Source organism: Schistocerca cancellata, chromosome 1 (genome assembly GCF_023864275.1).
Source record: "Schistocerca cancellata isolate TAMUIC-IGC-003103 chromosome 1, iqSchCanc2.1, whole genome shotgun sequence".
Classification (NCBI taxonomy): domain Eukaryota; kingdom Metazoa; phylum Arthropoda; class Insecta; order Orthoptera; family Acrididae; genus Schistocerca; species Schistocerca cancellata.
Window position 1 is genome coordinate 1,094,514,216 of NC_064626.1, and position 121,896 is coordinate 1,094,636,111.

Here is a 121,896-nt window from a genome sequence, read left to right on the forward strand (position 1 = left end):
GGCTGTGAGCACTATGGGACTTAACTTCTGAGGTAATCAGTCCCCTAGAACTTAGAACTACTTAAACCTAACTAACCTAAGGACATCACATACATCCATGCCCGAAGCAGGATACGAAACTGCGACCGTAGCGGTCGCGCGGTTCCAGACTGAAGCGCCTAGAACCGCTCGGCCACTCCGGCCGGCTTCCTCCCTGTTATCACAGCACCTTATGGTGTCTCACAGTGCCGTATAAATACTACACCATTTTGATATTTGCATCCAACTAGGGGCTATAGAGTCGGTTCTTGAACAAACAGGTCATCCTGTAAAGGAAGACATCGAACTCACTGAAATTTTTTATGCGGAAATGTCACTGTCGAAAATCAAATTTGCTTAAAACAGCTCGGAGCTCTTTAAAGTTCCCAATAACCATGACCTTCATTTACTTTTCAAACAGCTGCTGCTGAGGGAAGGGGGGGGGGGGCACTTCATGCAGCATCTCAGTAGACGTGTTTTGTGACTCAAGGACAGATAACATACGGAAGACATTTCCGTTAAAGGACTCTTAGGAAACGTGATGTTTCTTCCGTGCGATACCATCCCACCAACCCCACACCCAAGGTTCTTGATAACGAACCATTGTGTGGTAAGATAATCTAAGACCTCAGTGAACAGCACATCGCCGACAGCAGTTTACACCGGTCCTCACGTTCTACTTAAATGTTGATACTTGACTTTCTAGGTTCCGTACGTTCTTTTCTATGTCAGACCATCACTGACTGCCTACGGTACTACTGTTGCTGCTATGTAAATAAATCACGTTATTGTTCTCTATCGTATAAAATAAAGGTGAACCGATCTCTTACCTGGAAGAGAGGCACCCTTGATATCAATATAATTTTATTTCTGTTATGTTGGTTCACGTTGCGGAAGAATATAAATTGCCATCTGTTTGTGTACTGTGTCCTCGTGTAAATCTGAGTGCTACTTACTTTTAAGATGCTACCACAGAGTGAGCCACTGTATAAGACATCACATTGTGTTTAACTAGCTTCCTGTTGCGCTACTACTCAGGTACACGTACCGTCCAGTACGTACCGTCCAGTACGCCAGAAATGTGTACAGTGATTACTACAGAAGATTTCATAAATCGTCACCCCTGACCCTTCACGTTAGATTCCAGGATTGTTGAGGGTCATAACAGTTTTTTAATGAAAGCTGAAACGTGAGTAAAACCCAACTACGCAATCCTACTTTCTTTTAATGACTATAGAAATTGTTTCTTGCACCGAAGGGAAACTTAGGTTAAAAAAAACACACATACAAATACTTTGTGCTTTACAATATGCGATTCAAGATTCACAGACCCATGTCAACAAGTCGATTATCACAGTTCCTACTCGACACTAACGAACAATTAACAAATCGGTTCACCTAAGGCTACTATTAAGAGACAACACCTTTACAGACGAATATTTACTTACGAGCAAAAATTTCGAAAAAACTCTTCCTAATGAAATATGTGAAAATTACTCTTTTGTTTATAGCGATAAACTCATTCACGGCAAATAAATTACATTTTTGAGCGTTTAGACTGAAATACTACTCGACTGCCTCTGAGCCGATTTAATTTGGTGCAGAATATTTTTCTCTTTTTACTGTTAAACTATGACTGATCTCTTTATCGTTATAATAGGATGTCACTACGATCGTATAATTGTTTTCTCTAATTATAAAAATGTCTCTCCTAAATTCAGAATATCTGTAAATCTGTTACCCGGTCGTATTGTATCGCAGCGATAATGCAACCTCTAATGACTTGCGATCACTTTCAATAACTACGGAAAAGAATCACATAATTAAGGCTGTCTAAACAAAACTCTTTTCCACTTCAGAGTGATTTCGCTTATTTTCCTTTAACTATTTTTCATTTTATTCAGTGGTTAATTGCGTAATTATCTTACCTTATCCCTTTTAACTACGTTAATAGTAAACTTTGCGACCACTTACCTTCCACCAACTAAGGATATGAACACTCGTTGCTTTTCATTATATAATTCCAGTTAGGTTTCCTCCACCTTTAGCCAAGTTAACTCATGAATATTGTTGACTTTTTCTTTCCTAACAAAACAGAAATTTGTAAATGTCTTTCTCTCAGTAAAATTACTTTCACCTAGGACGTGATATCAAAATATTTCTATCAGTGACCATATAAGTTTCTGTCTATTGAAATGAAGAATTGACACATTCTTTATTTTAGTTTAGCGTTATGCAACGCACTAGCGTTCTTTATTTGAACTTTAGGTATTTCAGTACAGTTAAACATAACTTCTGTGCCAGTGCCAGCAACAAAACTAGTAATTCCCTCCACAAATGGCAAGGAAACACAGAAATGCCATGTGCCACCACCTCTTTGGGCCGTGAAACTTACACAGTTCAACAAAGATCTGTCTCTTCAAGAGTTGGCGATTCTCTATCAGCTACAGTTCTTAAAATGGAGTTTGGCCACTTATCTTTAATAGTCAGTCAGATCTCAGTTTTGCTACTTGCTGTTCGATCGATGGTTCCTCTTTACTGGGGTTTACTTTAAGCGACGGTCAAGGGCAGTATCAACTCACATTATTGTGGACAGTGTCCATATCAACAAGCCAAGTAATTCCGGTCTAATCTGCTAGGCCTTGTACATCAAACAATCCGCATTCGAATGAATATCTCACCCGAAGCACCACAAAATCACTCAGCTCTCCACAAAATAAGAGCAACAACCCAGTTACCTTTGAGAGTGCTTTCAGACAAAATCGGAAAAACTTCAGATAAATTCTGATACAATAAAAAGAATGGTTCAAATGGTTCTAAGCACTATGGGACTTAGCATCTGAAGTCATCAGTCCCCTAGATTTAGAACTACTTAAACCTAACTAACCTTAGGACATCACACACATCCATGCCCGAGGCAGGATTCGAACCTGCAACTGTAGCAGCAGCGCGGTTCCGGACTGAAGCGCCTAGGACCGCTCATCCACAGCTGCCGGTTTCTGATACAATCAGTTACACCAATGACTACCACCAAAACGAAGACATGGCTACTAAAGTTCCTTCCACTTCACACGTAAACGATTAATCCTAACTTCTTCCCACAAAATACTATCAATCAATATAAGATCTTCCTTGCCAGTATTTAAACATTTGTAGGGACCACTACCAGCGGAACCTATTCGAACAAAGTCGGTCATAAAAGGGTCTCTGGAGAAAAACTCTCGCAGCCAGGCCAGTGAATAGTAGTCTCTTCATAATTTTAGACTTTCCGAACCCGTAAGTCTGCTTATAAGAAAGTCTGGCTCTACCAGACCACAAACCAGACATCAACCAAGACGGAATATGACCTGCTGTCTTTTGACGAATTGACTCCTACGAAAGTCATAAATGGACTGCCTGTTCTTCTAAAATCATTTGGAACCACCATTGCGAACAAATACGTAACGCCACCTCGTCTTTTGAGAATGATTTCATTAATACGTCGGCTTTCGATGAGCTCAAGCTGTTGCCAGCTACTCCGGAGTGTCGTTACGTTTCTGGTTCTCACGACGACCAGTGGCTGCCTCACTGCTACCTTGTGCGTTCATTTTCTTTTGTCCTCCAGTGAACAGTGTATCTAGAACATTGTTACAACTAAAATACAAATTTTATAATACACATATTTTTATACACACAAACCTTGTCTCAAGACCAATGTGCTCTCAGATGCTGAACAAGAGTACAGGCGAAATTACCCCGTGCCCATGACGCAGCCTGAAGATCGAGGATGAGCACTGCATGGTATCGAATAGCAGACTGTTGATGATGCCATAGGCGTTTGAGGAGGGTACGTGGTTCGATATCTTCCTCTCACTTAACGTACACTCGTGGAAATGGAAAAAAGAACACATTGACACCGGTGTGTCAAACCCACCATACTTGCTCCGGACACTGTGAGAGGACTGTACAAGCACTGATCACACGCACGGCACAGCGGACACACCAGGAACCGCGGTGTTGGCCGTCGAATGGCGCTAGCTGCGCAGCATTTGTGCACCGCCGCCGTCAGTGTCAGCCAGTTTGCCGTGGCATACGGAGCTCCATCGCAGTCTTTAACACTGGTAGCATGCCGCGACAGCGTGGACGTGAACCGTATGTGCAGTTGACGGACTTTGAGCGAGGGCGTATAGTGGGCATGCGGGAGGCCGGGTGGACGTACCGCCGAATTGCTCAACACGTGGGGCGTGAGGTCTCCACAGTACATCGATGTTGTCGCCAGTGGTCGGCGGAAGGTGCACGTGCCCGTCGACCTGGGACCGGACCGCAGCGACGCACGGATGCACGCCAAGACCGTAGGATCCTACGCAGTGCCGTAGGGGACCGCACCGCCACTTCCCAGCAAATTAGGGACACTGTTGCTCCTGGGGTATCGGCGAGGACCATTCGCAACCGTCTCCATGAAGCTGGGCTACGGTCCCGCACACCGTTAGGCCGTCTTCCGCTCACGCCCCAACATCGTGCAGCCCGCCTCCAGTGGTGTCGCGACAGGCGTGAATGGAGGGACGAATGGAGACGTGTCGTCTTCAGCGATGAGAGTCGCTTCTGCCTTGGTGCCAATGATGGTCGTATGCGTGTTTGGCGCCGTGCAGGTGAGCGCCACAATCAGGACTGCATACGACCGAGGCACACAGGGCCAACACCCGGCATCATGGTGTGGGGAGCGATCTCCTACACTGGCCGTACACCACTGGTGATCGTCGAGGGGACACTGAATAGTGCACGGTACATCCAAACCGTCATCGAACCCATCGTTCTACCATTCCTAGACCGGCAAGGGAACTTGCTGTTCCAACAGGACAATGCACGTCCGCATGTATCCTGTGCCACCCAACGTGCTCTAGAAGGTGTAAGTCAACTACCCTGGCCAGCAAGATCTCCGGATCTGTCCCCCATTGAGCATGTTTGGGACTGGATGAAGCGTCGTCTCACGCGGTCTGCACGTCCAGCACGAACGCTGCTCCAACTGAGGCGCCAGGTGGAAATGGCATGGCAAGCCGTTCCACAGGACTACATCCAGCATCTCTACGATCGTCTTCATGGGAGAATAGCAGCCTGCATTGCTGCGAAAGGTGGATATACACTCTGTACTAGTGCCGACATTGTGCATGCTCTGTTGCCTGTGTCTATGTGCCTGTGGTTCTGTCAGTGTGATCATGTGATGTATCTGACTCCAGGAATGTTTCAATAAAGTTTCCCCTTCCTGGGACAATGAATTCACGGTGTTCTTATTTCAATTTGCAGGAGTGTATAAGGTATGGGCGAGCTTCATGGGAGATTTGTGATGCATTTGTTGAAAGCTGATCGAGCCCATTTGTGATAAAGAATTTCTCTGCAAAGACTGAACAATTATAAAAATAATGATTATAATTTTGCAGGGAATGACGAAATTACTTTGCTAAGAACACGGTACCAGGGTGAGATTCCCGTAGATTCTCTTCGCGCAAGGAGAGCGGCGTGGTGATACGTTTTGTGCTGCCGCCGTGTCGTCAAGTGGTAGCGGAGTATCCAGTGCAATTAGTTGCGCCAGCGACGACGACGACGACAGGTGTGCGGCTAGAGACACTCGACGTGACACGCACACTGGGCAAGGACAGCGGCCACGTCCTTAACACGGTGAGCAGCAGAGTGCTGCGCTGTTAAGAGTGTCCGTAACGCTAGTCGCAGTCACAAGATCACAAATCAAAGACATGTCGACACAGCAGGGCAGATGTCCTGGGACGACGAAAGATGAAGTAGGCGGACGCTAGAATATGACCTGCACATGTATCTTCTCGTAAAATGGGACTCCATGGCAAGTGACCGTGTGACGAAAGCATTCGGCCAGTCATTAAAATTCTGAGGGTAGTAGCGGAAAAATACAGGGAGTTCAAAGATATCGAAAACTAATGCAGAAACTAGAGTGTAGTTAGTCGAAGAGCACGACACGGAGGCAGTTTTTGCGAAGGGAGTGCGACGTGGATGTAGTCTATCCCCGATGTTGATCAGTCTACAGAGCTCAAACGATAATTGTTTACCGTTTTCTACAGTGATTTAGAGGCAGTCGAGACGAACAATTTGATACAGGGCACTTGTGGTCCATGAAGTCGGAAAACTATCACAAACTCGCCTACAAATACCATCTAAGCTAAGCGCGTGCGCTGTGCGAGAGATTTTCAATATCTCTCGCTCTCTGGACGCAAAGTATTGATCCCAGAGAAAAAAAAAATGAATAGAATATTTTCCGCAGGAATGTTAATGTATTTTTATTTTGTAGAAGGTTGTTTTCGCTGCTGGACGCAGTTTGAGTTACTCAGGAAAAACGTACAAAAAGTTACTTTCAAACGCACCCGCCCCCAACGCCCAGCCCACACACTTACCACCCCTACTGCCCACTAGTCACTTCGCGTGGTGTATGTGGGAGGAAGAAACATGTTGCCCGGCTCTTACCAGAACGTACACTCTCGGAATTTTAATAGTAAACCACTCCATGACGCAGAAGGCGTCTCTTGTAGGGTCCGCCACTGGAATTTGTTGAGTACCCCTCTACCCCTCTAACCCTTTCGCACCGACTGAATTCTCCCGTGACGAAACGTGGCGTCTTTCGTTGGATCCTCTCTATCATTTCTATCAGTGTTACCTAGTAAGGCTCCCATACTGATGAACAATACTCAAGAATCAGCTACACAAGCGCTTTGTAAGCCAGTTCCCTCGTGGATGAGTTCAATTTTTCTAAAGATTTCTCTTATCAGTCTCAATCTGCAGTCTGTTTTTCCTCCTATTTGTTTTGTATGGTCATTCCACTTAAGATTGCTCCGGACAGTTACTCCTAGATATTTTACGGTAGTTCCTGTTTCCAGCAGTTTCTCATCAACAGTGTAGTTGCACAGTAGTGTATTTATTTTCCTATGTATGCGCAATATGCTGCGTTTATTTACGTTCAGGGTAAACTGACAGAGCCTGCACCGTTCATCAATCCTCAGCAGGCTATTTCTGGCGTTGCTGCTTTCTTATAGACAACCGCATCCGAACAGCCTTAAAGATGTAATATAATTTAATAAAACTGTAAATTTATTTTTCTGCTTGACATCTTTTAATAAAGTGACGTCGAAACAAAAGAGATATAATTAATAATACTGTGGACAATGTAATTTATTTTTAATTTAGCCCGACGCGGATCAGCAATCAGCAAACTAGCTCAGTACTCAGGGTGGTTACGGGATTATAAATAATTCATTATCTCTCTCTTGAATCAACACAGATATTTCCCAATGTACATATATCCAAGGTATAGTTAAAACTCATGTGCTTATAGCACCAGATAATATTTCGTTTGTCAGTTCAAAGTGAATTAATGCAACACGTAAATCAAGATCGTGGTTTCGTCTCGAATACCAATGTAGGATAACATGCCTAAACTTTTGTAGATGAAATCTTACACTAGAACTAGAATTCTGTGACCAGGCCTTTCTGCCTGAATATTGTCTCGCAACCTTGAGAAAATCTGAAAGCGAAATATATTAAATTATTCATAGTGGTTACTTAGCTCGTGAAATCTGAAAGTAAGTTTAGTGTACTAACCGGCGGCACGCCTCGAAGATGAGCTGAAAGAAAATTACTAATTATTTTCCAGTATGGCGCCCAACAATGATCAATATTCTGTTAAGGCCACGCCTACTCAGGACAAGTAAGGTTGAAGAATACACATTATTGAATCCTGTACACAAATTTTAAGTTATGAACAACTATATTTTTTCTTCGTTTTAAAGTTGCATAGACAATTACAGCAAGATGAACTTCAGACAATCGTTCTTTTCTCTTAAAGTCCAATTACTGAAGAAGACGACAAAAGAATAGAGAGTTCAGACACAGAATCTCTAATGTCCATGGAATACATTACAACACAATGCATTTGATTACCCTTTGGTGCACTGCGCCAGCAATTCATACAATAACTATCACCACATGACACTTATAAACTTCAAAATCATGACCACCCCAGCAAATACAGTACAAAGAGCTTCCGACACTTTTTAGCACATCATTTTATGCAATGCAACCAGTAACAGCGTTATCACACTTTATAATTGAGGTACCCCAGAAATTGACCTCAAATCCGTCGAATTTGTTCCGTTAAAAGCGACATGCTGAGATCTGTTTGCAATGAAGTCTGGAACCAGAATGCAAATCTGATCCGCTGCTCGGCAAATTCATTCTGAAGTCGAGGAACATGGCATCAACCTGAGCGCCCATGTCCACAGCCCAGTGGATGTCATGGAGGAACAGAGCGAGCTGAGTTACGCAAGACTTCTATTTGCGGAATCTGTGTTGATTTTAAAAGAGGAGATTTCCGTTCTCCGAAAAACGTCAATAATTCTCGAGCATAAAACACGTTCAATAATTGTACAACAGATTGATGTCAACCATATGCATCTATTTACCACCCTTCTTAAGAATGGGAATGACCTGCCCTTTTTTCCAGTCACTGGGTACCCTTCGCTGCTCCAGGGAACTAGATAAACTGCTGACAGAAGAGAGCAGCATTATACTTCAGTAGCAGTAATAAATCAAATTTAACGGTGCACTCAAGAGCCCTCCATCTGCTGAAAACAGCTGTGTGTTTAATAAACAAAAAACTTCTGCGCTCCTTATTAATCTAATGAATCAAGCATCAACTGCTAAAAAATAACGCTGGTTTTCCCTGCTGCTTAAGCGTAAGACAAACACACAACTTTTATTGGAATCGTCTGACGACATTACGGCAATTTGGCCTCAGTCAATTAGAAGTGGTAATTACAGTGACATTGGAAGTAAATGATTCTTGTCACGTAGTTGCGCGGGTTGTTACCCCGTGAGATCATCAAATAACACTAGAATGCTGCAAGAGCACCTACCTTTGCTCTTCCGGAGCCGGCCGGAGTGGCCGCGCGGTTAAAGGCGCTACAGTCTGGAACCGCACGACCGCTACGGTCGCAGGTTCGAATCCTGCCTCGGGCATGGATGTGTGTGATGTCCGTAGGTTAGTTAGGTTTAAGTAGTTCTAAGTTCTAGGGGACTTATGACCACAGCAGTTGAGTCCCATAGTGCTCAGAGCCAAGCCTTTGCTCTCCCGGAACACAACCGCATAGTTTTTGCTTACGGTTCTCACATGTCAAAAAAAAAAAAAAATAGAGAGAACTGAAATTACACCACGATCGTCGCTGTTGGCCACAATAACAACTGGCCTCTCCGGCAGCGCGAAAACGGTAGACCCGCATTCGCATTTTCGTGATTTCTGTAAAATTTTTAAGATTCTTTTAAGAGGGACAGACGATTCCCTTCCCTATCCTTAGCTCGTTTCCCATATTTAATGATCTCATTGTCCATCGGACATTGAACCCCAGTGTGCCTTCGTTGCTTCGAAAGATATTGGTGACTATTGTGATACTGTGCACTGGAACACCAGTAGAGTGTATTAGAGATACGCATCAGATTGTACAAATTACATAATTTTCCTACCAAAAAGTGCAGTAGATGTGATTTTCAGGTTTATCTCGGTGTTGGGTACCGCAGATACGCTGAAAGATCTCAATTGACAGATGACACGACCAAAAAATGTTACAACGTACAGTAGTTAGTTTTCTTCGAAGAAAATAACTTTATGGAATGTAACTCTTGCTAAATTCTTTAAAGAAAAGGAGACAACTATTAATGTGATAAAGACTTCCCCCCCCCCCCCCCCCCTATCGCGCACATCAGCGTGATTTGCGGAGTACTTATGTACACTACTGGTCATTAAAATTTCTACACCAAGAAGAAATGCAGATGATAAACGGGTATTCATTGGACAAATATATTATACTAGAACTGACATGTGATTACATTTTCACATAATTTGGGTGCACAGATCCTGAGAAATCAGTATCCATAACAACCACCTCTGGCCGTAATAACGGCCTTGATACGCCTGGGCATTGAGTCAAACAGAGCTTGGATGGCGTGTACAGGTACAGCTGCCCATGCAGCTTTTAAACACGATACCACAATTCATCAAGAGTAGTGACTGGCGTATTGTGACGAGCCAGTTGCTCAGCAACCATTGACCAGGCGTTTTCAGTTGGTGAGACATCTGGAGAATGTGTTGGCCAGGGCAGCAGTCGAACATTTTCTGTACCCAGAAAGGTCCGTACAGGATCTGTAACATGCGGTCTTGCATTATCCTTCTGAAATGTAGGGTTCCGCAGGCATCGAATGAAGGATAGAGCCACGGGTCGTAACACGTCTGAAATGTAACGTCCACTGTTCAAAATGTCGTCAGTGAGAACAAGAGGTGACCGATGCATGTAAACAATGGCACCCCATACCATCACACCGAGTGATACGCCAGTATGGCGACGACGAATACACGCTTCCAATGTGCGTTCACCGCGATGTCGCCAAACACGGATGCGACCATTATGATGCTGTAAACAGAACCTGGATTCATCCGAAACAATGACGTTTTGCCATTCAATGACCCAGGTTCATCGTTGAGTACACCATTGCAGGCGCTTCTATCTGTAATGCAGCGTCAAGGGTAACCGCAGCCATGGTCTCCGAGCTGATAGTCCATGTTGCTGCAAACGTTGTCGAACTGTTCGTGCAGATCGTTGTTGCGTTGCAAACGTCCCCATCTGTTGACTCAGGGATCGAGACGTGGCTGCACGATCCGTTACAGCCATGCGGACAAGATGCCTGTCATCTCGACTGCTGGTGATACGACGCCGTTGGGATGCAACACGGCGTTCCGTATTGCCCTCCTGAACCTACCGATTCCATATTCTGGTAACAGTCATTGGATCTCGACCAACGCGAGCAAGCAATGTCGCGATACGATAAACCGCAACCGCGATAGGCTACAATCCGACCTTTATCAGAGTCGGAAACGTGATGGTACTCATTTCTTCTCCTTACTCGAGGCATCACAACAACGTTTCACCAGGCAACGCAGGTCAACTGCTGTTTGTGTATGAGAAATCGGTTGGAAACTTTCCTCATGTCAGCACGTTGTAGGTGTCGCCACCGGCGCCAACCTTGTGTGAATGCTCTGAAAAGCTAGTCATTTGCATATCACAGCATCTTCTTCCTGTCGGTTAAATTTCGCGCCTGTAGCACGTCATCTTCGTTGTGTAGTAATTTTTATGACCAGTAGTGTATAATCGGACATCTCGTGAGTCGCAGACCGGTATTCATTTTGCATCGGAATGTCGGGGTAGGCTTCCATCACTTAACGATGCAGAGCCACTAACGAGAGCAGCAAATGGAAACTCCTACGATTTCGTAACGGCGGACTTCCGTCGCCTTGTTCCGGAACGGCGCAACTAAAACGTGTGGCGGAAAACTACTCCCCCCTAGCAGTTTTTGTGGGTCCGGTGTTGAGTCGTCCTTAAGGTATGAGACAGGTCCGGCTCAGTAGTAGAATCCAGTATATCTGTAGTTTATGTACATTAACTTCACTAAACTTACACAAACTGTCGGGAAAGCGACAGAGTTTTCACGAGTCACTCAGCCAGTGCTAAAGGGAAAGTGAATTAATCGAACTGACAATTTAACGTCCATCTGAAGGTTTGTCTGACAGGTATGTGAAAAAAAATTCTGAAAAGATTTAAATCGAATGCGTTCAAAGAGCACGTATCACCGTTTAGAATATGTCAAGATTAAATTTTGTTATTGAACATAAGTTTTGCATCCCCAAATGTCCACTCCCGTAAAGCACGTCTGGTAAAATCAGCGGAATAACAGCTTGCACTGGTTATAAAGCGACCATTGTTTTCATATTACGTTTGTAATTCGTACGACAAACCTCTGTGGAGAGTCCTTGGACGACTGATCAGTATTTCTAGAGGTGATTGCTCTTTGAAACAAATGAGTTCATCTAGATGTATGCTCTATTCCAGCTTATTTCGAAAATAAAAAATATACATTAATGCGCAGTCGAACGCCCTTTCTGTGGTAAAAGGCACAGTGTTCACCGAATTATTCCTATTCCTGTACGCGCCTATTAGCTTTCCTACTCGAGGATAGTAAGCGAAGACAAAAATTCCAAAAATGGTTCAAATGGCTCTGAGCGCTATGGGACTTAACTTCTTTGGTCATCAGTCCCCTAGAACTTAGAACTTCTTAAACCTAACTAACCTAAGGACATCACACACATCCATGCCCAAGGCAGGATTCGAACCTGCGACCGTAGCGGTCTCGCGGTTCCAGACTGTAGTGCCTAGAGCCGCTCGGCCACTCCAGTCGGTACAAAAATTCCAGTCCCCCTTTCTGTAATTTTAACGTCACTTTCATTGAACGAGGTAGAAGTACAAGGAAGTAACGTCTCCTGATTTGTATTGGAACAGGGCTCTTGGAATTTTAAAAGAAAAACCGTCCACGACGTCTGATGCAGAGTGCATGTCTTGCACACTGCCTCCCATTGGAGTTCGTTGATCATTTCTGTAACGCTCTCGCAGTACGATGCCACGACAAAGTGCACAGCTTCCTCTTTTTCTTCCTCTTTTCCTTTTTCTTGTCTTCTCCCTCTTCTTCTTTTGTCTCCGTTCCATTAATCCAACTTAGGAAGGACCACAAACTGTCGAGCAGTACTCAGAGTGTATTGTGAACGACCTCCTACATGTATGTATGGTTGTCTTCTGTTAAATGTGACATGTCTTCCGAACATTAGTTATGCGGTCGTTGCACCTTAAAACGTTCCACACGGAAACCGTTAAAAGATGACATGACAAAAAATTGTTCCAGATTGGGATTAAACTCCTTATCTTTTACTAATTGCGAACAGTTTCCTTACGCATTAGGTTGTCTGATGCTACCTCCAATAAGAAATACCCCAGGTGGTAGAAGGGGTAGCATCATTGAGGGAAGAGATTGATTTACTGTAGCACAGGTGATAAAATGAAACCAATGCTTGTCGCATAAGTAACAGGGGAGAATGTCAGTAACATCGATAATTTGGGTCATGGTTGGGTGTGTGCTCAAACGACCTATTTGTTAAGGGGACATCTCACAAACTAGGGGATTACTGGTTGCTCTTTTGTTTTCCTGACCATGCACTCAAGATCAGATCACTGAGTTCGATGCAGAATTATGAAATCTTGACGGCATTGGAGCAGATGGGATGTTCGGACTGCTATATTCCTTGTCCGTTAAGACTCCCTGAGTGGCCTTAACTCTGTACGACTCTTGCAACCAGTAGGAAAAGTAATCAAGAATATCCAGGACGCCCTTCTTCACCTAGAAAGGCTGGGGAAGAATGTGTCTTCCTGCTGGGTACCTGAGGGACATGGGTGTTAAAGGAAACGAAATTGTGGATGCAGTAACCAAGAAGGCTTGTCAGGATAACAGGACAGTTCAGAGTGCCATCCACCGAAATGATATTTCACAGTTGAGGTACAGTCATGTGGCAGCCGGTGTGGCCGTGCGGTTCTAGGCGCTACAGTCTGGAACCGCGAGACCGCTTAGGTCGCAGTTTCGAATCCTGCCTTGGGCATGGATGTGTGTGATGTCCTTAGGTTAGTTAGGTTTAAGTAGTTCTAAGTTCTAGGGGACTGATGACCTCAGAAGTTGAGTCCCATAGTGCTCAGAGCCATTTTTTACAGTTATGTGTAGATGGATCGACAAGTCGCTGGAAATAACAAACAGAAGGCTGCGCCTAATGATGTCAACAACTCGTATACGGCGTACTTCCAGCCACAGAGACAAGATAAGGCCCTTCTCGCTCATCTTCGCATAGGACATGACCCTGCTTGTTCCGGTGGGAGCACCCTCCAGTATATATTGCTTGTGGTGTACAGTCACACTGCGCCACATTTAGTAGACGGTTTTTTATTCAGAGAAGAGTGAAGGAACTAGAGTAATTTACCGACAGATTTGCCCTCTATTTTAACTAACGATCAAACATATATGTCAGGGCTTTTAAGGTTCCGTACAATGTCGAACTTGTTCCCTAAAATTTAAGAGTGAATTTTTTGTTTTATACGGGGGCTGGCTCACCTGTGATTTTTGCTAAGCGATCAGCTAGTCTTATTTCCCTCTGCAATTATTTTAGCTTTCCTTTTGTATTGTTTTAATTGACATCTTTAAAACATATGTTCCATGACACGCGGTCTTAGTGGATATGAGATAGTGTGATTGTGCGGGTGTCGGGGAGTGAAGTTGCTCTTACTTGTTTTATCACGTTTTAGACATTTTAATCACAGTAGTTACCACTCTTACTACTATTATTACTACTTATTATTATTATTATTACTACTTATTATTATTATTATTATTATTATTATTATTATTATTATTATTATTATTATTATTTTAGAAAGGACGCTGATAGCCTCGCCGTTGAGTGCTCATAAAACCGCAGACATACATTTCAGAACGGATTTCACAGTCATAATTTCATTTCCTTGCATTTCACTGATTGCACCCCCACTGATGTGAATTTAATTACTTTGGCAGATACACTTAGACACTGCTCAGGACCACCAATGCAATCGTCGCAAGGCGACGTAGATGTACAGTAAGACAGAGGACGCGACATTTTCTTCTAAAAGTAAGAGAGCGAAATGAAATTAATGGACTGTGCAAATATATTGTGGATTGTGTGGAGTGAGGTAAAATTATAAGCTGACAAATGATAAAACAATTTCATAGTGATGATAAAAATTTTAGAGCTTTTGTCTCCTAACTATTCGAAATGGACCGAATATCTACATGAAAGTTTTTGCATCAGATGACCATTTTACAACCTCCTCAACTGCTGTTGTTGTTGTTGTTGTTTTTGTTGTTGTTGTGGTAGTCTTAAGTCTAGAGACTGGTTTGATGCAGCTCTCCATGCTACTCTATCCTGTGCAAGCTTCTTCATCTCCCAGTACCTACTGCAACCTGCATCCTTCTGAATCTGTTTAGTGTATTCATCTCTTGGTCTCCCTCTACGATTTTTACCGTCCACGCTGCCCTCCAATACTAAATTGGTGATCCCTTGATGCCTCAGAATATGCCCTACCAACCGATCCCTTCTTCTAGTCAAATTGTGCCACAAATTTCTCTTCTCTACAATTCTATTCAGTACCTCCTCATTAGTTACGTGATCTACCCATCTAATCTTCAGCATTCTTCTGTAGCACCAAATTTCGAAAGCTTCTATTCTCTTCTTGTCCAAACTATTTATCGTCCACGTTTCACTTCCATACATGGCTACACTCCATACAAATACTTTCAGAAACGAATTCCTGACACTTAAATCTATATTCGATGTTAACAAAATTCTCTTCTTCTGAAGTGCTTTCCTTGCCATTGCCAGTCTACGTTTTATATTCTCTCTACTTTGACATCATCTGTTATTTTACTCCCCATATAGCAAAACTCCTTTACTACTTTAAGCGTCTCATTTCCTAATCTAATTCCGGCAGCATCACCCGATTTGATTACATTTCATTATCCTCGTTTTGCTTTTGTTGATGTTCATCTTATATCCTCCTTTCAAGACACTTTCCATTCCGTTCAACTGCTGTTCCAGGTCCTTTGCTGTCTCTGACAGAATTACAATGTCATCGGCGAACCACAAAATTTTTATTTCTTCTTCATGGATATTAATACCTACTCCGAATTTTTCTTTTGTTTCCCTTACGGCTTGCTCAATATACAGCTTGAATAACATCGGGGAGAGGCTACAACCCTGTCTCACTCCCTTCCCAACCACTGCTTCCCTTTCATACCCCTCGACTCTTATAACTGCCATCTAGTTTCTGTACAAATTGTAAATAGCCTTCCGCTCCCTGTATTTTACCCCTGCCACCTTCATAATTTGAAAGAGAGTATCCGCTCAACATTGTAAAAAGCTTTCTCTAAATCTACAAATGCTAGAAACGTAGGTTTGCCTTTCCTTAATCTATTTGCTAAGATAAGTTTTAGGGTCAGTATTGCCTCACGTGTTCCAACACGGAACCGAAACTGATCGTCCCCGAGGTCGGCTTCTACCAGTTTTTCCATTCGTCCTCCTCAACTAGCGAAATAAAACTTACATTCTGCCTGTATCTTAGAGCATTTTGAGAGTTCATTAATAGATGTAAATATTCTGTAACATTAAGGTGTAAAAGAAGTTACTTCTAAGGCTGCACTGAGTTTCAATAGTGTTTGTTACTTTTTCATGGACTTTTCGCGAAAATACGTTTTAAGCTGAAAATTAATTTCAGCTTTGAGCTAACGCACTGAAATAACAGCACAAATTTAAAAAAATTAAACGAAAATTAATATCAGTGTAGTAACGCACTATCTAATCTGGGAGCACCGATGGTTCCATTCCTTACGCTATATTCATAACAAAATCACCGAACTGTAGTACTACAGTCACGATTACTCATTTCTTACGTTTATAGTTAAATAAAATGTATTGCTTAGGATTACTGTAACTGGTACTTGGTTGTACTAACGCGCTTCTTTGTAATCCTCCTACATTTCGCATTACATTATTTTTATGATTTTTCCTTGTGTAAGTAAAGAGATAGCTTACAGTCCTTGGAGTTCTGGCACTACGAAGTCGCTACTTGTCGCCTCGTATATTTTCTCGAATTCTTCACTAGACACAGACAGCGCGTGACGCAGCCTCGTTTATGTAACCTGTGGCTTTGTCAATAAATCGTTTTGCGAAAACTCGGGAACCTGTTCTGCGCAGGGTCGACACGTCATGAACTTAACGAAGAACGCGGAAGAAATCTCTCACTCCTGTGTCCAGGTTGTTCGAAATGGAATTCTTTCCAGGAAGAACGGACGTTTTTATAATTATAAATTTAGCGTTAACCACGTATGACACATTTATTCTGTAAACAACAAAGCACTGAACGTCGGTCCACGTTTGTACCTGAATGCTGTATAATGTTCTGCTTATGGTCATTGACTCACTAAGTATCTGTTTTCGGTAAAACAAAAGTTGGCACTCAAATAAGTTACGCATTGTCGCTGTCTGATGTGAGTCTGTCTTCTTGTATTCTTTCCGTGGTACGAAGTCTTTCGTTTCATCTTAGCAGCAAGCTGTACATACCAATGTAGTGCCGTGAAAACATTGTGAAACGACTCCATCAATTACTGGCAAATGTCGGCCACGGGGACAGGATTTCACGGCGGCCAGAGCCGACAGATACCAGAAGTCTTTCCGTTCGCTCTTCGTCCACTTGACTCGTTATGCTAAGGAGAATTGCACAACACTACACGTTACGGTCATCAGTACCAACGACCGACCTAAAAGGAAAGATTGAAACTTTCTACTCTGTCCCAAATACGAGGGGCGTTCAGAAAGTAATACAACATATTTTTATGAAAACATTTTATTCCCCACTCTTTTGGCTACAAATTCCTATTTTTCCGGCATAATCTCCGTTCACTGCGACGGCCTTCCACCACTTTAGTGTGTGCCCGCATGGTACCACTCTACTGGTCGACGTCGGACCCAACGTCTCACTGCATGAATAACCTCCACGTCCTGCTTCCCGCAACAAATTATTTTCCAACCGAAAATTCCGGACAGATGGTCCTTCGTTGCCCTTCATGATCTGTGAAGTGGTAAGGAACCTAGCGGGCACACACGTTTGAGTACCCCTGCTGGTGGACAAGTTGCCAGCACTACCAACAGAGATATCCAGGTGTGCAGCGAGGTGTTTGATAGTGATCCGTCGACCACCTGGAATGAGAGTCTGCACATTAAAACTTTGCAGGAGTCGCAGATGTATGCGGCCGGCTGGCATGGAGGAGGTCGGATAGGTTTAGGTGACGTTATTGCGATGACGACGACTCACGGTGCATTTTGTTCACTGCCAGGTCACTGTTTACATTCAGTAAGCGCTTATGAATATTTGCTATGCTGTGGTTTTCTACAAAAACCAAAAAAAAAAAAAAAAAGGAAAAGAAAAGCCGCGGTGACGGCTATCTGCGGATGAAACAGGGGCTGAAGTCGGACTATTGGACAATGTCCCAAAACAAATTCCGCATTTTTCAACCGAAACTAGCCGAGAACAGTGTGTTCCATTACTTGCTAAGAATCGGAGGAATAACATGTTGCGGCTGGTCCTGGCGGAGGTTCAAGGCCTCCCTCGGGCATGGCTGTGTGTGTTTGTCCTTAGGATAATTTAGGTTAAGTAGTGTGTAAGCTTAGGGGCTGATGATCTTAGCGGATAAGTCCCATAGGATTTCACACACATTTGAACAATAACATGTTGCACAAATCCCTGGCTGGATATACGTAACAGCATTCGTCTATAAAATCACAAAAGCTGCCCCTCACTAGCGAATATTAGAACATAGTCTTTCATTCTTAGGCATAACTCCTCACAGGCAGGAATGTGCAGAATGTGAGTATAGTGGAATTTTGTTATCGTTGTTGCAGTTTTGTCTGTTGTTGATACGCATTTACAGCCCCTTTTTCGAGAATCCTACGTGTCGCACCCACCTCAAAGGATACACTTCACTAGAAGTATAGTGTAACCTTACTTAAAGAACGTTATGGAGAGAGAGGGTACTTCACACTGGACCCAAATTCTCGAGGACGACGGTTCAAATCAGCGTCCCAACACACATATTTAGGTTTTCCGTGATTTCCCTAAAATCCAGGCAAATGCTGGAATGGGTCCTCTGAAAGTGTACGGCCGACTTTCTTCCCCATTCTTGAAAAAATTAGAGCTTGTGCTCTGGCGCTAACGACCTCGTTGTCAACGAAATGTTAACGCTAATCTTGGTTCATCTACATCCACATAGATACTCCGCAAGCCACCGTACGGTGCGTGGCGGAGAGTACTCTGCACCACTACTAATATTTTCCTTTCCTGTTCCACTAACAAACAGAGCGAGAGAATAACGATCGTCTGTATGTCTCCGTATAAGCCCTAACTTCTCGTATCTTATCTTCGTGGTCCTTACCAGAAATGTATGTTGGCGGCAGTACAATCGTTCTGCAGTCAGCTTCAGACGCCGGTTCTCTAAATTTTCTCAATAGCGCTCCACGAAAAGAACGTCGCCTTCCCTCCAGGCTTTCCCAGGGCTTCCCGAAGCTTCTCTGTAACACTTGCGCGTTGTTCGAAATTACCAGTAACAAACACAACAGCCCGCGTCTAGACTGCGTCGATGTCTTCCTTTAATCCGAACTGGTGCGAACCGCAAACATCGAACAGCACTAAGCAATGTGTCGCAATAGTGTCCTATACGCAGTCTCCTTTACAGATGAACCACACTTTCCTAAAATTCTACCAATGAACCGAAGTCGACCATTCGCCTTCCCTACCACAGTTCTCACATGTTCTTCCATCTCATATCGCTTTGCAACGTTACTCCCAGATATTTAAACGACGTGACTGTGTCAATCATCACACTATAAATGCTGTATCCGAACATTACAAGTGTGGTTTTCCTACTCATCCGCATTAACCTACCTTTTTCTACGTTTAGAGATAGCTGCCATTCATCACATAAACTAGACATTCTGTCTAAATCCTCTTGTATCACAATCACACAACTTCGGCACCTTACCGTACGCCACGACATCATCAGCAAACAACTGCAGATGGCTGCCCACCCTCACCGCCAAATCATTGATGTATATAGAGAACAACAGCGCTCCTATGACACTTCCCTGGGGCACTCCTGACGAAACCCCTGTCTTTGATGTACTCTCGCCGTCGAGGATAAAAAACTGGTTTCTATTACTTAACAAGTCTCAGAGCCACTCACATATCTGTGAACTTATTCCATACGCTCGTACTTTCGTTAACAGTCTGCAGTGGGGAACCGTGTCAAATGTTTTCCGGGAATATAGAAATATGGGCACTGTCCGTCGTCCTTCATCCATGATTCTCAGTATATCAGAGAAAAGGGCAAGCTGAGTTTCGCACGAGAGTTCCTTTGCGCAGGAGATTATCAAACAGTTAGCCGCCAGTAAGTTGTCTGACAACCTGTTTTCTGGTTTCGTGACCAGCCTGTATGTGGAACTTCCTCCATTGAGACTCGACCCAGTTCTTTCGTATCGAGCAAAACCAAGATTTCGGCCGAGAAGCCGATCAGTGAAACCGGATGCCATCCATGCGACCAGGTCTTTCTGTAACTTTAACGAAAAGTATGAACTTCGAATATGCCATCAGATAGATATCAGATAGGTCAGCATTCATCGAGGTAAACGAAAGATATTCTCAGTGCGCTCGAAGACAATCTCTGACGTAATGCAAATTAAATAAAAGAAGCACTAGTGTCCGTCTGCCTGAGTCAGTTTCCGCGAATGATGTAATTGGTCTCTCGGAGTGGCAACGAATACGTAATACATCACTCTCTGTCTTCCTTTACGTCACAAATGTATCTGCTATTAAGGAAACTCTAAAAAATGTGCTCATATATCTGGAAACAAAGAACGAAAGGAAAGATTTAAAGAATCTTAAGTCATAGCGATCTGTCATTTTAAGGGCACGGAATATGAATAAGGGAATATGATGCTTCAAATGACTATTTTGGAAGCAACTATGCAATTACCATGTGGATACGGGATTTATGTGATTAAACTCCAACACTGAATGTGCAGAGACGAAAATGGTGCATTCACATTAAGATGGGCATAGCCGAAAGCTGGTCCTGTACTATCCACCTGATTCTGTATTAAAAACATCGTTAGAGATAAACAGTATGAAGTAAGAAAACATTGGGAACACTTCAGAGTTTGTCGTACTCGATATAGAGTCATCAGTACGCATGCGGGGTGCCGACTTAAATTTGCATCGATTGTGTATGCTGCGCATTTCGCTTAAGACCTTGGGTGTACATCTCAACAGAATGCAGTTACAGTACGCAGTGATGGACATTTGGTCATTTACTGCCGCCAACGAGTCAACTTTGCAAAATTAGAATCTGAAACATTTCTCAGCAACATTGTGCTTGACAGAGTGGAACCACTTTTGTTAGTGTCCTACCAGCTTAAGAGCTCACACGATGCTGATATTGTAGCTGCTGCTCCTCAGTCGCCTGCGGCACGAGGGTGTGTGCAGACTAAATTTTATGACGACTGTTGATCGGCTGCGGTTTAACCATAGGAAGACGTGACTTTATCTTTAGCATATGCACCGGATGCCTAATTACTACTGTGGTAAGATCACGTACGTAAATCACCTTTCCTTCGGATGACTACTAAGATATCAGGCCACCACTGAATTCTCTTTAAATAACATAAAAAAAACAAGCGAAACAAACAGTTCATCCCTCCTTATGTGCCACACTTCTTCTGCATCGAATAGTTGTACACCGACTTTTACGTTGATTTCAAGTGGTTAACGTCCACGTATAAGGGGTTATCATAGTTTCAGTTATCTCGAAAAAAAGTTAACGTCATTTTTCAATTTCCTGCTACATTTCTACCCTTGCCACGGTACCGCAACACACCGTTAGAAAGATCCAAAATAAAACGGTGCAGCCCATCTCGAGTCAAAAATGGCTCTGAGCACTATGGGACTCAACTGCTGAGGTCATTAGTCCCCTAGAATTTAGAACTAGTTAAACCTAACTAACCTAAGGACATCACAAACATCCATGCCCGAGGCAGGATTCGAACCTGCGACCGTAACGGTCTTGCGGTTCCAGACTGCAGCGCCTTTAACCGCACGGCCCATCTCGAGTCCATCAATGGGCTGCGTAGATCTGCTTCGGCGACAGCATTTTCAGTGCGCACCAGGGCTGCGTACATGTAGCTGCAAACAAAACAAAAAAAATTACATTTAATGTGATTCTTCAGTTTCTCCTGGCGTATTTCTTGCTCGAACAGTCCACGGGTGTACTGCCGGTCCATAGTGTCCAACGGTCACAATATTTCGGCGATCAGACATGTCGCCACCGTCAGGTGCGCTGACGAACTGAGCTCCTGAGGGCGGGAGGCCGTCTTAAATCCCCTCCCCTTGCGAGGTGTTCTCTCATCGGTCCGAGCCCGCAGTCGGTGAGACGCTGGCGTCGGCGTCTGTGGTGGCGTCGGTGTAAGTGCCTCGTCCGCCCTGGTCGCTCGTTCGTTTTCTTTGCTGAGCCTCTTTTTAATTAGACTCAGTGCTGGTTCCCATGCCTTGCTGAGGTTATAGCCGCATTCTCGGTTGATAAGTCCGTCGCTCGTACGAATTTCGATAGCCTCTCTAACGACGCTGTCCCAGTATTTAGATGCCTGTGTCTAGGCCCTGGTATGTTGGAGTCCATTTCGTGATTTTCGGACAAACAGTGCTCTGCGACCGCCGACTTGTTGGGGTACCCAAGTCGAGTGTGCGTCCGATGTTCTCGGCAACGATCTTCAATGGTGCGCACTGTCTGTCCAATATAAGTCTTCCCACAATGACACGGAATCTGGTACCCGCAGGCCTTCCGCAAACCGAGATCGTCTTTGGCACTTCCCAATAATGCTCCCGTTTTATTTGGAGGGCAAAAGACAGTTCCTACTCGGTGTTTCCTCAATATTCGTCCTATTTTCCCTGACAGTGCGCCAGTATACGGTATACAGACAGTGGGTATCCCTTTCTCCCTGACTTCTTTCGTCTCCACATGCTGTACTGTAGAGGTGCGGCGGAGAGCGCATCTGATGTGCCATTCCGAGTACCCGTTTATCCGGAATACAGTTTTGAGGAGTTCCAGCTCTTGGGGCAGACTCTCTGCGTCAGAGATGGTGCGCGCCCTGTGTACCAACTATCCTCTTGCAAACACAGGTCGGTGTGCGTTTTCTTCCTGTATATCCCGTGACCCAGGGTGCCATCCGCTCTTCTTTTGACCATGACGTCCAGGAATGGTAATCTTCCTTCTGCGTCTGTCTCCATAGTGAATTTGAAGTTCGGATTATGGAGTTCAGGTGTGTAAAGAAGTCTAGGAGCTTGTCCCTTCCATGGGGCCAGATCACGAATTTAATTTTTTCGAGACGATAATGAAAAGACTACCACCGTTGTTAGTCCAGCTATGACCCTTGGCGCTGATTGATAGCGTTGTTGTATGTCCTGAGGGATATCGTGCCAAATTTTGTCCAATTGCCGCGTTGGATCGTCAAAATCCTGAGCTGCTTGCAGAGCCCTGGCCATAATGCTCAAAACGTTCTTAGATGGGAAGATATCCGGTGACGTTGCTGACAAAGATAGAGTTTGACAAGAATGAAGACTTGTAGTGACTCGCTGTCTGTGGGCAGGAATTATCTTTCTGAAATCTAAGTCCAGGATGACGCTGTGAAGGGCAACAAAAAGGAGCACAGAATATCGTCGACGTACCGCTGTGCTGTAAGGGTGCTGCATGTGACAACCAAAAGAGTCCTGCTGATACGAAGTGGCACCCCAGACCATCACCCATGGTTGTCGAGCCGTACGGGGGCGACAGTCAGGTTGGTTGGTATCCTACCGCCGTCCAGGGCGTCTCCAGACACGTCTTCGGCCTGTAACCTCACTGACTTAATAGTCTGAAGTGATGAGTCCCGTTTCGAACTGACTTCTTTCACGTCGTAAGAAGTGTTTTTAGAATTATGTTACGGTCGTTATACTGTTTCCGTCCGAAATCCAATGAAATAAACATTCTTTTCTGCTATTAAATAACGCTGCAACGTGGTTCCAGGTCGAGGGACAATCTGTCATGTAGCATATCTTTCTTTGAAAAAGGTGTCAGTTTTCTTGTAATGGACGATTGGACACGACTGCATTTTTTCCCAAGACGAGGCCATTAGGAGCTCAGCGTAAGCTTGGATTAGGAAGAAAGAGAAATAATCTGACCGCATTCAAGCATTTACCATAACTTTGGGAAGCCAGAAAAACGCTGCAAACGTCCTGATGGGGAATTTGACCCTACTCGTTCGGAATGAGTCTGACCCGCCAGGGTAGTCGAGAGCGATAATGCGCTGCTTCCTGGACTCTGGTAGGCGCGCCGGCCCCGGATCCAATCCGCCCGACGGATTAACGCCGAGAGCCGGTGTGCCGGACAGCCTGGATGTGTTTTTAGGCGGTTTTCCACATCCCGATAGGTGAATATCGGGCTGGCCCCTAAGTTCCGCCTCAGTTACACGACGCACAGACATTTGGAAACGTTCGCACTATTTCATGATTACACTAGGCGCAGACAGCTTGGGTACACTACTTCCATCCCGGGGGGTTCGGGGTGGCGCCAGGAAGGCCATCTGGCCACCCTCTGCCATTAACACTGCCACATCTGTACTAACAAAGCCAATCACGCGTAGGAGCGGGACAAAGGCCCCGAGATGGAAATAAAGACAGAAAGAAAGTTTGGAATGAGTCTGTTTTCTTGATCAGTCATAGAGCAAAAAAGCACCACATTCGAAAGGCAGTTGCGTTTCCTCATAGTTGTCAATTTTCCGCAAATGTTACCCGAATCTCTGTATTTTCATTGTTCATCACTTACCATACGTGGAACTATTTTACTCGTTTCAGTTAATTTCTCTACCTGTCATTCTGTTTCAGCGGTAAGAGTGGCTATTATTCTGTTAACAGAGAAACGGCGTGGCGTTCGTATCAGTTGCTATTTCTTAGAGGTTAAAATACTTCATAGATTACTGAATTGAATGATCAGTGAGGTATTCGTCACTATGTTATCCTTCGCACAGAAAGCTACATTTACTTAACATCTTTTTATTAGAATTTTCTAATCATTAATCTTGTGTAACTCGGACAGAGGCGGCGGCAAAATCTTTTAAAGCAACACTTTTCAAGGAAACAACGTTACTTCCATTGAAGCACTGTCCATTTAACGGCTAAGTACTTTAATTATATTGATTGATTTGACTCATGTCGGCTTTCGTGAACAGATATCCCTTTTGGATTTATGTGTCACTTCCTCGTAAGGTGCTGTAACTCTGGCAGCTCCAGATATTTCACCGAAAAGTCGTAAGCAGAGCGTAGCGACAGAAAATGAAATCAAACCAACACAGGGTAGTGTGTTTTCCACCCAAAAACCTCGTTAATTCTCGAGAAACGGTAGTTTTAACCATTGTCAACATATGTGGCAAACATGACGAAGTGTCTTGGAGCAAGACGAAAAGCAAATCACTCAATGGTTTTAAAGGGTTTGCTTTAAATTGAGAAATACTTCCAAGATCGTCTAAAAGCACTGCAGATGAAATGCAGTAGATGTTAGTTTTGTCTGCAAATTGACATGGAAGTAGGACAACGAACACACACTAGCCTCCGTGTGATATTCGCATTTTGATTACTTCCGCCTTCTTGCATCGGAATTGCAATACCACTTACGAAATTCAAAAATTTCTAGTTGCGATTCGTAACACATGGAGAAGTTGGAACGAGTGTTAGTAATCATACTTGAATAAATCGAATAAGCTAGAAACTACACTAAAACGCCAGAGAAACGCATAGGCATGCGCATTCAAGTACAGATATATGTAAACAGGCAGAATACGGCGCTACGGTCGGCAACGCCCATATAAGACAACAAGTGTCTGGCGCAGTTGTTCGATCGGATATTGCTGCTACAAAGGCACGTGATCAAGATTTCAGTGAGTATGATCGTTGTGTTACAGTCGGCGCACGGACGATGGGACACAGCATCTCCAAGGTAGCGACGAAATGGTGATTTTTCCCGTTCGACCATTTCACGATTGTACCGAGAATATCAGGAACCCGGTAAAACATCAAATCTCCGACATCGCTGTATCCGGAAAAATATCCTGCAAGAATGGGACCAACGACGACTGAAGAGAATCGTTCAACGTGACAGAAGCGCAACGTCTCCGCAAACTGCTGCAGATTTCAATGCTGTGTCATCAACAAGTATCAGCGTGGGAAACATTCAACGTAACATCATCGATATGGGCTTTCGAAGACAGAGGCCACTCGTGTACCATTGATGACTGCACGACATAAAGCTGCGCTCGTCAACACTATCATTGGACTGTTGATGACTGGAAACATGTTTCCCGGTCGGACGAGTTTCATTTCAAATTGTATCGAGCGGATGGACATGTACGGCTATGGAGACAACCTCTTGAATCCATGGACCCTGCATGTTAGCAGGGGGCTTTTGAAGCTGGTGCAGGCTCTCTAATGGTGTGGAGCGTGTCCAGTTGGAGTATACGGGACTCCTGATACGTCTAAATACGACTCTGACAGGAGAAATGTACGTTAGCATCCTTTCTGATCACCTACATCCATTCATGTCCCTTGTGCATTCCGACGGACTTGGGCAATTCCAGCAGGACAATGCGACACCCCACACGTCCAGAATTGCTACAGAGTGGCTCCAGGAACACTCTTCTGAGTTTAAACACTTCTGCTGGCCACCAAACTCTGCAGACATGGACATTACTGAGCATATCTGGGGTGCCTTGCAACGTGCTATTCAGAAGAGATGTCCACCCCTTAATGGACAGAACTACAAAATTCATGGTGTCGTTTCCCTCCAGCATTACTTCAGACACTACTCAAGTACATGCCACGTAATGTTGCGGCACTTCTGCGTGCTTGTGTGGGCCTTACACTATATTAGGCAGGTGTACCAGTTTCTTTGGATCTTGAGTGTATGAAATTCTTTTATTGACGATTTCAGTTTAGTATCTAAGATCCTAAAACTCTCGGCTACAATTCAGTATGCAAATCAAAGCTAATGCTGCACACCCAAGCACTGGGAAATGAAGTCTAAGATCTCCATTATGTGACAGTATCTTGTCTCGTGACAATGACGTCTGTAGTAGACCGTACGTTGCGTGAACGCTGTCTCAACCTGGTGAGTTAGTTGGTTGAGTGTTCCATTGATCAATCCCATGGTAAGGTAGCCGTTATGATGTGGAACGTATCAAGTGCGCAAGAAATGTACATATGAAACAAAATCTTTTAATATATATGTGTTACAATACAGAGTTAAAGATTAATATTTCTATTATTTACCCCATCCCCTTAACTGGCACAAAATGCATATGCTATATTTATAGATTTATTTATTCCTATTCAAAAATTCATCTATGGTATAGGAGTTGTCAAGGAGATATGATTTCAGTTTATTTTTGAAGCTATTACTGCTGTCTGTCAGACACCTTATTTCATCTGGTAATTTGTCGAAAATTTTTATAGCAGCATACTTTACCCCTTTCTGTGCCAAAGATAGGTTGAGCAAAGGATACTGTAAGTCTTTCTTTTCTCTGGTACTATACTCATGAATGTCACTGTTGTTTTTAAACTGGTCCATGTTGTTGACAACAAATTTCATTAGTGAGTAGATGTATTGTGAGGCTGTTGTAAGAATTCCCAATCTTTTAAAAAGATGAGCCGGCCGGTGTGGCCGTGCGGTTAAAGGCGCTTCAGTCTGGAACCGCGTGACCGCTCCGGTCGCAGGTTCGAATCCTGCCTCGGGCATGGATGTGTGTGATGTCCTTAGGTTAGTTAGGTTTAAGTAGTTCTAAGTTCTAGGGGACTGATGCCCACATATGTTAAGTCCCATAGTGCTCAGAGCCATTTGAACCATTTTTTTTTAAAGATGCTTACAAGATGTGAGACTATGAACCTAGCTGAAGTTCACATGCACAAACCTCAAAGTGCTGATCAGCACAAAATTTGCTTACTTCTACAGTTTTGCATTTATACCCTTGTTTTATGAAAATGGCAACTCCTCCTTTATCCATCCTAGATCTACAAGTGTAAGATGCTAAATTATACCCACTTATACTGACACTATCCATGCCTACAGTTACATGGTGTTCAGACAGACAGAGTATATTTATTCCCCCGATATTTTGAAGAAGAATGTTGATATTGCCCTTAGCTTTACCCCTGTTAACTGTACGTGAAGTTCTTTTATTCTATTTATCCTTATTGTCATCTGTCTGGACTTTGGCTTTAACCTAAAAAACCTGTCTGCCTGGACCCTTTAACCACAGGAATCACCCCTTGTGTGACTGTGGACCCCCTTACAGTTCCATAGAGAAGTTAACTTACTTTTCCCCATCGTATTCAGGTGCCGGCCATGCGTGCCGGCCATCTCACTTATGTGAGATTTTGCCGGTGTCTGGAGCATCCTGTTCAGCTCAGTGTTAACACGCCTTACAGCAGTGTTTGCCCAGGGCTGATCATGGCCCTGAAAGACCTCCACAAACCTCACATTTGTGTGCTCAGTTTCTGCTCCTATTTTATCCAGGTCACTCCTAATACTGTATCTTTGATTCCTAGCCAGGCTGTTTCCTGCTCCCACAACGATAATTACCTGATCTTCCTTCTTTAAGTCCCTGCATAGCTGACCTAAGTTTTGTGTCACCTGGCTACGGCTAGCACTTGGTTTCACAAAACTTGTGACCTGGTACTCTGTCCCTAATTTCTCCTGAAGCTGTTGGCCCACACCCCTCCCATGACTTCTGCCTATAAGCAGAATTCTTTTCCTATTCTGGTTTCATCCCGACCTGTCTTTTTTCTTTAAGCTAATATTCTGCTTCAACCTACTTTCAACTACATCTGGATGAGGCCCTTCCTCCACTTCAGATAGCAAGCCAAACTTATATACTAATTGAATTTCTGGAGTTTTTTGAACTGTTTCCCTTTTTCGCTATTTGCTTGCTACCTTTTCCCAGTTCCCAGTCTCTTTTTCCTCCTTTAACCTACTTGATGAAGTGATACACGAAAAATTCTCAGAGCACTTAAGTTTCCACGCTAAGCCTCCGTATTCACAACTGTCATCAACCTGTCCAGCGACTTTTAAGTATTCTGTCCATTAATTGTTCGATGCAACTGTAGAACTAGCATAAACCGTAATATGTTGTAATGAAGAAAAGTAACCACCAGTCTTCATGGTAAGGCATTCATCATAGTGTATATGTAATCAGCATTTACAGCTCCAAATATACCTATTACTAGGGACACTTCGTCGAGTATTCAGTTAACATAGGAACGACGCGGTGGGGGTGGGGGCGTATAAAACCAACAAAGTTATGCATATTTTGCACTGGTGCTCAAGAAACTTCGAGCACTTGAAGGTAGCCGCATATTTGACCTCTTCTACCATGGTGCCACCTGAGGGAAGTCGGCGCATCACTAGACACTGAATGACGTATGCGGGTATACAATTTCTGACCATTCCAAAACTTTTCTGTCCATGTGAAGCATTTGTAATTCTTACACCAACTAAGAAACTCCGTAAAATTATATTTATTTGGTCACGAACCGGCTTTCGGCTGCATTCGCGACATTGGCATCTGAAGATATTCGGTTGGCGATCCCCCCCCCCCCCCAAAAAAAAAAAAATCAGAGTATTAGGAAGTGTTTCCTGTTTGATATTATTATCATCATGTTCTACCAAGCACAGACGGAAAATTCAGTTAATGTTAGTGACTCCTTTAAATTGTAGCTGCCCACAAGAAAGACAAAGTGTTTTTTGACTTCGGTGAAATGATGACTGGTTGTTGTTGTTGTTTCAGCAACGAGGCGACGCAGTGAGAGACGAGAGGAGAAGCGTGCACGGAAGGGAAGGGACCGGTGCGTAGCAGAGCCGCAGCACCCATGTTGGCGTTCGCGACCACTAACGGCACGCTCACCACGCACCAACGGTCAGTACCTCACAAATCACTCAGCACTGCCGTAGCCAGCACATTCACTGCTCTAATCTTCCAACATGAAGTGCGGTTGCCAAAGCAGTCGGTAGAAATCCAAGGGAGACTGTCCGTTCCTGAAACTGTTCGTGTGGCGTGATGTCATTTCGTATGACCTAGTATTTTTACCACTATTATTTTCGTTGTGTAGATTAGAGTGCACGACAAACTCTAGTTAGTTTGATTACAAAACTATAGAGGATGTCCACATAAAACCGGTACGCCTCACGCCCGGGATTCAAGTAACAATGAACTAACTCCAAAAATATAAATAATAGTAACGTTAAAAACATGTAGTTAAGTGTTTATAACAGACGCAGGGTGTGGGTGGTCATGGGCATCTAGGCGTCGCTGACTTCGTGTGATGACGTTACCAGCAAGACGATGCAGTTCTGCAGGGGTTATGTTGTTAATGTCTCTAGTAATGTTCCGTTTAAGATCGACTCTGTGCGAGGACTGTCAGCACACACTTTACTTTTTAATGTGCCCCATAAATAACTCACACGATGTTAAGTCCGAGGATCTTGGGGGCCAAGCCCGCTACTGATAACTCCGTCCTCGGGGAACACGTTGATGATTTGGGCCGTACCTTGGTTCGAGTGTGAACAGTTGCTCCATCTTGTTGGAATATTGCATACAGCTTCTCTGTAAATGTTAATTTCATATAGAAGGAGTCAAAGATCTCTAGATATCAGGCACTGTTCAAGGTGTAATTGAAATATATGGGGCCAATAATGCGCATGACCGACAACGTACAACAGACACCTATCTTCTCCGAGTGGAGACGTTTTTCATGCGGAATATGCGAGCAGTATCTGCAATACCGGGAGTTGACAGAACCTGACAAATGATAGCAGGCCTCATCTGACATGAAGGAAAGCAAGGGGTCCAAATAACCGTTAGCAATTAATGTTAACAGCCTTTTGCAATAATGAACTCTTTTTTCCTGATGTTCAGATTTCAACCCTTGCACCACACTCACATGATAGGCTTGTAATTTCATATTTTTTTGTGCACGTTGCCACAATATACGAGACCCACCAACCTGCTGCGGCAACCTTCTTATCGACTTGCGGAGACTCCTCTTAATGTGCACACGGATTGTATATAGTTTCAGGGGTCCTCGCGGTCTGTCACCTGTCCCTCTGAGCGTTCTGAACGGATCCTACAGCCCTCCATTTCTCGTACTGATCTTGAATAGCGATGGTTTTGGGGAGTTTCCTAGCAGGATAATTCGCTTGAAACATTTCTTCACAGTTCTTGATGGAGCCTGTCTCTGTTAAACTTTCCAATATCAGTTCACTGTTCTCATACAAACTGCCCCATTTCTGTAACAACTCAGCAATACGATCTTCTCACTCACAGCAACTGACGGACGAACACACAGCTGCACACAACGTTCCGATAAAATGCTGTGTAGAAAACTTTCGAAACAGTGTTGCCACTACACAAGCAATTCGACTAGAGACGTTTAACATCCAGTATTAACCGAACAGGAAAATGACGTTATGAATAAATTAAATACTAGAGATTTTCACTCTGCAGCGGAGTGTGCGCTGATATGAAACTTCCTGGCAGATTAAAACTGTGTGCCCGACCGAGACTCGAACTCGGGACCTTTGCCTTTCGCGGGCAAAGGCAAAGGCGAAAGGCAAAGGTCCCGAGTTCGAGTCTCGGTCGGGCACACAGTTTTAATCTGCCAGGAAGTTTCAAATTAAATACTATAAAAATTATACAAAACTTACAGGTGTCAGCAAACATGTGTGGAATAGGTTTTCTACACTTCTCTGATATTAACGAGCCTCCGAAGAAAAGGAAATTCGATGAACACTTTCCATAATTGTGAACAGTTATTGCGGCGTCACCAAAAATCCTCGGTTCTCCGCCACTTTTCAGCAAACGAGGCGCAGACCAGCAACAAGTGACGTGCAGATGTGCGTAGCCTGAACCTCGAACGTGCCATACTGGTAGCTTTCCTCGCCTTAGTAGGAATACGTGCGTCAGAGTGCAGTGTCCTCTTCAGAATAGTATACGGAAGACTTCATGTCGACTGACTGATTAGGAAGAAGCTGATTTCATCGCACGCAGCTTGATACTTCACATTTCCAGACACTCGTTGTTCCATTGATGTGTGGCTGTGTATCAACAGTGAGTTGCGGGTAGAAATTATACCACAGAATAAAAAGTGCAGGTGGCTTTGAATACCTCTTCTTCCTTAGCTTTCAGGGGGCGAAAGATAGTAGAGAATGGCTTGGACTAGTACTCTGCTTGCTATACGCATGGGTACCTGCACGCATGCTGTTTAATCGATTTCGACCTCGTTAGATTCCTAGTGTAAACCACGTGATTTCTGCATCATTATAAATTCACGCAGATATTTACAGGGTGCCCATAATCAAAGTTCCAGTTCCAAAACCGTAGAAAGAGAACCACTGCTCAGAATGTCAAATTTGAACAGCATATTATTCACGCAGTGGGAAACGTCATGGAACACAAAAACATACGAAAATTTGACCAACAGATGACGCTGTAAGAGTCAGAATGTGCACACCAACAGACGCACGATACACAGCTGTTCCTCAGTTTGCGTCCCTGACGCCCAACATGACTGTCTCCATAAAGATCGCGCGCTGCTGGTCAAGATCTTTTACAAGAATGGTGACTGTGCGCCAGTAGCCCTGCAGAAATTCCTGACACTCACGGGTACGCTAAGGGTCTTGAGAAAATGATTACAAAATTAGAAAGGCAGAGTCTTTTGGGGTGCAGTCGGACAGAGGGAGAAAAGCAGTTAATGTGACATCTGCCGAAGATGTGGCCACAGCATTGCACGAGAGGTCGAGAAGTGGTTGCCTGAATGTTGGACACGCCTGCAAGCATGATGCATAAAATCCTACGAAACATCCTGCGTTGCTATCCATACCAGTTCACCCATGTTCAGCAGTTGCGTCCTGTTGACCTGGAATTTCTTGCTCGCATTGAAATGGATAATGAATGGCTGTGGGACAGTCTGTAGACAGACGATGCCCATTTCCATCTCTAAGGACATGCCAATACGTAGAATTGCAGAATATGGGCAACGGAAAATCTGCACGCACATCAGCCATTACTATTTCATTCTGCAAAGGTGACTGTGTGGTGCTAGCTGATGGCATCACTTTCGTAGGGCCGTATTTTTCAGAGGAGATGAGTTCTGCGGGTGCTCTTACTTGTGCCATCAATGGTAAACGCCATTAGAGTCTTTCACGCACCAAAGTCATTCCACACCTTCAACGGCATGAATATGTGGGTAGGATCATCCGAAATGCTAGAATTATCAGCCGTCATTTCCCTACAGCCTGGTCGTCCAGATCACCTGATCTTAATCCTTGTGACCTCTGGTTGTGCTGTTGTGTCAAAGATGACGCGTGCACTGCACCAGTTACGAAAGTAGGTGAACTGAAGGCACGCATTGCGCAACGCATTCTGAACGTGACCCCCGAGACACTCCGATCCGTTGTGGCCGAAAGTGGTAGACAGAATACTGAACCTGTCTTGCCACAGTCTCACGACAATTGTAAACCGATGTCATTTTGCTTTTTATGCGGTTTTTGTCTCCAGGACAATTAAAAACAGATTTTTCTCATCTGATGTTTAAATGACCTTGTCGTGGTTGATGGGCTTACCTAACAGTGGAACAACTCTTGACTGCCGAAGTTGTGCAGTGAACAGAACGAATGGTTTAATGTACAACTCAAAGCATAGCCGTCTTATTTCGATTCATCTGCCATTTGTAACCGACCACGTTAAGACGCTTACAGACAGTCTACTGGTATAATTTTCCTTTCTTTTTTTGTTCCATGACGTTTACCCCGGCGTCTGTAACATGCTGTTCAAATCCGACATCTTTCTAACAGTGGTTGTCTTTCTACAGCGTCCGCCCCGGTAGCTGAGTGGTGTGCCGGCACGGTAGCTCAGCGTGTTCGGTCAGAGGGTTAGCAGCCCTCTGTAATAAAAAAACTGAGCTATTCGATCAACAACGAACTTAAAAGGGGGTCTTACGACGTCCGCCCTGAGCAGATTCAACGAACAAAAGCGAACAAAATGAGATTAAAAAAAAAAAAAAGTGGTCAGCGTGACACTGTCAATCCTAAGGGCCCGGGTTCGATTCCCGGCTGGGTCGGAAATTTTCTCCGCTCAGGGACTGGGTGTTGTGTTGTCCTAATCATCATCATTTCATCCCCATCGACGCGCATGTCGCCGAAGTGGCGTCAAATCGAAAGACCTGCACCAAGCGAACGGTATACCCGACGGGAGGTCCTAGCCACACGACATTTCCATTTTTTTCTACAGCGTTTTGAAACTGGAATTTTAATTACGGGCAGCCTGTATATATAGGTTCTGTTTTTATTAAGGAGAAATTGTAACAACCGATGTAATAATTTTTAAGGAGTTCGATTCAACAGTGTTTCATTTTGCGAAACCTGAATTAGACAGAATTTCTCTGTGTAATTCATATTTTATATAAACTTACTATTGGGAGCACGAAATTTCACATTGCAGAATATACCGAGAACCAACAGGCTAAGAGGTAAACGTCGCAGAAGTAAAAATTTGAAAGTAAGTTTCATTTTAATGCAGGGTGGGCCGAAAATCACGGAAGGTGTTGAACTGTGAATAACTTTTTATTTATTAAAGCGGAGGATACTTATCTCAGATTGTACTCCACTCGCAAGTGAAAATTATCTCTCATCCTTGGTCTTTAAGACTACGACATACCAATGCAAATTAATAATAAATAGAAAAGCTATTTACATTGAAAACGCTTCCTGGCTTTTGGTCCGCTATGTATGTATCTAGTTTTCATGTTATTAGAAGTAGTGTGAAATCCCTGTTTTCTATGTATCTCGGCGAAAGAAGAGTGGTAAATTTCAGGAGGTATACTTAATGCGACTCACCTTTGTAAATGCTTGGGGCCCACGTCAGATTGAAATACATAATGATACATTACAAACGACGTAATTTATATGCCGCCTTAATAGTTCCATGTTAAATAATTTTGGTTAGATAGTTATTCATCTGAGTCATATTCCAGGAATTAAAGTGGTTTATAATTACTTTCTATAGATTTATCACGTCATAATTTGAGAATTAGGTAATGGACAGTCCGACGAAAATTAGACCCTTGTTAATTAAATTACTAGTTTCAATTGTCTCGATCTCAATGTGATGTTCACCATATTCTGGATGAAATACATGAACATTTGCCCGAGGGTGACGATCCCACATCCTAGTAGGTCAGTTTCGATGTATTTACTGGAAAAACGTAATAATCTAGAAGAGATTCTGCTCAGTAGAGTCAATAATAACGGCTTTTGTCCACGCCTGGTGAAGTACAGCAATATCGTTGATTCCATAAGTAGCTAGGACGCTAGCAACCATGAAAGTTTCGAGAAGTGCGTGTGTGTGTGTGTGTGTGTGTGTGTGTGTGTGTGTGTGTGTCCGAGGGTGGGGGAAGGGGCGGTAGGGGCGTGGGGGGGGGGGGGTGAGGGGGAGGGGGGGCAGCAGGCTGCAGATTACAGATCTGGTTAGGTCAAGGTGAGCATACTGAGAGCTTCGGGCTGTTCCCATTAGCGCTTGCGCTAACACACGGCAGGCTGTCGACCGTGTCCAGTGTCCGATTAAGGCACGAAGTGGTAATACTAGTTTATAGGACCAACTGAAGGCCATCTCGTTACTCCTACTGATTTCAAGTTTGAGTAAGAATCTTAAGCAGAAACGGTGGCGTTCAGTACAAATTTCATTGCAGGGACTACTGAGTCTGTTGTAGCAACGCAGAGATTAAATTCTGACTACAGCGGAATGCTTATCTTTCGTTCTCATTATCAGACGATACCGAATGTCAGAAGTCAACGCAGAAACGAGCTGTATATTCGAGGTTCATTCAATAATTAAAGAGACAAATTGGTGTGGGGGAAAAAAGCGTTTATTTTTACAAAACAATACTTCTTCTACTTTTCAACATAATCCCCTTCAACATTTATGCACTTGTTCCAACGGGCAACAAGCTTTCTTATTCTAGCTGCAAATAACTCTTTATCTTGATGTTTGAACCAATTTCTCATTAACTTTTTCACGTTCTCGTTATCCTGGAACCTCTTCCCACGTAATACCTCCTTCAGTGCACCAAACAAATGGAAGTCACCAGGTGCTAAATGAGGTCTGTAAGTAGGATGAGGCAGTACTTTCCAGCCCATTTTGACGATGGTTTCATGGGCTAGTTGAGCAATATGAGGACGTGCGTTGTCTTGGTGGAGAATCAAGCTCTCCTCTGAGATCCACGACGTCCCTCTCTCATGGCTGGCTTCACTTTATTTAAAAGCAAATCAGAGCAGTATTGGCTGTTCATTGTACGCTGCTCTTCGAGATGATCACAAAAAACTGGACCTTCAGCATCCCAAAACACCGTCAACATGACTTTTTCTGCTGATGGTTGGATTTTGAATTTTTTCTTGACGGATGAGTTGGTGTGCTTCCACTCCATGCTTTGTCTTTTTGATCCCGGCGCATAATAGTGAACCCAAGTTTCATCATAAGTAAAAATGTTGTTGAGGAAGTGCTCACCTTCTCCTCCATGACGTTCCTTTAGCTCTGTGCACACTCTCAACCTTGTTTCCTTGTGTAGCCGCGTCAACTCCAAATGGCTCTGAGCACTATGGGACTCAACTGCTGTGGTCGTAAGTCCCCTAGAACTTAGAACTACTTAAACCTAACTAACCTAATGACATCACACATCCATGCCCGAGGCTGGATTCGAACCTGCGACCGTAGCGGTCGTGCGGTTCCAGACTGTAGCGCCTTTAACCGCTCGGCCACTCCGGCCGGCGCGTTCAACTCCCTTGGGACCCATCTTGCACATATTTTGCGGTACTTCAGCTTGTTACAGTAATGTTATGACTGTACCAGTACTAACTTGAACCTTATCAGCTATCATTTCCACTGTCACACGGCGGTCGGCACGAATAACGTCTCAATTCGACATTCAAGTGAGGGAGTTGAAACTGCAACTGGTCAGTCAGAACGGTGTTCGTCAATCACTGAGTCGCGACCATTTTTGAACCGCTCTACCTGCTTGTAAACATTTGCACGACTCATACAACTTCCACCATGAAGTTTAGACATTCCAGAATATATGTTCACTGGTTTCTTGCCTTCAACAAGTAAAAAACGAACAACAGAACGTTGTTCAACTAATGTGGACATTTCAAGCGGACTCGCAGTCTTGAAATGTATGATTGAAGTTATAAACAAAACAATGTTGATACATCAGCTGATCAGGGCTCATCCCAGTGATGCCAACTTAAATCCACAAAAGTACCAAACTTGCCCTACTAACAATTTTTTCCCCAGACCAATTTCTCTCTTTAATTATTGAATGACCCTCGTATCAGGGACAAACTTCGAATATCTGATTCTGTGCAGGTGTCAATGACTGTGCAGCACTCAAGTCTCATTTCGAGTTGAGAGATAACTGCAGAAAAGGGCAAATCTTGCCGAACAACGCATCTCTAAGAAATTATGTGATTCGAGTTTAATATTTCGATGGTTTTGTTTTCGCCCATGTCCCATCAGTGACAAGACACAGGCTTTGCCAAGCTTTATATCTGCCAAGAATTAATTTCTTTACCCAGCTAACCAGACGGTCAAAGTGTCCAATGGCGTAAGATATTCTGTACCAAACGTACTTCGAAATAAGGAATGAAAAAAGCCTTTTTCCTCACATTGTCATATAAACATTACAATGCCAGATATATTTTTCAGAATCCTTGGAATTTTCCCCTTAAGTAGCAAAGATAAGAATTTTTGCCCCTCATTAAGTGTTGTGTGTTATATTTCGTTGTTGGTTGCCTATACAACTTTATTTCTAGTTCTCGAACCTAAACTCATAAATGCTTTGACGATAGCGCCAGAAAACTCATAATATGAAACGACTTTACGCCATCAGCCATCTGTGAAATAAAGTACACAGGATGTTCATTGCCATCCGAAGGTCTTGTCTGTTCGAAACCGGTAATGACTCTTTTTATAATAAAAAAAGAAAACTATAGGAGCTTAATAGTATTTCGGGTAAAATTGTTTATTTTGGCACGGCTACATATGTATAAAAGTTTTTGACATGTCGTAAATGTATGTGTGTATAACAACACTCTTGATGTGATCTGACCCAGTGTCGTGCACAAGACGTGCACGGCAAAATACAAAGGTAAATGAATTTCAGCCTTTGCCGAGTTTGCAAAACGACTTCAGGGAAATGAGAGAATGATTCATTCGGCATTGCTGCAGCCTTTGTGTACCTCAGTTGTTATTCATTGTCCCCAACCACCACGACCACTACCATTACAACTACCAACCCCGCCACCACTAACACTCGTGAAATTTTGTTTTTAGAAAAATTATTCTTTATTCGGTGACACACCACAAAATAAAATAACAAAAGAAAATATCAGAGGTATCCAAAATATTATGAGTATTATTAATAGTTGCTGTCACAAGATAAAAATACAAATTTCGCTGAAAAGTTGTAAATATAAATTAATGGGATAGTCGAACTTGTACTCTTGGTCACGAATTAACAATCTGAAGGCAGAGACGTAAACTAATATGGAGCTGGATGGAGAGACGCAAATACGTGTGACACGCTACAAACTTAAATTAAGATTTTAAAAGACAGCAATATTAACGCACATATGCTGCATGCACTTTGTCGAAGATTGTCATGCAAAAACTCGTTTCTGAATACAGAAGTCATAATAAGCTTAACTTCGATGAAACTGCAATTGATTCCTGTGTTTGAACCAGAGGTTTCAAAACGAATAAAAAAAAAGCAGCTCTTAACTTTTTTCATCTAGCCATTTAGATAGTTAGAGAAAAGACTGAAAAAGACCTTAACACAATTGCTGTGATACAGTGTAGCACCTCTAAACCTTAAAAATAACGGACCAAGGGTACTGAACCGATACAATATCGTAGTCAGTATCGCAAACGAACGCTCTGAAATCAGATTGCAGTGTATTAGGCCTTGCGCCGGCTCCCTCGGTAGCAATATGACACGCAGAAAATGTCTCTGCAGAAAAAGAAGTTCGTCTTGATCACGTGATCCACTCTGATAGACAGACGTCACTACATTAGAGCCAAACAATAGCTTCCCACGACTGGTGGAAATAGTTACGTGAGAGGGATGGTTAAAAGGTTAGAGAATACAGTTGCGAGAAATAACGCACCGAAGCTTCGCTTGATCTCTCTTGATGAAGAACCTTGTTTCAAATACTAACCTCAAGATTTGCTAGAATACATACGGTATTGATTCTAATAGGATCAATTAATTTTGCCAAATCGCGAAGAATTTACACTTCGAACAGGTATAGTACTTACAAATGATTATAGTCTCTGTCCCTGCCCCATTGCCATTACAATTCCTAGAAATTTAACTTCACAATCCCGGAGAAAATAACCAAGAATAGTGAGACGCTAGATATTTTATACTGAGTTTTGTTAGTACTATAACTGACTAGAACAAGGCACATCGTCGGCCGGGGTGGCCGAGTGGTTCTAGGCGCTACAGTCTGGAACCGCGCGACCGCTACGGTCGCAGGTTCGAATTCTTCCTCGGGTATGGATGCGTGTGATGTCCTTAGGTTAGTTAGGTTTAAGTAGTTCTAAGTTCTAGGGGACTGAATACCTCAGAAGTTAAGTCCCATAGTGCTCAGAGCCATTAGGCCAAGGCACATCACGCACATTCTACGAAGATCCAGCAGAAATAGATATGCACATGCCAGCAAAATCTTGAAGGTTGTTTCAAGAAATATAAGATACTTCTAATGACAAGAGCAGTAAGAGAACTGACGGCTGTCGGAGTACAAAGTGAAGCCACTATGGTTGCCAAATGTTTTCAGTCCGAATACTGCTTTGATGCAGCTCTCGATGTTAGTCTGTCCTGTGCAAGCATAATCATTTCAGCATATCTGCTGCATCCTACGTCAATTAGAATGTTCTTATTGTATTCAAGCCTAGGTCTCCTCCTACGGTTTGTAGCCCCCCTGCTGCCACTCCCCCCCCCCCCCCCCCCCCCGATCACACACACGCTCTTCTCTCCGCTACAAACTGGCGATTGCTTGATGTCCCAGGACTTGTCCTAACAATCGATAGCGTCTTTTAGTCAAGTTGTGAACTTTTTCTCCGCACTTCAGTTCAGCGCTTCTTCATTTATTATTCTTATTACTAATCCAATCTTCAGCGTTCTTACATAACATCACATTTTAAAATCAGCTATTCTCTTCTTCTCTAAACCGTTTACTCTCTGTTTCGCATACGTAAAGGTTGACAAAAACAAAAAAAAGTGTGTCAGTTGTGATGAAACTTATCCTGTATGTAGAACAAGAGATGAAAATCCAATTGCAAAGAAAAAATTGAGGTTCAGCTTAAAGCGTATTTGAAAGGCATGAATTAAAATTCTCGATATAAGTACAGCACAAATAACTTGAATAGATAAGAGATGTTACGCCGATCAGCTGTAGATAACATACAATAATGAGTTAGACACACACAGTTTGTATTTATGGGCACTACTGGCCATTAAAATTGCTACACAAAGAAGAAATGCAGATGATAAACACGTATTCATTGGACTAATATATTATACTAGATCTGACATGTGATTAAATTTTCACGCAAATTTGGGTGCATAGATCGTGAGAAATCACTACCCAGAACAACCACCTCTGGCCGTAATGACGGCCTTGATACGCCTAGGCATTGAGTCAAACAGAGCTTGGATGGCGTGTACAGGTACAGCTGCCCATGAGCTTCAACACGATACCACAGTTCATCAAGAGTAGTGACTGGCGTATTGTGACGAGCCAGTTGCTTGGCCACCATTGAACAGACGTTTTCAATTGGTGTTCTGTATCCAGAAAGGCCCGTACAGGACCTGCAGCATGCGGTCTTGCATTATCCTGCTGAAATGTAGGGTTTCGCAGGGATCGAATGAAGGGTAGTACCACGGGTCGTAACACATCTGAAATGTAACGTCCGCTGTTCAAAGTGCCGTCAGTGCGAACAAGAGGTGACCGAGAAGTGTAACCAATGGCACCCCTTACCATCACGCTGGGTGATACGCCACTATGGCGATGTCGAATACACGCTTCCAATGTGCGCTCGCCGTGATGTCGCCAAACACGGATGCGACCATCATGATGCTATAAACAGAACCTGGATTCATCCGAAAAAATGACGTTTTGCCATTCGTGCACCCAGGTTCGTCGTTGAGTACATCATCGCAGGCGCTACTGTTTGTGATGCAGCGTCAAGGGTAACCGCAGCTATGGTCTTCGAGCTGATAGTCCGTGCTGCTGCAAACGTCGTCGAACTGTTCGTGCAGATGGTTGTTGTCTTGCAAACGTCCCCATCTGTTGACTCAGCGATCGAGACGTGGCTGCACGATCCGTTACAGCCATGCGGATAAGATGCCTGTCATCTCGACTGCTGGTGATACGAGGCCGTTGGGATCCAGCACGGCGTTCCGTATTTCCCTCCTGAACCCACCGATTCCATGTTCTGCTAACAGTCATTGGATCTCGACCAACGCGAGCAGCAATGTCGCGATACGATAAACCGCAATCGCGATAGGCGGAAACGTGATGGTACGCATTTCTCCTCCTTACACGAGGCATCACAACAACGTTTCACCAGGCAACGCCGGTCAACTGCTGTTTGTGTACGAGAAATCGGTTGGAAACTATCCTCGCGTCAGCACATTGTAGATGTCGCCACCGGCGCCAACCTTGCGTGAATGCTCTGTAAAGCTAATCATTTGCATATCGCAGCATATTCTTCCTGACGGTTAAATTTCGCGTCTGTAGCACGTCATCTTCGTGGTGTAGCAATTTTAATGGCCAGTAGTGTATGTATGTATGTACAGGTATCTCAGTTGCGGACGTCTGGTTATCGATGATAATGGGAGAAGACATCTTGTGAAATCAGAACACTCGCTCTTCGTACTGCACTTTTTATATTTTCTTGTCAGGTGTCTGTGTTCATGTACACATACGGAACCATCTGAAATACACTATTGATTAGACGCTTTCCAGAGATACCACATTCATGCAACCATCTACGCAGATCGTTCTGTGTTACCACGGACCTCGTGTATCAGCAAGGACACACATTGGGTAGTGCTACTGGCTAAAGCAAATTTGTCAAGGGTGCACGACATTACAACTCTTATATGATACTGAACCTTCTAGTAACTGTTCCCAGTCGGTACTCAGTATTAGGCCCAATGTTCAACCACCAGATCATATGACTGTGCGGTTGGGCTGCCTACAGCGTGCCGACAACTGCAAAGAATTTCATCTGTTGAAAGGCGCTCAGTTGCAGTTCGGCCAAGTTTGCTTCTTACTCCCACATATGCAGTTAAACGCTCTCTATAGATGAGGCAAGCAAATGAATTCCTGCTGGATTTTTATAGCCCATATTAACTATAGTGTCAATTGATTTCTTTTGTGGTTACCACTGATTTTTTGTCGTGTTTACAGAAACCAAGGCATTTTGTTAAAATTTTGTATAACGCATACAATCTCTACAGTTGTAAATTACAATTAGATTCTACAATAACACTAGTAATAATAATTATTATACACAAGGGCCACTCAAATGAAAACGAGACATGTGGAGAAAAAGTAATCACTTTATTGTTTCAGAATCAATCGCCGTAAGTGTTAAAACATTTTTCCCACTGTGAAACAGGACGGTCAGTATCTTCGTGGAAAAAATATTAGCGGTTGTCTGTGTAACCATAATTGTCCCCAGGCCTGGACCTCTTCGTCCGAGAACAATTAACGACCACGAATGTATTTCCTCAGGCCTCCAAAGACATGGAAAATCGCGTGGGGAGGGATCGGGAATGCATGAAAGATGTGTAAGGGCTTCCCATAGAAAATTGTGCGAAACTTCGGTGGGCCCACATGTTGCCAAGGTTGTTTCGACGACGCTGCAGAAGTTTTGCTGGGAAATCTTTACACATCTTCCATACAGCTCCCATTTCGCCCCATGCCATTTGCCTCTAACGCAGAAGTGCACGCCTAGGTACAATCATGGTTCCGGCAACAGCAAACATTTTTTCCATGATGGTATTGACCGTCTCTTCTCACAGTGGAATACAGGTACTAACAATTCTGGCGATAGCGTTTGAAATAACGTCCAGTTTACTTACTTTTTTCCGTCTTTCTCGTTTTCATTTGACTGCTGTTTGCAGCTCGTTATTATAGCAGTGCATAAATAGAAAAGGGCCTGTGTGAACGGGTGTGCGCGTAGAGGGACGGGAAATACATTGCGGCGTCTGCAGTGTATTCTGTCTGTCGCATGCCGCAATATCCAGCTGATGCCGACCCTGCTAGCACTGGAGTAAGTGCCGCATTGGGCCAAAATTTCTGCGTCTGTCTCTGCAAAAAGCTTGGTCGAAAAACTATCGCTGGATGTCAGATTGAAAACTGACTGTTACTGAGTAGACATGATTAGACATGACACTAGCCATCGATCCCTGTCGGTCATGATCTGTATACCGTTCTTACGTCGTGTTAAATACCTGCCAGTGTTACATCATTCCTTGTACTGCAGTTTGACACTAACAAATCTGGCAACTTTATTCACAGTGTGGTCAGGGCTCCTCGACAACCCCTCTTTGCTGATTCCATAGACAAGACTGGAAAATACACACCGCCTTACTGAGGTGACAAAACTCACGGGATGGCGACATGCACATATGCAGATTAATGTAGCGTAGCTTACACAACGTATAAAAAAACAGTGGATTGAGGGAGCTGTCATTTGTACTCAGGTAATACGTGAGAAAAGTTTCTGAAGTGATTGTGGTCGCAAGACAGGAATTAACAGACCCTGAACGCGAAATGGTAACTGGACGTAGAATAATGTGACATTCCATTTTGGAAATCGTTAGAGAATACAGTATTTCAAGATCGACAGTGTCAAGACTATATGTAAAAATGGTTCGATGAACCCTCTGCCAGGCACTTAAGTGTGAATTGCAGAGTAACCACGTAGATGTAGATGTAGAATACCAAATCTGGGGCATTACTCTCACCATAGACAACACAGTGGCCTTCTCTTAACGACCGAGAGCAGCGGCGTTTGCGGACATCAATAGGCAGTATGCAAGATGGTGGTCTCCTTAATGATGCAGTGTGTGTTTACATGCAATGAACTATGTCCAGCCGGCCGGTGTGGCCAAGCGGTTAAAGGCGCTACAGTCTGGAACCGCGTGACCGCTACGGTCGCAGGTTCGAATCCTGCCTCGGGCATGGATGTGTGTGATGTCCTTAGGTTAGTTAGGTTTAAGTAGTTCTAAGTTCTAGGGGACTGATGACCTTAGAAGTTAAGTCCCATAGTGCTCAGAGCCATTTGAACCATTTGAACTATGTCCTCTGGTCCAAGTGAACTGATCATTGGCTGGAAATGATTATGTTCAGCTGCTCGGAGACCACTGGCAGCTATTCGTCGACTTCATATTCCCAAACAACGATGGAATTCCTATGGATGACAACGTGCTCTGTCACAGGACCACAATTGTTTTGGTTTGAAGAACATTCTGGACAGTTCGAATGAGTGATCTGGCCGCCCAGATCGCTCTACAAGTATTCCATCAAACATTTATGGCACATAATCGAGACGTCAGTTGGTGCACAAAATCCTGCAATGGCAACACTTCCGCATGTACGGACGGCTGCAGAGGCATCAGCATGGCTCAACATTTCTCCAGCGCACTTCCAGTGATGGACTTCCAATGACTTGTTGGCTCCGTGACACGTTGAGGTGCTGCACTAAGCCGGGCAAACGTAAATCAGACACGCTATTAGGAGGTGTCCCATGACTTCTGTCACCTCAGTCTACGTCAGTATTGGATGGCTGCGTCACTGCCTGGTACCACTTCTGTCTACACCACCTACAGCGTTCCACAACGGGCAGAGTGCTCTTTTAAGGGGCTAACTGTTAAGGAGGGTGAGTTTAGTTAACTTAAAGCTACACTACTGGCCATTAAAATTGCTACACCAAGAAGAAATGCAGATGATAAACGGGTATTCATTGGACAAATATATTATACTGTAACTGACATGTGATTACATTTTCAGGCAATTGGGTCCATAGATCCTGAGAAATCACTACCCAGAACAACCACCTCTGGCCGTACTGACGGCCTTGATACGCCTGGGCATTGAATCAAACAGAGCTTGGATGGCGTGTACAGGTACAGCTGCCCATGCAGCTTCAAAACGATACCACAGTTCATCAAGAGTAGTGACTGGCGTACTGTGACAAGCCAGTTGCTCGGCCACCATTGAACAGACGTTTTCAGTTGGTGAGAGATATGGAGAATGTGCTGGCCATGGCAGCAGTCGAACATTTTCTGTATCCAGAAAGGCCTGTACAGGACCTGCAACATGCGGTCGTGCATTATCCTGCTGAAATGTAGGGTTTCGCAGGGATCGAATGAAGGGTAGAGCCACAGGTTGTAACACATCTGAAATGTAACGTCCACTGTTCAAAGTGCCGTCAATGCGAACAAGACGTGACCGAGACGTGTAACCAATAGCACCCCATACCATCACGCTGGGTGATACGCCACTATGGCGATGACGAATACACGCTTCCAATGTGCGCTCGCCGTGATGTCGCCAAACACGGATGCGACCATCATGATGCTGTAAACAGAACATGGATTCATACGAAAAAATGACGTCTTGCCATTCGTTCACCCAGGTTCGTCGCTGAGTACACCATCGCAGGCGCTCCTGTCTGTGATGCAGCGTCATGGGTAACCGCAGCCATGGTCTCCGAGCTGATAGTCCGTGCTGCTGCAAACGTCGTCGAGCTGTTCGTGCAGATGTTGTTGTCTTGCAAACGTCCCCATCTGTTGACTCAAGGATCGAGACGTGGCTGCACGATCCGTTACAGCCATGCGGATAAGATCCCTGTCATCTCGACTGATAGTGATACGAGGCCGTTGGGATCCAGCACGGCGTTGCGTATTACCCTCCTGAACCCACCGATTCCATATACAGTCATTGGATCTCGACCAACGCGAGCAGCAATGTCGCGATATGATAAACCGCAATCGCGATAGGCTACAATCCGACCTTTATGAAAGTCGGAAACGTGATGCTACGCTTTTCTCCTCCTTACACGAGGCATCACAGCAATGTTGCACTAAGCAACGCCGGTCAGCTGCTGTTTGTGTATGAGAAATCTGTTGGAAACTTTCCTCATGTCAGCACGTTGAAGGTGTCGCCACCGGCGCCAACCTTGTGTGAATGCTCTGAAAAGCTAATCATTTGCATATCACAGCATCTTCTTCATGTAGGTTAAATTTCGCGTCTGTAGCACGTCATCTACGGGGTGTAGCAATTTTAATGGCCAGTAGTGTAATTTGTTGCTTACAACGTTACCATTATATCAATACCAAGTATAAATGAGCGAGTCAATAAATTTCAGTTATGTTTATGGCCGGCATCATGCGGTAGAATCGGCTGAAGATGGTGTGCCAAGCAGACGCCTAGTATCGGCAGATCTTGGGACTCAGGGTGATGAGGAACTTGCAGGCGGCGCGCTGCGTGGGTAGGCAGCGCCCCAGACACTGCATCATCAGCGGGTCCTGCGTCACAGACTCGTGGAAGTCCTCGAACGAGATCTTTCCGTCGCGGTCCAGGTCCATCTTGTTCATCACCAGCAGCACCATGTCCTGCGAACACACCAAACTTCCTGCTAAACTACTACGTCAGTCCAAACGGAGGGAATGTTAGCAATTCTTTCCCAGGAACTTCGCGAATTTGCACATCTTGTCACGTGTGGAAGTACCCTTTAATGAATTTTCGTAAGGCAATGTAAACTGAAGTTTACTGGTACACGTCTAAGCTCTGCACTTGGGTTGCAGGGCATTTCACGACATTGCGTTGTCATGGCAATTTCGAGGCAGCCAATGACAGAATGCTAGCGAGTAGCATTGCATTGTATAGTATTGAAGCTCAGCCACTGTTTGGCCATCGAGAGTTTTAACCTTCAGCCCGCATCTCGTGGTCGTGCGGTAGCGTTCTCGCTTCCCACGCCCGGGTTCCCGAGTTCGATTCCCGGCGGGGTCAGGGATTTTCTCTGCCTCGTGATGGCTGGGTGTTGTGTGCTGTCCTTAGGTTAGTTAGGTTTAAGTAGTTCTAAGTTCTAGGGGACTGATGACCATAGATGTTAAGTCCCATAGTGCTCAGAGCCATTTGAACCATTTTTGATCTTAACCTTCATCTGACTTCCCTCCAGACACAAAGGCCTTTGGAAGTACCTCCAGATAAGGGAAGACTTTCATGTGGATGTGGTATCATGTATTGATGCCACCCCATGGGTGTCAAAGTTGGCAACGGAATTGCAAGTTTCCGTCAGACGCCGATAATTGTCGTGCGGGATCCGGCGAACCCAACGGAGCACGCCCACTAAGACACGCCTCCAGTGGCTTCGTACCATGAGCGTCCTGCACCGCCAAGGTACAGGACAACCAGCGGCAGCCAGACTGCCAACTCAGACTTAGAGCCTCTTCGCTCAACGCAATCGCCACCTAGTCGTACGCAACAGTTGAAATCTAAGCACCAAGACACGATATGGATATGTGACACACTGTCAATGTGTAAGCTTCTCGTACATTTCGGCCACTGTTGCAAATGGCCTTCCTCAGGATGTTTTTGATAACTGATGAATGAGGTATTTTTATTACTGCACACCCGTCGCCCCTATATGGGTGGGGGATAACACTGTCAGTGGTACAATACTCTGCTCTTTAGCCAAGAGCATTCTTAAAAATATAACAGAGGAGAGAAAAAAATATGACAACTATTTTCGTTTTAAATTAAAAAGACGAAAAATATATAAAGTTCAAAAACACAATTGCACTCTTCTATGAAGAAGCACTGTATTTCACTTAAAATCTGAAGAATCTGCACTGCGTGAGAAGTATTTTAGGAGGAGAGAATATGTTCCATAGGGTTGACGAGTGTTGGTTAATAGACAAGGATCTGTTAGCTATGGAAACTATGGAGATGTCAAGGAGGTGAGGCGCGTAGCGGGAATGCAGACTGTGAGAAAGACAGAGAGTGAGTAGTAGCGTGGTGTGTCGTTTGGGTAGTGGTTCAAATGGCTCTGAGCACTATGGGACTAAACTGCTGTGGTCATAAGTCCCCTAGAACTTAGAACTACTTAAACCTAACTAACCTAAGGACATCACACACATCCATGCCCGAGGCAGGATTCGAACCTGCGACCGTAGCGGTCGTGCGGTTCCAGACTGTAGCGCCTTTAACCGCTCGGCCACTCCGGCCGGCGTTTGGGTAGTGGTTAAAAGAGGAACGGAATGCGGAAGGCCGAAGAGGGGAAAAGAAGAGAGGCGGCCTAATGCCGAGTGGAATAGGTGGGGAAGAGTTAAAGTTGGTAGGAGTGATAAATATCGGGGCGGATCTCAATGTCAGGGAGAGCGAGTTGGTTGCAGCTGCGTTGTGATAGGATATTGAGGGTGTGAAGAAGTAGGGATGTGGCATGTGAGTGAGAGAAGTTTTGGTTCTCATATACTGGCAGAAGAGGCTGTTAATGTAATCTGATAGGATATTGAAGATGAGAAGGAGGGGTGTTAGACCTCCTTTATTGGTGTTTACATTATTTCATTTGTGGAAATAGACGTTCTTGGCTGGTGTTTGCTTTACTGCTTGCAACTGGTGCAAATACGAATGAGAAACGGGCGCCACTTGTGACATAGTGCGCTTAACTTGCTGCCTAGTGCCGGCTGAAGCGTACCAGTCCTCTGTGTACTTTGGGCCCTGTGATGTGTGTGTGCGTGTGTGTGTGTGTGTGTGTGTGTGTGTGCGCTGTTACTGCGGGCAGCCAAGACGCGGAAGCCTGTAACCGTCTCCTGACCTGACGGGTCATTTGGCTATTTCTATCGCCTCTCTAAGCTTCCTCCTGAAGATAGGAATCTGTCTCATCAGTAAGCAGGCGTCTCGTAAATCTCTCTGTTTACCGCATTCATGCTGGTGTTCTGCAACCGCTCACCTGGTGTGTTGACTTAGTCGGATATTTCTTCCGTGTTCAGGTAACCATATGCTGAAAGGTCGCCCCGTCTCGCCTACATACGCCAGTCCACACGCGCACCCGATTTCGTAAGCTCCACCAGCTAGTAGCTATGAAATCTTCACGGGTTATCAGCCGTCTTGTAGTCGCAATGTTTCAATGGACTGCGCATCCATCATCTTCGCGTGAAGATGATGGATACCCAATGCATTGAAACGTTGCGACTAGAAGACGACGCCACTCGGCTGATAACCCGTGAACATTTCATAGCTGAAATACGCCGAGAAAGCCTGCAATCGCATGTATCCACCAGCTACTAACTTGACAACTGCATCTTTCGTTGACCCAAGAACATATTTCATTCATTGTTGCTTCGAAAGATCTGCATGATACTCGGCGGAGAGTTTTGCCCCAAAATTCAGTGACCCCTTACACATATGGTAGTAGGACGATGTTATGTATTTCCTTTTGGACTTCCCTACTTCCTTCATACCTTTCTGCCATAGTTTTATCTATCATCCCACAACAATTGATTCCAAAAATGGACCTGAGATTTTGTAAGTCAGCCTTCGGATGTTCTTCATCGCTAATCTTGTGGGACCTCTTGGTTAAAGTCTGCAGGGCGGGTTTTTACTGCTTGGGGTGATGGTGGGAGGAGGCATGTAGGTATTCGTCTGTGCTGGAGGGCTTTCTATATCCTCTGTGGCAAAGTTTAGCATTAGGCTTTCGCTAAACTTTCACGTCCAGCAAAGGCAACATCCCCTTCTCGTCTACCTCCATAATGAACAGGGTTATGCTGTGCTGCTGCTTGAGGTGTTGGTGAAGCTTCTATAGCTCTTCTTCTCCATGTGGCCAGATAACGAAGGTGTCAACATATCGGAGCCAACATTCTGGGCGTAATGGAGCAGACTGGAGTGCTGTTTTTCATATAATTTTATTATTGAAGCTTACTGGAATAGATGAAGTATAAGCTTTTCTGTTTGGTACTATTGAATATTTGAACGTTGACTAATTGAGTTCATGCTAGAAGTAGTTGGACCTGCCCCAGTTACTTTTATCTGTACAAGTACAGTAAGAAAGTAGCCACAGAAGTACTCTTGTGTGAAGGGAGATATATTTATATACCATGAAGATGAAGACGTCTGCTGCAATAGGAGAGAGGGGGGAATCCATAGCTACACCGTCTGTCTGTTCATAGAACTACCCTTTCCACCTGAAATAGATGGTCGCTAAACGGTGGCGCACTTGTTCGCAGACATTGGTGTTACGCTTTCCTCTAATACGTGCGCAATGTCTGACAATGGCACATTCGTGAGCAAAGACATCACGTCGAAGATGCCGAGATACACCTCTTTTAAAGAAAGTGCTACAAAATGAGTGGTGTTCTTAACGTAAGAATCTGTGTGGCTCACCAATTGTCGAAGCTTCGGAGCCAGTTCTTTCACTACACTGTAGGTCGGTGAATTACTGCTATTCATAATGGCCTCTAAAGTTTCTTATAAAAGGGCTCAATCAGAAGGTCCTCCATTCATTTGTTATAATTTGCCGTGTCCACCATGGACTGTAAAAATATTTACTGTTTATGAAGCGACTGCGGAAGCCTAGGCTTACATCTTCCGGCTGCTTACAATGAGAGCTGCTATGTTCGGAGGTCCGTTAACCGCATGATAACTGGTGTCGGCACGGTTAAGTCATCGGATAAGGCCCTGCTTAAGTCACGGGCCTTCACATCAGACGATAGCAAGTACGAGTGCAACCAAGAACAAGTAGTCAGTCATAGGTGTCAATGCCCGGTCTGTTCGTTTCCGTGCTCAGAACAGAATTTAATGCTTGCCAGTGATAATGACCTAGGTGTATTGTTTCAGAGAAATGTTTTCTGAATGTAGATTTGGTCAAGTCCTCTGTCATGTTAATTTATTTTTCTGATTATATATGGATCTCTTTGCTGTAGCAACAGACTGGTATATAGTTTAGCTCGAAGTATGTAGCCAAACTGGGTTGTGGCATTCAAAAGAAGTTTTTTGTAATTGTAAGTAAAACTTGTTAGCATTCTGTCATCTACTGCTTTATATCACAAACTTATACGTATTTCTTCACATGATGGGAAAGATGTTAAGTCATCAATACGTTATTGTCTATTAAGAAGTAGCTGCTAATTCGGTTTCTTAACTACCTATCACCGCTCGTAGATGCTGTTAAGAGCACGTAACCTGTGGTTGGATGTAGGTGTGTGGATGGCTTTTAGTAAACGTCTGTTTGATAATATTTCACGTCCAGATTTTTATCTTGGATACGTTTAAGGTAATAATAAGACACTTTAGTGTAAACTACGTCCAAATGCACAAACAACTTCTCAATTATTCTTATGCGAAATGTGGCCCTGGCCCTCTGCTGTGTAGCATTAGTTCATTTCCCCTTAGCAGGTTTTAAATACCAATGCACATCCGACACTAGATTCACGGCGTTCCCAGATTTTCTCTCTTTTTTTTTTTCAAATCAGATTTGGAGCGGAGTTATCACAAATGTCAAGATTGCTCTGGCTAATTGATGGCCACTATCAGAAAGTTTGCTCTCACTACACACACTTAAACCAACACTCTCTTACATTTTCACAGTTCGATAGGGAAGTTCGCATTAGGAAGTAAGAACCCACTAAATAAAAACATTTTAGTTTGGCCCAGTTATGACTTACGAATATTAATTGAAACCATGCAAATCTGCAAATAATTATAATCACTCACAACAAAGCACTCCTATCAGGTGGATTTATTTAAATTGATAAGACAAACCATTTGTACACGAGATTTTCCTTGGGCAACGCACAGCACTGTTTGACAACAGTAGACAACTATAATGAGCGATCGAAAAAAAAAAATCCGAAGACCACTATAACCCCTTGCCTATACGTTGATGCTTATATACCAGCATCGGAGTCGTGCTGGGTTGTATATACACTGCAGCAACGCACTCAAACGGAAAAGTTTTATGACTCCTCATACGTAAGTGAATAGCTCCAAGTTATGTGTATGAATATAAACACCTTTCAGTGGTCACAGGAGGCTTTTTAATAGTATTTACATCGCATATAGTTTTTGTAAAGTGAACTAAACAAAGATTGTGTGTTCTGAGCTAATGAGAGCTAAGGTCCATTAATAGAAAGTATATGTACATTATCTGAACAAAAGCATCCAGACACCTATCGGCAGACATTAATATTGGGTGTGTCCACCCTTCGCCTTTACGACCGCTTGATTTCTGCTGTGGACATTCAACGAGGTGTCTGTGGAGGAATGACAGCCCATTGCTCTTCATCAACCGAAATCAGAGAGGGACGTGATGCTGGACGCGGGGTCTGCAGTTAAGTCAGCGTTCTAACTCATCCAAAGGTGTTCCATTCGGTTCAGCTTTCGTGGCAGCTGAAGTTCCGACTGAAGAAGCCAACGGGAATTGTCAACAGACCAATAGTTCAAGTTTCGATGGTTTACCTGGTCACGATTAGTAGATGTGGCTTCATCACTAAACAAATGACATCTTGTCCTAATACCCGTGCACAGAAGTTAACATGATTTTCATAATTGTTTACACGCAGCTCTTAATGTAGAGAGATGTGATATAGAATGCCTAGGACACTTGGTTGATTCATACCACTTCCTAGTGCGATTGCGCGGGAGCCAAGTGCGGATCAGCTGCAATAGCAGCAAGAACATTGATTTCCCCTACTTCCATCGTCACTTGTTTGCTAGATGCTCCACTACCACTTTCACGTATCTGGTTGATGAGGCTGATAAACAACTGCCAATGTCTATTGGAATACCTTGCCGTATACACCATACAAGAACGAACTGCATTCTTTCTATTCTCCATACATCAAAAGCGTTCGGCTTTTTCTGCCTCGGTATATCCTATCCTCCACTAAAGTTCTTCTGCTTGGACTGTCCACACTGACTAGCAAGTCGAAATGTACTCAAGGAACACAAAAGCACGCTGTAAGCAAACTTGACATCGTACGTAGCAGCTACGCAGGCTGAATGGCACAAACAATTGTCGGTATGGAAACATTGCAAAATACAATATCTCGTAAACGTCTTGGACTAGAATTCTGCAACTTACACAACTGACAATCTAATTTCCCCTACTTTTGGTTTGGTAATGTCAGCAGGCATTGTTTCATTTAAGAAAGAGTACTTTTGCACGCAAACATACTTTCCAGGTACTGATACACTCTATTTATTGTCTAACAATACGAGCCGCTGGCTACCAGTGCATTCTGTGAAAACCACACCTCAATAGCACTTCCCATTTCTGCAATATTTGCGGTGCAAGTTTTGGCTGAGTCACCCTGTGTATCAGTTGTGTACATCTTGTTCATTTAAATCACTCTACCTGCTAGAGGAATAACGGTTCTAATGTTTAGCGGGAAAATGAGCGTTATTTGTATTTTCAGCTCAAGTAAGAACCTACTTTGGTTATATTTGCACTGCATCGTGCAGATCTCTTATTTCTTCCTCTCGAAGCGAATCGAATTCCAGTTTCCGAGATCGACAGAGCCCGGGCGAGACTGGCGTGTGCTCACCTCGACGGTGTCGTCCAGCTCCTCTCCGATTGGCGGGGCGACGATGCAGCGCTTCAGCAGCTCAAACATGGCGCGCTTGGTGATGAAGCCGGTGCCCAGCTCCTCGTACACCTGCGGGAGAGACTACGGTTTGAAAGCGAATCGTGTAACATGCACCTTCTGTATCGTGCAGTAGCAGAGATAAAAAAACTGCTTCTTCGATTTTTGTTTCGATGTCGACACTTCGTTCCTTAAGAGACTCCTCTTACCATACTGTACCCTCAGTGCAGATTCATTCTCAGTCGCCCCGATTACGTAGTTGCTAGTACAGTACAATGTTTCTGGAAATTTCACACCGTTAGAATTTAATGAAGCACAGCACATGATTCACTGGGACAGTTAAAAACACATAATAACCGCGAGCTACGCGTAATAAACATCTGACGGAGAAAAGAGGAACCCGCATGAGACTAGGACGTACATAGGCTCGATCCGAATAATTCATCAGTGCATGTGCTCGGTCATAAACAGGCGCAGAACACGACTAACCGCCATTATTCGTGGAGAGTAGCACTGTCAACGAAGGAACGGCGGGACTGTACAGAAAAACATGACTTTCCCCATCTTATGCAAAATAATGGGAAAAACAAATAAGGTTGATTGCGTGGCCATTCTCTATCTGTACCTATTGTAGTTACTCAGTGAGAAGAAGCAGAAATGAGAACAGCAGGAAACGTAACATTAGAATTGATGGTCACGAAGTACATGAAGTTACGGAATTCTGATACCTGGGCAGTAAAATAATCAATGACGGGCGGAGGAAGGAGAACATCAAAAGCAGACTAGCTCTTCACCGAGAGATGTCGAAAAAGCAGACTAGCTCTTCACCGAGAGATGTCTACTAGTATCAAACATATGCCTTAATTTGACGAAGAAAATTCTGAGAATGTACTTCTGCAGTACAGCATTGTATGGTTGTGAAACATGGGCTGTGGGAAAACCGGGACAGAAGAGAATCAAAGCATTTGAGTTGTGGTGCAATATGCGAATGTTGAAAATTAGGTGGGCTGATAAGGAAAAGAATGAGGAGGTTCTGCGCAGAATCGGAGAGGAAAAATGTGGAAAACACTGACAAGAAGAAGGGATACGGTGATAGGGCATCTGCTAATACATCAGGGAATAACTTCCATGCTACTTGTGGGAGCTGTAGAGGGTAAAAACCGTTGAGGAAGACACATTGGAATATATACAGCAAAGAACTGAACGCGTAGATGGCAAGTGCTGTTCGGAGACGAAGAGGTTGGCGCAGGGGAGGAATTCGTGGCGGGCCGCATCAAACAAGTCAGAGTACTGATGTCTCAAAAAAGTTACTCAACAAATGCCCTTGCATGTGCTGCACATAAACTAAGTCTTCAGTGGATCGTACAAGTAACGACTCTGTATGTAGATGTAGATGCTGAATGCCATTACTTTCGTGAAACATCTCGGAGAACACACGTTACTCCACGAGGTACCTTATCGTGCGAGGCGTAGGGTACGCTGTAACACTGCTAGTCATTTCCTTTCCTGTTCCACTCGCAAATAGAGCGAGAGAGAATCGATTGTCTATATGATTCCGTATGAGCCCTAATCTCGCCGATCTTATTTTCATGGTCTTTACGCGGAATGTACGTTAGCAGCAGTAGAATCGTTCTGCAGTCAGCTTCTAATGTCGAACCTCTCAATTATCTCAATAGTGGTCCTCGAAAAGAACGTCGCCTTCCCTCCAATGACTTCCATTTAAGTTCCCGAAGCATCTCCGTAATACTTGCATATTGTTCCAACTTAACTAAATCTACCACCTCGTCTCTGAATTTCTTCCATGTCTTCCCTTAATCCGATCTAGTGCGAATACCAAACACTCCAACAGTACTCAGCAATGGGTCGCACTACTGTCCTACAAGCGGCCCCCTTTACGGATGAACGATACTTCCCCAAAATTCTCCCAATAAATCGAAGTCGACGATTCACCTTCCCTACGGCTTTTCTTACATGTTCATTCCATCTCGTACTGCTTTGCAACGTTACACCTAGATATTTCAGTGAGCACACTACTAGTGCAGTATTCGAACATTGTAAGTTAGTTTTTTCCGACTCATCTGCATTAACTTTCACTTTTCTACTTTTAGAGCTAGCTGCCATTCATCACACAACTAGACGTTTTGCCTAAGTCATCTTTTATCTTGCTTCAGTCACTCAACGACGACACCTTTTCATACGCCACAGCATTAACAAGAAGCAACCGCAAATTGCTGCTTACCCTGTCCGCCAGATCATTTAAGGTGTATAGTATACACATAGCATTGCTAAGATATATCAGCAACTTAGTATGCTGTTTCGTCAGTGTTCGTTAATTTATACCACTGGCTTCTGCTAAGGTTCTCCTATCGCAAAACATTTGGCAAAGCTGAATGTATCTTTTAACATTATCTGCATGGTTAGTACATACCTTTTGCTCACATGCCCCTCACAGTTCAGTAGTTACTTCTAAAGTTACAGTTTAGAGTATGAAACTTTCTTTGATCATCTCAGAAAATTTCCGGTATCACATCTTCTCCAGCAGGAGTGTTTGGAAAGCAACTCTGAAAACGATAGCTTGGCAAAAGAATCCTACATACGTTTTCGACAATCTACATCTATTAGCGAAGGGGCAAGTCCTTTACAATTTTATTGCGGTGGAAAATTGGCAGCCTTGTAATACCATGTTAACATATTAAAAAACTGCGATTAGAACTAACATGAATGAATACCAATCTCATATGTGATAAATAATAAATGACTGTCACACCGAAGAGGCAGCAAGTGGAGTATTATAGAAACTAACCAGAAATACCTAGCTTTTTACGGATGCTTTGTGTCAGTCGTTCTTACAACGCAACAGTTGGGAATGGAGCAGGGCAGTTGAGTGGGGGGCGAAGGAATAATCGTAATTGTACCGGAAGTATCCTACATCTAAGTGTAAGTGTAGATGGGTTATTTCATACCAAACACTAAACTAAATAAGAAATCGTTTGTCTGTATCCGGCGCTTCCAGAACAACGATCTATCGTGATTCCCGAATTTAATGACTTTTGCAAGTTGTATATGATTTTTGTGGATCAAACTCCCACGTTTAGAAGACTACTCGTTGACTTAATGTCGGTGAATTGCTAGCATTTACGTAGGAAATAGCCTGTACTGACGCAATAGAAGCTTTTACAAAATTCCGCTTATCGCGGAAATTTTCCGCTTGTTGCACATGAAAATGACTATGGAATCCCACCACTTGACTTAAACAACTGATGAATTCTCTCTCTCTCTCTCTCTCTCTCTCTCTCTCTCTGTGTGTGTGTGTGTGTGTGTGTGTGTGTGTGTGTGTGTGTGTGGTGAAGAGGGAGGGATGTTCGCGTCTCTTTAACAGTCCTAAAAAAATTAGGCTCATCATTTGTGTAATGTAACGTGATATAAATCGAGCCAATTACTGTACTTTCACAATCCACGACATACTGACAGAGTACGTTAACCATCAGTTGATGATTTGTTCAGCCAGTCTGTGGAACGACGTGCCGATCGAACATTTGCACAATGTTTTCCCACAGTGGAGCGCCGGAAGATCGTTGAGTGGTGCAAGAAGACGTGTCCCACAAAAATCCCAGTCCGTTTTCACCTATTATTATCTTCACGCACTACAGTAGGATGCCAAATAGCGTGGATGTCAACGCTGTTATTCTTGCCTCTTTGTTTATAGGTATATGGCCCCTTCAATGACTGAATATTAAATAACATTCTTAATGATTTCTTTGCGTATATTTGTCGTATACGTTAAGTGAAGCAAATTAATACTAAAGAGTGATTTTAACAAAACTAAAGTCAACCGTTTTTACTTAAAATTTCTGCTGTGGGCAACAGGAGCTACACCTTTAGTGATAGGCGTTCTCTAAATTCCAAGAACAAAGACAGTTTCCTGCTGTTAAAAATATAGGTCCGTGTCTCTTTCTGTTCGTGACGTTCTGTTGGCAATCTTTGTACATACGAAGTGACAGAGGGTTCAGATGGCTCTGAGCACTATGGGACTCAACATCTGAGGTCATCAGTCCCCTAGGACTTAGAACTACTAAACCTAACTAACCTAATGACATCACACACATTCATGCCCGAGGCAGGATTCGAACCTGCGACCGTAGCAATCGCGCGGTTCCGGACTGAAGCGCCTAGAACCGCTCGGCCACCACGGCCGGCACGAAGTGACAAATTAATTGTCCGCAGTAAAGATAAGTCTTACGAATTGATACTCTCAGAATCAATAAATCTTCAAGCAACAATATGAATGTGGAGACGAAAAATATTTTAAGATTAAGCTAGTCGAAGGAAGTTGATGCCAAACTATCCCGAACAGCTTTTTGGACTCGCTAAAATAAGTGTATAAATTAATACATAAGGGGCTATCAAAAGAAAACGAGGCAGATGGAAAAAAGTAAACTATTTATAATTTCGAAAGTAATCGCCATAACTGTTAAAACTTTTAACTTTGTGAGACAAGACGTTCAATACCTTCATGGCAAAGTGTTTGTGGGTGCCGACGCCTTCCCCTTATGTACCCAAAATTTGACTGTAATTGCTCCATAAGTTACTAATTTATGCATCTGTCAACCAGTCTTGACCCCCACCCCTGTGAAACGTAGCTGGTTATTAGTCACACAGCAAACCAAGTTTGGTTGCGATGAAGTGGTTCAGCAGAAAATGTGGGAGATACATACGTATACATTTACATATACACATACACATTTATAAACATACATTCTTGAGTCTGTATTATTTCTTTTGGTTTCCTATAGCTCTATAAATGTTCTCACCGTACAGTACTTCTGCTGGTATCTATCTGTAGTAAACTTCCAACTTCTTGGAGGCGTAAACTGTCGATGTGCAGTTATTAACTGCATAGAAGCCAACATTTTGCAATTCTGATGACAGCACCTAGGGCTAACATATGCAGTTACCTAACAGCTTCTAAAATTCTGCTAAACACAATTGTAAGAAAAACTAAGCTTACGTACAGAGACAAGGAGTAGTTAAAGAACGTGTAATATGAAGATAGTAATCACGAAAGTGATAGCTGAATTTCAAAAAAGTCTCGAAACCAATGTCAACAGCAGAAATGCAACTGCAACTGCTTCAAAAACATTCACACTGAAATTCGTAACCTCAGGGGAATCATATGAATTTAAAAAAAAGGGGGGGGGGTTGAATGCTGTAAAGGGAGCAAATCCTCAGTCGTCCAAAAATACAAGCGCAATGCTTTCTGAGCAGTTTATTCCCCATTACATCCCGCTGCAGTACTTGTTTACGCAGGGAGAACTTCAGGGGAGACGTACAGACCCTTTCCTTCCAGCTTTCAACACAGTTGCATACTTTAACGATTTTAGCGGTTAAATCATGCTTCTTAGAGGGTCTTATGGTCCTACCGAAAGAAAAGGAATCTTATAAAATATATGAACTATTGTAGGTGAACATTCAATCCAGAGGGCGCTTCAGTCTGGAACCACGCGACCGTTACGGTCGCAGGTTCGAATCCTGCCTCGGGCATGGATGTGTGTGACGTCCATAGGTTAGTTAGGTTTAAGTAGTTCTAAATTCTAGAGGACTGAGACCTCATAAGTTAAGTCCCATAGTGCTCAGAGCCATTTTTTTCAATCCAGAGGGCATTTGGAAATGCCCAAGAAAGCTTGAGTATGAGGATGGAGTAACTCGTCTTTACTGGGCTCCGTGTTGTCCTGATCTGAATATTGTATATCCGTTGTGACCTGTACCGCAGAAACAATTAAGAACTCTTCAGTCTTATCCAGTACCACTCAAGGAATTAGAACACTTTCGTTTGCATGAATGGTATTAAAATTCCACTGAATGACATCTGGTGTTTATAAGTATCTATTCGCATGATGATTCATGTAGGTGTCTCGTTCTGTCCAGCTCCTGCAATTCGCATGAAACGAGTTACCATTCACTTTCGATTACAAAGGGGTGTGGTAGTGGCCATTGATGTCTTCGGCAAAACTGGAAGCAAACTTTCCGTGCCGTCAGTGTGGCAGATTGTCCCCAGTCTGTGAGGTGTTTTTTTAATACTCTTCATTTCCGCTCCTGAAGGGAGGCGGATGGGCCGCTGGGGAGCTTGTTGCTCTATTGGGGCCAGAGATGAGGGTATTACATTTTTCTTTTCTTTATTTATTTTGTACTTATTCCTAACTTACATACTAATTACAGTTTTCCTAAAATAGTGTTTGGCAATATACAATTGTTTTGTTATCTTAAAGACTAATTACAATTTTAACAATTTTTCAAGCAGTAGAAGTGGAAATGGAATTAGAAATGGAGCTAGTAATAGAAATGAAATTAAACACAAAAATACAAAAGTACAACAGTAAGGGCGACAGTGGAGGCGGGTTTATGAGCCGTTTTGTTGCTATCGATTAGGTAGGGTTTATGGTGGCGGGCGGTCGGGGTTCAACGCCTGGAGGTGGGGGTTGGGGGGGGGGTAGGAGTGTCGTCGTTCTGTATGCGTAATTGTCTTGCGTGTTCGTGTTGGTGTATAGTGTCAGGGAAGGTGTGGAGGGTGTTGTTTATGATTGTTCTTGGTGGGTAGGTGTATTTGTGTTTGGGTTTGTTTCTGTGTCTGGTTCTGTGGGTGTATATTGTGTGTAGGTCAGGTCGGGAGGTGAGGCTGGCTTTCCCATAGCGGGCTCTCAGGATGGCTAATCTTGTTTGAACGGGGGTGACTTTTGCTTCCTCAAAGACCTCTTGTCTGGGGGTGGAGGGTAGGCTGGGCCACGTGAACTTGGGACAGGGCTGGGTCGAACGTGGGCTGTGGCGGGGGAGGGGAGAAATGCTGCTGACGTCAGAGGCATGAGGCCAAAGCGCCGCCACACAGGCGCACCCGACAGGGCAGGCGTATCCAGGTTTACGGCGAATTCACGTAGGCGAGTGGTGGAAGCGACACTTGTGTACGTGGGTATCCACAGACTTAGGAATTGAGCAGTTAGGAGTTGAAGTGCCCTCCCTTCCACAGTATGGAGAAGCATTAGTGCAATAGTTAAGTCCACATGCAGAATTCGTCATGAAAAGTAAACCATGTTTTGACGCTGAAACAGTTTTCGGAAGCAGTATGTGAACTCGGAGGACCACTGCATTGGCAAACACTTTTAGACTGGGAAGACTGTGACAGAAGTCCCACGAAAATAACCCCATAGCTGAAACTGGCTTGCTATATTTATAAATAACAGTAAAGTTGAATTTTAACATCCGAAGTTGACTAACACAATTTCTCGCTTTATAAATATTGAATGAAACTTAAAAAACTGGAAAATTAAAAGCTTTATCCTTCAGTGCAATGCAGAAAAAGGAAATAAATTTACTTAGCATTACAGTAAGAGAATGAGGAAAAGTATAACATATCTTTTGTGTCTCCTTGATATTGTAAACTGATTAGCCAAATACGAAAATACTGACCACATGCAGTGCCAAACTATCCTGTATATCAGCCTTCGAAGGTCATTCAAATAATATAACCTCCCGGTTGTAAAAACGAAGTATACAAAAGGTGTGTAAACAGAGGTATATCACAGCAGTAGAAAAGCAAAAAATAGTATCACTACGATAGAAGAAAAGCCGGCGTTCATGTTTCCGGTCTCGATCTTGATGCGCACCAGTGAGACAAACTCATCACATTTCAATATTTCATTCTGATCATCCTCATTTACAAGTATTTCTAGTCGATGCAGTTCTTCTTAAATTTTCTTTCCCCAGAACTCGCTATATTAGAAAGCAACTACTTCGTACACCTATAAATTCTTCTTATATCTGCCACCACTACTACTACTACTATTGTTATTATTACCATTATCACTGTTAGTGGTAGCAGCTGCAGCTGTACAAGCACTGTCATTATTAACTGTATTAGTTCTTAGTCAGTATAAACTACTCACATTGCCACTTCAGACAGTCAGATCGTTTTCATACTAGCTGTTACATTAAAATTATTATTTGTTACGAAATTATGGTGTAAGAATGGTACTGTATGTATGAAACCGTGGTTCAATGTGAGAGAGTGCCTGATGGCACTAAGCGTATTAGATTAAATAAATAAATAAATAGGTAAATAAATATGAACTGATTCTATATAGCTTTGAACTGTGTGTTAATAAGCAACGTATCAGGGGTAGTTATAATAACAAAATAATGTTGCGTGGGAAGTTTTTGTCTGCAAGTACATTAAATTTCCTACGCCACACTATCCTAGCGATGTCGAGGCAGTATTTTGCAGTACACTGATAAAGCGGAATATCGTGCAGTGATTTCTTTCCTGCCTTTAAAGCACAACAGCACTGAAAGAATGGTGCGAGTGTACAGCAACAACGCACCATCATACGACACAGTGGTTAGGTACTGCACATTGCTGGAGTAAGGTCAAACAAGTCTGAATGACAAATGAAGCGGAAAACCATGTCTCTTAGAAGAATCGATTGCAAGGGAAAGTCCTTCTGCTCGAAGACCGATGTGTGACAGTTAAAAAGTGAAATTCAATCAATGTTCAGTTTTCAACGTCTTGCTCATTTTCGAACGTGACAGAGGTCGCTGCCCCTTGGGTTTTCTCGACTGCTCAATCGAGAAGCCCACCGGGCCGAGTCTGGTGCGGAAAGATGACAGCCACGTCAGGCAGTAAATTTTTTTGAAATTTGTAGTGAGTTCCTGTGGGACCAAACCGCTGAGGTCATCGGTCCCTAGGCTTACCCACTACTTAATCTCTTAATCTAACGTAAACGAACTTACGCTAAGGACAAGACACACACCCATGCCCGGTATCAAGGCGCACGTCAGGCAAGAGCGCCAGTACTTGGGGGCAAGGAAGGGCTGCGCTCCCCCCCCCCCTCCTAGCTCTCAGGACAAGGAAAAAAATACAGTACTCAGGTGTTTCTTTCAATAAAATGGTTTAAAAGTCAGTATTATGCAGGATCTGCCAAGATCGGAAGTGGAACTTTTTTGTTGCTACTTATAAGTCGCCGTTTGTCTTCCGAAATGTCAAAACTACTCCATGTCCATGTCCTCGGCCCCCCCCCCCCCCCCCCCGCCAACAAACTATCGTATGGGCGTTCTTGACGTCAAGCCAGTTTAGATGATTTCCTCAGTTGCCGTACCACAGTGGACGAGTGTTTTCGTGCTGATTGTACTATGACCCCAAGGCAAAGAAGCAAAAGCACGGTGGAAACATGTGGATTCACCATCGCTGAAAAAGTTGAAGACCCAACGACCAGAGAGAGAGAGAGAGAGAGAGCGGGGACGGGTAGTGGGGGGGGGGGGGGGGGGGGAAGAGCTCATAAGAGGCGAACTATAAAGAAGCTCACTACCGAAACTTCCTGTCGAGGAGACGAGAGGCTAAACCGAAGCGGCACGGGAAGCAGTCAAAGGTGGATTTTCTAGCTCCGCGACAAACCGACTCATTGTCCACAGGACGCATTCACACATACTGCTTCTTTGGACTATAAGACTTTCCCACCCCTTTCCCTACTGTACTCGTATTGGAAGTTCTACCTATTAATTCTAATGCCACTCATCGTAATAGTCGTTACACAACCTGACGTGGACGACTCTACACAAATTGTTTTGCTGTTCCTACGCCAGTAAGAACAGTAGACACTGTAGTGATTGGCTTTTTAGACTTTCAGTTGCAAGTAGGCCTACATTGTAAGTTTCGTGAAAATCTCTCAACATAAATTTGTGCTCTTACTATAGCCAAAAGCGGCAGAACTCCTATTGAAGCTCACGGAAAAGTACAGGTAGAAAAGTTGTGAACAGAGGAAGGAATCAAAAGAGACGTATGTGAAATTAATGGGTCCTACTTCGAAGGTACACCAGCTAAAAGTTGAACACATTTGATGAAAACAGAAATCTGCAGAATCATTCTCGTGCCTAATGGTCACAGCTCAGACATAGCGGTACAGCCTCTCTATAGCCGCCGAAGTGATCGAATTTGATGAAACTTGTCGCGGCGTAAAGAGACAGTGAAAGGTCGCAAAACCGTAACGCAATGATAAGCCACGATAGGCAAGATTTTAATGGTTCTGATGGTACGGTTTTGTTGGCACAAACAAAAGTAGAGTGTTCTCATTATTAAGGCTGTAGATCCAACTTATAAGGGAGTTTATGGAAAGGATCATAACAGTGAAGACTGGTCAGTGGTTAAATATTATGGCAGTAGACAAGAAAATGGCTTGAGCCTTCACTGAGTTTGGTCTAGCGTGTGGGATGCCTCGATGCTATTCGAGGAAGTTATCTGTCCTAACTGTTTCCTTCGGTTCTTTAAACACCGATGGCAACACTACTACACACGCAGTTATCTGTTATGCATAAATTTCGCAAACAGACTGCAGCAACATTGGTTATGATTGTGTCGAGTTCTTTGTTTTCCTAATTTACGGGTAATTATTTCTAAACAGCGGCCAGCTATTTCGTGCAGAGCCTGGTAACTGCGGCCCCCGCCAACAGTTGTCGCCTCCCCCGCCGCTGTGGGTAGTCTTCTGTTGCTGCTGCTGCGGCCGGCTCTCCGTGCCGCAGCACGGCCTAGCTGCACCGCTCGCTTTCTCCGTAGCGCCAGCTTTCCACGGCTTGCACTCGGCTTACCGCTCAGCCTCTGTGATAGCCGCCGCCCGCCCGCTGGAAAGTACTCTCTTAAGACATTCCAGCTCCGCGTCCGCTTCTTTCCTGGCTACAAAAGGGCGCAACGAACTGCTCATGTCTCCGATTTTATCACTACTGCGATTGGTAGTCAAACTTTTAGTTGTTGTTGTTGTTGTGGTCTTCAGTCCAGAGACTTGTTTGATGCAGCTCTCCATGCTACTCTATCCTGTGCAAGCTTCTTCATCTCCCAGCAACTACTGCAACCTACATCCTTCTGAATCTGCTTAGTGTATTCACCTCTTGGTCTCCCTCTACGAGTTTTACCCTCCACGCTGCCCTCCAGTACTAAATTGGTGATCCCTTGAAGCCTCAGAACATGTCCTACCAACTGATCCCTTCTTGTAGTCAAGTTGTGCCACAAATTTCTCTTCTCCCCAATTCTATTCAGTACCTCCCTATTAGTTATGTGATCTACCCATCTCATCTTCAGCATTCTTCTTTACCACCACATTTCGACAGCTTCTATTCTCTTCTTGTCTAAACTATTTATCGTCCATACAAATACTTTCAGAAACGACTTCCTGGCACTTAAATCTATACTCGAACTTTTAGTTAATAATAATAAATATAATAATAGTTTCGTGTGTCTCATTGACCTGGTGCAAGTCTTTCAACTGGATACCAGTTCGGCAACTGCTTGTCCCTAACCTATACAACTTACCCGACGGGAAAAGGGGACCCACAGTTTCACGGGGGACCCGAAAAACGCAGACTGAAAAATCCAAGGTCCCACCGGGATTTGATCCCGTGACCTCTTCATTTCCAGTCCAGCACTTCATAAGTTTTTTCCATTTTGTCCGTTGTTATTCGCTGCATTTGGTCGGGGCCGTCACGTGACAAGTTCGTCGTTGATGCCTTCACTTAGCTTTTTTTTATTATGGAGGACACCTACCCCTCTGACCAAACAAGCTGAGCTACCGTGCCAGCAATCCGTTGGACCACCAGGCCCTAGTTGTCACCTGGAAAACAAAAATCAGGTATAGAACTTGGTAATCGTGTAATCCATTCTCTAAATATTCTCCCTTTAATCAAACATTTTCCCAACAATGGATGACTTGGTGAAGACATTGGTTGTGCTAGTCTGAATTTTGACTATGTGTGAAACATCCTATCGTTAAAGTTATGGTGTCATCAGTCTGGAAATACCTGCCACGCAATTTTTTCTTCATCCGAAGAAGAAGAAGGTGACTGGTTGACCTGTCACTACAACACGAGAGATGAAGGGCTGAGGCAAAATCTGACTGCCCAGACAAGTACCATGTCTAATTGCGTCCAGTGCACAATGAACAGGAGAGTTGTGGAGCGAGAAAACGGTTCGCTTCCACCTTCCAGGCAGACTTCCTTCGGCCAGACAGGCTCTCTTATGCTCGCCAGAAGATTTCGGTAGCTTACTCTTGTGACAGTCTGCCTCTTATGGGCATAATCTGTTAGCACCGTATCACGGCAGTCCAAAGAAACACCGTTGCTGATGATTGGATCCTCAGCTTTCTTGGCGATAGTGAATCACATCTTTTCACTGCTTGTTTTTCTCCTTAGTCTCAAGGTTATAGTACAGCTGGCACTCGTCCATGCTGATTATGTCAAATAAATTACTTACCACTGACGCTGCTGCCACTATTATGTCTGCTTTCTGAATGAACAGAATAACCTTTGTCATGTTAAAAATGTCGTGCAAGGTGTTGAAAACTGATCTATGATTGATTTTTCACTTTACCGCTATCATCTCGACTATCATACACCGTCATGTTAAAAATGTCGTGCAAGGTGTTGAAAACTGATGTATGACTGATTTTTCACTTTACCGCTATCATCTCGACTGTGATACACCGGTCTTCTAGCACAAGCGTTCACGAAAAACTGCTGTAGTATGGACAGTCCACAGCAGTCAGATTCTATCGGTAAGTACCATTATTAGTAGTAGATTCCGAAAAAAACACAGATTTTAAGTTACATACATTAATGAGTACCTTTTCCCGTGACCTGTGGTACCTCGTATCTCCTAATGCAAATTTTTGCGTAAATAACAAAGTTCGTATTCAACTAATAATCAGTGCTACTTAATAAACTTAATCTAACCTTCGATGCAGAAAATAAGACCTTGCCTTATATTACTTTCACGATCTGACTATAACGAACAAAAACAAAATGTACTTCGAGAGTATCAGTTTGCATAACACTAGTAGGTATGCGAGGTCCAGTTACAAAAGGGCAATCCTGTTACACTAAACAACTTACAATTTCCCCTTGCAAAATAAATTTCTTTTTCATGTAGTTTTTTGTGTCCTTTGACTAGATAAAATTGAGATAGAACTATTCCACGAATATTATGATAACAACTTAAAATGAGACGTACCCAGTGTTACGATCGACTTTCTGAAACCATCTATACAGTAATTTAGGTTAAGTTTCCAGGCATCACATCGTGCAGCCACACACCTTGGTGGGCGCTAGGTTGCGACTAACTGACGAAAATAATTTGTAATTTTGAGTGACGGGCATTAGCTTTAAAATGTGCCGATCTGGGGACTGGTTGTGTAGAGTAATGGTTATGGTAAAGGCTTCAAGTGCAGAAGGTTTTGGGTACAAATGTTGGTAGCTACTCATTACTTTTATTCAGTTAATCAGTTTAAATGTAATTTTTTATTTCTATTCCTTTGTCACGCCGTATGAACTTTAGTTGGTTCAGTTTTTTATTTATATCATTCTTTTTATTCCACATTTTAGATAATGGGAATTTAATTATGTTTACTTATCTATTATAATATTTAAACATTCTGCTCTATCGGATACAAAACAAAAGACGAAATAATCTATTTCTATTGACTGTGCAGTGCTGTCAGACACATTTTTAGTTAAGAGATTGGCATTTTATGGTAATCGTCTTACAAACATTTAAAACATAGATTCCTATCGTAATATGGACAAAATAACACAGATGAAGATTTAAATTAAAGAGGGGATTATAAGTAAAGCGAAATTCAAATAAAATGAGGAGCAGAAATAATGAATGCAATAATATGGACGAAAACATAAGATAATAAAACGAAAGAAATTAAATCAAAATAGATACATAAAATTAACTAAAATCACATTAACAAAGTTTACGAGTGAAAACAGAATGATACCAAGAAAAATGGGAGCAAATGAAAAACATGATACGATAATTAAAACGATGTGACAAAGGAATGAAAGTAAAAAAATTGCTTTTAAACCAGTTAACTAAATAATAATAATAATAAATCATTTCGATAAAGATTTAAAAAGAAAAAAAGTTAAGCATGTACCAAGATTTTAACCCGTATCTTTCTGCATGTAATGCCCTTCCCCTGTCGATTATGCTATGCAACCACTCCTGGGGTCTGTAATTTTTCTAAGCTAATGAACGCCATGCAAAATTTCAAAATTTATATTCTTCCATTACTTGCAAACGAGAACTCACCAACGTGAATGGCTACAGTACATGATTCCTGGAATGTTAACGTACATCACTGTGCAGAAGGTTTTGTAAAAGTCGACCCAATTGCTGGGGGCTTCTTGTCAGCATGCCAACTTTCTGGCTTAAGACATGCCATTATCAATGATTTTGTATTTGGGTGACACTGTATCGAAAGCGTAATTCGTTAATGTTCTTCATAATCAATGTGAATAGGACACTATTTTAGAGTTTCATTTTAAAATTTCATAGGAAGGCGGCTTTTGTAAGAAAATACGTAAGTTAAGACTGCAGCGCCCCATCGACGTTGTGGTTGTTACAGGCGAAGCACATTCCAAGATAGGGGAAGGAAATCGGCCGTGCCCTTTCAGAGGAACCTTGCCGGTATTCGTTTCAACTGTACGTGGGCTAACGGAGATTCGAAACGGCCTTCTCCCGAATATGAGTTCAATGTCTCTCCGCTGCGCCACCACGATCGGTAATAAACATCTTCGAGCCGCTTGCTGATTTATGGTGCGCATGATCTCTCAGCAGTCTGCTTCCGAACTAATGTGAAATATTTCGGTATTAGTCTGAAAGTTTCACGTTCGAAGAGACATCCGAGATAAGCTTCTGTCTTTCAGGGATACGCGTGTCAGTGACCTTAATGGCTTCCGAATGGATCTGGCTGTCAGCAGCCGCACGTGACAGCACTGCCTTCTACGCTTCACAGCCTTCCGCCTCTTCTGCCTGTGCAAAATGTTCAAATGTGTGTGAAATCTTACGGGACTTAACTGCTAAGGTCATCAGTCCCTAAGCTTACACACTACTTAACCTAAATTATCCTAAGGACAAACACACACACACATGCCCGAGGGAGGACTCGAACCTCCGCCGGGGCCAGCCGCACAGTCCATGACTGCAGCGCCAAAGACCGCTCGGCTAATCCCGCGCGGCTCTGCCTGTGCGTCTGGCCGTCACGTTACGGGTCACGGTACAGGTCGTCCCAAGCTGAAGAGTAATGAAGAGACCAAATTATCTGCTTTAGATGGTTTTATTACCTCTGCTGAGAATTTCTTCTGGGCTCTACCGTCGCTGTTCCCGAAAAAGTGAAGACGAGCGTACTGTGCGCCGTGACATCACGTATTCTCAAAATTGTAATGAAGACAGTTCGCAAGCATTCCTGTTATTTTTATTCGTATCACTTCTGAGCTTAGGTACTTTTGGAGATAACGATCCACACAGAGCGAACCCTTTGCCACTATAACAGTTTAAACTCCACAGAAAATGTTTTATCTGACGTCTTGTAATGTGAGCAGTGCCTGCAAGAGCTGGCTGACTGGTCTCGGTCTGAGTGTGTGCGGTTGCGGCAATAGGGAGAGGTCTGGCTGCGCCATCTGCGACCTGCTTTGCCACTTCACTGGGTGCGTGCAGCAGCCGTTAATTTGGACGTGACTACCATCTCATGTTCTTCCTAGTTCCTCGTTCCTCGTTCTTTGTTCAGCTATGTGACCACTTTAACACGTCCAGAAAAAGTTAACTGCTTTTGACACTCGCAGACAAACTATTTATTTGTGTCTAGAGGAAATAGACATTATGGAAACTTGCGCTTAGTACAAGATATAATATGTCGAACAGCAACTAGTCACAAGCATAAAAACTTATTATAAAGTAACTGTTTTTGGTCGCTTTCCACAAATTGGGTACTATACTCACTTAAAGAGAATTTCACAGCGATAGAGTTGAGCGCGAAGTGGTCGCGCGGTTAGAGGCGCCATGTCCGTAATCTTGAGGGCCCCTCCCGCCGGAGGTTCGAGTCCTCCCTCGGGCATGGGTGTGAGTGTTGTCCTTAGCGTTAAGTTATTAGCCGACCGTTGTGGCCGAACGGTTCTAGGCGCTTCAGTCCGGAACCGCGCTGCTGATACGGTCGCAGGTTCGAATCCTGCCTCGGGCCTGGATGTGTGTGATGTCCTTAGGTTAGTTAGGTTTAAGTAGTTCTAAGTCTAGGGGACTGATGACCTCAGATGTTAAGTCCCATAGTGCTCAGAGCCATTTGAATCATTCGATAGAGTTGCTCTTTCATGAAAGTATTTGTCTGAAGTGTGTAACCAGTCGCTATTGGCTCGTTTGGTCCAATCGATAAGTAAACTCCAAGGTTTCATCTACTACGAGGGAAGAATAACAAAAAGAAATTATTCGATAACAACCACACACTGTTCAAATATATCAAGTCCATGGCCACTTTCAGCTGAATTTATTTAGCCACAGCACGTTGAAAAAAGTCCTTCCCAGACTTTCCGGTAAATAAATGTATCGCTCTTAAATTACGTATGCAAAGCTATAGTGGGACTGGTGGGAAGCATTCTGCGAGGCAGAGTAACATTTTCAAAACTTAAACAGCAGCGGGCTCTAGCTACCTTGACGTGAGTAAGACAGTTTTCTGAATGAAAGCAGAAGATATAGCGCACGAGAAAATCATTGAGATGTGATACAATTTGTGAATGTAGTATCTCCGGCACTGAGATAGTGTCCACAACAATAAGGCGAATAACTTACTCTTTTAGGAATTTAGACTGTCATTCGTGATGCTGATATATTAGAGAAGCGTAGAGAGTCCTTTAGGAAAGAAAATAGGGCTGATTGTTGGCAAATAGTAAGAGTTTTATTGTCAACCGTCTGTTCCCCTACCGCGAATCATCTGGTTATTGAACGGTATTGGCGTCGCTGACCCGTCGTAGACGGAACATTGAACCTAAATCTCCCCCCTTCCTTCTTTCCTTCAAATTCACTTGGAAAAAGACGCAATTACGGAACGATAACTCATTCAAGTAAAAAGTACTATGTTGAAAGAAATGCCTTTTCCACCATGAAGCGAGAAACCACTGCAGTATCATGGTAGCCTTGAAAGATTTAATTTCTTAAATACTGTTTTGCTTACTGCTCATGGATTATCAACGTTCACTATACATTTCAAGGGGCGTTGATGTCAGTCGCCGAGACAATAAAATTGTAAGTAAACAAGGTAATAACACGGTAACTGAAAGAGGAGAGCACTCGTCACTGATCTTCAGCAGAACACAAGGAGGACACCAGAGACGGAATACATTTCGGAAGGTACTGGTCCATCGTGCCGTATATACAAGATTATTACTCGCTATGCTCTACTGCGGCGAATGTAAAGACTAGGCTGTACATAAACAGGATGTATACGCGGACAAGAAGAAAAAAAATTCCCGGATTTTTCCCGGATTTCCCGGTTAAAATTACACTTTCTCCCGGGTGAAAATACACTTTTTCCCTGTCAAGTGACAGTATACTTTTCTTTGGAATTGTAAAACTTATCAGTCCTTTGAATGGTTATAGTAAAAAACAGGTTTTGGAAAGATCTTTGATGTGCAGCAACATGTACGCTGCATATTTTCGTGTTACGAAAGTGTAAATTTAAATTCCACCAAACGCCACGTGTCACTTTCCGAAGCATTGAAATAAAGATTGCAATGCGCTTTTGTAGCCAGTCATAGCTCGCCACGTGATCTCGCCAGCCGATGACAGCGGATCTTCTAGCGTAGGACACGTGATGTAGTCAGCCAACAAAAATATCACTGTTAAATAGCGCGTACACACAAATAGGAAAAGTTAATGGTTTAAGTTAACATACACAGCGTTACTACAAGAGAAGCAAAGCTTTCACATACAATATTGGTCTCGGAGATTAATAAGCTGCAAGAGACGCTAAGCTTTCACATATAAAATTGATGTTTTGCGCGTGTTACACTTTAAGGTACAACACACAAATGCGTCAGTAAATTTTTTTAATAAAGACATAAATGTCTGATCTTCTGAGCTCGAAATTTTTCTAAATGTACGTTCTCAAAGACTTTATTTTTAAATGAGAGTCAAACGCTCTGTGATTTAAGAAATTCATCGTACATTCTCGCACATAATTCATCTTGCATAAAAGGAAATTTACTTTGAAAGTAACGCTTTTCAAACAACCATTCGAAATATTTTCCCGTGACCTGTTAGAAATAGGTTCGTTTTGGTAGTTGCCAGAGAGCACCAGAAACAGGCGTCACCGCGCTTGCGCAGCTACGATGATGCTGGAAGCCCGTATGTTCGTAGGTGTAAAACATTAAAAGATCTTACACTGTGTCATAAAAGAAACAAGACATCAGAGGATACTCCAAGAACATCGGAATTTCGTGAACCATACTACAATGCGTAATTCGGCTTAAAGTGCACGTTCGTATGTCCAGATTCGGACGTAAATTTCTTGAGTACCGGTACTGTATTATCTCATGTTTGGTTCTTTATTATGGCATAATGCCATACGTGCTAGAAGATGAAAACATGCACTTTTGAAATGCAGCGAAGAGTTTAAACTAGCCCATAGTATTGAATTAAACACTTCGTTCAAATAAATTGACTGCCCCAGTGGAAAAGATGAATAAAAGCCAAATTTCTTTAGCAAACCGACAAAAATAACTTCATTGTTCTGCAAGGCGATTAATGCCTGACTGTCAGAAAGGTGGAGATAAAACCTGAAACTAATAACATATTTTAGCCCTCCGTAATTATGCGAACGTATTTTAATTCATTTGATAGCTCACTGCCATAGATATCCGTTTTGTTTTCGTTTAAACTGAGAGCAATAAATGAAGAGGAAACAACAAAATCACTAAACATAAACACGGGTCACGTGGAGACTCCCCACTAGAACTCAGACTGCTCTGTGGATCAGCCCCGGATCTCCTATATTTCCGAACCGGGGCAATATTAGATAGTGGCGCCCAACCACACGTCTGCAGCCAGAAGCGGGAAAAGGTACTTCTCATACGTGACTCAACTGCATACGCACAAGGGCCGGACCGCAACTGCTCAAACGAATCTAAAGTAAACAGTTGTGACCTCACGCTCATCGGAGACAATTTGTTGTTAGGAAGCATTGCATAGTCTTCCTAAAGCCTTTGACACACATTGCAGTTGGCAAACGCTTGTATGAGCACTGTGTTTTTTTGTTGTATAAGGCGTATTTCTTTTGCGACTTAAGTTTTATTTTCGTTTTTTTTTTTCTTCCGTTCATGTTTTGTTGCTGCAGTATTATACTGAAGAAGCTGGATACAGTAATTTCCTTTGTTAGAGTATTAGTTCTTACCCGTCAACATCACAAAAATTTAACTGAAAACTAGCACAATGAAAAATTCCCGGATTTTTCCCGAATTTCTCCCGGATGAAAAAATTTCCAGGTTTTTCCTGGATCTCCCGGTTGTCCCGGGTCGTATACACCCTGAAAAAGTAAAAGTGACTTGCGTAACAACAGTGAAAAGTTGTTAGACCCAGTCGAAAACGTCGTTGCATGACTGTAATGAGAACTATTTCGTGGTAATTATCTTCCGCTTTTACTCTTTCGGTTGCAAAAGATGATGGCAACTTGGCTAAAGTAATGAGTACCGCTGTGTTTCTGATGTTAAAAATGAATGACTAGAAAATTTGGAGCGTGTTGAATCTTACATGAATTAATTAGTGTGTCGTCGATTACCTGAATAGTGGGTCGAGGAGAACCATTTTTGTTCTTCTCATTTTGCGGGTCATAAGGTGTCAGTACTGAGGTACTCGTGCAGGTAAGATGACAGGAAGCGGGCAGACAGCTGGGAAACCCGCGCTTTCACTCACTTCCCGCCCGACACGCACGCAGCCGCCCGGCTGCATGGAGAGGCGCGGCGGAGGCCGACGCAGCTTGTCGGACCCGCTTCTCGAGGAAGCCACGCGCTACCGGTAACAAGCGGGTTTCTCTCACCGCTGGCCACGCTGCCCTCCGTAATAAAAGCGAAACACCTTCACTGGTCGCTATTGCGAGCTACTCGTAAGTGTGCGTAGACTAAGTTATGTTTCTTTTTTTCTTTTTAAAAGCGCTTTTACAGACGTTTATAATTTTGATTGTCATTTTTAGACTTTCGATGTACAAGGAGAGGGGTATGACGTAAATCTACATAGATAAAAGAAAGTCGTGTTAGTTACACTATTTATAACTCAAGAACGGCTGGACCGATTTGGCTGAAAATTGATGGAGAGGTAGCTTAGAACCAGGAGACGGACATAGGATACTTTTTATCCCGTTCGACCGCTATAAAACGTGGTATAACAAAAACGCATCTGACATGGAATAACAAAACGCAAATGACAGCTAAAAGACGGCTGGACCGATTTGGCTGAAAATTGGTGGAGAGGTAACTTACAAAGAAGTGTGGAAGCTATGCACCAAAAAAACATAAAGCATAAAGAATCATTAAAATACTTATATTTTTTTGATTGGCGACTCCATGGAGTGCTGTGTGCACCACGACCATATATGTTACATTAAAAGGAAGGTGCCGGCCCGTGTGGCCGAGCGGTTCTAGGCGCTTCAGTCCGGAACCGCGCAACTGCTACGGTCGCAGGTTCGAATCCTGCCTCGGGCATGGATGTGTCTGATGTCCCTAGGTTAGTTAGGTTTAAGTAGTTCTAAGTTCTAGGGGACTGATGACCTTAGATGTTAAGTCCCATATTGCTCAGAGCCATTTGAACCATTTTTGAAAAGGAAGATCAGCATTGGTCGTAAAATTGATGTTTTATTGATAGCAGAATCGATTTTTGATCACATAGTGATCATCTTCGGTGCTGTCACATTAAACTCAGACACTGGTATCAAGCTATCAATAACCAAAATATTGATAACTTGATACCAGTGTCTGAGTTTAATGTGACAGCACTGAAGATGATCACTATGCGATCGAAAATCGATTCTGCTATCAATAAAACATCAATATTACGACCAACGCTGACCTTCCTTTTAATTTAACTTAATTTTTTTATTTGTATTTCCTAATAAAAAATTGAACTTAACATCGAAAATCTGATTATTTATTGGCTTTAAGGCGGAGCAGAGTTCACCGGGTCAGCTAGTATCTCTAATAACTTATAAAAGTTTCAATTTATCAGAACAAGCCTAGAAACTTTCTGACAGATTCAAACTGCGTGCCACAACTGGGCGCGTAGGCGAAACCTTGTATTTCACAGGCCTCTTACCCTCTGAGGTATCCAGATACTGTGAGGATGGATTGCGAGACGTGCCTAGGTATAGATGGTTATGTAACTAGGTAGGAGAACTGCTCGCAGAAGCTAAGTTTCCGGGTTAGAGTCCCGGCGTGACGTTAGGTTTTAATCTGACATTAAATTTCCAAACATCGCACGTTCTGTCGCGGAGTGAAAGATAAATTTAATTTTATCCATTTCTGCCAGTGTTGCTTCTGTGATTGTATTACTTTCACAAAATAATGATCAACGGCTTTCAGTCACAATCCTGATGTTGCTTCAATGCAAGACGGATTACGACGTTCCAGGGCTGGAAATGCGTCGTACATTGAAATAAAATCACTACTGTGACTGAAGGCGGTTGTTCTGTATTTTATGAAAGCTTAATTTTATAACCAAGATTTTCTTGGGCATTATAGTATATAAAAGATGTATTTCCCTGCCGGATTAATATTCATGACTTTTATACACGCATAACGACATAGTTGTTTAGATAATGGCATATAATTTATTCGCCTTTAATCCTTTGAACCCCAGTGGTTTCTGCTGCAAACCACCATTGCATTCATTTTGTTTTGAAGTACCATTGCCTTTAGCATGAAACCACCGATGCTGTTAAAGCCCTAATTCAGGTGGTTCATCCGAAAGGGACATACTTGAGAACAAAATGAATAAAATGGTGGTTTGCAGCAGAAACCACTGATGTTCAAAGGGTTAATAGAAAAAGAGTAGCTTAAGACAGATGTCTATATGGTAGTGGAACAGTCCATGAAGTATGGCGTAGAGGAACTAAATGTGAAATGCTACATTGTCGAAATAGCGCAAACATAAAACATAAAGCATAACGAGGCAGAAACTCCATTGAGCTCTTACACGTAGCAAAGTCACTGATTTGTACTCACCGGCATAACGTGAAGTCACCACCACACATGCCCAACATGCACATTATTTCCCATCTGGCTCTAGTCCTGCTTTCCGGCCTTCGTGTTTACCTGTATTTTCTCGCGGACCATCTGTTTCGCCATTATCTGTAGGGTGCAGTATGCTATTAAACACTCGCTAACACTACTTTCAACTGCAATATTTATGTCCTGTTCCTGCTACCACTACGTCTTTTCTCTATCGCTTGTGACGCACCTGGCAACAAGACTTGACCTGCTTATCTTCGAGTTACCTATTGGCAGCAGTCGTCTCCACGATTTTCATATGCAGGCGGTTTGTCTTACACATTACCATCTTAAATTTTTTTTAGTAGTCTGATTTTTGGGTAAAAAATACGGAAATCAACGTGCTGTTACTCTCTAAAGTTACATAATTTGTATGTCTCCGAAGTAGATTTCACGAGATACCCAAAGAAAACGAAGTTCATCTGGAGACATCAAAAGCTGAAGAAATGATACATAATTGAAAGAGTCGTTATGAAGAGAGAGGGACGTCTTTTCCCTGTTACTTTTTGAAGTACATTAGGCCCGTGTACTAGCTGTGCCAAAGGAGATAAAGCAAATATTACAGCAGGCGCCACAAACGAATATGAGGAACCTTAGTAGAATGAGGCTAGGGTCGAGAGGGTGCCCTCGTATTTTAACCACAGAGTTTTCTTGGTCGATGAATCACTCTGCGTAATAACTTACTGAACTTAAAATTAGAGCTCTCAAATCTTTAACGGAAAGAATCTACATTACCAACTTCAAAGATTAACAATATTCTCATTCCAGTGAGTATAAAGGCAACGATGTTTCTGAGATATTACTGCAGCAATCCCAGTTGATCCATGAATGCACCTGTACATTACATAACTTTATTGCTTCCTTATTAATAAACTAAATGACTACACGCGATCGTTGTTATCGACCTTCGTAAGCAAGAAATACACCAGAGAGAACTGTTTACCGTGAAATCCAGAAAGCTGTATAACTTAGCAATTTTCACGTACGTGAAGCGTTTTTGGAGATAAAATGTAAGTTTTCTGAACACTCATTTCGGAAATCGGATTGCAAACGAACTGAATGAGAGCTGCGATACCTGGAAGGCAACATCGCCAAACTTATATACGGAGGGCAGCGAAAAGAGTACGTGCTCCTTGAAGATCATATCGTGAACAACAAACATTCGCTAACGAAATCGTGACCGTGACTACGAGAACGAGCTTACTGCTTTTCAACAGAGCAATTACCAATGTTCTTCGGCGACTTACATCAGAAATGGTGACTGATCCCGTTCCACACGTTACGAGTAACTGAAAGCTTTGAAGTGACTGCGTTGTCCTCCTGCAGATATCCAGATTGGTCATAGGGAGTACGCAGTTACGATAGAGGGAGCGCAATGAAATAAGTGAGTAAAGCCAGGTATGTGACAAAACTACCAGGCAAGAAGATTGAGTCTTCTTTCATTAAGTCCATCATTTCTGCCATCCGAAGCCATGCCACATAATCGATGGGCACTTCAGTATTGATGGGCACTTCTGTATCGACCGATAAGATAGTTTCTTGTAGACCGAGTCTTCGTCCTATACTTCAAGTATACACAGCGAAAGATTTGTTACTTTTTTGTTGAGATCTGTTGCCATGGCTGCCTGCTGAAGAGCTCTGATCAGTTATAAGCAGATACTTTCGTTTTTGTCTCGACGCACGTGGTAATAGCTTTCGAATAATGGAACGTCCTTGGCAACACGCCAACGACAGGTTCGCCGCGTTAAGCGGAAACCGACGTCCAATAAAGAAGTAAAGACCCAGAACAAACTTGAAATTGGTATCGGAAGCTTTCTTTTCATTACCGATCTAACTCAAAATAACCTATTATTCAAGTACTGTGGGGTGCCACGACTTGCGTTACCCGTACCTTGTCCAATTAAGACCGTGGAAATTAAATCGCGTAATAATTAAAGGGCCCATCGCTACGCAATTTTTTTAGAAAACATTTATTGTACGTGACACATAATAAGGATACCTAATGTCATTATCATTTATGCACAAAATTTCTCGTTAAGGAAATCAGTCGAGATGCGTTGTAAAACTGTATTTTGCGTGATATGTTATTGACTGGGGAAGATAATGGATTCATTCAGACCCATTAGTTCGTAGATGGAGAGAGGGAATAATGCCTGGCTGACGAGTTCATCGCAACCGGCTAGGACTAAAGCAATTTTCAATAGCCCATGGCTGCAGCATAAAATGTTGAGCATCATCATAACTGGAAAACATTCTGCCAGTAGTCAGCCAGGATAACATCAGCCAGCTTCTCACATAAAAGATCAGAAATTCCACAATCAATAGCTCCGAAATATTCCTCGAGAGGTTTTTGGCCGCTGGACACTCGGCCCATTCCTGACGACATATTACGTTATTGTACTTACGACACAAGTCGCGAAGCATCTGCATCTACCATGCATCATATTAACGGCGCCATTAAATGACGATTTCTCCTGCAGTGAATGTCTGTTGGAATCTCATGACGTAACTGACTCTTCGGTATTATGCATTGGCTGCATATCCTGTTTGAGGCCTTTGCAATAGCTGCCTTTTGCTGCGCAGCTTAGTCTTTGTGGGGTAAATATTCAGTTGAAGGAATCGGAGCTCTTTTTGTTTCTCGTGAGTGACCAGCCACATTCCGCTTCCTACGTACATCCACTGAACTGCGGCAATGTTAACATTGTTTTACCCGTGTGCAGCCTTCCTGCTAATGGTCTCTCAAGGCCAGCCAGCGAGACGCTGTCTCAAGCAGCCTGGAAGAGCTGTTTTCAAGGAGTCGTTAAACATTCTGGACGGTTAGCGAGGCCCCAAAAAACATACGCGTCGGAGCTTAGCTGGAATTGCGTAAATAACGCCCCGACTCATGATAATGGTGAACGGTGAACCACGAAAGCTCAAGATTAACCTCCGAGGAGGGATATTAGGTTTGCAATCCGACCGGTCTCGTTCTCCAGTTCTTTTGGGCCTACTGATATTGAGACTGAAATAGTGAGCTGCATCTACTACTGAGTCCTACTCAGTATCTGAATGCCAAATACGTCGGTCTTCTTCTCTTTTATTTTAAATAAATTTCACTTACTTGCCGATGTAGAGAACACAAATAATCCACTGTCCTTATTTAATAAGATATTTTTACCTTGCATATCAACTTCTTGTATGTTAACATCGTGTGAATTGGTTTTGATTGCTGAAAAGTTGAATGAAGCAAGTTGAAAGTTGACATGGTGAACTTGTTCCGGCATCCGACTCGTATTCTTAACGTGAGTGGTCCAAAATCAAAACCAAAACCATTTCGCTCAATGACAGAGGTCGCTAGCGGACTGCAAATGAGTGATCTGACGCAGAGGTTGCCGGTTCGAATGCTGGCAGGATTCAGTCATCGGTATTTTAAGGGCAATGGGAAGAGAAGTGACAGCGTACAGTTCGTGATTATGAGGCGGTGCGCCAACACCCAGGTTTAAATTCAAGGGCTCCCGGCGGAGTGGTACTAAATGAGCGTGTAAAGTAGTCTTGCTGGTGATCATTTCGCGGGACGCGGAAGTGAAGTTCAGCGTTTCCGAGCTGCAAGTAGCTGTGCACAGCCCTTCTCTCATCGTCACTGCAGACCTATTTCAAATTATGAACACTCCCCGACGCAGTCATCTACCCTAAACACCTATACATTAATAGGAGACGCGCTAATGAGTACAGAAGATTGAAAACCTTTGAACTTAGGAACTTCGTCTCTTCTCGAGGTCTCGCAGCCACCAGTCACATAATACTAAGTTAAGACTCACCTCAATTAATGTGGAACACTTATTCCGACACTAAGATAAAGCTCATATTGAGTTTCATCACTTAGGTTCGCAGGCACACCCCAACAGCAGCATGCTCTCTTTTGGCCTCACTCGTGTGTTTTCTTAACGTTGTAAGGAAGATACTTCAAGGAGTTACGTCCAGCTAAATTTATTTTGAAACCTAAGTTACCTCGTCCTTCCCACCTAGAGGGTGGTACACACGTTCATAGTCCGTATATTCAAGTATTTCATAACTTTCTGAATGGCCAGAATATGTTTAATTTCTCACGGGCCGCTTGAGAAGAATTCCATTCCGTTAGTTTTCTAAGAAATCAGGCCTCAAAAGTAGGAAAATCTTCAGTGCTTAATTCGTTAGAAGCTACAACGGCATCAAAACTTTGGAACTAAATTATTTTGGCTAAAAGCGTCCTTAAGGAAATAATACATTACGAACAAGAGTGATTCTCCTTGCACACTGCACCTGGAGCAGGTAGAAACAAAGAAAAGTATACGTGGAAAGATTGCTGTACCCAGTGTTTTCGAAAGAATAGCATTATCAACAAGCTGGAACCAACTGATCAAGAGTCCCTGTAACAGTGTGTCCCTCCCGTAACGCAATTATGAAGATCTACTAGGCAGTCATCTGTTCTGAAGCCCTATATATTTGAGTGTCTAGTACGCAAAACGAAGGGTCTCACAGACAAACTTGCAATCCAGGAGGGAAGAATAATGAGCAAGATACTGGGACCATTCATACAAAAAACGACCATACCAGGAGCTTCAAAAACACTGTGAAAAAATCATAGACGTGGATAGGAAGAGACGTCTAATCCTATGTGGGCATGTGTACAGAATGTATCCCACCGGGATGACCACTCAGCTTATATGGCATAGCAGCAAAAGAGAAAAACAGTAATCTTAGTTGATGGAAGTGATAAAAGAACTGCAGAAACTGAGAGGTACAAAAAGAACTTAAAAGACTGGATCTCTCTCAAGAGAAAACTTAAGCAAGTGTGGTTCCAGGACAAACCACCAAGAAAGAAGACTGGTACCCTCTGGACAAATGAGAGGATGGAACAACACAGGCTGAGGCTGCACAACTACTAGGCGAACTTCAAAGTCTACTCCAAACACAATAGTTGAACGTCGTGGTGCTTAGATTGCCGGTAAGAAACAAGAAGAAGAAGAAGAAGAAGAAGAAGAAGAAGAAAGCAAACAGTGAAAATGCCTTACAGAAAAAAGGAATAAAACTTAAAGTGTATGCCGTTAATAGCAGTTTACTGACTAAACGATAAAATCGGTACTGGAAAGACCGATCGAAAATCCATGTCATATATTCTTAGAGACCAAACGTCAATAAGAGCATACCCTGAATGAGCTTTTACATAAATGAGCACTATGGAAGATCTTCGTCGTCTGCATCGTCTGCTGCAGCCACATACGATGAGGTAACCATGTAAGAGGTCAACATGTTTGTAATAGTAAGGACAACGCGTGGCTGTTTTCTCAACGCAACTACCAAACATTTTCATAAAAATTCCGGCAGTCACGATGGTCTGAAGAAGAGCCCCTAAGCTACACTAGCAGAAAGACGTTAAGTAAACGATGGTTGCTCCTTTAATTCAGTTGCAGTCTAGTGAAGGAAACATCAACAGTGAAATACGTGTTGAGCTCTACAAATGATGTCTGTCTTGGAGAAGTGCCCCTATCGTGCTTCTCATACATTGTCATCTCTTAGGCAATGAATGCCTTGTAGCCGGTTGTCACGCACAGACATTAAACCTCAAATTAACGCATATATAAACGTATGCCCGAGGTCGTTAGTTGAGATAGCAGCGAACAGCTCCCTTGCAAGTATTAACTGATTTTGTCTTTAGCACGACTGCAAGCTTCATAAATAGCCAACAGAAACTTTCCCTCTCGGTAATACAAGTGTCTCTACACATCATGCTGGTTTGCCATGTCCAATCGCCTCGTGTTACACGAATATATACTTCCATACATTTCTGATTTAAATGTAAGCTTAGGTGTAACGTATATTAAACACCGAAATATTTTAGGTTTTCGCTAAAAATAAGGTCGAAATACGTTAGATATTTCATCTGCTGAGTTTTTCACTGTTCTTCAGACCTCTTTCGTGGACCATGGTGAAGACATATTTATTTTGAGTCTTACTGAAGATAATAGGAAGAATGTTGAAGGTTTATTTTGTAACATTCACATATTGAAAAAAAGAATATGTACACTCAGCGGTAGTTAATCTGCGATGTGGATGGAACACATTTTCAAAACTTACACCTTTCTGTAAACAACACTTCTTCTAAAACTTATTTCGGAAGCAGGAGGAGTTACTCCGCAAAAATAGCGAATCGACATAGTGTAGCAGACGCAGAAAACAGAAAGAACAGAATTAAATTTAATGCTGACAAGAAAATAGCAATTTAAGTTATTAAGAATAGACAAACAAAGGTCTAGAAACACCTTGTTTAACCGTGAGTTAGGAAAGATGTCCGGGAGAATAGTTGATGCATTTAGCACTTGGGGCTGGCGTCAGTAGAGGCCGCTCTCATACCGCTGAGCACCAAGTCAAACTAAAGCCCTAAAAAGTAGCGATAGTGGATCTACTAGCCCAGTCAGGCACCTTTACTCGAGATCAGAACTGCAACTGGCTACTGCAGTCTGTGCGTGTTGGAGAGGTTAATGTTAAAATTATCTTTCCTGGTGAAGCAAGGCTGTTTTTAATGCGGTACGTGACTCCCAGGACAATCGACGTTGGAGACCAATGCGTCTAGAACAGAATTAGAAAGTGTTTTTGATGATAAGACAGTTGAGAGGCCTCTTCGTTCCCTATGTGATTATTTTTGTGGTTGTTGAAAGGTAAGGTATACTCAGAAATGTTCATAAACTGGAAGACTTATCAGATAGTATTGGACTAGTGATTTCAAGAATTTAAACTGCCGAAACTCAACAAGCGTTGAGGCTTCAAGTTCTAGCAGCTGTAGTCACATTACGTATTTAGTTTATGTTCAACGCAGGAAGGAATGAAGGAAGGTAGGATGGCTTGGAGGAAGGGAGGAAGATTATGGTTCAATATCCCATCGCCATAGAGGTACTAGTGACGGAGGACACACTTGGAGTATCTGAAGCACGGAGAAGGTTATTGGTCGTGCCCTTCCAAAGGAACCATCTCGTCACTCACCTGGAGACATTTAGGAAAATCACAGAAAACCTAAATGTGGATGTCTGGACGCGGGTTTGAAAATTCGTCGTCCCTCTTGCGAGTGCTGTGTGTAAACCACTGCGGCTCCTCACGTGGCCAACGTAGGGAAGAGGCATCTGGCCTTCACGGAAACAAGCAGGTGCACATCTTGTGTTCACTGGCGGTATGCGCTTGGTCGTACGTGACACACCCAGTATAACAGAACAATAGTTTTTGTATTGCTTAAACTCCAGAGTTCCGCATTTATTCAAATGAATGTATTCTGTAGCGGCATTTAAAGTTTTTGTACGTCATCCATCGTGAAGTGAACCGAAAGCGGTTTTAAAATCAAGGACATGATACTACATCTGTGAATGTGTATGAGATCGCACATATCAAACTTCCGTTCATTATATGAACCTTTCTGATTGCATTCCTTATTTCCAACAGTAGCTGGTTCCTCCTCCTCCTCCTCCTCCTCCTCCTCAAACCTAAGGCCAGTGGCTTGCTTGATCGCCTCTCAGATGCCTCCTCTCTAATACCATCTTCACTTGGCTGTGTGGTTGTCCTAAGATTACAGCACTCGCTGAATCTTCTCGCGACCTTTCTCTTGCTTTTCCCCTTCAAATTTCTGCTCAGTGATATTGGTGCACCAATTGGAGTGACGCAAAAAATAACCAGTGTTTTCCATTTTCTTTCGACAACGCCTTTTTCACTCATTCATTCTTTCCAGATCCTCTTTTCCATCCTGTCTGTCCATAACGTTCGTAGAGTGGCAACCGGAACCTTCTTACTAAAGCTTCAGATTTACGAAATACTTTGTATCGTTCAGTCACTTTTTACTGATAATGAACTAGCACGATGCGTTTCGGCAGCATGCTGCCATCATCAGGTACATTACAGTTACATGTACATTACATTAATCCGAAGTTTGATTAGGATGATTTGCTGTGTGTGGCAGTGAAAGTATGTGTCGAAATGCGATCAGTTTTGCTGGAAGTTGTTCGGCACACACAGCACATCACAACATTTAGATGATAACATCTTGTTACTGTACGCTGCGTTCTAGGCAACTAAATTCTCAGCTAAAATGATTTAGATACCTAACCTCACCGATAAACAAAGCAAATCTAATCACACTTCAGTTTAATGTAATGTACATGGAACGTAATGCATTTGATGATTGGCAGCATGTTACCGAAAGGCGTCGTGCTAATTAAATATGAGTAAAACCACTGAACAGGAGGAATTATTTCGTAAATTTACAATACTGTCGCAGTCCTCAGATCATTCCGCATAACATGGATAAATGTAAGTTTCAGATTTAGTTATTTCATATTTGTTCGTTGCCAGTGTCTCTGAGAAGAAACTTCCCGAATGCCGCAAAACTTTTCCAAAGTGCTGCTTCATGTCAGCAGATGTCACCTTGGATGTCAATAGCGTTCACGCCTTGTTAAATGCTTCATCGGTCTGAATAATTCTTACAGCAGCCGTATTGCATCTAAAGCTTTGGATTTGACCCAGAAGCTTCAGTTGTTCAGGGATTAATACACCACTGACTTTCAACAGACGAGTTCTGAATCGAGTGTGTGTGTGTGTATGTGTGTGTCTAATAGATGGCACTCAGCACAGGAGGTAAAGTACTTTTACCCCGAAGAGTTAAAGTCCGATTTGCGATGGTGAGGAGGTAACGGGAGGCGGCGGCGCGCGTCGTGTTCCAGCAGGGCCTCGGCACGTGACCCACAAGCACATGGCGGCATTATTTTGACGCCTTTCGCAAGGCGGGCAGCCGGGATACGCAACCACTCGCCATCTCTGGCCCCCTAGAGTGCCTTGCCCTGCAGTCTGCTTCGCCACAGGGAAAGCTGAGAGGACGGGCCTCAAACTCCACCGATGCGTCATCGCTGAACTTGCCTCAGACCGACAGAACTGACCTTCCCTAAATCCGCCGGCACTCGGGACGAATGAGCGAACTTTTGAGAAGCGCTATGGGTTTTGTAACGTCATTTCCTGCTATTTCACTCTGAGGGGCCATTTCGTCACGTGAGACACAAAAAGTGTTCAGCGATATTTTGACACTGTGCCACCTAAAGTAGAACCAATAAGGAGCAAAAGCTGCAGTTCAGTATCTGACACATTGTGTTGACCATCAACAGCCAGATTCAATTAGGAATGAACTCTCTGTTAGTGATATAGCTCCGCATCAGGCCTATATCACTAACGTCGATTTGCAGTACGGTTTTAGAACATATACTGTATTCGAACATTAAGTACCTCGAAGAAAACGATTTATTGACATATAGTCAGCACGGATTCAGAAAATATCGTTCTTGTGAAACACAACTAGCTCTTTATACTCATGAAGTAACTAGTACTATCGACAGGGGACGTCAAATTGATTCCATATTTTTAGATTTCCAGAAGGCTTTCGACACCGTTCCTCACAAGCGTCTTCCAATCAAACTGCGTGCCTACGGAGTATCGCCTCAGTTGTACGACTGGATTCATGATTTCCTGTCAGAAAGGTCACAGTTCGTAGTAATAAACGGAAAGTCATCGAGTAAAACATAAGTAATATCCGGTGTTCCCCAAGGAAGTGTTATAGGCCCCCTATTGTTCCTGGTCTATATTAACGACATAGGAGACAATCTGAGTAGCCGTCTTAGATTGTTTGCAGATGATGCTGTCACTTACCGTCTTGTAAAGTCATCAGATGATCAAAACGACTTGCAAAATGATTTAGATAAGATATCTGTATGGTGCGAAAAGTGGCAATTGACCCTGAATAAAGAAAAGTGCGAAGTTATTCACACGAGTGCTAAAAGAAATCAGCTAAATTTCGGTTACGCGATAAGTCACACAAATCTGAAGCCTACAAATTCAACTAAATACTTAAGGATTACAATTACAAATAACCTAAAATGGTACGATCACGTAGATAATATTGTAGGTAGAGCAAACCAAAGACTGCGATTCATTGGCAGAACACTTACAAGGTGCAACAGGTCTACCAAAGAGACTGCTTACTCTGCGTTTGTCCTCCCTATTCTGGGGTACTGCCGTGCGGTATGGGATCCGCATCAGGTGGGACTGACGGATAACATCAAAAAAGTACAAAGAAGGGCGGCTCGTTTTGTATTATCGTGAAATAGGGGAGATAGTGTCACAGACATGGTACGTGAGCTGGACTGGCAATCATTAAAAAAAAAAAAAAAGGCGTTTTTCGTTGCGACGGGATCTTCTCATGAAATTTCAATCACCAGTTTTCTCCTCCGACTGCGAAAAAATTCTGTTGGCACCCACCTACATAGGGAGAAATGGTCATCACGATAAAATAAGAGAAATCAGGGCTCGCACGGAAAAATTTAAGTGCTCGTTTTCCCCGCGTGCCGTTCGAGAGTGGAACGGTAGAGAGACAGCATGAAGGTGGTTCATTGAACCCTCTGCCAGGCACTTTATTGTGAATAGCAGAGTAATCACGTAGATGCAGAATGTTGGAGAACAAATGAAACTTCATACTGGACTGGGACTTGGCGCGAGCAGTTCCCTTAACCACTCTGGCTATCTGGGCGCGCTTCTAGAAACGGCCCAAACCCACATTAATCCTGGTGTCTACTCTGCCATGTGCTCGCACTGTGCTACCGTGAGCCCCACACAGGGTAAGACACTGTTTCCTCTCGTCACAGTGTGTGAGCTCGTGAGAGAGGCGACATGAGGACAAATGGAGATTCGGGCCCCTCCAGGCAGCGTGCTCTGATAGCTGAATAGGGCAGTCTGCTTTAGGCGGTGGCGCGGTACGGACCTGCTGTCCCGGCCGCGGGCGCGCGTGGACGAGGAAGTGTTTACACCGTCGGTACTCGCGCGTGTTGTTGTCTGACTCGATCGCCATGGCACACAATTTTCGAAAGACTACGCTCCAATTTACGTTCGACAACGAATTTGCCAGACCCAAAGCTTTCGAAATAGAGCGTTTTTTGAGGGAAGAAGTTCGTTTACCTGCTACAGACATAATTGGAATACACCTGTCCATTGTAAGCAGTACAATGTACGTAAAGATGACCGATGAAGCTGCGTGTGAAAGAACTCTCTCCGCTGCTCAAAGAGGATTTAAATTTCGACACTCTGATGGCCATATCAGCGATGTAACAGTAGCTCCTTCAGGATTGGGTGTGAGGATCATTCGGATTTTTGAATTGCCGTTCGAGGTGCCAGAATCGATGGTTACTGAATCGCTGCGACCATATGGAACGGTACTTAGTCATACGCCTGAACCCTGGGCAAGTTTTAGTACCTATCCTGTGCTAAACGGCGTGCGACAGGTGCGGATCGTCCTTACTAAACATATCCCGTCTTATTTATACATTGGCGGGTGTCGGGCTATTGTGATCTACGATGGCCAGCCACGCAATTGTTCTGGCTGTGGTGGAGAAGGACATATACGCTCGGAGTGCATACAACGCCGCGTCGTGCAACTGCCACATGGAGACGCGTCACAGCGAGAAGTTCCCACGCAACTGCCCATGACGTACGTGTCAGTGGCTCGCCGGGAGGTGTTGCCCAGTTCGGAGCGTGACAAGGACGTGTTTATGCAAGAGCTGACCGAGTTACGGGAGCATGGAGGTGACTCGGAGACTGTCCCTACACCCACGTCACGTCAGTTGAGGGAGGAACCTTCCGACAACTCACATGAAGCACGCGACGTGGAAGTAGAGGTCGAGACAGTGGCGCCGGCAACGGACCAACGAACGATCGACGAACACAGTGAGGCTGCAGAGGGCAGGGCACGCAAACAGCGATCGCCGAAGCGTCGCAAAAAGCGTCGCCATAGTTCGGGTGACACGTCCCCCCCTAGCCTAGGGGACACGGAAGGTATCCTAGCCGAAGAACTGTCTGACACAGAACACGTGCCTTTAGAGGACGCTGACAGGATTCCGCCAGATGGAGACCGGATGTCCTGCCTTTCAGATGGTTCCTCTTCATTGACACCGACTGACCCAGCGCTGCCGACGAAGGAGTCAGGGATACCACTGTCCCAGCAGCCTCGTCGAAATACATCAGAGGACGTTTCTCGGATGGATGACCACTGCGACTGGGCGGAACCAGTCGAGGACATACAGGAATTGCCACCCCTTAATCATGACCACTCACCACGGAACGACAACAAAGGAGGGCAGCCCGTTGGCGGGCACCCCTCTGAGCACGAATAGTGGAGTTCTCAATGACATGACACGAGCATGACAACGACAACGAACCAAGCATATAAGGGGGCACAGTGAACATTAACACCGCACGTTCGCTTGCTAAGATGCAACTTCTCCGGGACATGATTTACGCCACTGACGTTGATATTCTGCTGATGCAGGAAACCTGCAATGCTGCTTTTCCCGACGTGCACGGATACAACACTTACCTAGCGCCGACTCCAGATGGAGGACGTGGCACAGCGATACTAGTCCGGGAAGTGATTCCAATGTGTGACCTCGATTACCTTCCTTCGGCTCGGGGTTTGGCTATGACCGTGAACGGCATTCGTATCGTCAACATCTATGCACCCTCCGGATCTGACAATAGACAGGCGCGTGCACGATTCTACTCGGAGGAGATTGCCCCCCTCTTCCATGGGAGGTATGACCACATCTTGGTAGGGGGGGATTTTAACTGTGTACTCACCCCGAAGGATAAAACTCCTAATTTCAGTTCCTGCCACGCACTGAACACGATCTGCCGGGACATGGCCCTTATGGACACGTGGGAAAAGATCCATGGGCAGCGAGAGGGCTACACATATTTTACTAGCCACTCGGCGAGCAGGCTGGATCGGATTTATGTTTCTGACGGATTAAGAGATCACGTGTTGGCTGCTGAACGTTGGCCCACAGCTTTTACGGATCACCTTGCATATTTATGCACGTTAATCCTCCCACGGCAGAGGGTCTGGCGGAGTCGTAGTTCCTGGAAACTCAATTCATCCTTATTGGTGGATCTCGAATGTCGCCAGCGGATCGAAGAAACATGGCAGACTTGCACTCGCCGTCTGCCGCTGCACCGTACGGTTCTTTCGTGGTGGCTGCAGTGTGCAAAACCGGCGATACGAAGAGCTCTCATCACGTATGGCAAGGAAAAAGCGAAATGGCTCCGAGATACACTTGATTATTACTACATGGTGCTCCGCGACCTGTCCTCCATGGCCCCATCGCTCGAGCGTCAAGCGGAAGTCCATCGCATTCAGGCCTGCATTTTATCGATCACGAAACGTCGCCTGGAGGGACTTTCGATCCGTGCTCGGTGCTTGGACAACGTCGATGGAGAACGTATTGGCATGCATCATGTGTCCAAGGGACATGCGCGTAATCGCCGATCCCTAATCACAGTCCTCCATGATGACGATGGTCGGCCCTTGACGTCACAACAGGACATTGCTGCTGGGTTTCTGGAGCATTACCGCCTCCTTTTCACTGGGACGCCGACGGACAATCGGACGGGAGAAGAAATTTTGCGACAGATGCAAACGGAGGTGGATGGTCCGGATGCAGAGGCGCTATTGGAACCCCTAACGGAAGATGACATCCGGGGCGCACTCGCGAAGGGTGCGGTGCATAAGTCCCCTGGGCCAGATGGGTTGACACTCGAATTTTACCGCGCATTTACGGAGTTAATGATGTCCCAGTTGGTATTGATGTATAATGAGTTATTGAGCCCTGACACGGACGTTCCGTCGCAGTTCATGGCGGGACTGCTTATACCAATACCGAAATCGACAGCGAGTGTCAGCGCCCATCAATTTAGACCGCTCACGATGCTCAATACTGATTATAAGATCTTTGCGCGAATGTTGGCGGCAAGGCTCAAGACTGTAATATCCAAGACAATACCACCAGACCAGGCTTGTCTAGGGGTTCGGAGCAACATACCTTCTATCCTCGGCGAATACCGTGACGTAATTTCCCTGACGGAAGCTTGTCGCATGCGAGCGGCGTTCGTATCGGTGGACTTTGATCGTGCCTTTGACAGGATCAACCATGCTTTCCTTGACTCGACCATGCGACGCATGGCGATACCACAGGATTTTATTATCGTCCTCATGCGCCTCCTTCGCGGCGCTTCTTCGACGGTGAGAGTCAATGGCAGGGAGGTAGGAACGATCCCTGTTTGCAGCTCAGTTAGGCAAGGATGTCCCTTGTCGATGATACTGTTTACAATAGCGCTCGAACCATTGATGCAGACTCTTAGACGGACTCTAACAGGCGTCCGACTCCGTGCGAGCTCCTTCACGTGTCGTGCATATGCCGACGACTTGATGATACTCGTCCGGTCGGAGAACGAAGTAAGTCAGATGGTTACCCTACTTACTACGTACGGAGAAGCTGCGGGAAGCAGGATCAACGTGAATAAAACCAAGATCATGCACATCGGTCGAGGGCTGGACGCTCTGCACAGTCCGTTTACGACGGTGGACATCTTGCGATGCTTAGGTGTATTGTTCACCCGATCGCTACGGCAATCAGCGGCGGCGAGCTATCGACGTCTCCTCCAGAACGTCCGACTGCACATACGCAACAATTCACTCCGAACGCACGACCTGCTCCAAAGGGTGGACTACACTAATGTTCACCTGGCCTCGCGACTGCCGCACCTGGCACAGGTACTGCCAATGCCACATGGTATTGTTGACAGATTAATGGCGGCCTTTGGATACTATGTCAGCCAAGGAATGTTGTTTAAGGTCAAATACAAGACTTTAACTCTCCCACACCATGCTGGAGGACTTAACCTCACGGATGTGCGGAACTAGGCTCTAGCTCTATACCTGCGAGCGACCCTCCGCACTTGGAACCAACGGCAACACGCCATCACGTCGGCCATCCTGGATGTGCTTATTCCCACGTCCTTTGAACCACCGGTGGCGGTAGGCACAATCTCGCCCTCTTTTTCTCACGTCGCGCGATTTTTTGTTGATTTTAGTTATGTTCAGTTACAGATACCTTCTACAAGAATCCCCACTACCCGTGAGATATATCGATACTTGCAGCGTCATCATGGCAGCAATGTTGTCGAACTTAAATACCCAACACGAAACTGGCGACAGATTTGGCGAGCTGTCCATACACCTCTCCTCACCACAGCAGCGCGATCGTCATGGTATACACTAATCAACCGCAAGACATTCAACCGCCAACGATTGTACGACATTCGCATGGTAGATTCCCCGCTCTGCCTTATATGTGGCATGCAGGACACTGACGAACATTCTCTGCAGTGCGGTGAGGCAAAGGATGTTTGGCGGCTGACGCAACGCATCATGGCCCTCCTCAGACGCACCGACGAATCAACGATCACGACGGACGCTTTATTTTTCCCTGACGCTGTATTTTTCCCCTCACAAAAAACATAGGCAATCCGATGGATTGGAGGACACGCATCGCACTACGTGCTCTCGCGGACTTTGATATCGGGCATGGACTATTGGCATTATCTACTAGAACAACACGAAATCATCCGACGCCACTCTAAATATAAAACGAATTTTGCGAACTTTCTCGGCAGCATGTTTCATAACCCCCCGAAGCGGTGGGGAGTCCCAGGTTTACGTTGTTTCGAGGGATAGGATATACTCCCAGTGAAGTGACGAGGATGTCACTTCAGTCCTATATGTCTTTTCCTTCTTTTTTTATATATGATTTTTCTTTTGGGACATTAAAATTAAAAAAAACTGCAGTGGATAAACCGGTTCAAAAAAAAATGGTTAGCGCGAGCAGCTGCGCAATAAAGGGTCCTTGATTCAAGATTTCGCTCAAGTAAAAATTTTTTTTTCTTATAGGATAAAAAAAAGCGGTTCTAGGAAAAAAAAGGGGGACTGATAAAAAAAATAATAAAAAAAGGCGTTGGGTTAGTAAGTGAAAGGTGAACAGTTCAAATCTTGTGCAGTGCTAAATATTTTCTTTATTTAAAAAAAAAAAAATAGGTTAAGGCGACTGCTCACAAGTAGGAAATCCAGTTTAGTGTCCCATTTCGCACCAATTTTCATATGTTCCGAAATATTTTACTGGCGTCCTAATCGCAAAGTGAGAGTTCATTCTTAAGAAGCAAGAGGGCCCTCTACGTCACAGGCAGAACTTGCAAGACGCCATTCTGTATTTGTCGTGTTGAACTGAAGTCCATATTTTGTGGGTACTATTTTATAATATATGTTGTTTCTAAGACCCAGGACATGACTGTCGATCTCCCAGGACATGACTGTCGATCTGGTTCGATTTGTTATAATCAATCGATGGGAAACTTCATATTGGTACTTAAAGAATTTTCGTATTTAGTTATTTTCGTGTTATAATTCAAATGGCTCTGAGCACTATGGGACTTAACATCTATGGTCATCAGTCCCCTAGAACTTAGAACTACTTAAACCTAACTAACCTAAGGACAGCACACAACACCCAGCCATCACGAGGCAGAGAAAATCCCTGACCCCGCCGGGAATCGAACCCGGGAACCCGGGCGTGGGAAGCGAGAACGCTACCTCACGACCACGAGATGCGGGCTCGTGTTATAATTCGAGTGTTATGAAAGCACGCCGTTTTAAGGAAACGGCGCACTGAAGATTCATCAAAAATGTGTTGTTCTTGGTACGATTTATTATAATCAAATGTCAGTTATAACACACCGGCAATGAAAGCCTCAAAAAACAAGAAGATAAAATAAAAGGCCGCTAATTGCAGAACTTAAGCGTAGCATAGATGGTAGGGGCGCCATGTTACAAAATACTGAGTAGCAAGTTAGGGTACTACTGCATCCAGATTTTTTTTTTTCGTCTTCGCGTTTTCTAAAAGGTTGTGGGATTTGCTTTTTAAATTAATAGAAACAATTTATGTAACATTTGATGTTATGTAAATATAACTGCGCTTTCTGACAGGCGTGAGTTTGTTCGATTTTGTGAATTTTTATGACCTGATGTCCTTACTGACTGGACATCTCTTTCCTTTTTTGTGTTACAGATATTGAAAAAATGGCTCTGAGCACTATGCGACTTAACTTCTGAGGTCATCAGTCGCCTAGAACTTAGAACTAATTAAACCTAACTAACCTAAGGACATCACACACATCCATGCCCGAGGCAGGATTCGAACCTGCGACCGTAGCGGTCACGCGGTTCCAGACTGAAGCGCCGTTAACCGCACGGCCACACCGGCCGGCACAGATATTGAAGTTCTTATTTATGTATAGTGCAGACAGAACAACATGACTATCATATGGACAAAGGAGGAAATGTGCGTTTAAGTGCGATAACGTAGGAAATTCACGCGCGTTCCTTATCGTAAGCAAATAGCGTGGTTTTGGGAGCCAAATAAAGCTGACGACGGCCACTGGAGAGCGCTGACAGTGCAAAATCACGTTAAGCAGCTCGTCCCGTGTGCTGACGCCGCTCTCTCTCTCCCTCCCTCTCTCTCTCTCTCTCTCTCTCTCTCTCTCTCTCTCTCTCTCGTGACGTTTGATTTCCAGTCCGCGTCCACGTCAACGGTAGCTGCCTCGTCCCGTGTGACGACGGCTAAGGGGGAAACTCTAAACGTTCTAGCCAACAAATTAATTGCTCGTTGTGGAAGCACGTTGGCCAACAGACCTAAGTCACAATTACGAGTCTTTTAGTTAACAGGTATGTATAAACTTGCGACCAACATGCTCGCGGGCGGTTCATGAACCTCTAGATTAGGGGAGAAAACTGACGCGGCGAGTCTTGCTTGAGCGTTTTGTGAGCCACACTGCGAGCGCGAAGACACTTTCACGCCCAACAATGGCGTCCTCCCTGGCGCTGGCGCTCGCTCTCTGCATTTGCCGGAAAAACACACAGCAAGTGGCACGCGCCAAATGGCTCAGCAGCTATTTACACAACACACGTGCGAGCAGCACGCTCGCAATTGTGTACGCGCCATATTAGCAAACAAGGGAGGGTCCGACAGAGCGCACTGTGTGCCTGAATAAGAAGGCAGATCTGTGCTGCGTTGCGTTTGTGAAGGTATCAGTGCACTCAGGGAAAAACGGGAAAATGAAAAATGGAACAAGCGTGACTTTCACACTAGACTTTAGCGTCCCACTACACTACACTAATTTTGTCACGAGATGGAAATTATCTGTAGAGTAACTTTTTGTAATTGGAAAGCACTAGCGATGTTTGTAGCAACGTATTATGTGGCCGGGATGTTAAGATAGGTATTGGACTGTTAATAATAAAGAGAGAGAGAAACTGCTGATGTAGCACTCTTCCGAAGCTTAATTGATGAGGACTGTGGATGAGTCACAGCGACCACCGCAGGACTTAAATGTGAAAATCATAACTGAACGGAGTAATATCGATATTGCACTTCTACAACGAATGTCCGTTAGGAATAAATTAGATTACTTGCTTTGCTGATAGTCAGGCTCCGAATCGTTGTTGGAAACCATGTAAGTTTGGTGATGGTGGACCGTGTTTGTATTAGATACAATACTACAAATAATTTTGGATTAAATGGATAACATGAATCTGACTTGGTATAATATATTTAGATGTTCTCTGTTGTATGGTCCGCAAGCTCGTGGTCGTGCGGTAGCGTTCTCGCTTCCCGCGCCCGGGTTCCCAGGTTCGATTCCCGGCGGGGTCAGGGATTTTCTCTGCCTCGTGATGACTGGGTGTTGTGTGATGTCCTTAGGTTAGTTAGGTTTAAATAGTTATAGGGGACTGATGACCATAGATGTTAAGTCCCATAGTGCTCAGAGCCATTTGAACCATTTTCTGTTGTATGAAAATCTACAAGTAATACGCGTGGTTGGCACATAAATTGATGTGTTACGATAGTGATAGTCTTCCAACTTCAATTACACTAAAATAGAGGAACTTCATATATTAATAGTGACAATAGGCAACAACATTTATCTACAAATGAATCGCGGACAAAAGTAGAGATTACTATTATTATCACCAAACTTAGTTGTATATTACAAGGATGCTTATATGCTAAACTGTTGCGAGAGAGAGAGAAAACCAGAGAAGAAGTGACGAAAGATAGGCGAATTGTGCCTCTGTTGTTTACAAAAGAATGTCGCAAATCATATCAGCGATTGCTGTAGGGATGTAGTAGCAACATCTTAGGTTTACTTTGTTAGCTAGGTTGAAAGACAAATCCACAGTTAGAGCATTTACACATTTAGAAAAGACTTTCAACAATTTGGACTAGAAAATCTGAGCCTGCCAGGTATGAAATAAGAGGAGCGACAGGAATCTACAACTTAAACAGAAACCAAACTACGGTCATAAGAGCCGAAGAACATCGAAAAGAATGCAGTAAATCACAAGTGAGAAGGTGCTGTAGCATTTCACGACGTTTTTCATTCAGTACACTGAGTAACCGATAAAGTAAAACTAAAGAGAAATTTGGAAACGGAACTAAAGTTCAGAACGAGGATACTGTCGATGACATTTTAATTATGTCAGACGGCAAAGGCCTAAGTGGATCAATTGAACAATGAAGGAGCAAATGAAATTTGCTATTTGGGAGCATAAGAATAGCCGATGACGGGAGTAGAAAGAATAGTAGATGCAAATAGTCAACAGCAATAACAGTATTTCTCAAATAGAAAAATTTCTTAATGTCGAATAAATTAAAATTTAGGACCTGAAATATTTAACTTTGTGGGAATTAAAAGGTGAGAGATAAACAGTCCAATCTTGAACAGAATTGAAACTTCTGAAATTGCTGCTACAGTTGAAGATTACATGTGTAAATTGGGAAACTAATAAGGAAGAACTGAATCAAATTGGGGAGGAAAGAAATTTACGACACACCTAGAAACGTAGCGAGGCATCAGTGACTTGTCAATTTGGTATTGGAGGGAAGAGTAAGGGTAAAAATTATAGACATAAATGAACAGGTTCAAATGGATGTAGGTTGCATTAGTTACGAGGAGATGAAAAGGTCTGTGCGGGATAGATTAACCAGGAGAGTTGCTTCAGATTAGTCTTCGGACTGAAGACACGCATATAAATGGCGGTTGTCACTACTACTACTATTACTACTAGTACTGTGGTTATTATTGTTAATACACCTACATGGATGCTCTGCAAATCACACTTAAGTCCCTGGCAGAGGGGTCATCGAGCCACCTTCACAATTCTCTATTACTCCCATCTCGTATAGCGCAAGCGAAAGAACGAACATCTATATTTTTCCGTACGAGCTCTGATTTCCCTTATTTTATCGTGGTGATCGTTTCTCCCTATGTAGGTCGGTGTCAACAAAATATTTTCGCATTCGGAGGAGAAACTTGGTGACTGGAATTTCGTGAGAAGATTCAAAAAATTGTTTAAACAGTTCTAAGCACTATGGGACTTAACATCTGAGGTCATCAGTCCCCTAGACTTAGAACTATTTAAACCTAACTAACCTAAGGACATCACACACATCCATGCCCGAGGCAGGATTCGAACCTACAACCGCGGCAGCAGCGCGGTTCCAGACTGAAGCGCCTAGAACCGCTCGGTCACAGCGGCCGGCTTGAGAAGAATCCGTCGCAATGAAAAACGACTTTGTTTTAATTATTTCCAGCCCAAATCATGTATCACGTCCATGACTCTCTCTCCACTGTTTCTTGATAGTTAAAACATACTGTTCTCCTGACTTTCTCGATCTACTTCGTTAATCCTATCTGGTAAGGATCCACACCGCCCAGCAGTGCTCCAAAAGAGGACGGACAAGCGTAGGGTAGGCAGTCTCTTTAGTAGATCCGTTGCATCTTCTAAATGTTCTGCCAATAAAACACAGTCTTTCGTTCGCCTTGCCCACAACATTTTCTGTGTTTTCTTTCAAATTTAAGTGCTTCTAACCGTAATTCATAAGTATTTGGTTGAATTTACGGCCTTTAGATTTGACTGATTTATCGTGCAAGTTTAACGGATTCCTTTTAGCACTCATATGGATTACCTCACAATTTTCGATATTTAGGGTCAGTTGCCAATTTTCGCACCATACAGATTTTTTTTCTAAATCGTTTTGCAATTTGTTTCAATCTTCTGATGATTTTACAAGACGATAAATGGCAGCATCATCTCCAAACGACCTAAGAAGGCAAGCTCAGTGACTGTAGCGCCTTTAACCGCTCGGCCACTCCGGCCGGCAGACGACATTCCATAAGCACACTTTCACAATTTCACTACGAGCCGCTTGTATGGTACAGTGTCAAATCTTCTGAAAATCTAGAAATACGGAATCAATTTGAAATCCCTTGTCAATAGTACTCAGCACGTCGGGTGAGTAAAGACCTAGTTGTTTCTTAAGAACGCTGTTTCCTAAATCCGCGTTGACTGTCTGTAAATAGACCGCCCTCTTCGAGGTAATTCATAATCTTCGAACACAATATATGTTCCAAAATCCTGCTGCATGTCGACTACAATACTCAGTGAAGGTGATGTTAAGATAACTCATGCACTTTCAGGTACCAGTGCTTGTTCTCGATCTCAGTACGGACGACGTTAATAATCATTCACGGGGTAGAAGACAATTTAATTTAGGCCGCCTATGCAGACGTAGAGGTTTATTGGGTGATGTTGTTTCAAAAAGCTGGAATGTGTCCTTCGTTACCAGTTATATCGCTGAGAACGTAAATGTTTCCGCACTAGTTTGTGCAGTTACCTCAGGAAGCGGACGATAATAGCTTTCACTCCCTGTAACTCTTGTTCTTTTTTTTTTTTCCAAGGTGAACAAGGAAACCACCAGACGAAGTCAAGCGCCGGAACATCTGTGAAAAATGTATTATACAACACTAGTTACGAAACACACCGCCACACGCGCGTGCCTCAACGCCACCGGTAAAATTACCGCGTGTCTTGTTTCTAAAACGAAGTTTTAAAGTTCTCTTCAACTATGGATTAATTTAGAAAGGTGTCTGAAATATTTCATCAGCAAATAGCAACGGACGTCCACACATCACGTAAAATGCTTACAGGGAAGATCTGAATGGTCACACAGTCTCATCTGATGCAATCATTATTCAGTGCCCTTCCTAAAGACTCTGAAAGTCAAATGGCTTGTTTACAGTGTTCACAATATCAGAGTTTAAATGGAATGCCTATAACTGAAGGTCTATAGACTCGCCTAATCGCTTACATAAAAGAGTGATTCCGTGATGATGATAAAAACTTTCAGAGATGATGGACAGCGGTAAATACACTCCTGGAAATTGAAATAAGAACACCGTGAATTCATTGTCCCAGGAAGGGGAAACTTTATTGACACATTCCTGGGGTCAGATACATCACATGATCACACTGACAGAACCACAAGCACATAGACACAGACAACAGAGCATGCACAATGTCGGCACTAGTACAGTGTATATCCACCTTTCGCAGCAATGCAGGCTGCTGTTCTCCCATGGAGACGATCGTAGAGATGCTGGATGTAGTCCTGTGGAACGGCTTGCCATGCCATTTCCACCTGGCGCCTCAGTTGGACCAGCGTTCGTGCTGGACGTGCAGACCGCGTGAGACGACGCTTCATCCAGTCCCAAACATGCTCAATGGGGGACAGATCCAGAGATCTTGCTGGCCAGGGTAGTTGACTTATACCTTCTAGAGCACGTTGGGTGGCACGGGATACATGCGGACGTTCATTGTCCTGTTGGAACAGCAAGTTCCCTTGCCGGTCTAGGAATGGTAGAACGATGGGTTCGATGACGGTTTGGATGTACCGTGCACTATTCAGTGTCCCCTCGACGATCACCAGTGGTGTACGGCCAGTGTAGGAGATCGCTCCCCACACCATGATGCCGGGTGTTGGCCCTGTGTGCCTCGGTCGTATGCAGTCCTGATTGTGGCGCTCACCTGCACGGCGCCAAACACGCATACGACCATCATTGGCACCAAGGCAGAAGCGACTCTCATCGCTGAAGACGACACGTCTCCATTCGTCCCTCCATTCACGCCTGTCGCGACACCACTGGAGGCGGGCTGCACGATGTTGGGGCGTGAGCGGAAGACGGCCTAACGGTGTGCGGGACCGTAGCCCAGCTTCATGGAGACGGTTGCGAATGGTCCTCGCCGATACCCCAGGAGCAACAGTGTCCCTAATTTGCTGGGAAGTGGCGGTGCGGTCCCCTACGGCACTGCGTAGGATCCTACGGTCTTGGCGTGCATCCGTGCGTCGCTGCGGTCCGGTCCCAGGTCGACGGGCACGTGCACCTTCCGCCGACCACTGGCGACAACATCGATGTACTGTGGAGACCCCACGCCCCACGTGTTGAGCAATTCGGCGGTACGTCACCCGGCCTCCCGCATGCCCACTATACGCCCTCGCTCAAAGTCCGTCAACTGCACATACGGTTCACGTCCACGCTGTCGCGGCATGCTACCAGTGTTAAAGACTGCGATGGAGCTCCGTATGCCACGGCAAACTGGCTGACACTGACGGCGGCGGTGCACGAATGCTGCGCAGCTAGCGCCATTCGACGGCCAACACCGCGGTTCCTGGTGTGTCCGCTGTGCCGTGCGTGTGATCATTGCTTGTACAGGCCTCTCGCAGTGTCCGGAGCAAGTATGGTGGGTCTGACACACCGGTGTCAATGTGTTCTTTTTTCCATTTCCAGGAGTGTATATCAACCAGAGTTTAAGGACCTTAGTCCGGAAACGACAGAGTCGAAAGGTGTAAGCGAAAATCTACTCAAATTTCGCCTTAGCCTCGTGCAGCGATCTAAGGGCCCCAACTTCCGAACCCTGAGCATGACGTACAGAACCCCCGCCAAATACTCCCCAATATAAATGGTTCAAATGGCTCTGAGCACTATGGGACTTAACAGCTGTGGTCATCAGTCCCCTAGAACTCAGAACTACTTAAACCTAACTAACGTAAGGACATCACACACATCCATGCCCGAGGCAGGATTCGAACCTGCGACCGTAGCGGTCGCGCGGTTCTAGACTGCAGCTCCTAGAACCGCTCGGTCACTCCGACCGGCTCCCCAATAAACTCAGATAATCTCCCTTGTTGTTGGAGCAGTAGCCGCACACGTACCTTGATATCAGAGAGACCGAAAGTCTACGGTACAATATTAATGAATTCCATTTACCTGTCCAAGTTTCGCAAGTTGCTACATTTACAACAGTGCTTCAGAAAGGCATGCTTCAGTCAATGCAGGCATAGTCGCACAAAGTGCGGTCATATCCGTTCCCCTGTGTCGTATGAACAGTGTCGCAGGCAGCGAGAATTCTTGCCACGAGATCCTCTTTAGTTTCGACAGACGTCTCATACACAAGACTTTTCAAGTGGCCCTACAAGAAGAAATCACAAAATAGGTGAACATGCTGGCCACTAAACACGACCTCCTTAGCTTCTCAAGGAATGTCCGATCCAGATGTTAACGAACAACCAGTCCGAAGTGAGGTAGGACTCCATCATGTTGGAACCACATGCGTTGAATAAAAAGAGGGATATGTTCCAGAAATGAAATATTTATTTGGATATCAATATTTACTATAAAAGCCCCTTAAAAGCTTGACAAATCAGTGAATTGCAAAAAAAAAAAATCTACTGTACCACCTTTGTATTCATTTTACTGAATTAGGTGCCCCACTCCGGAAGAGAGTTGTACCACATTACGTACAGATAACATTTCTGGACAAAACGCGGTTGAATAGTGCAGTTAATCTTATAGAGCTAAAACAGCCACGAAGCCGGTATGAATCTATCGCAGATTTTATCATTGGATTTGTGAACGCCTGTGATGTGACTGACTCGATGTACATTCCACTAGAAAGAGTTCCTTAAATTACCGAGAAATGTTAGAAGTCGCTTTTCTCGTAGTTATTCTCACGTGTTTCTTACAAAATTAAAACAGTTGCTGTCTTCTAACCATAGTTCTACAGTCTTTAATGGTTTAGACCTTCGGAATGTATTAGTATTTTATAAACGGGAAGCCTTGCGTGGTAATTTTTAATTGAGATAGGGTTGAGTAATAACATAGTGACTTACTGTGATGCTACAGAACTTGAAAATACTTTATTTCCTAACTGCATACATTTTGTTTACATGCTGTTGGCATCAAATTCGTCCTTTGCGCGCTGAGCTGTTCAACCAGTATCAACTTTCTAGGACTCTCCCTCATTGTTGTGCCTTATTTAGCGTCATAGGCGCAATGTGTAAACACTTACGCCCATCGTTGTTGCCTTTCCACTTTCTTTAGCAAATATTCGATAAATTTTAAAAACAGTTACCAAAAACAGCATAAAATCAAAGCCTAGGGACGCCATCAGTCGTTAAGTCTATAAGCCAATTACATCCTACTGATTCACTCTTTACAAACAACCAAGTTCATAATACACTTAATTACCATCGCAAACTTCAGTGTAGGTAGACTGTTTGGGGACTGCTACACTATAAAGTCCTCTTCCGCTGTGTGTCCGTGAAGTAAAATACTACCACATACCATGTTACTGCTTCACGTTTTCCTTAGTGTCATTCTCAAATGTCAGTGTTGGCCATTAAAATTTCAAGGACAATGACGCACTTGTGTACAACAGAACGAGCGGGTAAAACCCGCCTCCGGAGTACGTTTTGTTAACTATCACCTTCGGTTACCGTAGAGTGTTCAGGAAAGAAAACTAGATGTATAAAACTGTGGATTAAAATTGAAACCTCCTCTTTTTTGTTGCCTCATACGCGATATTGATCTGTTGATGGGATTCCAAAGAATTAAGAAAGATCGTTGCGCATGTGGTGGGACGTCATTTGCGCGACCTTCACTTCAACATACTTGTCACCTTGACACCTTGTCATTGACAACCGTCAGTTGATGGCTACCTGAAGGGTTGGATGGTCTTACTTGTTTCAACTGATGACATGCTCACAGATACGATTTTTTTAATTTATGCTGATTACTATATTGATTTAAATAAATTTTAATCCAGGGACAAAAATGAGTCCATCGCAGATAAATGTTGATGGGTGACCCCGATACAAGTTGATGTATACACCCTAACTAGTTACGTAGGCATACTGCCCTGGCTAGAATATTGCTGAAGCGTGTGGGATCCCCGTCAGGTCGATACGACAGAGCGTGCACAGAGAACAGCACTGTGAAATATTACTGATATGTTTGCCACTCAGGGGAGTGAAGAGGAAATTGTGATCAACCTCAGCTGCTAGACGTTCAAAGAAAGATGACTAATACAGCAAGAAAACCTTCCTACGACCTTAAAAGAATCCGTTTTTCAGGTCGGAATCCATCAAAATTCACTGTCGCTGTACCATATACCCCTCGGAGAGTGTGATGATAAGTAAAGCACAGACACATGCGTTCTGCAAAAACACGCGCCATTAGCCCTTCAACACCAGCGATAGTCGCACAATATGGCCGCGTGTCTTACAGAATCGTCCTCGCGAGAACGGTACACTGTAAACTTGAATATCAGCAAACGGACGCACTGCAACATACTAGCGACAGAATAAATTACATAATCCTCTCCTTCGTATGGGTCCAGAGTTTGGATCGGCTCTGGATAAGTAAGAGGTGGGTATTTGTTTTGTTTTACCTTATAAACTACTGCACGTTATTAGTTGTCACATGAAATATACAATTAATTTTACTTAACAAAAGTGAGTACATGTTGCTACTTCTCGGTTCTAGTAAGGAATTTCCATCTATACTCAACAATAATAAAAATACTTTATCATGTGACATAATGCGTGGTAAGAAATTTTTCAGCGTCGCTATTAGTATTATGTTGTGTTTTATATTAATCGCTGCGTTATCGTGCGATGCATTCTAGCTATAATTTGATTATTTTATTTCATTATCAATCAACAGTATAGAAACAGGAGAAAAAATAACAGAAATATCATTGGAATAGATGATTTCGGTAAATATGCGGTTATATGTTGGTTTACTCAAAAAAAAAGAAAAAAAAGAAAGTGAAGAAGTAAGAGGAAAGTGGCAATTTGTATATTGGCTTCTGTCTCGGGTTCTTTGACCAAGATTTGTTAGATAATTTTTCTGCTATTTCGCCTGCACGAGTGACTGACATTATCGAACTTTCACCCTCAATTGCTGGTGGTGGACCGTAATAGAGCGTAATACAGCCACTCGTGCTGGCGAAACGTCAGGAAAATTATCACACGAAAGTAGGCCGAAGAATCAGAAACATAAGTCAAAAGGAATTTGTCAACAAGTGACCACGAAAGCCTTAACAATTTCGTAAAAGGAGAGGGACTGAAGCTTCAGTTGGCTTGGTTACATTTGAAAGTGAAAGAAAAAATTAATTTGTGGCCGAGTTTGGTGCCTCGCTGACTAAGACAGTGAACTCACTTCGGGGGAGCCCGGATCAGATCTGTCACATTACACTTTTCCATCGTTTTCCTAAACAACTTAAGGCCAACGCTAGCATGGTTCCTTTGAAAACGGTGCGGCCGACATCCTTCACCATTGCTGTTTATTCCACGTTGTCTTGTGGCCTTGTCGCTAACGGACATTAAATCCTAAATCACTTTACAGCCATGTATAGGGTGTGGCAGAGTTCCAGGGTACAAAGAAATATAGCACAGGAAAGGAAATAAAGTACTAACCCGGCTATAGTAGATGTTGATAGTGACTACAGTTCATCTCTTTGCACTTTCTGGCCCTGATCAGCAAGTTTCTGAGGGCAGATCCAAGCTGGACTACTGGAATTGCTGCAGCCCCAACCGAAACGTTCTGCTGCAGTTCTTGAAGACTACGGAGGCTGTTGAGGGCTCCCCATACCAAGTAATCGCATAGTGACAGATCAGGTGACCTGCACGACCAACCAGGGCCGCGTTTGGCCGTAGGTCCAGATGGAGTATTCGTCCGCATGATCAAAGTGATACGACGGTCTCTTGCGGTAGGCGTCGGGTTGATTTGGTAGGGCTCTGAAGCATTTTCTGGCGAACAGCAGCCACATTTTCTGGTGTGCGGAATGTTTATTTACTTGTTCGAAACAGATCCTGCCTGACACCATTTTCGACTAAGCGTTGAATGGCTCTCTTTGCTGGCACTTTGACGCCATTAAGCTTCTCAGCAAGTAACTGACCACACCGTTTCCACGACTTTGTCGTCACGTAACTTTACACAACGAACGCCCGCTGCTCCACTGTGAGTACCACTGCCCCTTTACACTGCCCCACTCACAATGACACAGCCAGCACGATGCTCTGAACCGGTGTGGTCACGTAGAGGGCGTACACGTGGTGTGCACATCACAAGGTGTGGTTATATGCTGTACTATTCAATATAAAGTACTCTCCATCATCCAATTTATTGTTGTTCGCAGACTACAGATGTAGTCGTGTCGTCAAAGTACACTACTGCCAGTCATATTGATGTGACCACCTCTCAGAAGCTTGAACAAACACTTTTTTGCAGCACGGACCATTGCGAGACGTGCAGGAGGAGTGTTTCTGAGGTTCTGGAAGCTACCGACAGAATTATGGGCCCATGGTGACTGCAGTGCCGTGGCCAGCTGCTAGGTTTCTAGGTAGAGGATCAATGGCGCGTACGGCCCGGTCAAAGTTCCATGCGGCTTTTCGCGGATGATGCTGTAGTATACAGAGAAGTGCAGCATTAGAAAATTGCAGCGAAATGCTGGAAGATCTGCAGCGGATAGGCACTTGGTGCAGGGAGTGGCATCTGACCCTTAACATACACAAATGTAATGTATTGCGAATACATAGAAAGAAGGATCCTTTATTGTATGATTATATGATAGCAGAAAAAACACTATTAGCAGTTACTTCTGTAAAATATCTGGGAGTATTCGTGCGGAACGATTTGAAGTGGAATGATCATATGAAATTAATTGTTGGTAAGGAGGGTGCCAGGTTGAGATTCATTGGGAGAGTCCTCAGAAAATGTAGTCCATCAACAAAGGAGGTGGCTTACAAAACACTCGTTCGGCCTATACTTGAGTATTGCTCATCAGTGTGGGATCCGTACCAGATCGGGTTGACAGAGGAGATAGAGAAGATCCAAAGAAGAGTGGCGCGTTTCGTCACAGGGTTATTTGGTAAGCGTGATAGCGTTACGGAGATGTTTAGCAAACTCAAGTGGCAGACTCTTCAAGAGAGGCACTTTGCATCGCGGTGTAGCTTGCTGTCCAGGTTTCGAGAGGGTGCGTTTCTGGATGAGGTATCGAATATATTGCTTCCCCCTACTTATACCTCCCGAGGAGATCACGAATGTAAAATTAGAGAGATTCGAGCGCGCACGGAGGCTTTGCGGCAGTCGCGAACCATACGCGATTGGAACAGGAAAGGGAGGTAATGACAGTGGCACGTAAAGTGCCCTCCGCCACACACCGTTGGGTGGATTGCGGAGTATAAGTGTAGATGTAGATGTAGAAGTGGTCTCACAAATTCTCGATTGGATTTAAATCAGGGGAGTTTGATAACCAGGGAAGCGTGGTAAACTCAGTTTGGTCCTCCTGAAACCTCACATGCGCACTGCGAGCTGTGTGACATTTTGCACTGTCTTGCTGGTAGATGCCATCGTGTAGAGGAAAATCAAACTGCATGTGGGGGTACACATCGTCTCCGTGGATAACAGTGTTTCTCCAGCCTGGACCCTTCCGACGACTGTTGCGAGGTGTTTGCTTCCACGCCGTACGCTCCAACGGCCATCTGTCCGATGCAGCATGAAACGAGATTCATCTGAAGAGGCCACCTGTCGCCACTCAGTTGACGTCCAACTCCGGTAGTGGCGTGACAATGCCGGCCTTCATCACCGATGCACAGCAGTCATCACGGGTAAATGAACCAGTCGCCTGCTGCAGAGGCCCATACGCAGCAATGTTAGGTGAACAGTCGTTGAGGAGGTACGGTTGGTAGCTCCTTGGTTCACGTGGGCGGTCAGTTGCTCAACAGTTGCACGTGTATTCGCCCGTCGTTCACCCCTATCATCTATGGCCCGCGGTGCATCAGAGATGCCTAGGCGTCGGTTTTGGATAACGTCTTTCTGCCATGCTCGGAGTATTTTAATCGGGGTGGTACGTGAACAGTTTGCAAGCTTAGTCCTTTCGGAAATGTTTCAACCAAAAAATGGTTCAAATGGCTCTAAGCACTTCGGGACTTAACTGCTGAGGTCATCAGTCCCCTAGACTTAGAACTACTTAAACCTAACTAACCTAAGGACATCAAACACATCAATGCCCGAGGCAGGATTCGAGCCTGCGACCGTAGCAACATAGCGGCTCCGGACTGAAGCGTCTAGAACTGCGCGGACACAGCGTCCGGCAATGTTTCAACCCTTGGGCCGAAAGCCAATGACAATGCATGTATTATGTTCGAGTATAATGACTTTTCTGTAGACTAGAAATCTACTCTGTAGGAATCAGCATGGGTTTCGAAAAAGACGATCGTGTGAAACCCAGCTCGCCCTATTCGTCCACGAGACTCAGAGGGCCATAGACACGGGTTCCCAGGTAGATGCCGTGTTTTTGACTTCCGCAAGGCGTTCGATACAGTTCCCCACAGTCGTTTAATGAACAAAGTAAGAGCATATGGACTATCAGACCAATTGTGTGATTGGGTTGAAGAGTTCCTAGATAACAGAACGCAGCATGTCATTCTCAATGGAGAGAAGTCTTCCGAAGTAAGAGTGATTTCAGGTGTGCCGCAGGGGAGTGTCGTGGGACCGTTGCTATTCACAATATACATAAATGACCTTGTGGATAACACCGGAAGTTCACTGAGGCTTTGTGCGGATGATGCTATGGTAGATTGAGAGGTTGTAACAATGGAAAATTGTACTGAAATGCAGGAAGATCTGCAGCGAATTGACGCATGGTGCAGGAATGGCAATTAAATCTTAATGTAGACAAGTGTAATGTGCTGCGAATACATAGAAAGATAAATCCCTTATTATTCAGCTACAAAATAGCAGGTCAGCAACTGGAAGCAGTTAATTCCATAAATTATCTGGGAGTACGCATTAGGAGTGATTTAAAATGGGATGACCATATAAAATTAATCGTCGGTAAAACAGATGCCAGATTGAGATTCATTGGAAGAATCCTAAGGAAATGCAATCCGAAAACAAAGGAAGTAGGTCACAGTACACTTGTTCGCCCACTGCTTGAAAATTGCTCACCAGTGTGGGATCCGTACCAGATAAGATTGATAGAAGAGATAGAGAAAATCCAACGGAGAGCAGCGCGCTTCGTTACAGGATCATTTACTAATCGCGAAAGCGTTACAGAGATGGTAGATAAACTCCAGTGGAAGACTCTGCAAGAGAGACGCTCAGTAGCTCGGTGCGGGCTTCTGTTGAAGATTCGAGAACATACCTTCACCGAGGAGTCAAGCAGTATATTGCTTCGTCCTACGTATATCTCGCGAAGAGACCATGAGGACAAAATCAGAGAGATTAGAGCCCACACAGAGGCATACCGACAATCTTTCTTTCCACGAATAATACGAGACTGGAATAGAAGGGAGAACCGACAGAGGTACTCAAAGTACCCTCCGCCACACACCGTCAGGTGGCTTGCAGAGTATGGATGTAGATGTAGATGCCAATTCGGACGTCAGATACATCGCTCCGTTTCAGCATTACGACAACGACTGCAGTGTTTTCCGTGTGTCCCTCCCACCGCCACCAACAGGCTTCGTATACTCTCCAATGCCTGTGCTGCCACTGCCGGCTGCGAATGCTTATTGTACAATGACGTCGAACATTAAAGGGGACGTGTGTAAATTGGAGAAAAATTTCGGAACTTTTTTGCGACCAGAAAGTTCTTTAGCAAGTTACAAATACTCTCTACAATTTTCAAAGTTTAATTCTTATTAAAAATTATGTTAAGCCCATTTTTTAACCAATTCGCAATGCCATGCCGCCTTTTCGACAAGGCTCTGCCCTTCTTTGAGATAGTTTGTTTCCTGTCATCAGAAAAGACATATGCAGAGCATAGAAGGCTGTCAGTCCATTTACGATGCGATTACTTACGATTTATTAAAGAAATGCACACATGGTGAAAGAAGACTGATGATGTGTTTATTGCTAGTTGCGAATTTTCGGTGAAGGATATCACCCAAAAAGGCATGCCAGAAGAATCAGACTAGAAGAAAAGGGCTACATGAAGAATTAAAAGGCAAACTGTTTTATTTACTTGTTTCCGTCATAAATGCTAGTAAAAGCTTTTCCGCATTTCCTGCAATTTTCATTTTTCGGTGTATAAGAAACTTTTTTTTTGTTTTACAAACTACAAGCATGCTTCTAGTGAAAAAATAGGTCCACAACTTGTCTTATAATTGAAAGAATTGATTTTGCTCCGTCATAAGTTGCACTGAGAAGTATCTTCTTTCATTTCTTGATGGTGACTAGTTTCGGACACCTGTGTCCATTTTCAAACCATGCGTATCGTAAATGTGACAAATACAGGCGATAGCCTATTCGCAAAAACTACCCTGTAGTGATGATCAAAGCGGCACCATGGCCGACTCAACAACAGTAAATACGAGTACACCACATAGGACAGACATAAGTGCAACATTTTTTTGCTGAACCACTGCAGATCAAAAGGTGAAATTTGCTACAGTACACACTGTAACACAACCTCCTCGGATACAAAATTCTTCGAAGTTCACTAATGACAGATTTATCAAAATTTTCGTGAAATAAAAACTGCTATATCTTACACATTAATTTGAAAAAAATGTTGCGTGAGTTTTAAGACTGATATTAAACAACCGATACTCAGATTTCTGTTTCTCATTACTAGTAATGACCTACCATAGTTTTAAAGTGATAAGCAAAGTAACCTTTGAGTAAATGTTTTTCATCTGATAGTATTTGGAAGCGATCTACGAGTTTCCTCTGCTACCGTGAGGCAATATGCAAATGAACTATTTGCTGCAGTCGGAATTCTACTATAAATTGCCACGATTTTTGTGTGCTTAATGACATCTGACTATGCAATACAGCCCTCTGTCGAAGATTCGGATTGGGTGAGTTCGCTTACCCCATAAAAAGTAGTGACGGATGTAAATTATTCATATCAAGTTAACCCCACCAAAATTTTTGACTAGATTGTAGGATAGGGTTGGTGTGTCAATATAGGTAGTCTGAAATATCGGAAAAGATAATCAGATTTATTCAATTTGAGAATTTAAATATGCTCATAAACCGCATTAACAAGGTGACGCCTCTTGAATGTGGACAGATTAATAATTTAATAATGGGAAAGGAGTATAACACGAATCTAAAACCATAAAACCTAGCGATGCAGATTGGCAACTTCCCATTAACTGAACGAGAGCACAAGATACTAGATCACGTACTTTCCATCTGTATCTAATCACAGGAATAATGCGAGAACGTGCTGCGATGCTCAACAAGCGAAAGGCCACTCGTTTAACTTCTTTGGACTGGAAGACTGATCGTGCTACGGTCGGGGCTGCGTACATTACCCACTGTGCTCTTATGATCCACGGCAGGGTCCCCAGCCGACTGTTCTCGTAGTATTGTTACGACGATCAGGTGTGATGCCTCTGCAACCATAGCTGCGCGTGTACCGACGCAATCCCGCAAAATTATCCTGAGTTCCGTATAAGGTACACAGCTACTCTGCAATCACTCTGTATCGCCGGGTACAGAGCACTGCATCCTTATCGGACAGATGCTGAAACACAAGTTTCCTTTCTACGAAAAACATACTGCGGCATGCCAGTGCGGTGGTGTGGCTTCCAATCGCAACATTTTAACAATTTTTTCCCGCTCTACTGTGAGTGTGCGGGGAACACCGCATATGTCACGTTGATCTGGCCAGTCCCAGTTGCTTGTGGGAGTCGCCGCTCGTCCGAAAAACTTTCCAGAAGCTTCATTGGTGCCAGCGTCTAAACGGACACATTCCGCTCCTCTATCCGACGCTAAAAAATATGGAGTGGGGGATTCAGGGAGGTACATTCCTTGCTGGCAATGTCACCCGCGACGCTTCTGTGGTGCACAGGTGACAATACCGAGGGGGAAACAAAGTCTTCCTGCGTTATTCACTGTGGGGAGATATTCTACTTGCCTTGAAGTGTTCTGCCGGAAATGCCGCCTGCCTGTGAGGCGGCATCAAAGCCTGCCGGTGGAAAATGTGTGTGAAATACGTATTATGGGACTTAACTGCTAAGGTCATCAGTCCCTCAGCTTACACCCTACTTGACCTAAATTATCCTAAGGACAAACACACACACCCACGCCCGAGGGATGACTCGAATCTCCGCCGGGACCAGCCGCCTGCCGGTGGAGACCACCCTGGCGGTGTCTACATCTTCTCGGGTGCAGGAGGTTGTAAAATTCGACCTTCGGTCTAACGTACAGCTGGTTTCCCGCCAACGGCTCCCTGAGTACAAGAATATTTGCACTTAACGCAATCCAGCACATTCTCGTTGCTCATCCTTTAGCCATCGCTGTTAGCATAGCGTGATGAATCGCAAATTTGTTCACATCAATGCTGCTATTTGTCGTTACTGCCCTAATTAATTATTCAAAAATGCAAAGCGGAGATTGATTTGGACGTTGCACTCATAGTGCATAGCCCATATAGGATGCCATCTTGCAGTATGTCTGCTAAAAGCATCCAGCCATCCTTTCTTTCTTTTGCTACTGCCTTTATCCCGCATTGTGCGCAGGGTCGGCAGGGTTAAGTACGGATTCGGCATGGTGAATTTTAAGGGTTGGCCGGATGTCCTTCCTGCCGCCACCCCATACCCCGCAGGACGGAAGTAGTGTAACCCAGCTGTCTCCGTCTAGTGTAAATCGTGAAATAGTGTGAATGTGTTTCAAACGTCTGCGAGTCGTGTATCTGAGGCGGGACTTGGGGACCAGCCCAGTATTCACCTAGTAGGATGGTGAAAACCGCCTAAAAGCCACATCCAGGCTGGCCGGCACACTAGTCGTCGTCGTCGTTAATCCGCAGGGCGGATTCGATCCCGGGCCGGCGCGCCTACCCGAGTCTAGGAAGCAGCGCGTTAGCGCTCTCGACTATCCTGGCGAGTCTAAAAGCATCCAACCATATACTGATCAAATTAGTTGGCAAAACAATTGAAAAAAATCAGACTGTAGCCAGCAACATAATGACATCATCTGTAAAATTTAGTTCAATGATCTCTCAAACAGTAAAAGTTACATTAGCTTACATGTACCAACGTATTTTCTCAAGCACCCCCCTCCCCTCCCTGTATGTGACTGGACCGCGTAGTTCCCGCAGTGTATGTGAGTCGCACCTTGAAGCAGAGCTGTATGCGCTCCTCGAAGGAGCCTCGCAGCAGCAGGGAGAGGCCCACCACCCAGGACTCCATGGTGATCTTGCGCGCGTTCTCGCGGTCCAGCAGGTCACACACCCGGATCGTCAGCAGCTCGTCCGTCATACCCAGGAGGGAGTAGAGCACCTCGGCCGCGCGCTCGTAGCCCAGGGGACCGCCGGCGCGCTCCAGCTTGAAGTGCATCACCAGCAGCGACTCCACCTCGTCCTGCTCGGCCAAAAGGCAGTTCGTAAGTGCCAACGAAACATCTCCGTGTCAGCTTTTCCACTGCTTTTGTTGAAATGATTACTTGGCACCTCCGATTCAATGCATATGAGCTTTACAGCTGGGAGAAACATGAGCAACAGCGTACTTAGTTTCGGTACTCACAATAGCATTTTAGTATTTAGATCTTGCGATTTTGTTTCACACACCTATACACTGATCAACCAGAATATTACAACCACTTGTCTAATAGGCAGTATGACCACCTTTGGCAAGGATAACAGCTGCGACGCATCATGATACAGAAGCAATGAGGGAGTTCACACCACATTTGCACACACAAGTCACCTAATTCCCGTAAATTCCAGGGAGAGGGGCGATGAACTATGACGCCACGTTCCAATCACATCCCAGATGTATTCGATCGGGTTCAGGTCTGCGAGTTTGGGGGTCAGTGCATCAATTAGAACTCTCCTCCATGTTCCTCGAAACACTCGATCACACACGTGACCTTGTGACATGGCGCATTATTGTGTTGAAAAATGCCACTGCCATCGGGAAATACACTACTGGCCATTAAAATTGCTACACCACGAAGATGACGTGCTACAAATGCGAAATTTAACCGACAGGAAGAAGATACTGTAATATGCAAACGATTAGCTTTTCAGAGCATTCACACAAGGCTGACGCCGGTGGCGACACCTACAACATTCTGACATAAGGACAGTTTCCAACCGATTTCTCATACACAAACAGCAGTTGACCAGCGTTGCCTGGTGAAACGTTGTTGTTTCGTGTAAGGAGGAGAAATGCGTACCATCACGTTTCCGACTTTGATAAAGGTCAGATTGTAGCCTATCGCGATTGCGGTTTATCGTATCGCGACATTGCTGCTCGCGTTGGTCGAGATCCAATGACTGTTACCAGAATATGGAATCGGTGGGTTCAGGAGGGTAATACGGAACGCCGCGCTGGATCCCAACGGCCTCGTATCACTAGCAATCGAGATGACAGGCATCTTATCCGCATGGCTGTCACGGATCGTGCAGCCACGTCTCGATTCCTGAGTCAGCAGATGGGGATGTTTGCAAGACAACAACCATCTGCACGAACAGTTCGACGACGTTTGCAGCAGTATGGACTATCAGCTCGGAGACCATGGATGCGGTTACCCTTGCCGCTGCATCACAGATAGGAGCGCCTGCGATGGTGTACTCAACGACGAACCTGGGTGCACGAATGGCAAAACGTCATTTTTTCGGATGAATCCAGGTTCTGTTAATAGCATCACGATGGTCGCATCCGTGTTTGGCGACATCGCGGTGAACGCACATTGGAAGCGTGTATTCGTCATCGCCATACTGGCGTATCACCTGCCGTGATGGTATTGCGTGCCATTGGTTACAGGTCTCGGTCACCTCTTGTTCGCATTGACGGCACTTTGAAAAGGGGACGTTACATTTCAGATGTGTTACGACCCGTGGCTCTACCGTTCATTCGATCCCTGCGAAACCCTACATTTCAACAGGATAATGCACGACTGCATGTTGCAGGTATTGTACGGGCCTTTCTGGATACAGAAAATATTCGACTGCTGCCCTGGCCAGCACATTCTACAGATCTCTCACCAATTGAAAACGTCTGGTCAATGGTGGCCGGGCAACTGGCTCATCACAGTACGCTAGTCACTACTCTTGATGAACTGTGGTATCGTGTTGAAGCTGCATGGGCAGCTGTACCTGTACACGCCATCCAAGCTCTGTTTGACTCAATGCCCAGGCGTATCAAGGCCGTTATTACGGCCAGAGGTGGTTGTTCTGGGTACTGATTTCTCAGGATCTATGCACCCAAACTGCGTGAAAATGTAATCACATGTCAGTTCTAGTATAATATATTAGTCCAATGAATACCCGTTCATCATCTGCATTTCTTCTTGGTGTAGCAATTTTAATGGCCAGTACTGTAGATGGAGTGACTGGCAAGCAACGTTTTTAAATTTCTCTTGAACTTTCACACAAATTTCTTTTTGAAATAATAAAAATGGTTCAACTGGCTCTGAGCGCTATGGGACTCAACATCTGAGGTCATCAGTCCCCTAGAACTTAGAAGTACTTAAACCGAAGTAACCTAAGCACATCACACACATCCATGCCCGAGGCAGGATTCGAACCTGCGAACGTAGCGGTCGCGCGGTTCCAGACTGATGCGCCTAGAACCGTTCCGCCATTGCGGCCGGCTCAGTATTGGTAGCAGCTCCTGTAACACATTGGCTACATTCATCTGACTGTTCTCCAGAGTCCCAAAATGACGTCCTTTTAAGTCATTTTTCAACTGCAGGAAAAGAAAAAAAGTCAAAATTACTCAGGTCAGGTGAATAAGAGGGCTGTGCAACAGGAATGCCGTTTGAGGTCAAAAATTCCGTGACGGAAGTGGCCATGTGACACGATGCGTTGTCATGAAGCAGCATTCAATTGTCTGCAGTGTCCCGTTTCACTCAGTTCACCCTTTTAACTGAGCCATTCAAGGGCATCTTTGTAAAACACTCGGTTGACAGTTTGTTCAGGAGGAACAAAGTCTTTATGCACGATACACCTACTGTGAGAAAGGCAAATCAGCATTGTTCTTATCTCTGATCTGCTAATTCGAGCTTTTCACCGGTCGTGGAGAAGTCTGTGTGCCACTCCTCACTTTGCCATTTTGTCTCAGAATCGTACTCAAAAATCCAAGGTTCATCGCCTCTGATCACACGACTGGACCATTCGTGGCCATCGGCAACCCTCTCAATATGATTAACGGACACGTTTCTTTGGCGGTTCTTCGGCTCAGTTTTGACGGTTTTCGGTACCACTTTGGCACAAACCTTTCGCATGTGCAAAACTTCGGTCGAAATTTAATGTACGTTGAAAATGTTCAACAGGTCATCCATCATCCTATCTGTTAAATGTCAGTCCGATCTCACCACACCACACATATGTTCGACAGCTTCATCAGTTTTTGAAGTTGAAAATCTCTCTGAGAGAGGTTCATCTTCAACGAGTTCTCGGCCTTCCTAAAAAGATTTGTCCATCAAAACAACTTGTGCCCCTGGTAAGGAATGTTCCCCTTAGGCCTGTTTCAACTTACGAAAAGTCACACTCGCGGATTCCCCATGTTTAATACAAAACTTCATTGCATGACGGTGCTCTAAATTCCGCTCTTTCATTTTCATAACGCACAACAAAAACAGAACTTCACTTATGGCGCTCAAAAATCGTCGTGGCTGTACGGAGCTGAAACTCGGACTGACCATCTGGAAGGGATGAACACACAGGTTGAACAAAGCTTAGGAGTGTTGTGAGTCTCATTACTTTTCTCACACACATCGTATTTCGACAGGTGCACACTATGTCATTTTCAAAGCAAAACTGCAGCAAGTAAGCGATGTGTAAATGAATTTAAAAACTCGCTTTGGAGAGCAATTCCGGAAAGATAACACACACTGTAAACACCAGCGCCACCACACGAAAGGAAGATGACCTACACAGAATTTATCGATGTGTAAATTACTAAACAACGGGTAACGTAGCATTAACTATGTCCCTATGTTTTTGATTATGGTGAGAGTAGGGTTCCGTGCGGAACTGAAACAAAAAACCCCACCTCTATATTTTACAAGGTTACTTGCTAACTTAATTTAATCTGCTACCTATCTCAATAGCTGGAACTGCATGTCAGAATCTCCATGTTGTTATATTCCCTAGAACGACCAGTGCAAGGATCTGCAATAGCCTGTTTTCTCGGCTGTTGTGAGCTTGTGTGACGCTTATGCTCAGTGCGCCGGTCCTCCAAGTTCCTGGTCGTCTGTCTAATGACATGCTACAACTGCAAGGAACGAGACAGACACACGCCTTACGCAGTCCGAGATCATCCTTAACAGTAGCTAAAAGGAGTCTAATCTTAGAAGGCCAGAAAACGCATTTCACATCATATTTCCGCAAAATACGTCCAAGCTTGTTGGAGATGCTCTGTGCTTAAGGCAGAAAGGCCGTAGACCTTCGTGCCAACTCGGTATTATCATCACTCACCCCATGCCCGCTTGATCGACATCGTAAGGCACGTCTGAATTGTCTTTCATTATATCAATTCTGATGGAAAGTTACCTCAAGATGGGTTAACTCAGCAAGCAAACTTTCAGGGGGATAGTGCGAGCCAAGGTACATCTTCACGCTGAGCTGGATGGTGACAACTACTATCCTGTGGTTAAGTTATTGTGAGTATCCTTCCTATAAATAGCATGTCCCAACGTACCAACAACCTTCCTTCTGTCCAACACGTCGGGGGAGGGGAAGCAGCCATCCTTTCCCACCTCCATTGTGAAACGAATTGTCGGTTGGATTGAATTCGGGTGTTCTAAAACGCCATTCATATTCTCATTGCTATGATGCCAAACAATAAAAGTATCGCCTACATCGTTTCCAAAGCGTGTTCCTGTAAGTCATACATAAACAAATTTGCAATAATAGATGACAACGACCTTCCCATCGCAACTCCATCTGCCTGCTCATAGAAGAGGTCATCGAATAAAAGGTAAGTGGAAGTCAACATATTTCGAAATTAGTTCGTTAATTCACCATCAAACTTAACCTCAATCAATGGTAACAAATGAAACAGAGGCACACGGATGAAGAAAGAGACCACATCAAAATTTACTAGAATATCAGTCATTCAAAAGCATTCCTTCTAATCGACGTAACAAATCAGCCGAGTTCTTAATTCTATGTGCACACCGATCAGCTAGTGGGCTCATACCTATGCTATGTTTCTGTGTTCCCCTTTCTATCATTTCTCCCGTCTTCAGGAGAGTGATTGTCAGCGTGTGATGCCCCAAAAAGCCTTGATTCTTGGCCACGGGTTCTTCAGACGCTGGCGGCAATTAACCCAACTTTTGTGTAGACTTTTGTGTAGACTTTGGATAGAGCTCCGGTTGGTCAAAGAGACATAGTGATCACTGCACGACATCTGTTGTGTAGGTTGGTACAGACAGCTGATGCGTATTTTCTGTGACTATTTCTAGCGTTACCTGTGGACTCCGGTCCGGTAGCTTGGAGCCCCACTGTACTCTGGGGCTATGGTAAGTGAAGATGTTCCTTCAGGGCATCTCTAACAGGAAACTGGATTGTGTGAGACTCAGCCCAAAGTTCTAACGCGTTTCTTACCGGTGTATCCATTACAAATCATACCGTATAATTCATTTCAGTCAAGGAGTCGATTCATATTTATTAAAATTCAGATTCTTTGGCTTGATTCTCTGTCCTAGCGTAAGTTAGAGAGTGAACTGTTGCATCTGTAATCCACAACCTCATAATATCCACTTCGATAACACTAACTCTAACTATATATTCTGAAGTTACAATACAAGTGGGATGGCAATTGCACATATTCAGGTAGCGGTAGTACCGCATAGACAAGTTATAAATGGGCAGTGCATCGGCAGAGCTGTGATTTGTATTCAGTTGATTCAAGTGAAAAGATTTCGGCGTGATTATGGCTGCAAGACGGGAATTAACAGACGCAGAATGGTAGTTGGAGCTAGACGCATGGGATATTCCAATTCGGAAATAGTTAGGAAATTCGGTATTCCGAAGACTACATTGTCAGGAGTGTGCGGAGTGTACCGAAAATACCAAAATTTCAGGCGTTACCTCACACCACGGATAACGCACTAGCCGACGGACTTCACTTAACCACCGAGAGCAGCGGCGTAATCATAGAGTACTTAGTGTTAACAGACAAGCAACACTGCGAGAAATAACCTCAAAAATCAATGTGGGACGTACGACAGAATTATCCGTTAGGGCAGTGCGACGAAGTGCTGTGAAACGTGGCTTTATGGGCTATGGCAGCAGACGACCGACGCAAGTATCTTTCCTAAAGTCATGACATCGTCCGCTGCATCTCTCCTGGGCTAAGGACCGTATCGATTGGATCTTAGACGACTGGAAAACCGTGGCCTCGTCGGATGAGTACAAATTTCATTTGGTGAGAGCCGATGGCAGGGTTCGAGTGTGGCGCACACCCACGAAGCCATGGACGCAAGTTGCAACAAGGCACTGTGCAAGCTGGTGGTAGCTCCATAATGGTGTGGGCTGTGTTTACATGGAATGGACTGGATGTTCCGCTACTTGGAGACCATTTGTAGCTATGCATGAACCTCACGTTCCCAAACAACGATGGAGTACTTTTGGATGACAATGTGCCACGTCGCCGGGCCACAGTTGTTCGAGATTGGTTTGGAAAACATTCTGGACGTTTCGAGCTAATGGCTTGGCCATCCAGATCGTCCGACATGCATCCCATTGCACATTTATGGGACATCGAGTTCGTATACAAAGTTCTGTACCAGCAACGCTTTTACAATTTTGGACGGCTATAGAGGCAGCATCGCTCAATATTTCTGCAAGGGAATTCATAAAAGTTGTTGAGTCCATCCGACGTTGAGTTGCTGCACTATGCCGGGAAAAAGGAGATCCGACACGATATTGGGAAGCATTCCCTGAGTTTTGTCACTTCAGTGTATGTTAGGAGAGGCTAAAGCTAAATGTCATTTACTCTGTGACAGTGGCAGAAGCGTAGATTGATCCACATTGTTTGCTCGACACATTGTGTAGCACTGTAGTTCGGATGACTGTGGCGGATGACAATGCATACTGCTGTGTTGTTACAGATGACATGGAAATTTCATGTGAAATCTGTCGTTGCTGAAGAACACCCGAAGCGCCGCTATGCTGAATTTCACTATCATCTGACGTATGACCTCCAACGCCGACCTAGACTGCACTGCTCGTAACATAACGAGGGTCTAAACACCTTTGTAATTGTACGGGTGATCAAAAATTTTGTATAAATTTTGAAACTTAATAAACCACGAAATAATGTAGATAGAGAGGTAAAAATTGACACACATGCTTGGAATGACATGGGGTTTTATTAGAACAAAAAAAAAGTTCACAAAGTGTCCGACAGATGGCGCTGGACAGCAAAACGTCAGTGACTGCTACCGTGACGGGTGAGAGGTACGCCGATATGTTACCGAATCGCATCATTCCCAGCCTGGCTGATAAACACCTGCTGGAACATACGATGTTTATGCAGGATGGTGCTCCACCCCATATTGCTAGACGCGTGAAAGATCTCTTGCGCGCGTCGTTTGGTGATGATCGTGTGTTCAGCCGCTACTATCGTCATGCTTGGCCTCCCAGGTCCCCAGACCTCAGTCCGTGCGATTATTGGCTTCTGTGTTACCCGAAGTCACAAGTGTATCGTGATCGACCGACATCTCTAGGGATGCTGGAAGACAACAAAAAAATGGCTCTGAGCACTATGGGACTTAACATGTATGGTCATCAGTCCCCTAGAACTTAGAACTACTTAAACCTAACTAACCTAAGGACATCACACAACACCCAGTCATAACGAGGCAGAGAAAGAAAGACAACATCCGATGCCAATGCCTCACCATAACTCCGGACATGCTTTACATTGCTGTTCACAACATTATCCGTCGACTACAGCTATTGTTGAGGAATGATGGTGGACATATAGAGCATTTCCTGTAAAGAACGTCATCTTTGCTTTGTCTTACTTTTTTATGCTAATTATTGCTGTTCTGATCAGATGGAGCGCCATATGTTGGACATTTTTTGAACCTTTGTATTTTTTTTTTGTTCTAATAAAACCATATGTCATTCGAAGCATGTGCGTCAATTTGTACCTCTCTATCTACATTATTCCGTGATTTATTCAGTTTTCAAATTTATACTGACTTTTTGAGGTGGCCGCGGTGGCCGAGCGGTTCTATGCGCTCAGTCTGGAACCCCGCGACTGCTACGGTCGCAGGTTCGAATCCCGCCTCGGGCATGGATGTGTGTGATGTCCTTAGGTTAGTTAGGTTTAAGTAGTTCTAAGTTCTAGGGGACTAATGACCATAGATGTTAAGTCCCATAGTGCTCAGAGCCATTTGAACCATTTGACTTTTTGATCGCCCAGTACTTTACCACCTTGCCTCCCTTGGGGAACATATTCAGATGACGAAATTCTTTTACGGATTATTGCCGAGGAAATTATAATTTCTGTGCGTCTTCGCGGACAAATGTGGGTACGGAACGGGCGACGTGCCGTCCTTAAACCGCAGTAATCGGCAGCGGCTGCCTGGTGCAGCGTCAACACCGTAAATTGAGAGTCCATTAGTGCCAGCTACATGAAGGCCAGAAGTCAATAAACAGAAGCAGCTGTTCAGAAACTGAGAGCTCTTCTTCCCAGGGCTCATTAGAAAAAAGCGCCAGCGGCAGTTAGCAGACGGACCTTGCTGAAGCGCGTGGTGTGCACCAGCTTCTTGATGAGGTCCGAGTAGCGCCTCTTGAAGCGCGCCTCCTCCTCCGGGGTGAGTGGCAGATTCAGGGTGTCCGGCATGCCGTCGTCTCGCAACAGCTACTCCGAAGAGTAAACACAGTCGAGCCTGAAACACAAGCATTGCTTATTGACACAACATATTTGATGAGACAGAAAAATAAATGTTATCGTAACATCTGCAACATTTATTTTTCATTGCCACTAAAGAGCATCGCGGAGTGGCCGCGCGGTTTGAGGCGCCATCATGTCACTGACTGAGCGGCCCCTCCCGCAGGAGGTTCGAGTCTTGCCTCGGGTATGGGAGTGTGTGCGTGTGTGTTGTTCCTAGAATAAGTTAGTTTAAGTAGTGTGTAAGGCTAGGGACCGATGACCTCAACAGTTTGGTCCCTTAGGAATACACACAAATTTGAACATTTTCCAGCTACTAAAGATGATATGATAAGAGGTTATGAAATGGTAAGATATTTTGAGTTGATATGCGATTATGACTACGTCGGGATTTAGGTGGACGTCGAGCCCATATGTGGTTCGTGGTGTGATTGCGTTCAGGCACTAAACTCTTGATCTATCAGCAGCCTCACAAACAGAAATCAACAAAATGTTAAATTTCCTTGACCTCACAATATACAGATAAAACAACCAACACCAATTCTCCATATTCAGAAAAGTAACCACCACCAGCACAGCCACTGCGAAACATTCTAATCATCCGATTTCACACTACTAGCCCGTTTCCAATATATGCTACACAGACGGAACAAAACTCCACTTACTGAAAGTAACTAAAACAACGAGCTACAGACAATCAGACAAATAGCTGTAGGGAATGGATATGATACAAACACTATAGATAAGCTGAACTACAAAATTATAACAAAATTAAAAAAGACGCCCAACACACAGAAGTCTTCTCACCAACTTACAAACACACAAATGAGCACACATGAAAAAAACAACCGCAACAACAAACAAATACCTCACTCTCACTTACAACAACAAATCAGCCCACAGAATAGGCGACATACTCAAAAAAACAAGGGCTAAAAATAGGCTGTAGGACAGCCAACTCAACACAGAGGAAACTAAGGGCAACCAACACAAGCACAGACAAACACAACACATCTGATATTTACTAACTAACGTGTCAGGACTGCAAATCAGCTTATATAGAACAGACAAGCAGAAACTTTAATACCAGATACACAGAACACAGAACAGCATTAAAAAGTAACAGCTGTCATTTCACATTTGGTGAACACCTTATGGACAATAAACATAGCCCAACAGACATCAAATCTGATTTGAAAATTCTCAAATGCAGCGACAGCCTCCCACAAAACTAATAATTGAAGAAAATTATCAAATACAAAAAGCCATAGTTGAAGGAAAGCAAGTAATAAATGAATTCACAGCTCCCTGCAATGGAACTGTGCTCTCTGCGCGCAAATAATTATCAGATAACACCAACCTATAGAACTCTTCCCCCCCCCCTCCCCAAACACACACACACACACACACACACACACACACACACACACACATACATACATAAAAACTAAAAATAAATAAATATGTATATAAATATTATAATAATGATAAATCCTTAAACCTACTCACTCTCTCACTCTCTCTCTCTCTCTCTCTCTCTCTCTCTCTCTCTCTCTCTCTTCACACACACACACACACACACACACACACACACACAACACACACACACACACACCCCTCTGAGAGATTCAAAACAACCGCCAATGACATCTTCAACTGTTACACTGTCCGCTATCTTGTTTCTACAGCTGGTAAACAGTGACAGTGACAACTCAGTACACAGCACTTGACAATGAAGATGATGACGAAAAAAGAAAACGTAAGTGAAACATAATGTAAATAAATACACACACACACACACACGCAACCTTTCACATAAATTATTAATTTCAGGCATAGCCATAACAGTTTAGAAATCATAATTTTTGAGTAAATATTTTACCTACATTAAGTCGTATGTAGTTACAAATGACAAACTGTAAAGAAAAACAGACACTGTTAAAACGTAATACAGCAGGAAAACCGCACCATGTGGTAAGAAGGTATGAATACACAATTTTGTGTGTTCTTCAGAAATCTGTAATTACGATTTAGGAATTAATATTTACATGTATTTAAACAGTTAAGAACATTCCTTGTGTTTAACAGCCACTATAATGAAGAACCCACTGATGGTGCTGGAACTGCAGTGAAACATGTCTGTGACGAAAAACAAAACTGTGTCTTGCTGAAGGTGGACCCCACCCAATAACATATGTTATAGGAAAAACCTGTTGGAGACTAGATTAACTTTGCTGGATGACCACTTAATAATAGTGAATGACAAAATCACTCTCCAACACGCACACAAATTTTCTTGCCAGTATTTTCTGAATGTGTCCAGACAAAAAGCTAAACCTTACTGACTCCTCCTGGTTGGGTGGTTTGTTGGTTGGTTGGTTGATTGATGGATGGATTGATTTGGGGAGGGGACCAAACAGTGAGATCATTGGTCTCATTGGATTGGGGAGGGATGG

General features: G+C 43.9%; 1 protein-coding gene across 1 annotated transcript; it reads right to left on the reverse strand.

Annotated features, from left to right (window-relative positions):
- Positions 1–46,202: 46,202 nt before the first annotated feature.
- On the reverse strand, positions 46,203–119,392 carry LOC126129618 (calaxin-like). Its single transcript, XM_049915160.1, has 4 exons — positions 119,285–119,392; positions 110,699–110,944; positions 53,319–53,429; positions 46,203–46,388 (listed from the first exon to the last, which is right to left on the reverse strand). The coding sequence occupies exons 1-4, from the start codon at positions 119,390–119,392 to the stop codon at positions 46,203–46,205; spliced, it is 651 nt and encodes a 216-aa protein (XP_049771117.1).
- Positions 119,393–121,896: the final 2,504 nt, after the last annotated feature.

Excerpts from the sequence above, each read along its gene's own strand:
- LOC126129618 (XM_049915160.1), bottom strand. The coding sequence starts at position 119,392 with ATGCCGGACACCCTGAATCTGCCACTCACCCCGGAGGAGGAGGCGCGC. Across the intron at positions 110,945-119,284 it reads ACACCACGCGCTTCAGCAAG|GACGAGGTGGAGTCGCTGCT; the intron begins GTCCGTCTGCTA and ends TTGGCCGAGCAG. Across the intron at positions 53,430-110,698 it reads GCATACAGCTCTGCTTCAAG|GTGTACGAGGAGCTGGGCAC; the intron begins GTGCGACTCACA and ends TCTCTCCCGCAG.